Raw genomic sequence first — 144,179 nt, forward strand, 5'->3', positions numbered from 1 at the left:
AGTGCAGCTTCAACAATACTCAAGAGCTTGACACCCATCCAGGACAAAGCAGCCTCATTTGAATGGCAACACATCCACAAACATTCAGTCCCTCTTAGTAGCAGGAGTATGTAACATCTACGAGATGCGGACCTTCATCAAAGCTCTTTAGGCAGGACCTATCAAACCCATGATGAATGACCATCCAGATGGGCAAGGGCAGCAGGTACATGGGAACACCACCACCTGCAAGTTCCCATCCAAACTGCTGACTTGGAAGTATAATGCTGTTTCTTCACTGTTGCTGGGTCAAAACTCCTGGAACTGCAACCTGAAGGGAATTGTGTATGTAACTACACCAAATGGACTGCAGCAATTCAAAATGGCAGCTCACCATTACCTTCTCAAGGGCAACTAGGGATGGACAACAAATGCTGGCCCAGTCAACAACTCCTACTTTAATGAATGAATGAAATAAAACAACTCTGTCAACCTATAAATTTCTCATTACAACAAGTGGTCACACAATAACCTGACATTTTCTATTAAGTGTAATTCTCTGACTGATAGGTTTGGCCACTGATGAATCAATACTCCAACTTGTTTAACACAACTTGAAGGAAGCAATGAGTGGCAAGAACACAGAAGGTACTTCAGATACTTCAATGTTCATCACCAAGAATGATTTGGTAGCACCATGACTAACCAAGCTAGCCAAGTCATAAAGGACATAATGATGGTGGAGGTAGCACATAGGTGCAAGAGACAAGGCTACAGTATTTACATCCATATTCAGCCAGAGCTGTTGAGTGAATGATCCATCTCAGCCTCCTGCTCAGCTTCCCAAGATCATGAATACCAGTTTTCAATCAATTCAATTTATCCCGTGTACAGTAATATCAAAAAACAGATAACTATGTTGGATACTGGAGAGGCTTTGGGCCCCGACTATTTTCCAGCAACAATACTAAAGGCTTCTGCTCCATGACTAGTCACAACCCAGCGTAAACTGTTCCAGAACAGTAACAACACTGGCATCTACCTAATAATGTGGAAAATTCTGCAGGTATGTCCTGCACATAAAATGTAAGTGAAAAGTAACTTTCACAACACAAGTGAATCATAGAATACCTACAGTGTGGAAGCAGGCCATTTGGCCAACTGAGTCAACACCAACGCTCCGAATAGCACTTCACCCAGACCAATTGCCCTACTCCATCCCCATAACCCCACATTTCCCATGGCTAATCCACCTAGTCTGCATATCACTGGACACTGTGTAATTTAGCATGGTCAATCCATTAACACATCTTTGGACTGTGGGAGTAAACTGGAGCACATGGAGGAAACCCATGCAGGCACGGGGAGAATGTACAAATTTCACATCATTTCCAGCCTTGGGCAATTAACTGGTGCTGTGAGGCAGCAGTGCTAACCACTGAGCAACAGGAAATAATTATCTCTTGACATTCAATGGCATTATCAGCACTGAATCCCTCATTATCAACATCCTGGGTTATGTCTGACCATAAACCGAACTGGTTAGAGACAAAAAAACTGCAGCTGCTGGAATCTAAAATAGACAGACAAGAGACTGGAAGAACACAGCAAGCCAGGCAGTATCAGGAGATAGAGAAGTCGACGTTTTGGATGTAAGGGGAGAATTTAATCTAGTAACAATGAAAGAATATTTCCCGATCCTTGAATGTACATTTAAGTCAGATGGGGAACTTGCAGGTGGTGGTGCTTGCATGCATCTGCTGCCCTTGTCCTTCTAATTAGTAGAGTTTGTAGGTTTGGAAAAACATTGGTGAATTTCTGCAGAGCATCTTGTAGTTGGTACATATTGTTTTCACTGTGCGTCTGTGATGAAGGGAATGAACATTAAAGGTGGTGGATGGACTGCCAATTAAGTAGCTGCATTGTCTTGAATGTTGAGTTTCTTGAATGTTCTTAGAGCTACTCATTCAGACAAGTAGAAATATTCCATCACGAGACTTATGACTTGTAGATAGTTGCCAGGCTTTAGGGAGTCAGGAGGTGAGGTAACCATCACAAACCTTCTAGCCTTTGACCTCTTCTTGGTCAAAAGTATTAATATGGTTGGTCCAGTTCAGTTTATGATAGAGAGGCAGGAGTCTGGAAGAACACAGCAGGCCAGGCAGCATCAGGAGGTGGAGAAGTTGACATTTCAGGTATAACCCTTCTTCAGGACTGGGGGTGGCAGAGGCAGGCAGGGTGATGAAGTGGGGATAGGTGAAGACAGGTAGAATTCCTGATAAAGGGCTCCGGCCCGAAACATCGATCCTCCTGCTCCTCGGATGTTGCCTGACCTGCTGTGCATTTCCAGCAACACACTCTTGAGGTAGAGGGTATAACCTGGTTAGAGTAGCTCTAAGAACATTCAAGACAATGCAGCAGCTTAATTGGCACCCCATCCACCACCTTTAATGTTCATTCCCTTCATCACAGATGCACAGTGAAAACAATATGTACCAACTACAAGATGCACTGCAGAAATTTGCCAACGTTTTTCCAAACCTACAAACTCTACTAATTAGAAGGACAAGGGGCAGCAGATACATGCAAACACCACCACCTGCAAGTTCCCCATCTGACTTAGAAGTATATCCAAGGATTGGGAAATACTTTCATTGTTGCTAGATTAAATTCTTGTGACTCTCTTCCTAGCAGCACGGTCCACACCCATACACCCCAAGCACAGCAGCAATTCAGGAAGGCAGATCACCACCACCTTCTCCAGTGCAATGAAGGATGGCAAGCAATGCCCACGCATCATGAATGAATAATAGAAAACAAAATTAACAAGTTCAAAATTACTTGCAAAGCATTTTCTGGCTTATAAACAGCAGAACTTTTAAAATTGAGAACGACTAGCATGACATCAGCCATTTAAAAGTCCCCAGTTCTGACAAAAGCTCAATCAATCAAAAGTGTTCATTCTCCTCTCTGTCAGACTGGTTGGTATATTTCTGGCATTTTCTGTTTATGATTACAATCAACAGCCTTCTGTTTATATCCCTGTTTCCTATCTTTGTAAACCTCAATCTCTATTCCCTACTGTGGCTTCACAAGCAACACCATTCTATTTGCTCTATTACTGCCTGGCTTTGCTCTTTTGTCTGTGGATTTCCTAAATTCAAACCCTCTGTCTTTCTGCTTCCTACCTTTACTTCAATGCCATCCAATTCTTTGATTCAACTTTTATTTCTTTGCACTTATGTCTCTATGAAGCACTTTAGAAAATGCAAGCTGTCATTGTCATTGTGTCATTGCAATTTTGTCCCTTTTATGCCATCAAGCCCTTCTTTACACTTCTGCCAGTGACACAATTCCATTGCTGTCCCACATTAACAGAGACTGGATTTTTAGTAACTCTATTTTTCCAAGAACTTGCAAGATGATATTCTTACAGAATATTATTCAGAAACAACACCCTTCCCTATGTCTAGTCTTGTATCCCATAACCAAGGGCCAACAATAGCTTCCCTGGCAGTAATTCCCTGTGTGAATTTCTCGTAGTTTTATACAGTGCTTGGCTAATCCTTTCTGAACAGTGGATATTACCATGCAGACCAGGTGTTTACAGACTAAAACAACTAATTACTTTATTTAAACAGCAGTGAACAGCAATATGAGACACAATACTCAGCAATTATGAAAAGTACATATACATTTAATGATACAAATAAATATACATTGAATGAGTCTGTAATTAGTTAATTACCCTTCTGGTTTAACTGTAGTCTGTCAAATGACAGCTCCTTTCACTCATGGTCAATTCAGCTCTTCGTTAACCTGCTCAAATCATCATTTCCTTCAAGTACAGACAATTAATGATGTGTTGACAATTTGTTCATACACAAATTACAAAAGACCTCCTGTCCTTCAAATTCCCTTTGCTTTTAAAACTTCATTTGTCAACCATTTTTGTTTGGGAACTTAATGACCGTTTATCCTTGACAAACTCATACATATTTCTTTTCAAAGACGAGATGGATCCCACAAAGTAAAGGGGTGAATGTACTGGATATCTGTGAATTGGTATCAGCAACTCACGCATTACCGAACACCCAAATTTGCGTGTTGTTTATGGTTTCTGGGTTTTAAAATTTTTATTTATTTTAGAAATAATTATAGTTAAGTCAAGGAACCAATGTAATCTCTAAAACAAGGAAACAAACTAAAAATCAAACATTTTCCTCTACTATAGTAATCTCCTAGGAATCAAGGTAAGGCTTCATCATGTTAACGTGGTAAATTCGAAATTTATTAAATGGTATTTCAACCGTATAATACACGTATTTTCCTGGCTCCACCACAGTGTATGGGCCTTCCCAGTGAAGCTGTGTTTTTTGTCGTTTTACAGGCTGGAGTACCAGCACTCTTTCGCCTACATCGTATGCCCGGGTTCCAGCATTATGGCAGTACCAGAGATTTCGGCCATATATAGACTGTTTCCGATCTTCTGGAATATCTTCTATCAAATCAAGTAAGGCATCCCTTGCATTCAGCACATGTTCCACTATGTACTTATCCGTGCCAAAGCATTTCCCTAACCAAGCCTCTTTGATCAGAAGCAAAGACCCATATACTCGGCGCCCATATAGAAGCTCAAAGGGTGAGAACCCAGTCAAGTCCTGTGGCATCTCCCTACAGGCAAACAGAAGATACTGCAACTTTTCATCCCAGTCACAAGGGTTCTGCTCAGCATAGGTACGCAGTATTTGTTTCAACGTCCCATTGAACTTTTCCACCAGTTCATTTACTTGAGGATAATATGAGTTGCTGCGGAGCTGCTTCTCTTGGCACTGCCGTTTTAGCTGCATAACCAACTGGGACATAAAATTCTCACCCTGATTGGACAGTATCTCATCTGGAAACCCGACTCGTGTAAACATTACAAGCAGGGCCATGGCGACAATGTCTGCTTCCACTGAGACAAGTGCTGTTGCGTCAGGATATCTGGATGCACAATCCACCATCATAAGAATGTACCTCTTCCCAGAGTTAGTTGTGAAAGGCAATGGTCCCACTACATCAATGCTCACTCTTTTAAATGGTACGTTGATAGTGGGAAGGGGTCGTAACCCCAGATTGCCTGCATCTCCTCGTTTATGTGAATAACAACATTTTTCACATGCTTTGCAATGATGTGCCACATCAATGAAAACTGATGGCCAGTAGAAATACTGCAGCATACGGCGTCCCGTGTGCTTAATGCCTTGGTGTTCAGAGCACGGAATATTGTGAGCAACCTTTAATATCTCACCACGATATATCTCAGGGACCACCACTTCCTCAAATACTTCTGAACCCTTGAAAAAGCCTTCCTTTGGACTCCATCGCCGAACTAATATCCCCTCTTTGTACAGGAATGTACCCCCAAGGTCATTATTTGTTTTGCTGGTGGGATGCATGGCCTGATATCGCACAGCTTCCAGTGAAGGGTCAGTCCTCTGAGCCTCTGCTAGCTCCATTCTGTATAAACCTTTCAGGCTCCTCTGGACAGCTGTGCCCCATGTCAGGCCTGTTCCCAGCTTCCCCTGGGAAGATAGATCAGGAAATCCTTCCATCCTCCAGCTAGGATCACCACTCAAACCTCGGCAGTACCTGTTCAAAGTAAAAGGAACTATCAGTATAGATGTGAATAAGGGTAATTGGTAGTGCAAGCACACATCTAACTTAAAACCCCATCATTTATAAATGAGCAGTCTTCATTGCTGATACTAGAATCAGAGAATCCCTACAGTGTGGAAACAGGTCCTTCGGGCCAACAAGTCCACAGCGACCCTCTGAAGAGTATCCCACCTAAACCTATTCCCCTATCCTTTTACTCTACATTTATCCCTGACTAATGCACCTAACCTACACATTCCTGAACACTATGGGCAATTTAGCATGGCCGATTCACCTAACCTGCACATTTCTGGACTGTGGGAGGAACCCAGAGGAAACCCATGCAGGCACGGGGAGAAAGTGCAAACTCCACTCAGACAGTTGCCCAAAGCTGGAATCGAATCCGGGTCCCTAGCATTATGAGGCGGTAGTACTAAGCACTGAGCCACCATGCTGCACGTAAATTAAAATTAAGAGAATTCATTACTTTGATACAGAAATCTTTCTCTCCTGGCATTCAGTGGCAATATGCTATCTGAAATACTGGTAATTTATTTCTTCTTTTCAAACATACATGTATTTATCTGTATTAAATATGCTTACCAATTCATTTTGGATTCTGTTTCAGTCCCGTAAGCTTCAACCTTATAATATGCACATTCAGGCCCACTGGGTCTACTTCAATGAAGGTGGGGCTATGAGAGATAGCTCCATCAACTCTTGTCTCTAAATCACTGAAGTCTGCACCCTGCTCCATGCCTTTTCTGGTTGTTGTTGACCTCTAGGTAGCAGTATTGTAGCAATAGAAATACTACATTCTTAGTCATTATCAACTAAACCTTTTCGATGTCAGTATTTGTGGAGAATAGCTCTTTCTCACTTACGGACAGCTGGGATTAATCAATCAGAGCCAGGCATAATAAAATATATGCAGAGACACAGGCTTGACAACAATGCAGATTGCTTATATAATTTTTAATATAAATATGTAGACATATCTATGGATGAATGCACATATAAAACTAAAACACATATACAGATATATTGCCCTCACGTACAGAATATATGATAGTAACCTTTCCACAATCTTTAAGTTGCAGCAAGTTCTAATTATAAACTTTGTATATGTAGACATTTACCATAAATATTTCACTACCAATATTTTTTTCCAAATTTAAATATTCAAAGTATTTCAGTAAAAAGATTTTCCATAATTTTTCTCTCATTAACTGAAAATTCTAACTTTATAACTGATGTTATAAAATAAAGTTTAAAATGAAACATTTCTACTTATATTGTTTCACAGTAATGTTCCTAACCTTTTTCTTTACTCAACTATCTCCAACCTCTCAACATTGACTTGGGACTCACTACTTCCTGCCTAGAGCAGCAATACTTAGCTGAAGGCAGGTTCTGTAAACCTAGGATAAGTACAGATCCTGACTGAACCTGTAGCATTTACAGATTTATATCTGTTGGATGATAGACATCTTTTCTCTTCAGTACAAAAATGGTTTGTGTATTTTCCAGATTATTTAAAAAAACTCTAAGACAAATTTAAACTTCAATGCTCAGATAAAATTTCCATTTACTATGGTTAACATCAAAAGATAAAGAAATTGAACTTTGGAAGCAACCAATAATCATTTGTTCAGTGTTAGAAAACAAATATTGTAACTTCGGCAAAATAATTAAGAGGGAGACAGAGAGATAATGAAAAGAATAGAAAGACAGAGGAATGAACAAAGAAAGGTGGTCAAAGGGAGGGCAAGGGGGAGAAAGAGAGAGAGAGAAATAGGCAAACACAAGTAGAAAGGCACAGTGAGAGAAGGGAACTGATACTGACATATTTCCAAAATCCAAATCACAAATACCAGATTTAATGTTTACAACATTCTAAATAAAACATATTTAATCTATATAACAAACCAGTGCTGTCATTGTGGAAAAGCCACATCCAATGCCAAGTCCATCCTTTCTACCTACCTCAGGGATCCAGCATGAATTAAACCCCACATTCCACCAATCCAGGACTGCCAAATCCATAATCCTTTCCAAAATAACTTCAAATTAAATTATCAAGATAAAATCATGTCATACTAAATAAGGGTATAATTACTGTAAAATGAGAACTGGATTGTATTTTTAAACCTAATTTATCATTTACTCTCTAAGACTTGGAAGTATAGCACTGAAGGGTCTGTTTCCTTGCTGTAGATCTCTATGACAATTTTAGAAGATGAAAGTTGTGGAATCCAATTCCTGAAGCAACTGTAAAATCCCAGAATATGGTTAAGTAGAGTTGTGAAATAGTATGAGATAGAAGTGAGAGTGGTCTACAGGTCTGCTGACAGTAATCACAATGTAGGGTGATGAATACAAGAAGAAATATTGGGTGCTAATGATGAAGGGATACTAATAATCATGAGCGACTTTAATCTACATATAAACTGGAAAAATCAGACTGGAAATGGTAGCCTGAATGAGGAATTCACAGATTGCTTTTGAGATACTTCCTTTGAGTAGCACATCTGAAACCATCCAGAAAAAAGGGTTTTATTAACCCTTGGTATTGTGCAATCAGACTGCATTAATTAATGATGTCACTTTTGGCAGCACAGTGACCACAATTTAATTGAATTTTACATCTAGTTTGAAAGAAAGAAGAGTGTCTCTAGACTAGTTGGGTGGATTGGACATGTTTAAAAAATTGCCCATCGTCTCCAGGAATGTGCAGGCTAGGTTAGCCATGGGAAATGCAGGGTTACAGCGATGGGATAGAGGGCTGGGTCTTGGTGAGATGGTCTTCAGAAGATCAGTGTGGACTTGAATGGGCTGACTGGCCTGCTTCCACACTGTAGGGATTCTATGATTCTAGTGTTTTAAACATAAATAAGGGTGAGTATGTGGGTGTGAAAGCTGAGTTAGCTGGAGTAAAACTGGGATACTAAACTAGAAGGCAGGTCAATAAAGGAGGAGTGGCAGACATTTAAGGAGATACTGAAGAATACTCAAATAAATATACACCTATTATAAAGAAAAAAGTCAAGGGGAGGATCCACTATCTGTAGTTAATGAAGAAAGGTTTTGGAAAGCATAAAACTTAAAAGTAATATAATTGTGCAAAGTTGAGTGGGCGATCAGATGATTTGTCAAAATCTGAAGAACAGCTGAAAATGACTGAAAAGTATTGAGGAAACAAACTAGGAAAATAAAAAATGGATAGCATGAGGCTCTACAAAGAAATAAAGTGAGTAATGATCCTCTATGGTTTGAGAATGGGGAGTTTATGGTAGATAATCTGTCTTTACTGTAGAGGATATTAAAAATATTCCAGTAATAGCTGAAACTTAGGAGGTGTAACAAAGAGAGGAACTTGGTAAAATTACAATCACTACAGAAATGGTGCTGAGCAAACAATAGAACAAGAGCTTACAAGCTCTTGGGTCCTGATAAATCTCATCCTATGAACTTAAAATAAGGTGATGAATGATGCAGTAGCTGCACTGGTGTTAGTTTTCCAAAAGAGTCAAGATTGTGAGAAGAAAACTATGGATTTGGGAAAACTATGGATGGTTCTCATCTGTTTAAATCCTCCCCCATACCCTCTTCTTTGTGACTTGGAAAGTTAAGCAACACAATGCTTCTCACCCAATATCAGGTCTTTTCAAAGTTTCTTCATAATACATGTTAGAGTGTAGACATTCCCTTTCAAGGAAATTACGCTCCTGCTCTTTCCCTCCCTCCTGCAAAGAAACAGAACATCAGATTACTGCAAGTTGTTGATAACAAAAGATGCACTTCAGAAAAATATATAGCAATCTGAAGCTATCAACCTGGTTGAGTTTAGTGAAGTGACGTTTTCACCTGTCTTTTAAATTATTGCTGTTATGTTTATGTTCTACTGAACAATAATACCGGTTCCTCACCAAGTGTTATTATGTATGTATAAACTGATTTAGAGTCATAGAGACGTACAACACGGAAACAGACCCTTCAATCCGACTTGTCCATGCCGACCAGATATCCTAAACTGATCTAGTCCCATTGCCAGCACTTGGCCCATATCCCTCTAAACCTTTCCTATTCATATACCCATCCAGATGCCTTTTAAATGTTGTAATTGTCCCACCCTTCACCACTTCCTCTAGCAGCGCATTCCGTACACGCACCACCCTCTGCGTGATGAGTCAGAGCACTAATTAATAATTGAGGACCATCAAAACAAAGTCTTGCAGAATGTGAAGACAAGCACAGCTTTGTTTCTAGTAACTCAAGCCCCTCTGTGTATTAAAGAAGCTGAAACTAACTAGAGGCTGTCCTTCACCACCCTAAAGACAATTAACTCAAATAAATGCAGCATAAAGGAATTGAAACTTGTGGATTTACCTTTCAACTGCCAGCTATGCGATCAAAGAAAATCTAGAGTTGTTATTACTGCAAGATATAACTAAACATATTAATCAATTATGTTTTGTTCTCTTATTTTGCTTTTATTTTTAATCAACAAATTTCTCTGTATCATTAAGCTAGTTTTTCTTGATGTCAATCAACCCGATATTGGTGGAAGAGAAAATTCATGATTCCATCACTAGGGACACGTAACAGGGTAAAATCAGAACAGTCAAGACTGGATAAAAGAGAAATCATAACAAACAAAGCTAGTAGCTTTGAGTGTATTTTTAAAACAGAGTAGATAAAGGATTGTGGACCAATGCAATGCATCAGTCTTCAAGGTGCAAGACATGAGTAGTATGTCAAAAATTCAAGAGAGTAAGAAGGCAGAGCTCAGTATGGTAGTCATCGTCAAGGAGAAATGCTAGAAAAACTGAATGGGCTGAAGGTGGATAAGATGGACTACGCCCCAGAGTGAAAAGAGAGATAGCTGAAGAGATAGTGGAGGTGTTAGTTGTGCTTTTTCAGGAACTGCTGGAGTCAGGGAGGGTCCCAGAGGACTGGAAAATCACTAACATGACACCCCTGTTTAAAAAAGGAGTAACGCAAAAGTTGGAGTTTGCAGCTGATACAAAGATAGGTAGAGGGACAGGTAGCATTGAAGAGGTGGTGAGGCTGCAGATGGATTTGGACAGGTTAGGAGAGTGGGCAAGAATTAGCAGATGGAATACAATGTGGGAAAGTGTGAGGTCATACACTTTGGAAGAATAGAGGCATGGATCACTTTCTAAACAGGGAGAAAATTCAGAAGTCTGAAGTGCAAAGAAACTTGGGAGTTCCAGTCCAGGATTCTCTCAAGGTAAACTTGCAGGTTGAGTCAGTAGTTAGGAAGGCTAATGCAATAATGGCATTTATTTGAAGAGCACTTCAATATAGAAGCTGGGATATACTTGCGAGATTCTGTATGGCTCTGGTCAGACCACATTTGGAGTATTTTGTGCAGTTTGGGCCCCATATCTCAGGAATGGTGTACTGGCCCTGGAGTGTGTTCAGAGGAAGTTTACGAGAATGGTCCCAGGAATGAAAAGCCTAACATATGATGAACATTTGAGGACAATGGGGCTGTACTCAATGGAGTTCAGAAGAATGAAGGGGGAATCTAATTGAAGCATACAGAATATTGAATGGCCTGCACAGAGTAAATGTTGGGAAAATGTTTCCATTGATAGGAGAGACTAAGACCAAAGGGGACATCCTTAAGTGTAAAGATTGAAATTGGCAGGCATGACGTGGCCGGCATCATGGAGACCTGGCTGCAAGGGGGATCAGGATTGGGAGCTGAACATCCTATCAACAAGATAGACAGGTGGGCAGAGGGGGTGGGGTTGCCTTTTTAGTAACAGAAAGAAACAAAGTAGCATCAGATGCTGCAGAATCTATGTGGGTAGGAATGAGGAACCGCAAAGGTAAAAAAGAACCCATAGTTGGAGTTATGTACAAGCCTCCAGACTGTAGACAGGAGCAGGGACACAAGATACAACAGGAGATTTAAAAAAAAGCTGTGTAGGAAAGGCAAAGTTACAGTGATCATAGGGGATTTCATTGTGCAGGTGGATTGGGAAAATCAGGTTGGTTATGGATTGCAAGAAAAGGAATTTATACAATGTATACAAGATGGCTTTTTGGAGCAGCTTGTGGTGGAGCCCACTAGAGAACAGGCAATACAAATGATATGTTGTTCAATGATAAAGGAGTTTAAAGTGAAGGAACCCTTAGGGGGCAGTTATCATAATATGATTGAGTTTACTCTGCTGTTTCAGAAGGTGAAGATAGAATCAGAGGTAACAGTATTACAGCTGAATAAAGGCAATTACAGAAGCATGAGGGAGGAGCTGGATAGAATAGACTGGGAGAGGAACCGAGCAGGAAAGACAATGGAACGGCAATGGCGGGAGTTCCTGAGAGAAATTCAGAAGATACAGCAGAGGTCCATTCTGAGGAAAAAGCAGCATGATACAGGGAGGATGAGGAAACCATAGCTGACGAGGGAAGTCAGGGATAGCATAAAAACAAAAGAGAAAGCAATCATGTGGTGAAAGGCAGTGGGCAACCGGAGGATTGGGAAGCTTAGAAAGACCAACAGAGGGCAAAAAACAAAGAAATGAGGGAGAAGGTTAAAGATGAGGGTAAACTAGCTAGTAATATAAAGAAAGACTGGAAGAGTTTCTTTAGAGATATAAAGAGGAAAAGAGAGGCAAAAGTGGACATTGGGCCACTGCAAAATGATGCTGGAGAGATAGTAATGGGGAACAAGGAAATGACTGAGGAACTGAATAATTACTTCGTGTCAGTCTTCATAGTGGAAAACACGGGTAAATCCCAAAAACTGAAGAGAGAGGGGGCAGAGCTGAGTATGTTGGTAATCATCAAGAAACAGGTGCTACAAAACTAAATGGGCTGAAGGTGGATAAATGACCTGGATCAGATGGACTACACCCCAGAATTCTAAGGGAGATAGCTGAAGAGATAGTGAAGGCTTTAGTGGTGATCTTTCATGAATTGCTAGAAACAAAAAGGGTCCCAGAAGACTGGAAACTCACTAACGTGACACCCCTGTTTAAACAGGGAGTATGGCAAAAGACAGAAAATTTCAGACCGATTAGTCTAACCTCAGTCATGAGTGAGATTCTAGAATCCATTATGAAGGATGAGATTTCTAAATACTTGGAAGTATGTGGTAAAATAAGGAAAAGTTAGCATGGTTTCATCAGGGGGAGGTCATGCCTAACAAATTTGCTAGAATTCTTTGAGGAAGTAATGAGCTGGTTAGACCATGGACAGCCAATGGATGTTATCTACCTGGACTTCAAGAAGGCCTTTGACAAGATGCCGCACAAGAGCTACTGAGTAAGATAAAGGTCCAAGTGCTAGCATGGGTAGAGGTTTGGGTGTTTGGCAGGAAGCAGAGAGTAAGTATAAAAGAGTTCTCAGGATGGCAGCTGGTGACAAGTGGTGTTCCGCAAGGCTCAGTTTTGGGACCACAACTTTTCACTTTATACAAGTGAACAATCTCGATAAAGGAACTGAGGGCATTCTGGCTAAGTTTGCACACAATACAAAGATAAGTAGTGGGACAGGTGGCATTGAAGAAGTGGGGAGGCTGCAGATTGATTTGGACAGGTTAGGAGAGAAGGCAAAGAAGTGCCAGATGGGAAACAAGGAAAGTAGCAGGGAACAAGGAAATGGCTGAGGAACTAAATAATTACTTCACGTTAGTCTTCACAGTGGAAGACACGAGTAAGACCTCTAAATATCCCAATAAACGTGGGAAAGTGTGAAGTCATGCACTTTGGTAGGAAGAATAGAGGCATGGATTATTTTCTAAATGAGGGGAAAATTTAGACATCTAAAGTGTAAAGAGACTTGGGAATTCCAATCCAGGATTCTCTCAAGGTAAACTTGCAGGTTGAGTCAATGGTTAGGAGAGCAAATGCAATGATGGAATGTATTTTATTTTGAGACGACTTGAGTGTAAAAGCAGGGATGTACTTCTGAGGGTCTATAAGGCTCTGGTCAGACCACATTTGGAGTATTGTGTGCAGTTTTTGGCCCCATATCTCAGGAAGGATGTATTGGCCCTGGAGTGTGTTCACAGGAGTTTCACGAGAATGATCCCAGGAATGAAAAGCTTAACATATGAGGAAATGTTTGAGAACTCTGGGTCTATATTCAACAGAGTTTAGAAGGATGAGCAGAGGTCGAATAGGAACAAACAAAATACCAAATGGCCTGGACACAGTAGATAATGGGAAGATGTTTCCATTTGGAGGAGAGACTAGGACCCAAGGGCACAGCCTTAGAGGAAAGGGAAGACCCTTTAGAACAGAGATAAGGAGAAACTTCTTCAGCTAGAGAGTGATGAACCTACGGAATTCATTGCCACAGAAGGCTGTGGAGTCCAGGTTATTGAGTGTATTTAAGACTGAGATAAATAGATTCTTGATTGTCAAGAGGATCAAGGATTATGGGGAGAAAGCAGGAGAATGGAGTTGAGAAACTTATCAGTGATGATTGGCAGAGCAGACTCGATGGGCTAAATGGCCTAACGTCGGCTCCTAGGGATGGGCACCAAATATTAGAACAAAGAACAAAGAAAATTACAGCACAGGAACAGGCCCTTTGGTCTGCCAAGCCTGCTCTCATCCAGATCTTCTATCTAAACCTGTCACCTATTTCTAAGGGTCTGTATCCCTCTGCTCCCTGCCCATTCATGTATCTGTCTAGATATACCTTAAATGATGCTATTGTTCCTGCCTCTACCACCTTCACTGACAACACACTCCAGGCATCCACCACCCTCTGCATAAAGAACTTTCCACACTTATCTCCCTTAAACCTTTCCCCCTCAGCTTGAACTCATGACTCCTTATATTCGAGTCCCCCAATCTGGGAAAAAAGCTTCTTGCTAACCATCCTGTCTATATCTCTCATGATTTTGCAGGCCTTAATCGGTTTCCCTCAACCTCTGTCTTTCTAATGAAAATAATCCTAATCTACTCAACCTCTTTTCATAGCTAGTGCCCTCCAACCAGGCAACATGCCACTGAACCTCCTCTGCACCCTCTCAAAAGCATCCACATCCTTTTGGTAATGTGGCAACCAGAATTGTATGCAGTAGTCCAAATGTGACTGAACCAAAGTTTTCTACAACTGTAACATGACCTGCCAACTCTCGTACTCATTACACTGTCTGATGAAGGAAAGCATGCCATATGCCTTCTTCACCACTCTATCAACCTGCATTGCCACCTTCAGGGTACAATGGACCTGAACACCCAGATCTCTCTCTGTACATCAATTTTTTTCCAAGGGCTTTTCCATTTACCATATAGTGCGCTCTTGAACTGGATCTTCCAAAATGCATCACCTCGCATTTGCCCGGATTGAACTCCATCTGTCATTTCTCTACCCAACTCACCAATCCATCTATATTCTGTTGTGTTCTCTGGCAGTCCCCTTCAGTATCTGCTACTCCGCCAATCTTAAAGTCATCTGCAAACTTGCTAATCAGACTACCTAAACCGTCCTCCAGATCACTTATGTATATCTCAAACAAAAGTGGTCCTATCACGGATCCCTGTGGAACACCATTGGTCTCAGTTCTCCATTTTGAGAAATTCCCTTCCACTGCTACTCTGTCTCCTGCTGCCCAGCCAGTTCTCTATTCATCTGCTAGTACACCTCGGACCCCATGCGACTTCACTTTCTCCACTGGCCTATCATGGGAAAACTTATCAAATGGCTTACTGATTAGCTTTGCCAGTGCCCTGCCAGTGACAGGCACACCCAATGAACAATTTCTTTAAAAATTACTTATATAGTCAGAGATCTATAACAAAGAAAAAAGCTCTTCAGCCCATGAATCCAGTGAAAACATCACCTAACTATTCTAATTTTCCAACACTTGATCATTGCTTTGTATGCGTTGTTATCACAAGTGCACATGCAAGTACTTCTTAAGTGTTATCAGGGTTTCTAACCCCAAAACCAGATTCTGAGTGAAAAAGTTTTTTCCTCACACCATCTCAAAACGTTCTGCCATTTACCTTAAATCTATGCCCCAGGGCCAATGATCCCTCGATCAAAGGGAAAAGTCTCTTTTTATCTATCCAATCTTTGCCTCTCATAATTTTATACACCTCAATCATACCCCCTGTCAATCTCCACTACTCGAAAGAAACAACACCGGTCTGTACAATCTCTCTTTATAACTAAAATTCTCCAGCCCATGCAACATCCCAACGAATCTCGTCTATCTTCTCTGCACCCTCTCCAGTGCTATCACATCACTCAATGTAGTTTCCAGAACTGTACACAGTACTTCAATTGTGGTTTAACCAACGTTTTATACAGTTCTCAGCATAGCCTTCCTGCTCTTAAACTCTGTGCCATTTACCATATACCTTCTAACTACTTTACCCAGTTGTCTTGAGACCTTAAGGGGCTGGTGTACATGCTCAAGGTCCTCCACGTACCATCTGTATTTCCTGATGTTATTTGAAATAGTTATCCCTTTGGTAGTAGCTCCAGGTTCCCACATTCCTACAAAGTGAGGTTAGGTCCTTCCTCTAAGCTCAAGCAAGTTGCTTTTCAAGGAAATTACTCCTAGCTCTGTTTAGGTGTAAAGCATACAGTCTCTAATTTGATTACACCACTCCTAAACCGTACATCTAAGTCATCCATACTTCTAGTGAAAGATCAAGACCCTAGACAGATTCAAGGAGAATACCACTTGTCAAACATACCAATCAAGATACATGAACCTCAACACTAAGTCTTCTGCATTTCAATCAATTACCAATGCAGGTCTTCCAACATTGGCACTATTACCTCCTCTAATAATCCCGTGTGTATATTTCATTACAAATACGGTAAAATTTAAAAGGTCTCACCCTCTAGTTTCTTCACCTTCCCTCTTTAAATAATAGATGATATTTGCTCATTTTCAATCCAAAGGTGTAATTCCTGAATTTACAGTGCTTTGGAAAATGATGACAAAGATTTGCAACTTTCTCGTCTTTTGTGTTCAATAAGCTAATATAAGTTTGATTAATTTCTTCATTACATTTTTTAAAAACAATATTTAAATCCATCAAATTCCTTGCTTTAGACTTGCCTCCTTACTTTGATATCTATCTCATCATCTTCCTCTGCTGTGAAAATGGATACTGTATTCATTTAATATTGTGCATTGTACAATGGACCTATATTACCCTTTGTGACCGGTTTCCTTTAGTACTGATAAAAAAGTATTTGCTCATAGAGTCACAGAGATGTACAGCATGGAAACAGACCCTTCGGTCCAACCCGTCCATGCCGACGAGATATCCCAACCCAATCTAGTCCCACCTGCCAGTACCATGCCCATATCCCTCCAAATCCTTCCTATTCATATACCCATCCAAATGCCTCTTAAATGTTGCAATTGTACCAGATTCCACCACTTCCTCTGGCAGCTCATTCCATATACATACCACCCTCTGTGTGAAAAGGTTGCCCCTTAGGTCTCTTTTATATCTTTCCCCTATCACCCTAAACCCATGCCCTCTAGTTCTGGACTCCCCGACCCCAGGGAAAAGACTTTTTCTATTTACCCTGTCCATGCCCCTCAATTTTGTAAACCTCTGTAAGGTCACCCCTCAGCCTCCGACGCTCCAGGGAAAACAGCCCCAGCCTGTTCAGCCTCTCCTTATAGCTCAAATCCTCCAACATCCTTGTAAATCTTTTTTGAACCCTTTCAAGTTTCACAACATCTTTCCGATAGGAAGGAGACCAGAATTGCACACAATATTCCAACAGTGGCCTAACTAATGTCCTGTACAGCCACAACGTGACCTCCCAACTCCTGTACTCAATACTCTGACCAATAAAGGAAAGCATACCAAAAGCCTTCTTCACTATCCTATCTACCTGCGACTCCACTTTCAAGGAGCTATGAACCTGCACACCAAGGTCTCTTTGTTCAGCAACACTCCCTAGGACCTTACCATTAAGTGTATAAGTCTTGCAAAGATTTGCTTTCCCAAAATGCAGCACCTCCCATTTATCCGAATTAAACTCCATCTGCCACTTCTCAGCCCATTGGCCCATCTGGTCCAGATCCTGTTGTAATCTGAGGTATCCCGCTTTGTTGTCCACTACACCTCTAATTTTGGTGTCATCTGCAAACTTACTAACTGTACTACTTATGCTCGCATCCAAATCATTTATGGAAATGACAAAAAGTTGAGGACCCAGCACCGATCCTTGTGGCACTCCACTGGTCACAGGCCTCCAGTCTGAAAAACAACCCTCCACCACCACCCTCGGTCTTCTACCTTTGAGCCAGTTCTGTATCCAAATGGCTAGTTCTCCCTGTATTCCGTGAGATCTAACCTTGCTAATCAATCTCCCATGGGGAACCTTGTCGAACGCCTTACTGAAGTCCATATTGATCATGTCTACTGCTCTGCCCTCATCAATCTTCTTTGTTACTTCTTCAAAAAACTCAATCAAGTTTGTGCTATATGATTTCCCACACACAAAACCATGTTGACTATCCCTAATCAGTCCTTGCCTTTCCAAATACACATACATCCTGTCCATCAGGATTCCCTTCAAGAACTTGCCCACTCCGACGTCAGGCTCACTGGTCTTTAGTTCCCTGACTTGTCCTTACCACCTTTCTTAAACAGTGGCACAACGTTGGCCAACCTCCAGTCTTCCGGCACCTCACCTGTGACTATCGATGATACAAATATCTCAGCAAGAGGCCCAGCAATCACTTCTCTAGCTTCCTTGGGTACACCTGATCTGGTCCTAAGGATTTATCCACCTTTATCGTTTCAAGACATCCAGCACTTCCTCTCCTGTAATCTGGACATTTTGCAAGATGTCACCATCTATTTCCCTGCAGTCCATATCTTCCATATCCTTTTCCACAGTAGATACTGATACAAAATATTCATTTAGTATCTCCCCCATTTTCTGTGTCTCCACACAAAGGCCTCCTTGTTGATCTTTGAGGGGCCCTATTCTCTCCCTAGTTACCCTTTTGTCCTTAATGTATTTGTAAAAACCCTTTGGATTCTCCTTAATTCTATTTGCCAGAACTATCTCATGTCCCCTTTTTGCCCTCCTGATTTCCCTGTTAAGTATACTCCTACTTCCTTTATACTCTTCTAAGGATTCACTCCATTTATCCTGTCTATACCTTACATATGCTTCCTTCTTTTTCTTAACCAAACCCTCAGTTTCTTTAGTCATCCAGCCTTCCCTATACCTACCAGCCTTCCCTTTCACCCTGACAGGAATATACTTTCTCTGGATTCTTGTTATCTCATTTCTGAAGGCTTCCCATTTTCCAGCCGTCCCTTTACCTGCGAACATCTGCCCCCAATCAGCTTTCGAAAGTTCTTGCCTAATACCGTCAAAATTGGCCTTTCTCCAATTTAGAACTTCAACTTTTAGCTCTGGTCTATCCTTTTCCATCACTATTTTAAATCTAATGGAATTATGGTCGCTGGCCCCAAAGTGCTCCCCCACTGACCTCTCAGTCACCTGCCCTGCCTTATTTCCCAAGAGTAGGTCAAGTATTGCACCTTCTCTAGTAGGTACATCCACATACTGGATCAGAAAATTGTCTTGTATATACTTAACAAATTCCTCTCCATCTAAACCCTTAACACTATGGCAGTCACACTCTATGTTTGGAAAGTTAAAATCCCCTACCATAACCACTCTATTTTTCTTACACATAGCTGAGATCCCCTTACAAGTTTGTTTCTCAATTTCCCTCTCACTATTAGGGGGGTCTATAATACAATCTCAATAAGGTGATCATCTCTTTCTTATGTCTCTGTTCCACCCAAATCATTTCCCTGGGTGTATTTTCAGAAATATTCTCCCTCAGCACAGCTGTCCCTCATCAAAAATGCCACTCCCCCTCCTCTCTTGCCTCCCTTTCTACCCTTCCTGTAGCATTTGTATCCTGGAACATTAAGCTGCCAGTCCTGTCCATCCCTGAGCCATGTTTCTGCAATTGCTATGACATCCTAGTCCCATGTTCCTAACCATGCCCTGAGTTCATCTGCCTTCCCTGTTACGCCCCTTTCATTGCAATAAATGCAGTTTAATTTATTCGTCCTACCTTGTCCCTGCATGTCCTGACTGTTTGACTCGCTTCTGTTCTCAACTGTACTAGTCTCAGATCGATCTCTTTCCTCACTATCTCCCTGGGTCCCACCCCCCCACCTTACTAGTTAAATCCTCCTGAGCAGCTCTAGCAAATCTCCCTGCCAGTATATTAGTCTTCTTCCAATTTATGTGCAATCCATCTTTCTTGTACAAGTCACTTCTACCCCAAAAGAGATTCCAATGACCCAAAAAACGTGAATCCTTCTCCCATACACCAGCTCCTCAGCCATGCATTCATCTGCTCTATCCTCCTATTCCTGCCCTCACTAGCTGTAGAACCGGGAGTAATCCAGATATTACTAGTCTCGAGGACCTCCTTTTTAAGTTTCTGCCTAACTCTTTGTAATCTCCCTTCAGAGTCTCAACCTTTTCCCTTCCTATGTCGTTGGTTCCAATGTAGACAATGACCTCTTGCTGGCCCCTCTCCCCCGTGAGAACATTCTGCACCCTCTCTGAGACATCCTTGATCCTGGCACCAGGGAAACAACACACCATTCTGATTTTTTGCTGCTGGCCACAGAAACGTCTGTCTGTACCTCGGACTACAGAATCCCCTAACACAATTGATCTCTTGGAATCCGACGTACCCCTCGTTGCATTAGAGCCAGTTTCAATACCAGAAACTTGGCTGTTCGTGCTACGTACCCCTGAGAATCCATCACCCCCTACATTTTCCAAAACAGCATACCTGTTTGAAATGGGTATATCCACAAAAGACTCCTGCACTAGCTGCCTACCTCTCTTACCTTTCCTGGAGTTAACCCATCTATGTGACTGTATCTGAGACGTCCCCCCCTTCCTACAACTGCCATCCATCACATACTGTTGCTGTTGCAAATTCCTCATTTCTTCTAACTGTCTCTCCAACTGATCCATTCGATCTGATAAGATTCGCAGCCAGCAGCATTTATGGCAGATATAATCTGCAGTAACCCTTAACCTCTCTTTAAACTCCTACATCTGACAAGACATACATATCACTCTACATTTTTATTGTTGGCTTAATGCATACAGAAAACTCCACATGAATGCTCAAAGGAAACAGGGTAACAGGTGAATTCTCTCCTAAAATGACTCTTCAAAAACGCAAAGATGGGAGTAAACATCTTCCTTGAAATTGTTAGCCCTATTGCTAAATTTTATGGATTAAGGCTCATTTGACAACTCTATGAGAGACCAAATTGCACGAGTACAAAAATTGTGATTTAAATGGAAGAACGAACATGCCCTGAAGACAGAATCTGTGAGTAATTGCTGCTGCAACTGCACATCAATATCCAATGCTACTGCTCCAACTTTTCCAATAGACTTCCTCACTGCTGTTTCTGGCTTTTCTCCAAAAACAGACGTTATGACTGGAAGAACAGTAACATAGTAGAGAGGGCATTTGCCATTTAAAGAGCTGGAACAGCAGCAGGAGTGAGTGAGAGAGAAAAAAAATAAGGGGCCAAGATGTTTGTGGATCTAGTACAGGTACAGTGACTCTGTCTGTGTCTGCAAGAAAATCTGAAAGTGAGTTAGAGGGATAATGTAAGCAATGGACTAGGTGTGGAAGGAGAAGGAAGAAATTCTCAAGGTGAGGGAGGAGGTGTGGGCAATATTGCTAACTTCTACATTTTATTTGAATTAATTAATTCCCAATGATTCCCGAAGATAAGTGGGAAAACTGAGGACTGGGAAGCTTTTAAAGAACAACAGAGGATTAGTAAGAAGGAAATACGCAGAGAAAAAATGAGGTACGAAGGTAAACTGGCCAAGAATATAAAAGAGGATAGTAAAAGCTATGTCCAAGGCAAAAAAAATGGTTAGGACAAAAATTGAGCCCCTGAAGACAGAAACAGGGGAATATATTACTGGGAACAAAGAAATGGCAGAGGAATTAAATGGGTACTTCAGATCTGTGTTCACTGGGGAAGACACAAGCAATCTCCCTGAGGTAACAGTGGCTGAAGGACCTGAACTTAAGGGAATTTATATTTGCCAGGATTTGGTGTTGGAGAGACTGTTAGGTCTGAAGGTTGATAAGTCTCTGGGACCTGATGGCCTGCATCCCAGGGTACTGAAGGTGGTGGCTCGGGAAATCGTGGATGCGCTGGTGATTATTTTCCAGAGTTCAATAGAATCGGGGTCGGTTCCTGTGGATTGAAGGGCGGCTAATGTTGTGCCACTTTTTAAGAAGGGTGGGCGGGAGAAAGCAGGAAATTATAGACCAGTTAGTCTGACCTCAGTGGTGGGAAAGATGCTGGAGTCTATTATAAAGGATGAAGTTACGGCACATCTGGATAACAGTAACAGGATAGGACAGAGTCAGCATGGATTTATGAAGGGGAAATCATGCTTGACTAATTTTCTTGAATTTTTTGAGGATGTAACTCGGAAGATGGACGAGGGAGATCCAGTGGATGTAGTGTACCTGGACTTTCAGAAAGCTTTTGATAAAGTCCCAAACAAGAGGTTAGTGAGTAAAATTAGGGCGCACGGTATTGGGGGCAAAGTACTAGATTGGATAGAGAATTGGTTGGCTAATAGGAAACAAAGGGTAGTGATTAACGGCTCCATTTCGGAATGGCAGGCAGTGACCAGTGGGGTACCGCAGGGATCCGTGCTGGGACCGCAGCTTTTTACAATATATGTAAATGATATAGAAGATGGTATCAGCAATAACATTAGCAAATTTGCTGATGATACAAAGCTGGGTGGTAGGGTGAAATGTGATGAGGATGTTAGGAGATTACAGGGTGACCTGGACAAGTTAGGTGAGTGGGCAGATGCATGGCAGATGCAGTTTAATGTGGATAAATGTCTGGTTATCCACTTTGGTGGCAAGAACAGGAAGGCAGATTACTACCTCAATGGTATCAAATTAGGTAAAGGGGCTGTTCAGAGAGATCTGGGTGTTCTTGTCCACCAGTCAATGAAGGCAAGCATGCAGGTACAGCAGGTAGTGAAGAAGGCTAATAGCATGCTGGCCTTCATAACAAGAGGAATTGAGTATAGAAGCAAAGAGGTGCTTCTGCAGCTGTACAGGGCCCTGGTGAGACCACACCTGGAGTACTGTGTACAGTTCTGGTCTCCAAATTTGAGGAAAGACATTCTGGCTATTGAGGGAGTGCAGCGTAGGTTCACGAGGTCAATTCCTGGAATGGCAGGATTGCCTTACACGGAAAGACTGAAGCGACTGGGCTTGTATACCCTTGAGTTTAGAAGACTGAGAGGGGATCTGATTGAAACGTATAGGATTATGAAAGGATTGGACACTCTGGCAGGAGGAAACATATTTCCGCTGATGGGGGAATGCCGAACCAGAGGACACAACTTAAAAATACGGGGTAGACCATTTAGGACAGAGATGAGGAGAAACTACTTCACCCAGAGAGTGGTGGCTGTGTGGAATGCTCTGCCCCAGAGGGCAGTGGAGGCCCAGTCTCTGGATTCATTTAAGAAAGAATTGGATAGAGCTCTTAAAGATAGTGGAGTCAAGGGTTATGGAGATAAGGCAGGAACAGGATACTGATTGGGAATGATCAGCCATGATCATATTGAATGGCGGTGCAGGCTCGAAGGGCTGAATGGCCTACTCCTGCATCTATTGTCTATTGTCTATTGATTTCCCAAATATTTTATAAAAAAAGTCTTTATTTTCCTTCTGAAACACTTCCTGGTTTTTAATTTAGAAACTACAACTGGAATAAAAAGATAAAAAATACATTTCAATGGTTTTCTTCCTCTTTTGTTTTTAAGCGATCTGGTGTAAAGGATGAAAACTTATTATGGGGAAATCAATTTTGTCTGTTCCCCTTATGATTTTTTTCTTTAAATGTATAGAAGTGCCCATCTGTATATATTTTTGGTTGTCAATGTGTGTATTTGTTTTTACAAGTTTGACATTTGGAAAGATTTGGCAGTCCAGTTGAGCCAGAGTAGCCTAATCCCCAGGTCCCAAGTTTGCTTCAATATCAGCAGCTGGAGAAGGATAACAGTGTGGATTGGTAATGAATGAAGAATAACAGATTGTTGTTGAGGACTGGCTGCATGCTCAGTACAAGTCACTATTTTAATGTCCTTTACTAGAGACGTACAGCAAGTTTGCGGGACCTTACTTTGAAAAGTTTGCTTTCTAACTTAAGGAGCCCTGATAATCAAGATGTAGTCCCCCAAAAATCTAACAGCACATGCTCTTGAAAAGGAAAAAAAAAACAAATTTTGATGACAGCACATGTTATATTCCCATTTTGTAAACAGGAAATCTACTGCTGACTTGCAAGCAAACTAAATCCTGCTTACATATAGCTGGTCACAATGAAAGTAAAATAGCCCAAAGATACGACAGAACAATTCCAAACTCAACAATGAGCAATGCTAATCAATAGACATTAAATTCAAGGCATTTAATCTACAAGTAAAATATGATGGCCCAAGATCAATGTATCAACCAATAGACCAATGTCCTGGGGATACTACAGATGTACACTTCTGCATCACTCGTACCATTTCATAGATAAATATCTGATACATCACATTATCATAGCAACCAGACCTATTGCTATGATGACCTAGGTTATTGATTGTGATACATGTAAGGAAGAAAGAAGTGTTTTTAAAGTGTAGTTAAACAGGTAGCTTTGTAACACAGCAGTCAAGTTGCATACAAGATGCCATGAATAGCAATGAGATATCCTGAGATTTTCTTTGATGACAGATTGCAGAATAATAGGTAGAACTCATCTACTCTTTTTCAAATAGTGTCATGGGATATTTTATAACCTCCCGAGAAGATCTTGGTTTAAGGGCTGTACAGATCATTCTAAATGTCTTCTATCCGATACTTACTTTTACAAAAACAGTGACATAATGAAAATGTCGCTGGGCCAGTAATCGAGAGACCCCTGTTAATATTCTGGGGTATGGGATCAAGTCTCACCATGACAGCTGGTGGAATTTAAATGCAATTAATAAATATAGAATATAAATATAGTATAAGTGATCACTACAGTTTTTACAGTGATCATAAAAAACTATAATCAATTGTTGTAAAAACACATCCAGTTTACTAATGTTCTTTAGGGAAAGAAATCTGACATCCTTTCCCCATATCCCATGAAAGTGTTAAGCAAAACAGTTTGGATAAACATTCATGCAGGAGTAAATTCAAAGGACACAAAATCAGGCATTTTACCAATCTTCATGTTTTATAACATGTCATGGTAAACCGCAAACGTGGAAGCAATATTCACATAACTAAGTTAATCAGAATTCATTCATTAACATTTGCAGTGAAGTTTCAAAAATAACATTCAAACAAAAACAGCAGCAGCCACTACTTGGATATTTAACAACTAAAAAGACAAAACCTATCTGCAAGTCCCTTTTACACTTGCACTACATTGTTTGCCTTACCCCATCTAAGAAGAATCGTAACCTTTCCTGTGTCTCGGGTTCCAGTGTTTTTCTGTCAAGACGTAATCTTTTGTACCTTACTTGGTCCAATTCTCTTCTTAATAGTTCTCTACCTTCCCATTCTTGTCTTGTTTCTCGTTCCCATGCTCCATGTGGTCTAATGAAGAAAGAAAATTAATATTTCATACTTCATTTTGGGGTAACTGGACTCAAATTACCAAGTGACAATTCATATAAGAGGTCCAGATGACGTATACTTGGAAAAAGAAGACAGAGTGAAAAATGTAGCATTCAGATTATGTTTCCAATGGAACGGAATGGAAAAACAAAGAAGCCCTGAATTATAAAGCAAGTGGAAAAGATTGTAGGAAATGTTACAAAAGCAGATGCAGTTCTGGGTTTATTATGTAAGAACAATGGCTATAAAACAGGGCAAAGTCAAAAATCACACAGCACCAGGTTATAGTCCAACAGGTTTATTTGAAATCACCCGCTTTCAGAGCATAGCCCCTTTGTCAGGTAAAGTGAGAGGAAAGCACACAGAATACCGAATTTATGGGCAGATATCAAAAGATCATACAAATGGTGACTGGAGTGTGGAATAATAAGGCTTTGCTGGTGACCAAGATTGTTAGACAGTGTGAGTAAAGTGTCAATAGCTGAATAACAACTGAAGGGATGACCTGTCATCCAATTAAATGAGGCGGAGAGATAATTTTAAAATAATATTACGGTGGTGCTGGAGACAAACCAAATGGCTGGAATAACATGGAACAAAAACAGAAGCTGCTGGAAAAGCCCAGCAGCTTGAGCAGCATATGTGAAGAAAAAACAGTGATCCTTCCTCTAAATGATAAGAGGTTGCAGAGCTTAGAGATCTGGATGTCATTGTTGCATGCATTACTGAGGTTAGTATGCAGGTACAGCAAGTAATCGTGAAAGCTAATAACATTATATTTTATTGCGAGAGGACTTGAGTGCAAGAGTAGGGAGGTTATTCTTCAGTCTAACAAGACATTGGTGAGACTGAGGAATACTATGTACATTACTGGTCACCATACTTATGGAAGGATGTTAATGCATTGGAAGCAGTCCAGAGAAGGTTTACTAGAGTAGTACCTGGAATGAGCAGATTGCCTTATGAGGAAAGGCTAGACAGAGTAGGCCTGTATTGTCTGGAGTTTAGAAGAGTCAGAGTTGACTTAATTGAAACATGCGAGATCCTGAAGGGTGCCAATAGAACGTTTTCTCTTGTGTGAGACATTGTTTAAAAAGAGGGGTCACCTACTATGCGAGTAATGAGGACTTTTCTTTCCTCAGAAGGTTGACTGTCTTTGGAATATCCTTCCTCAAAAGGTAGATGCAGAATCTTTATAAAGGTAGATAGATTCTTGATTACTATGGGGAGAATAGATTATCGGGTTGTACCACAATGCAGTGTTGAGGTTAATGTCTGATCAACCATGATTTTAACAAATGGCAAAGCAGGCCAAAGGGTCTAATGGCTCATTCTTGTTCCTTGTTTGTATGATCAGAAGATCGTTGGGCCTATGACAATATCCTGAGGAACTCCTGCAGAGACTAGATAGAGTTATGGAGGATGGAAACAGACCCTTCTGTCTAACTCATCCATGCTGTCCAAATTTCCCAAATTAAACTAGTCTCATTTACCTTACCAACATAGGTGCAAAAACAGAGAAAGACAGAGCATTGTTTAGATGATGACAAACTGGGAAATGTTGATGTACAAAAGGACCTACATGTCCTTGTACACCAATCACTGAAAGCAAGTATGCAGGTGCATCAAGTGATTAGGAAGGTAAATGGTCTGTTGGCCTGTATTTTCATGGAATAGGAGTACAGAAGCAAGGATGCCTTGCTGAGGCTGTATACGGCTTTGATATGTAGGGCCTCTGTACAGGATCGCCTATCCAATCAAGGTGCAACCATTTCAAAATGGCAGCACAAGGTTAGGATCTAAAAATTATCCAGGCATTACATTCCTGACTCTGCCAATTTGTAAACTCCAATAATTAAAATCATCTTCCTTTGTGCTTGGTATGAATCCAATTATTGGAGCTGTCTCCCGATTCCCATATACTAATTTTGCTAGGGCTCCTTCATGCCACACTCAGTCAAAGCAGCCTTGTTTTCAAGGGCAGTCACTCTCACCTCACCTTTGGAATTCAGCTCTTTTGACAATGTTTGAACCAAGACTATAATCTGGTCAAGAGGAACTGAAGGAACCCAAACTGTGTCAGTGAACAGATTAGCAAAACAGGTGCTGTTCAATAACTCTTTCCATTGCTTTACTGATGATTGAGAGTAGACTGATTTACCAGATTGGTTTGTGTTGCTTTCCTTCCCTGTAGGACCCAAGGGAACTAGGTGAGTTTTTACATTATTTCCATTGTCACCATTATTGAAACCAACCTTGTGTTCCATGAGGGCTTTTGGATTACTTGTTCAGTAATCATGATCGCTGTGCTGCCTATCACTCGCCTCCTCTCCCACCTAGTGGCAAAGGTCAATTGAAGCAAAAGAAGCATAGTTTGGAAGACAACTGCTCTGTTTAAGGTCAGCTAGGTACAGATTGAACAGGGAATGCTTCCAGGGCCTCATTGATCATCCTCAGTTAGTAACACTAATTTTTACTGATTGAGCTTTCAAGCGATAGGAATGTTTGTAATTCCCACCAAATTAGACATCTTCTGTCAGCATTATTTGAAAACTGGAAGACAATCAAAATTCACTTTACCCAATATTTAGAAAATGCCATTTTACAGCTTCTTCCAAGCACATTTTCTGTAGCAGCACTTGCCTCTGTCGGTAAGTTCGTTCCTGTATTTGCTTTGCTTCCTGTATAAAAGGAACACATTTTGTAAATATCACCTTTACCTACCTCTGTGCTAGGCTAATAGTTACTCACTGAAATTATAACTCTCAAACATCCAGGGCAAGTTTAAAACAAAAACAAAGTTCTGGAGAAACTCAGCAGGTTTTATAGACAGAAAAACAGAGTTTCATTCATACCCAGTGACTGTTCTGTTCGCAGTTCTGATGAAAGATCACTGGACTTGAAATGCTAGCTATTTTTAGATTAGTTTAGATTAGATTATATTACTTACAGTGTGGAAACAGGCCCTTCGGCCCAACAAGTCCACACCGACCCGCCAAAGCGCAACCCACCCATACCCCGACATCTACCCCTTACCTAATGCTACGGGCAATTTAGCATGGCCAATTCACCTGACCTGCACATCTTTGGACTGTGGGAGGAAACCGGAGCACCCGGAGGAAACCCACGCAGACACGGGGAGAATGTGCAAACTCCACACAGTCAGTCGCCTGAGGTGGGAATTGAACCCAGGTCTCTGGCGCTGTGAGGCAGCAGTGCTAACCACTGTGCCACCGTGCCACCCAGATGCTCCAGACCTGCTAAGTGTCTCCCAAACTTTCAAGTTTATTTTAAATTTTGAGAGTTTAGATTCAATCAAGAAAGCACTAAAATCAAAGATAATCCAAAATTAAATTTAATTATTCAACCCCTCAGCCAGTAGATAAAATATATTAAAAGTGGCATCAGGAGACCACAAATTGTTTGACACCAACATCTGTCAGTGACCAGACTGTGCAGTAATTAAGAGAAGCTGCAGAAAAATAGTCAGAAAGGTCCACAGACAGAGACAAAAATTAACAACAGAGTCACAATAGGGCATTTTCACTTTCCATTTGCAGATAATTCTTCTTACCTCCCTTAACAATAATCTCTGCCTTATTGGAAAAGATTCATCCAGTCTCCCTCTTTCAAGACACATCCTCTCAAGCTGGAGTCGATCAAGGTCCCTTTCCAATAACTCTCTAGCTTCCTCTTCCCATATTTCACGCTCTCTAGTAAGAGACAGAAAAGTGACGTCAGAAATCAAATGCCCAGAAGCAGGCATTCTACAGTTACAAGCCACTTTCAACATTTTTGTGTAAATTAAAAATTAATTGGGAAGTTAACATAACCTGAAACATACTAAAAGATTACTAAAATGGCTTTAATTGTCCTATATTCAAGGCTCATGTTTTACAAATTTCATGAGACAATTAGATGAAATTGCAGGGTTGGTCTCATGAACTAACAGAACATAGAAGGTGACAAACTTTTATTTGGTTACCATATATCAGTTGCTCTTGTGATATAACATGTTATTGAAAATCGTGAGAGGAACAGTGGGAGAAAGTACTTTTTAAACAAAGAACATTATTCAGTGGTCTCTGTTGGACAGGACTATTACATTTTGAAATCTATTCCATGCGGATTTAACAATGTCAGGTAGCCAATTTGAAGAGAGGGTAACCAGACAAGTAACTTCACTGATCACATTCCAATAATCGCTACTACAAATACTACAAGGGCAGAAACAGTGTTACATTAGATACTATACACTCTGTGCCAGAAAACCCTATCCACGCTGACAAAACTCAAAGCATTGTCGCCACTTTGCCAAGGCAATAAATTGGTCCTCAGGATTTAGATGATAAAGATGAACTATCAGTGTTAACAGATGTCAAGAACAGATTGCAATCATATATCTGATCTGGAGGATTTAAGATGGCAGCTGCCTAGGAGGACTGTGTTAGCTGGGCTCTGTGCTTCAACATCAACAGGACAAAGCTAGAACCCATCCCAACCAAGTCATTTTGACTTTAAAAGCAGTAAAAGAGCTATAGAATTTAAATATTTTACTTACCTTCACTTTTTGCTGTGGGAGAATGCTGAAGAAAGGAAGAAGTTTGCCCAAGGCCGGATCCACCAGAGCAGCAGGCCTGCTGATTCACCAGGCCTTGCTTGCTGAATTCACCAAGTCTCGTGAGATGCTGCGAAAACAGCTTGAAGAAAAAAAAATCAAGGAAAAGCTGGCCCCGGTCTCTACTACACTCCAAAAACATGAACAGCAGCTGGAAGACCTCAGGAAAAGGCCAGGTGAGCTCGAACGCTGGGTCACAGGAGTGGAAGTTGAAACAGATTCATCCAAGAATCAGATTGAAGCCCTGGAAACACAGGTCAGTGGTTTGCTTGATCTGGTTGATGATCTTGAAAACCGGGGCAGAAGGAAGAATCTTCGTATTGTCAGTCCGCCAGAGAGGAAGGAAGGTGAACAGCCAGTGGAATTTTTTGAAAAGTGGTGCTGGAATTCCTTAGCTTGGAGGTTGAAAAGGGAAGGATAAAGATTGAGAGAGCTCACTGGGTCGCAGTACGGAGGCCAGGTGTGGACCAACGCCCTCGTCCTGTCCTGGTACAATTCCATCATTACATAGACAAACAGAGTCATGGAAGCTTCCAGAGCCCGGGGGAAGGATCCAGGGGCTTTGGTGTGCGTGGGCTCTAGAGTCATGTTTTTTTAAGACTTTTCGCAGCGGTCATCCGGAAAAGGAAATCCTTCAATGGCATCAAGAAGAGATTGAGAGAGGTCGGGGTCCAGTACTAAGATACCCAGCGGTGCTTCGGATTACCTATAATGGATCTATACACTTATTTGATTCACCAGAGAAAGCGGAGAACCTTGTGGACACGCTCATTTGAACTGGATGATTTGGTAATAAGTTGTGCTAAATTATGTTTGGGATGGACGGAGTATCTACCTTTAATTTCTGAGTTAAGCTGTACCGAGGATGGGGGACGTATTTACTTTAAATTCCCTTCTGCACATCGCTAATCTTTTTTTTCTTCTACTCTATCTTGAACTACTTGTGTTTATGGGGTGGCTCTATCTAGGAGGAGTTAAATGGGTGGTTGGGATGGCTAGGTGCCCCCTTTGAATGGGGGGTAAATTCCCCTAATCAGTGCCTTTGGCACTTTGTATATGATTTTGCTTTTTTGGTTTTTGATGTATGTAGTTTTTACAAGTTTTGTAGGTTTGTTGGTTGTAGCTGTTTTAGTTTATGTAATTTTTTATGTTCTGTGGATTTTCTTTTACTGAAACTTTGTAATTTGAATTCTCCCTCTCTGGAGCCTAAGTGTTACTATAGAAGGTTATGGCTAAGGATGTGTTTAACTGGTGTACCTAGAACATTAAGGGGAGCCATTTGCTGGTCAAGAGGAAAAAGATACTCTCTAATCGTAAAAAGGTGGCTGTCGCCTTATTACAGGAGACACACCCTGATGATGCAGAACATTTGAATCTGCAACAGAATGGGTATGACTGGGTTTATTTTTCATCTTTTAATACCAGGAGTAGGGGAGTGGCCATACTTGTTAGGAAGAATCTCCCATTTAAGTAATTAGAGTATATTAAAGACACACATGATTTATAATTCTTATAAATGGGGAAGAATACGGGATCTTAAATGTTTACTATCCCCCAGCTCACCCTCTTGGGTTCCTGGTAGATGCACTTTCCAAATTGATGAGTCATGCATCTCGGCATATTATCATTGGGGGGGATTTTAATTGTCTAATAGATCCTACAGTAGATAGATTTCCTAAAGGCCCCTGATACTTTCTTCACAATCTAAGCAACTAGGGGATTTGTGTGTTGAATTAACTGGTGGGAGGCTGGAGATGCCTTCAACCTAGAGGCAGGGATTTCACATTTTTCCAATCCGCACAAATATCATACCAAGATTGGTCTCCCATAATGCATTTGGACTCGGTGGTATCATGTGCAATTGGCAACATTACTATCTCTAATCACGACCCAGTGTACCTAACGGTCAAGAGTAAGGACAGTATGGTAGGTTCAGGGCACTGATGACTGGATCCCTTCATTCTTAATGTTAGCAAGCTTATCGAGTACTTTCAATAAATTCAGCATTTTTCTAGACATTAATTCAGGTTTGGCCAACAATCCATCCATTCTTTGGGAAACTGCTAAAGCCTATGCCAGAAGGTTAGTTATTTCCTACTCTGCCAGTAAGAGACGGCAGAAGGGTGAGCAGCAATGCTTGCTCAAAACATAGCTGAAGACATCCGAGAAGGCCCTTGCTAGCTAAATTACAAAGGATCACACCACACCGGTCCACACTGAACTCCATGCTCACACAGACAGCTAAGAAGGAGATTACATTTGCAAAAGAAAGGTTGTTTGAGCATGGAGACAAACAGGGCAAGTAGTGCTCCTCAAGCCATCACCTCGATCAGGGAAGACACTGGAAATCTAAGCAGTGATTTTAAAAGGACTTGAGAGGGACACATTGATGTCTTTTGACCAGTTAGCTTGGAAATATGACTTATCTAGCAGGGATCTCTTCCGTTTTTATCCCAAAATCAGATACTATATTCAAAACAGAAGTACGCTCCTAAATGACCCTTATAGATCCGAAATAGAGAAGAGGGTGCTTAGTGCTAAAAATACATCTTCTGTCAGTACTCTCTATCACCTGCTGGGAGAGGGCTCCTCAGACGAGACTGAGCTGCTTTGTAAGGTATGGGAGAGGGAACTGGGTGGTTGAGATCTCCTCTGGGGCATAGGAGGATATCTGGAAGAATGCAAGAAGGATCTTGATGTGCAATAGGACTCATGCCTTGCAACTGAAGATTCTCTACTTGGCTCCAGATCATCTCTCAAACTTTAAAGTGGGAGTATCTTCACCATGTCCCAAGTGCAAAATGAGTACACGTACTCTCACTCATTGTCTCTGGTCCTGCCACAGGCTCCAGGCATACTGGAGTGCTGTGGCAAACGAAATAGAGAGGGTCTTGGGGACAGAGGTGGAGATGGATCCAGTACCTCTTTTTCTTGGCCTAGCTAATGTACCTCCTTTAGACGTGCACAATAAAGCTTTTCAGTATCCTCACTTTTTGTGCAAGAAAGAACATTCAGTTAGGGTGGGTGTCTGAAAATCCCCCCCGGGGTTGTTGGGCTAATCAAGGAGCACATCCCTTTGGATTTTCTCACAAGCATGGTGCACCATAAAACAAAAAAATTCTATGAAATGTAGTGGCCCTTTTTGGACTACCTGAGCACAGATGTTTCTGCCATATTAATATGGGCCTTTATATAGCCATGACGATTCTTTTCAATGAATGTGGTATCCAAAGAGGAGGAATTACAAACACATGAATATAAGTTTATGCTCTCAATGATCAAGGGCTATTACTTTGATTCCCTGAGCCATTTTATTATCATTACTATTATTATCATGGGTTTTTTTTTAGTTAGTTCGTTATTATTTATTTAATAGTGAGCTTCTTTGTACTGTTGAGAATTGTTGTGTTCTGTGTATGTTGTAATATCCAAAAAAATATTCTTTTTCAATAAAAATATATCTCTTTAAATATCTGATCTGCAAACAATGAACTACTGCATCTTCCATCTTAGTTTAGTCTTTTTATGATGGAGGCAGTACTCTTTCTGAGCCTCAGCTCATATGAAAGTTTCATCAAAAGACAAAGGGAATTGAGAGACTGCTATGAGCTCTGTGTGACAGAGGCATGTTTCACTTCTGCTTCACCTGATTGCGTCTTACAACCCAAGGGTTCCTCAAACCACTGGATGAACTGCATGGTGTCCTCAGGCAAGGAACGGGATGGAAGATTCTGCCTTCTGACCAACACCTCTTGGTGCTCAGAGATGATGGCCCTGGTGAGTTACTGTTCTCCAGAGCTGGAATATTTAACAGTGAAGTGCCGTCCCTATTACCTGCCGCATGAGTTTACCTCTGCTATCCTGACAGCAGTTTACATCCCACCCCGTGCGGAAGTGAACAATGTACTCGATGAAATATACACTGCTACAAATAGCCTTGAGACAGAATACCCTCCATCAAAGATGCTTATTGCTCCATCCTCTGCCCAAACTTTGATAATTCAGACCATAAGGCTGTGTTCCTTCTCTCAGCTTACAAGCAGAAACTGAAGCATGAGGATCCAGTACAGGAAGTCAGACAGTGCTGGTCAGATGAGCTCCTTTGTGACTGCTGGGCTGTGACGGGACTGGTCCGTATTCAAGAATTCAGCAGCAAACCTAAATGAATATGCCCCTACCGGCACTGACTTCATCAGTAAGTGTGTGGAAGACTGCATGTCAAAGAAGTTAACTGAGTGTTACCCAACCAAAAACCAGAAACTATGGATGAACTGAAAGGTGACCCTGACCTATACAGGAAATCTAAGTAGGATTCTAGCAAAGCCATCAAGGACACCAAGAGACAATACCAGACTCAGCTAGAGTCTGGACTAACCACACGAACATACGTCTACTCTGGCAAGGGTGACAAAGCAGAATAGAATGCCTACAATAATGCATTCCTCCTCGATGCGCTCAATGCATTTTATCCTTGTTTTGAACAGAAGGTCAGTGAAATAATGTCATCTGTCTGCCAGCCTCAGGTTAACCTGTACCCACGGTCACTGCTGCAGACATCAGATTAGCCTTCTTGAGGGTAAACCCATGGAAAGCAACTGGCCCGGATGAAGTCCCTGGCTACGCACTCAGGTCCTAGATGGACATCTTTAACTTCTCCTTACTATAATGTGAGGTTACCACCTACTTTAAGAAGGCCACCATCATTCTGGTGCCAAAGAAAAGTCAAGCAATGTGCCTAAATAACTACTACCCTGACATCCATCATAATGAAGTGCTTTGAGAGGTTAGTATTAGCACACATCAACAACAGCCTCCCAGATTGCTTTTACCTGCTACAAACCATCTACCATCCCAATAGGTTCACAACTGACACCATCTCCATACCCATACATTCATCTCTGGAACACCTGGATGACAAGGACACCTATGTCAGACTTCTATTTATTGACTTTAACTCTGTCTTCGCAGTATAATTCCAATAAAACGCAGCTCCAAACTCCGAGACCTAGGGCTCTGCTCCGTCCTCTGCAACTGGATGTTCGACTTCCTGAACCATCAGTAAGAATAGACAACAACACCTCCTCCACAATATTCTTCAACGCGGGTGTCTCACAAGGCTGTGTACTCAGCCCCTTATTATACTCCTTATACACTCACAACTGTGTGATCAAATTCAGCTCTAACTCCATTTACAAATTTGCTGATGACACCACCGTAGTGGGTTGGATTTCAAACAACAATAAGACAGAGTACAGGAAGGAGATAGACAGCTTAGTAGCATGGTGTAAAGACAATCTCTCCCTCAATGTCAAAAAAAAATGAACGAGGTGGTCATCCGCTTCAAAAAGCAGAGGGAAGGATATGCCCCTGTCTGTATCAATGGTGCTGAGGTGGAGGTGGTCAAGACCTTCAAGTTTCTAAGAGTAAATAACACCAATCTATCCTGGGCCACCACATCAATGCTACAGTCAAGAAAGTACACCAAAACCTCTACTTCCTCTGAAGGCTAAGGAAATTCAGCATGTCCACAATGATACTTACCATTTTTATAGATACACCACAGGAACCATCCTATCAGATGCATCACAGTTTGGTGCAACTGTTCTGCCCAAGACTGGAAGGAAATAGAGCATTGTTGGTGCAGCCCAGTCCATCACGCAAACGAGCCTTCCATACATTGACCCCATCTACACTTCCTACTGCCTCAGTGGGAAGAGACCGCTCCCACCCAGTTATACTCTCTTCCTCCCCCTTTTATTGGGCAGAAGACACAGAAGTTTGAAAACACATACCACAGATTTAAAATCAGCTTCTTTCTTGCTGTAATCAGGCTTATGAATGGACCTCTCACATATTAGAGCTGATCTTTCTCTGCACCTTCTCTGTAGCTGTAACACTGTACAGGTATCCCCCGCTTTTCGAATGTTCGCTTTACGCCGTTTTGCTTTTATGAAAGACCTACATTAGCACCTGTTTTCGCTAATCGAAATAGGATTTCCGCTTTTATGAGAAAGTGTGCACAGTGAGAGTAGCAATACCAAGCACGTTCCCCAGAAGTGTTAGTAGATGACCTTCTTCTTCTCTCTCTTACACCCCAGTCTCCTGTACCTGCCACCACCCCAACCTCCGATGACTCAGCCTAACATACCATTATCACCACCTCTCAGCCTTCCAGTGTTCTCACTTGTCTTCCCGATTTTGGTGAGCGAAACTATACTGTACTATTTTATATAGGCTGTGTATTTATCATATCATTCCTGCTATTACTATAGGTTAGTATGATTTTAGGTTTTGTGTGTTATTTGGTATGATTTGTTAGGTTACTTTTTGGGTCTGGGTATGCTCAATATTTTTTTCCATATAAATTAATGGTAATTGCTTCTTTGCTTTAAGCCCTTTCAACTTACGAAAACTTTCATAGGAACGCTCTACTTTTGAATATATTCTGCATTCTGTTCTATTACCCTGATATACTTATTAAGGTATGATTTGTCTGGTTAGCACACACTACAATACTTTTCACTATTACTTGGTACACGTGACAATAATAAATCAAATCAAAGGAATTTGTCAAAAATATAACAGGAATATTCAGTATGCAGAGTAAACTAATTCCTGTTTAAGAAGATTATTTGCAAGTATTTCCCAATGAATCCTGAACAAAAAGGAAAAATATGTTAGGGGATGGCTCATTAAGTCTTTATAGTAGCTAGTAAGTTTAACAAAAACAACGTGATGTAAATGGAAATCTGTCAGTCTGAGTTATTGAGTGTTTCAAATTCCAAAAATTCTAAGTATTTGTTTTTTTATAAACATTATACACCTCGATCTAAGGTGAAAATATTCCACTGTCCTTTTAAGTCTTGACATTAAGCACACTAACCTGCGTCTTTCAACAGCCCACAATGCTTCCTTGGGATCCAACCTCCATTGTTGTTCTTTCAGCTCATGAGTCTTCTCTATAGATGAATCTCTCTTTTTGCTGGGAGAGCTTCTATGACGACTTCTGGATCTTGAAGTCTGCTTTTCCACAGCAACAAAAAAATGGAACATTGACAGTTTCAGAAGTCTGCAGACTGAATAGAGTATACACACATATTGTGTGCACAAACCAATTGCCTATTGAAAATGTAAAGTCACAGGAAGGTGGAAAAGCCATTTAATTTTCATATGATGATGACGAATCTTGCTAATATTCACACCTCCAACTGCTCAGCCAAAACTCTAAACATAAGTATATAATATTGTATCACAGAAAAAAAACTAAGAAAAAGGTAGAAGAAAATTAATCAAGCATGTGCTTTTTACATAACCACATGGAATATTCAGGGAAAAATCCTGAAAGTTTTCAAGCATTACAAAAGTATCTTAAATTAGGAACCTCATTATTAACTCATCTAAAGATACTACCAGAAAGTGTAATATTTCAAGAGCACATTTTAAATCTTCTCAGGTCCTAAAGCGCTCTGAACTGCTGAAGTGCAGTCACTCTGATTTGTGAACTGCAGGTCCCACACACAGCAAGATCAGATAAACCAGTTACAGTGAGGCTGTTGTATGAATTGAGAAGTGGTCTCTTTAAAAAAAAGTCCTAGATTAATACTTATTGCTTCTGTTCATTATCTTCAAGGTGAAAGTGAGACACTTTCTTGAACTGCTACAGAGCATCTGATGTAGGTATATCGTCATCTATGTTTGGGAAGAAATTCAGGATTTTGACCCAACAACAACGAACGATTGGTGATACAGTTAGAAGTCAGGATGTTTAACTTACAGGATAACCTTTCAGTTGGTGTTCCCATACATCTACCATATCTGTTTTAGTTGTAGAAGTCAAAGGTTTGGAAGATATTATCAAAGAAAATTGGCAAGTCAGTGTACTGCATCAGGTAATTTGCTCTCACTGCCTCCACTTTGTGTTGGTGATGGACAGAGTGAATGATCAAGGTAGTAAATGACTGGCCAATCAAGCAAACTGCTTTGCCTTGGACTGTATCAAGCCTCCTGATTGTTCTTGAAGAGCATTCTATCATATGCTTGACTGTGTCTTGTAGATGCTGTGCAGTCTTCAGAAGTCAAGATACAATCACTGTAGCTCGTGTAGCCACAGTATTTATGTGGTTGGTTCAGTTAGATTTCTGGTAAATGTAACCCAGGATGTTAATGATGGGAGATTCAGCAATGTTAATGCTGTTAAATGTCAAGGGGAGATGGCGTGATTCTCTTTTGATGATTATCACTGCTTGATACATGTGTGGTACAAATTAATGTATAGAATATTGTGTGGCTATTTGAGGGAAAAGTGGACATGGTTTTTTTATAGATATTTTTATTGAAAATTTAACATATTTTTACAAGTTTGCAAATAAAAAAAACCCAAGTATAAACATTGATATACAATTAAATCTTAAATAATAACCAAAATTTGTCAAACAGAAAAAAAAGACACCGAGAAAAAAAAACTCAACTACTAATCTAACCTACAACTAACCAGAGTGTATAATTGAATCTCTTACATTATTCAAAGAAGAAAAAAACCGACGGATAACACAGAAATTGGGTAGTGAGATACACGCTCGGAATGTGTTAACATCAAATCGTAACAAAACCCGTATTCGTGTGGGATTCCTCTCCCAAGGGGCCCTGGACCAGCCATGTTCGCCATCTCAATTAAATAAAAGCCCTTGTTAGGATAGCCAAAATATCTGTATTTATGTAATTCAAGAAGGGCTGCCATATTTTATGGAATAATGCGGTCTTTTGGTGCACCATATTTGTAAGGAAGTCAAGGAGGATACATTCCATGATTATTCTGGGCCAATCTGAAAGTTCAGGAGGGCCCTCAGCCACCCAGTTTACCAAAATATGTTTCCTTGCACAGAAAGAGAGAATGGAAAATAATCTCTTCCCGTGCATGTCCAGGGAGGGTAAGTTCGAAAAGCCCAAAAGGAGAGATACAGGATCCACTTTAATTTCCATTCCTAAGATTTCTGTCAGAGCACTTGCTACTTTAGTCCAATATCTACGGATCTTATGACAGGTCCACAGGCAATGTACAAGAGTGTCCAACTCTATTTTACATTTGGGACACATTGGAGATACTCCTGCCTTAAATTTTGCCAATTGATCCGGTGCTATATGGGCCCTATGAAGTATCTTCAGCTGGATAGCCTGAGTTGTGTTGCAGATTCTTCTGGCATCTTTCCAAATGTCATTCCAGATTTCTGTAGAAATTTCCAGTCCCAAATTCTGATCCAATGTTTTAAGCAGATTGTCCATATCTCCCGATACTTCATCACGTAATAAATGATAAATAGTGCTGACGGAAGATACCCCCATTGGCCATAACACTCTACGTTCTCTATCTGATTTATAAAGACTATCTTCTTTTGTATGTAATCTCAAATTTGGAAGTATTAGGTAATCTGAATTTCTGATGCAGCTGTTCAAAGGACATCAGGATCCCTTCTTTAAACCGATCCCCTAAACAGGAGATACCCCTGGATCTCCAGAGTTTGAAAGTGGCATCTGTAAGCCCCGGTTGAAATCCCCATGCTCCCACTATCGGAGCATAGAGGGACGTTTTATGTGAGTTGCACTCATTTTGCCGCATTATATTCCAAGCTTTAATTGTGTTTAGTATTATAGTGTTTTTATAGTGATCCGTAATGATTTTCCTCTTGTCTGAAAATAAAAGGTTAATAAGTGGGCATTTTACTTGAGAAGCCTCGATGTCAAGCCAGATTGATTGCGGGTCAGACAAGACCCAATCGGCTATGTATAACTGATATTTCCTAAAATCTGGGAAATCCAATCCTCCCCTTGTCTGTGGAAGCTGTAGCTTCTTCAGCTTAATGAGGAGCCGTCTATGATTCAAGATAAAGGAACCCAGCCAGCCATATAATTTACATAGTGCCAGCCTCGGCAGCATTATCAGAAGCATTCTCATAGGATATAGGAGACGGGGCAGGACATTCATTTTAATTAGTGCTATTCTACCCAACCAGGAAATTGGAAGGTCTCCCCATCGCTGGAGGTCCTGCCTTATCCTTTCCAGTAAATGCACAAAGTTAGCCTTGTATAACTGACCAAATACTGGGGTAATAAAAATGCCTAAATATAAGAAACCCTCCAGGGACCACAGAAAGGGAAAGTGGGATCCATCCACTAAGTGGGATATACTAAGCAAGGCCGCCCATTGGCATAGCCTCCGATTTTGAGAAATTAATTTTATAGCCCGAAAATACACTAAATGTATTAATAACTTGGATTAAGCGAGGCACGGACATCAAAGGATTGCTGAGGAATAGGAGAACATCATCTGCATAAAGGGTAATTTTATGTTTATCCGTACCAATCCGCGGGGCCGTTATATTAGGATCAGCCCGTATAGCTTCTGCTAGTGGCTCAATTATTAGTGTAAATAGCAATGACGAGAGAGGACATCCCTGACAGCAGCCCCTACCCACACTGAAGCTATCCGAGCCTAATCCATTGGTAATCACAACTGTTTTGGGATCACTATACAGTGTTGAGACCCGTTTGGTAAACGCCTTTCCAACGCCAAACCTTTCCAATGTGTAAAACAAATATGACCATTCAACCCTGTCAAATGCCTTTTCCTTGTCTAATGAGACTATTACTCCTGGTATCTTTCCCTGATGGCAGGCTTGAATCACATTCAAAACCCTTCTAACATTATTGGATGATCTATGGCCCTTAATAAACCCTGTCTGATCCCCCCTTTATGATGTGTCGCAATACCCTTTCTAGCCTCAATGCTAACGTTTTAGAGAGGATTTTAAAATCTACATTTAGCAAGGATATTGGTCTGTATGACGCCCAATCTTCTGGGTCCTTTCGTTTTTTGAGAATAAGGGAGATATTTGCCTCTTTCAGCGAAGGTGGGAGACAGCCCTGACTGTATGTGTAGTTATACATGTCCCTAAGTGGACCGGCCAATATTCCTGTAAATTCTTTATAGAATTCAGCTGGAAAGCCATCTGGGCCAAGGTGCCTTACCACTCTGAAGTTGCCTGATTGCGTCAAGTATTTCTTGGATTGTTAGGGGAACATTCAGGACCGATACCTGTTCTGGAGTTAGGTCCGGAAAGGTCAGGTTTTTAAAAAATGTCTGCATCCTCCTAGTTCTGTCTTCGCAATCCTGCAATTTATACAAATCAGAATAAAATTCTCTAAAGATTGCGTTAATCCTTTTATGATCATGAATGAGAATACCCGTACTTTCCTTGATAGACGTGATAGTTTAAGGGGCCTTATTTTTCTTTGCAAGAAATGCTAAGTATCTACCAGGTTTATCGCCAAATTCATATAACCTTTGTTTTGCAAATAATATTTCCCTCTTAGCTGTTTGAGTAAGCGTAGTGTTTAGAGCTGTCCTAAGGGCCATAATCCTTTGCAATTTAATAATAGAAGGTCTATCAGTGTATCCTGTTTCAGCTGCTTTTAAGTGAGCTTCAAGCAGACGCTGTTGTTCTCCCTTTAATTTTTTCTGGGTCGGCGAGTATGAGATGATCAAACCTTGCGTGTAAGCTTTGATGGTCTCCCACATCATTGATGGGTTGCTAGCCGTATCTGAATTAATTTCTAAAAAAGTTTTAAATTCTTGAGAGAAGTACTTTACAAATTTACTATCTTTCATTAGGAAGGGGTCCATACGCCAATGCCGGGGGGACGTCTCATTGTTCCTCGTCTTGATTTCCATATATACAGCAGCGTGATCGGAAATTGTTATATTGTCTATTTTACAGGATGATATGGAATTTTTAAAAAATCGAGGGGGCAAAAAACATATCAATTCTGGTATGGCATTTATGTGGATTGGAGTAAAAAGAAAAGTCTCTGCCCTGTGGATGAAGACATCTCCATACATCTACTAATCCTAATTCTTTGTTCAGATCCACCAATTGTCTAGATCTGGGAGATACTCCTGCAGTACTCTTGGGAATCCTATCTATTTCCGGATCCATAATACAATTAAAATCTCCCCCAATAATTGTATGATGAGCACCGAGAGCCATCAATTTTGAGAAGGCTTCGTTATAAATTTAAAAGGATGTGCCGGGGGCAATACAAATTTAAGATCCCATATTCCTTTCCATTTATAAGGGCTTTAATCAGAATATATCGTCCAGATTCGTCTTTTATCTAATTTAGGATTTTGAAAGGGAGATTCTTCTGAATAAAAATAACGACTCCCCTGCTTTTTGAGCTGAAGGAAGAAAAGAAGGCCTGATGAAATCCACCCTGTCATAATTTCAAGTGTTCTTTATCCAATAAGTGTATCTCCTGTAGGACAGCTATATCAACCCTTTCTTTCTTGAGGTTTGATAATATTTTCTTCCTTTTGACTGGTGAATTACTCCCCTTGACATTCCAGGTGCACCATTTAACTGACTAATCAACCATAATCGTCCAGGCAAATCAGAGATCCCTCGGGAGGGGACCCCTATATCCAGAACATCCCGAGCATAGAGCATATAAAATTCACAAAAAAAAGGCTCTTTAATACACTCACATCAATATAATAAGAAACTATTTCTAAATAAAAAAATGTATTTAAATGGAGATTTTCCCCCTTGTTCCCAGGGGGCATCACTTCCTTTCCAAATGTCCATCATATCCTCTCCCAACCAGTGCCCCACCCTTGACCCAGGTGCCCCTTGATAGGATGTAGAAAATTCTAATATACTACAGAGCTAGAGTTAACAGTGAGCACCCTACCCCCCCACACCAACACCTGGATATATTTGGTAATGATAGTACCATGTATAAAATTACAGCCTCAACAAGTAATAATTAAATATAGTAATACAAAATAACGGGGAAAAACAATCCCGCTCCTAAAGACAGAAATAAAATAGGATAAGGTAACCACCTCCCCCCACCAACATTAACTGGACCCTCCCCCGGCCTATATATACATAAAAAAAAGTGGAAGAAAATCGCTAAGTAGAGAACAAATAAATAAACCCTCTCCTCACCCCCCGGAGATAATATTAAACAGTAAGGTAAAGAAAGGGATTAATATAAAAAAAGGGGAGTGTAGACCGGAGTGGGGGGAGAGCAAAACAACGTCAATTAACTCTTACATTTCATCTAAGAGTGTCCAAAAATTCCTTGGCCTTTTCCGGCGATCTGAAGTTATACACGGACCCTTCATGGTTAAAACGTAGTGTTGATGGGTAGCGCAAGGAGGACTGAATATTTAAGTCCCTTAAACACTTCTTTGCTTCGTCAAACGCCTTCCTCTTGCGGACCAGAGCTGGGGAAAAGTCCTGGAATAACATAATCTTGGATCCTTTATAAATCATGGCTTGGGGATCTTTCCCAAGATTTCTGGAAGCTTCTAAGAGCATCTGCCTCTCCTTGTAGCTCTGCAGCTGGAACAGGACTGGGCGGGGGCGCTGGTTCGAACCGGGCCCATGTATTGCAACCCGGTCGGCCCATTCCACCCTTACCTGGCCGGATCCAGCCTCCAGATTTAAAAGCTGTGGAAGCCACTGTTTGAGAAATGCTGTAAGCTGGCCGTTCGGGAAGGCCCAGCAAACGAATATTTTTTCGACGAACCTCGAGAATCGAGGTTGTCGATGTGAGTCCCTAAGGTGTGGACTCACTGTTCGAGAGTCCGGACCCGATCCACGGCCAATTCTGCTATAGTCTTGGAGGTGCGGCCTTTAGCTCTGCCCCTCCGACTCGGCGCTCGAGTTCCTTGATGTCTCGGTCGTGCTTTTGTAGCGCGGACGAGAGTGAATCCCATAGGCTCTGGGACTCATCGATGAAGGCGTCAATCTCTGCATCGAGTTTAGAGATTATTTCCTCGAGGTTCACCACCGTAGGTAAGTCCCCCGGGGTGGCTGCAGATGCCTCTGCTGCAGCTGGGGAGGGTGGGGAAGGGGTTCCTGCCTGCTGAGAGCTGCGGGCTCCCTTCCCTTTAGTCATTTTTACAGGAGATTAGATTGTTTAAATTCAGTACTGAGCAACTAATTACATTAAGTATAAACTATTTTAAATGATTTGGTGAGTGTGGTGGAGGCGGGTAGCCCACTTTGCCCAAGTCTTGGGAGGAGCACTATAGACTCAGACTTGCTGGGTCATCGCCATCTTGGATCCCCCGGACATGGTTTTAATGTCTCTAAAAACAGTACATACAACAGTACAGCATCAACTTAGATCTTATGCTATTCTCTGGAGTGGGACTAGACTTAACACCTGAAAATGGTTAAATTGTTGAACAGGCAGCAGAGTTTAGAACAGCAAGATTGAAACACAAGAGCGACAGGTGGATATGAAAAGAATGTTGATTTTTTGTAGGAGAATCCAGAAATCAAGGTTACTGTTTAAAAATAAAGTCTCGTCCAGCTCAGCCAGAGATAAAGAGAATTTCTTTTTAACAGGGGACATGTGAAATTTTGCAACCGTTTTCCTCAAAAGTCAATGGCAGAACAGCCTCAAAAGACAGCGATGAGAAGGTCACATGTCCCCTTGCAAAAAATATCACTATAGATGATGGCTCCTCCATTGTGTGGTGGGTGGGTGGGTGGGTGGAGGATGTTTACAACAGACAATATTTCTCACCTTCCATACCTACAAGTTGTTCTCATTTTTGATAGGGTTTCCTGATATTTTTAAATTCTGAAACCCTCCTCCAGGCCCCTGTCCTTATCAAGTTTACAACCAACTGCTGGAACAACAAAAACCTAATTCAAATGAAAAAGTTAAATCCTTTCCCATGGTTTTCTTACTATTTTGTATTTGCACAATAAACAATTTAGCAAGTGAAGTTTAAAACAGACACACCTAGGACAGATGGTGAAAAAATAAAATGATAGAAATTCAGTTTTTTTGTTTCCCTTAAACTTTAAAAATGTCTTTGATATGAAGATACAAGCATTTTTGGCTGTCATTGTGTACAGGTGTGCTTTTTCACAAAGAAAGTTTTTGATGCATATGAAACATCAGGAGCCCAGTTAATTCTGAAGAGCTTAACCGCCCAGACCTTGGGTTTGCATTAATGAGCTATGGGAGGTGATGCATGAAAGAAAACTGATAATTGGATTCTAGCCCATCTGCCCACCACAGATTCTGTTGTTTCGTTAAAATCCTAATGGAAGTGCTAAAAGTGTTACCAAATTACTGCTTTGAAAACAGTTTGGTCCTTAAACCTAAGAAGCTCCTGGAAATCAAGAAATCAAAAATTATTTTGACCACTGCCTCCAACACAGCGCTGCTACTATTTAGCCAGCTGAATTAGAGATGATTGGCTTTCAACGTGGGCATTTTCAAGGATCAACTTTAGTATTAAGGCTCTTCACTGCTACATTTGCTCTCCTAGCACAGGATCACCAGTGAAGAAATAAGGACATAGCAGGGACAGAGATTGTCATGGTCACCCATCACAGAGGGTGCCCATGATAATGCCATGATGTCATCTTATACAACATGGACAGAGTTGTTTTATAGATGGTGAGTGACAATCAATCAATCAGACTGCTTGAACTAGATTATGTTGAGCATGAGTCATCTTGGAGCTGCACTGTTCAGGTAAGCAAACAGTAACCATCAAATTCCTGATAGTTGGTAGCTGGTAGAGAGACTTTAAAGTCAGGTGATGAATGAAAGAACCCCAGCCTTCAACCTGCTTCATCCTGTACCACAATTTAGTTTCTGGTGCAGATAATTTGGCAATTAAATAGTTGGCCAATCAGTCAACTTTCCAACAAATCAGCACCCTTTCCTTCTGTAGTATAAATTCTTGTCCTGATGAGTGCAATGTGCCTCTCACTTTAACAAGATTCAAGTTAAATTTCTGGTGTATCGAGTTACATTAGCACAGGAGGCAGCCATTTGGCCCTTCGACCCTGTGTCATCTTTCTGTAGAGAAATGCAGACCCCCACATTCACTACAGAACCACGCAAATTAATGATCATCCAATTTAAACTTAAACAGAAGTGCTGGAGAAACTCAGCGGATCTCGCAGCATCTGGGGTAAGGAAAGCATGTTTCAGATCCAATATTACTTCTTAGAGCTTCTGAAATAAAATATTAACTGTATTTCAGCCCCCAATAATGCTGCCAGACCTACTGAGTTTCACTTGCTATTTTTATTTCAGATTTCTAGGGTCCACCAGTATATAAGCATTCTTGACTGTCATTTATTTTTGAAATCACTGATCATCTCTACTTGTCTCCCTTGTGGGAACGAATTCTAGGTCTTTACGATTAGCTGCACAAGATAGCTCTTCCTCACTCTTTAAACTGGCTTCCCCTTGCATCATCAGCTGATGAGATCAACTTTCTTGTGTACCTTTCCAAAACCTGCAAAAATCCTGCCTACCTCTAATAAGTTTCCCCTCAAATTCCTTTGTTTCAAAGAGAACACCCACGCATTCTCCAAAATAACCTCACAGCTCTGATAATCCTCCAGGATGCTAAAGGTTTGGCAAGAATGTTATTAAAAGTCATAGGCAGATGGTTGCACTTTGCTGTCAGAGACAGCGGTCGTTTCATGGCATTTGTGATGTACAAAATCTCTTGCCATTTAGAAGTCCAAGTTTGAAAATTGTCTAGATTTGGTTTTAGTTAGTCAAGCTGTCCATTACAGCTACAACACTGACAGCTACCCGACAGCGCAGGAAATTGTCCAGAAATGCCCTGCACAAAAAGCAAGACAAATCCAACCTCGTAATTTACCACCCTCTCAGTCTTGTCATAATCACCAGTAAACTAATGGAAGGGGTCATCAGCAGTGCTATCAAGAGTCACTTGCTTACAATAACCTGCTCACTGACGCTCAGTCCGAGTTCTGCCAGGGTCACTCAGCTCCTGACCTTATTACAGGCTTGGTTCAAACATGGACAGAAGAGTTGAATTCCAGAGGAGAGGGGAGAGTGACAGCCTTGACATCAAACCCGCATTGGATCAACTGTGACATCAAGGAGCTCTAGCAACTGAACTGAACAGAGCTACAAATCTTCTCAAAACTCGCTTAATGAGCTAAATACAATGTTCGATACAATAAGAGCAGGCTAGAAGCAAGGAATCCTAACTGGAATCTTTGTATTGCCTTTGTTACCTCGAGACTAATCAAAAAATGGACTAGTTAAGAACATTAAGTGGTCAACATTGTTAGATGGATATCAGAAATGCAGAATGACTTGTACTAGAAATGACTTAGCTAGAAAAGTATTAATACTCGGGGGAACATGGATTCAAATCCCACCATGGCAGAGGGTGAAATTTAAATACATTAAAGAAAATCTAGAATGAAAATCTTAATCAACCAAGCCAATCGTTGCAAAAACCTATTTGTTCATAATGTTCTTAAGGCAAGGAAATCTACCATCCTTACCTGGTCTGACCTATATGTGACTCTAAACACACATCAAAGCGGCCAATTCTGAACTGACCTCTATGATGGTCCAGCAAGCCACTCAGTACTACATTGCTACAGAGTCTAAAACAAGGAATGAAATCACACAGACCACTCAGCATCGATCTGTGCACTGGAAACAACATTGGCAGCAAGCTCAACCCTATTGATCCTCGTCCCTAACGTGTGGGGCTATGCCACAATTGGGACAGCCATCTCCCACAGAGGTGTCAAATAATAACCTGACCTAGACAATGCCTCAGACACCAATCTGATACTGAAACAATTTGTCCACATTTAAAGCAAGACATGGTTAACATCGAGATTTAGACTGATAAGTGACAGGCTCGCACCACAAGTGCAAGGTAATGATTATCTCCAGCAAAAGGGAATCCAATCAATCATTGTCCTTGACATTCAATGACATTACCATCATTGAATTCCATACTCTCACCATCCTGGGGTTGCCACTGACCAGAAACTGAACTGGACTAGCCACATAGTAACAACTTTCGGCTCGAGATTGAGACTTCTGTGGTAAGTAACTCACCTCCTGGCTCTTCAAACCCTGTCAACCATGTACAAGGAAATCTACCATCCTTACCTAGTCTGGCCTATATATGACTCCAGGTACACATCAAAGTGGTCAATTTAACTGACCTCTGTGATGGTCTAGAAAACCACTCAGTTGTCAGGAATGTCATGAAATATTCTCTATCTGCCTGGAGAAGTGAAGCTCCAACAACACTCAAAAAGCTTGATACCATGTAGGATACAGGGTCCCATGTAAGTGGCACCCAAGCCATCAACATTGATGGCCAGTGGTAGCAGTCATCTACAAGGTGCAATAACTCACTAAGGCTGTAAGCATCTCTGAAAGCCATAGACTCAACTACCGAGAAGGACAAGGACAATATATGCATGCAACAACTCCACCTCCATCAAGTTCTCCTCCAAGCTGCACATTGTCCTGACATGGAATTATATTACTGTTCCTTCATTGTCACTGGATCAAAATCTTGGAACTCCCTTCCTTACAGAACTGAGGACATCTCTAACCCCAAGGACTGCATAGCTTAAAAAGGAAACTCACTATCTCCCTCTCTACGGGAATTAGAAATGGGCAATAAATGGTGGGCTAGCCAATGACACCAACATCCCATGAATTAATTTTTAAAAAACAGATTTCAATATGAACCTCTCAGATTAGCCTGATGTCAGGGTCCCATATTTCAAATGGCAAAATCTGTAATCACAACTGTATTAAGTGGATACATTTCAGCCTGGAATTTCAACAGAGATTATAATCCTACCATAATCCTTCGGGTTTAGCTGCAATAACTAATCTCACTAACAAAGAACATACCCTCCTTCGTTCTTTACTCTTTTGCCTCTCTGAGCTCCTACTCCTCCTCCTCCTCTCCGAGCTCCGACTTCTCTGGCGTCTTTCTGAGCTCCAGTGATTCCTTCCCCTCTCAGAGCTTCGACTCTTCCTCCTCCTCTCTGCACTCCGACTTCTCCTTCTCCTTTCCGAGCTCCAACAACTTCTTCCCCTCTCAGAGCTCCGACTCCTTCCTCTCCCTATTCTCTTTCTCTCTGAACTTCGAGTTCCTGGAGAGAATGAGAAAGACAGACAGATAGGCAGAAACAATGCTTTTTATACAGTAATGAACTGCTCTTGTAATTTTTTGATACATATGTATACAATGGGATATCACTTATTCAATTTGCTTCAGCTTCAGATCACAGAAACAGAAGGAATGCTGTCAGTTACACTGAGCTCTGCACTTATAAAGACTGGAGAGATTACAGCGGACATGTAAATTAGTCACTGAGGCTCTTGATGTCCTTTATTTACAGGTGTTTTCTAATAAAAAAAAAGTGTGCAGCAAGTCAGTTGAAGCAAATGTTCCAAGGTTACGCTACATATCCTGCAGTATTCCTTCATTTATTCATACTGAACTGGGATCATGTTGAGTTCTGAAGCCCTGCCTGTAGGATGTGATTTCAGTCCAGATTATTTGTTAACTTTCAGAGTTCATTGCAATCCTGATGTCCACTTCCAATAAGTAAGGGACATCGCGACCCCAGAAGCTGTTATTCCAGCAGTCTGCATGGGTGAGGATGTGCTCTCACAATGCCTGTATTGTGTTAGCCAGATTGGTGGGAGTCAATTAATTGTGGATTCCTGTTCTGGACTCCTTCCATCATTGTGCTGCTGATGGTAATGCTGAAGTTCCTGGAGGGATTTTTAGGCTCGTCAGAAACTGATGCACATGGCGTAGGGATGCCAACTCTATTATTGGAGGTTTGATCATAAGACATTCTGAGCAATGTTTACTGGCCTCTTGTGCTTTGTTATAGAGTCTCATTTCTTTCTCCCTTAATAAATCTTTCCTTTTTTTAGTTCACCTCTTAATTTGAGCTAATGTGGATTTCACCATTCTAACATTTCTTTGTTCATACCCAGAGCAGTTTATTTTGCAAGACTTTCTCATTTTCATGAATCTGGTTAAATTCCAGATGCCTTGAAGTTTCCCTTTCACATTTTCCTAAGCAGTCTTAAAATATCATTCACCATCGATGTAGAAGCAGAAGTAGGACATTCAGTCTATTGCTCCACCATTCAATGGGATCACAAATCAACTCCGCTTTCTTGATTCTACCCATAATCTCTTGCTAATTAAAAATCTGTCTCTCTCAGGCTTGAGATTCTAAATGACCTAGCCGCAAAAGTTGTCTGCATTGCCTAGATCGGTGCAGCTTCAACAACACTCAAGAAGCTTGACAGTATCCAGACAAAACAGTCCACTTGATTGGCATTACATCCAGAAACATCCATTCCCTCCACCGCTGATTAGATTAAATTAGATTCCCTACAGTGTGGAAACAGGTCCTTCGGCCCAACAAGTCCATACCGACCCTCCAAAGAGTAACCCACCCCCCTCTGACTAATGCAGCTAACAACTAATCAATTTAGCATGGCCAATTCACCTGACCTGCACATCTTTGGACTGTGGGAGGAAACCGGAGCACCCGGAGGAAACCCACGCAGACATGGAGAGAATGTGCAAACTCCACACAGACAGTCACTCAAGGCTGGAATCGAACCTGGGACCCTGGTGTTGTGAGGCAGCAGTGCTAACCACTGAGCCACCATTCTCAGTCAAAAATCACACTACTGAAAATGTGTTGCTGGAAAAGCGCAGCAGGTCAGGCAGCATCCAAGGAGCAGGAGAATCGACATTTCGGGCATGAGCCCTTCTTCAAAAATCACACTACACTAGGTTATAGTCCAGCAGGGTTTATTTGAAATCACAAACTTTTGGAGCAACTCTCCTTTGTCAGGTGCAGTGAGAGAGGGCACACTGACACAGAATTTATAGGCAGACAGATCAAAGGATCATACAATTGGTGTAAGTGGAGTGAACAAACCTAAAATGGGTGACGGAATCACAGTCAGTCAGTGAGGCATTTTATAAATTCTAGCTTTCAGAACAAGACCAGCCTGATTTAAAACTTGGAGACAGGTTAAGACCATAAGACCATAAGACATAGGAGTGGAAGTAAGGCCATTCGGCCCATCGAGTCCACTCCGCCATTCAATCATGGCTGATGCGCATTTCAGCTCCACTTGCCAGCGTTCTCCCCGTAGCCCTTAATTCCTCTAGACAACAAGAACCTATCAATCTCGGCCTTGAAGACATTTAGCGTCCCGGCTTCCACTGCACTCCGTGGCAATGAATTCCACAGGCCCACCACTCTCTGGCTGAAGAAATGTCTCCGCATTTCCGTTCTGAAATGACCCCCTCTAATTCTAAGGCTGTGTCCACGGGTCCTAGTCTCCTCGCCTAACAGAAACAATTTTCTAGCATCCACCTTTTCAAAGCCATGTATTATTTTGTACGTCTCTATTAGATCTCCCCTTAATCTTCTAAACTCCAACGAATACAACCCCAGTATCCTCAGCCGTTCCTCATATGCTAGACCTGTCATTCCAGGGATCATCCGTGTGAATCTCCGCTGGACACGTTCCAGTGCCAGTATGTCCTTCCTGAGGTGTGGGGACCAAAACTGGACACAGTACTCCAAATGGGGCCTAACCAGAGCTTTATAAAGTCTTAGTAGTACATCTCTGCTTTTATATTCCAACCCTCTTGAGATAAGAGACAACATTGCATTCGCTTTCTTAATCACAGACTCAACCTGCATGTTTACCTTTAGAGAATCCTCGACTAGCACTCCCAGATCCCTTTGTGCTTTGGCTTTATTAAGTTTCTCACCATTTAGAAAGTAGTCCATTCCTATATTCTTTTTGCCAAAGTGCAAGACCTCGCACTTGCTCACGTTAAATTCCATCAGCCATTTCCTGGACCACTCTCCCAACCTGTCTAGATCCTTCTGTAGCCTCCCCACTTCCTCAGTACTACCTGCCTGTCTACCTAACTTTGTATCATCGGCAAACTTCGCTAGAATGCCCCCGGTTCCCTCATCCAAATCATTAATATATAATGCGAACAGCTGTGGCCCCAGCACCGAACCCTGCGGGACACCGCTCGTCACCGGCTGCCATTCTGAAAAAGAACCTTTTATCCCAACTCTCTGCCTTCTGTTAGATAGCCAATCCTCAATCCATCCCAGCAGCTCACCTCGAACACCATGGGCCCTCACCTTGCTCAGCAGTCTCCCGTGTGGCACCTTATCAAAGGCCTTTTGAAAGTCCAGATAGACCACATCCACTGGGTTCCCCTGGTCTAACCTACTTGTTACCTCTTCAAAAAATTCCAACAGGTTTGTCAGGCATGACCTCCCTTTACTAAATCCATGTTGACTTGTTCTAATCAGACTCTGCTCTTCCAAGAATTTAGAAACCTCATCCTTAATGATGGATTCTAGAATTTTACCAACAACCGAGGTTAAGCTGATTGGCCTATAATTTTCCATCTTTTGCCTTGATCCTTTCTGAATGAGGTTTCACACCTACAATTCAATGTCTGACCTGTGGTGTCACCTTTTGTATCTCTGCCTGATTGAAGTCTGGAACGTTATGCAGAAACTGATGAAATCTTTAATTATCTCGAGGCAGAGACTTGAAACAGATTCTGAATTTGCATCTTAATCAATCAAAACTCACCTCTCCTTTCTAACAGTTCTCCATCAGCCATTTTAGGTTTGTTCACTTGACTTACACCAATTGTATGATCCTTTGATCTTTTAGCCTAGAAACTCTGTGTTACTGTGCTCTCTCTCTCTCACTGCACCTGATGAAGGAGTGCCGCTTCAAAAGCTTGAGATTTCAAATAAACCTGTTGGACTATAACCTGGCATAATGTGATTTTTGACTTTGTCCACCCTAGTCCAACACCAGCACCTCCACATCACTGATGGTCAGTAGCAGCATTTACTATCTCCAAGAGGCACTGCTGAAATTCACCAAAGATCCTTAGACAGCACCATCCAAACCCAGGATCAGCACCATTTAGAAGGACGAGGGCAGCAATAAGTGGAAACACCAGACCTGCAAATATCCCTCTAAGGCACTCAACATCCTGACTTGAAATACTGTATATCACCGTTCCTTCAGCATTGTTGGAACAAACTCCTGGGACTCTCTTCCAAAGGGCATTATGATCCAACACAAGGACTGCACTGACTCAAGAAGGCAGTTCACCACCATCTTCTCAAGTGGCAAGTAGAGATGGTGCAATAAATATTGATCCAGCTCGTAATGCTGACATCCCATGAGTGAATTATAAATTCCCCATGAATATTTAGATTAGATTAGTTTACTTACAGTGTGGAAACAGGCCCTTTGGCCCAACAAGTCCACACCGACCCGCCGAAGCGCACCCACTCAGACCCATTCCCCTACATTTACCGCTGCACCTAACACTATGGGCAGTTTAGCGTGGTCAATTCACCTAATCTGCACATTTTTGGACTGTGGGAGGAAACCGGAGCACCCGGAGGAAACACATCCAGACACGGGGAGAATGTGCAAACTCCACACAGTCAGTTGCCTGAGGCGGGAATTGAACCCAGGCCTCTGGCGCTGTGAGGCAGCAGTGCTAACCACTGTGCCACCGTGCCGTCCACCATTTAGTTCCCATGAATATTTTGACCTCCTTGTAAAACATGTCCCTGTAATGGTTGTAACTGCACATCCATTAATCTTGATTTGTGCCATAATTCTGAATACTATAGAGAGACATTAATTTTGCCTTTTTACCATTTTCCCCCTCTTTGAACTTATTTGCTACTCCTTTTTTAAAATAATCATAGATTGTGTCGCTTCCTGTCCCACCCTAGGTAGCACTGCTGCTCTGCAATGCCAGAATTGCAGCTTTTCTGTATTATACTCCAAATTAAGTGCTAATGCATGTTCACTTTGGATAAATACTTCTCGACATCATTATACTCAAGAACTTTACAGCTAGCAGACAGCTTTCCTTTCCAACTCATGGTATGTGTTTCAAAGCAAGGCCATGTGGTAATGTATTAATTGGATACATTGCTGAGCCACCTTTCTCAATTCTCCGCTTCTCTTAAATGCCCTTACTTGATCGTGAAGATCTGCGTTTGTAACCATCCTTCGCTCTGTGTCTGTGCTTTCTATTATCATCATTTTCCTGCTTCCTCGAATCTCGATTGTTAGTTTGGGTATCGCTTTTCCCACGAACAGATGGCCTGAAGTGGAGTCAAAATACAATAAATTTTGCATCCTATTAGAATCTTATAAATACAATCATAATTAATTCAGTTAGGGAAAATAAGAAAAATATAATGGAAGCTTGTTAATGTAGGTCACTTATTTTGTTGAGCACCTATCAACCACTTGTTCAGTGACACTGCACCATGTAACACACAGGAAAAGTACAGGGTTAAATTCCCAAGGTGCTGAGCTGGAAAGGAGCAAAATGGCACCAGTCATTCCAGGAAAAGAGGTGAACAGTTGGGTACAAGTGGTGATACACAGAGACAGGGTAAAGAAAGGTCACCAGGAAGGACATCTGGGTAATCCAAGATGGAGGACAGGAAAAATTTCTGGCTGCAACAGTCATAGAGATGTCCAGCATGGAAACAGACCCTTCGGTCCAATTCTTCCATGCCAACCAGATATCCCAACCCAATCTAGTCTCACCTGCCAGCACCCGGCCCATATCCCTCCAAACTCTTCCTATACCCATCCAAATGCCTCTTAAAATGTTGCATTTGTACCAGCCTCCACCACTTTCTCTGGCAGCTCATCCCATTCACGTACCATCCTCTGTGTGAAAAGGTTGCCCCTTAGGTCTCTTTTATATCTTTCCCCTCTCACCCTAAACCTATGCTCTCTAGTTCTGGACTCCCCGACCCAGGGAAAAGACTTTGTCTATTTATCCTATCCATGCCCCTCATAGTTTTGTAAACCTCTATAAGGTCACCCCTCAGCCTCCGACACTCCAGGGAAATCAGCCCCAGCCTCTCTCTATAGCTTAAATCCTCCAACCCTGGCAATATCCTTTTCTGTAAATCTTTTCTGAACCTTTTCGAGTTTCACAACATCTTTCCAATAGGAAGGAGACCAGAATTGCACGCAATATTCCAACAGTGGCCTAACCAATGCCCTGTACAGCTGCAACATGACCTCCCAACTCCTGTACTCAATACTCTGACCAATAAAGGAAAGCATACCAAACACCTTCTTCACTATCCTATCTACCTGTGACTCCACTTTCAAGGAGCTACGAACCTGCACTCCAAGGTCCCTTTGTTCAGCAACACTCCCTAGGACCTTTCCATTAAATGTATAAGTCCTGCTAAGATTTGCTTTCCCAAAATGCAGCACCTCGCATTTATCTGAATTAAACTCCATCTGTCACTTCTCAGTCCATTGGCCCATCTGGTCCAGATCCTGCTGTAATCTGAGGTAACCCTCTTCGCTGTCCACTACACCTCCAATTTTGGTGTCATCTGCAAACTTACTAACTGTACCACTTATGCTCGCATCCAAATCATTTATGGAAATGACAAAAAGTTGAGGACCCAGTACCGATCCTTGTGGCACTCCACTGGTCACATGCCTCCAGTCTGAAAAACAACCCTCCACCACCACCCTCTGTCTTCTACCTTTGCGCCAGTTCTGTATCCAAATGGCTAGTTCTCCCTGTATTCCATGAGATCTAACCTTGCTAATCAGTGTCCCATGGGGAACCTTGTCGAACGCCTTACTGAAGTCCATATAGATCACATCTACTGCTCTGCCCTCATCAATCAGCTGCTCCTTTTTTGAGGTACTTTAGGTGCTGGAGGTGATTTTCCTCAAATTCCAGGAGCAACAATTACTGTTTCATATGCTGTTGCATTGTTTTGGAATGTTGGGAAAAAGAAAGTCAAAACAACAGCAGTTTTAAAACAGAGAAGAGACAAAGTAAGCACATGGTGAGGACAGTGCAGGAGAGAGAGAGAGAGAGAGAGAGAGAGAGAGAGAGAGAGAGAGAAAGAGAGAGAGAGAGAGAGAAAGAGAGAGAGAGAGAGTAACCTGCACAGTTACTGCTTTTGCTGTCATGTACCGCTGGACATCGGGAGTGCATCTGGGAAAATTAACAAACAGTGAAATTCACAACTAATCTTGGAGGAACTGCTGGGCGAAGTTCACAGCACAGAATCAGATAAGTTAATCGTTGTTTTAAGTGTGTCCAAAAGAAAGGCTGCAGTAGTGATAAGAGTGGGGTTTTTTTCTTGATTATGTGTTTTTGGAGATATGTCTCTTGATTAAACTTGTCATAACTATTAATTTAGCCTGGGGCAGTGTTTTGTAGAGGAGTAAGACGGTGTTATTTTCTAGGTCTGTAAATTGTGAAGGAGCAAAAACGGCCTTTCGTACAGTGATATGTACTTCTTGTCAGATGTGGGAGTTTAAAGAGAGGTTAAGGGTTACTGTGGATTATATCTGCAGTAAAGGGGCGACATGGTGGTACAGTGGTTAGCACTGCTGCCTCACAGCGCCAGAGACCTGGGTTCAATTCCCACCTCGGGCAACTGACTGTGTGGAGTTTGCACATTCTCCCAGTGTCTGCGTGGGTTTCCTCTGGGTGCTCTGGTTTCCTCCCACAGTCCAAAGATGTGCAGGTCAGGTGAATTGGCCTGTAGTGTTAGGTAAGGGGTAAATGTAGGGGTATGGGTGGGTTGCTCTTCGACGGGTCAGTGTGGACTTGTTGGGCCAAAGGTCCTGTTTCCACACTGTAAGTAATCTAATCTAATCTAAATGCTGTTGGATGCGAATCTTATCAGATCAAATGGATTGGTTGGAGAGACAGATAGAAGCAATGAGGAATTTGCAACAGCAACAGTGTGTGATGGATAGCAGTTATAGGAAGGGGGGAAAGTCTCAGATACAGTCACACAGATGGGTTAACTCCAGGAAAGGTAAGAGAGGTAGGCAGCTAGTGCAGGAGTCTTTTGTGGATATACCCATTTCAAACAGGTATGCTGTTTTGGAAAATGAAGGGGGTGATGGATTCTCAAGGGAACATAGCATGAACAGCCAAGTTTCTGGTATTGAGACTGGCTCTAATGCAATGAGGGGTACGTCGGGTTCCAAGAGATCAATTGTGTTAGGAGATTCTCTAATCCAAGGTACAGACAGACGTTTCTGTGGCCAGCAGCAAAAAAGCAGAATGGTGTGTTGCTTCCCTGGTGACAGGGTCAAGGATGTCTCAGAGAGGGTGCAGAATGTTCTCATGGAGGAGAGGGGCCAGCAAGAGGTCACTGTCCACATTGGAACCAACGATATTGGAAGGGAAAAGGATGAGATTCTGAAGGGAGATTACAGAGAGTTAGGCAGAAATTTAAAAAGGAGGTCCTCGAAAGTAATAATATCTGGATTACTCCTGGTGCTACGAATTAGTGAGAGCAGGAATAGGAGGATAGAGCAGATGAATGCATGGCCGAGGATCTGGTGTATGGGAGAATGATTCACATTTTTGGATCATTGGAATCTCTTTTGGGGTAGAAGTGACCTGTACAAGAAGGACAGATTGCACCTAAATTGGAAGGGGACTATATACTGGCAGGGAGATTTGCTAGAGCTGCTTTGGAGGATTTAAATGTTGGAGGGTGGGACCCAGGGAGATAGTGAGGAAAGAGATCAATCTGAGACTGGTACAGCTGACAACAGAAGTGAGTCAAACAGTCAGGGCAAGCAGGGACAAGGTAGGACTAATAAATTAAACTGCATTTATTGCAATGGAAGGGGCCTAACAGGGAAGGCAGATGAACTGAGGGCATGGTTAGGAACATGGGACTGAGGTATCATAACAATTACAGAAACATGGCTCAGGGATGGACAGGACTGGCAGCTTAATGTTCCAGGATACAACTGCTGCAGGAAGGATAGAAAGGGAGGCAAGAGAGGAGGGGGAGTGGCATTTTTGATAAGGGACAACTGTGCTGAGGGAGAATATTTCTGGAAATACATCCAGGGAAGTTATTTTAGTAGAACTGAGAAATGAGAAAGGGATGATCACCTTACTGAGATTGTATTATAGACCCCTAATAGTCAGCATGAAATTGAGAAACAAACTTGTAAGGAAATCTCAGCTATCAGTAAGAATAATAGGGTGGTTATGGTAGGGGATTTTAACTTTCCAAACATAGACTGGGAGTGCCAGAGTGTTAAGGGTTTAGGTGGAGAGGAATTTGTTAAGTGTGTACAAGACAATTTTCTGATTCAGTATGTGGATGTACTTACCAGAGAAGGTGCAAAACTTGACCTACTCTTGGGAAATAAGACCAGGCGGGTTACTGAGGTGTCAGTGGGGAAGCACTTTGGGGCCAGCGACCATAATTCCATTAGATTTAAAATAGTGATGGAAAAGGATAGACCAGAGCTAAAAGTTGAAGTTCTAAATTGGAGAAAGGCTAATTTTGACAGTATTAGACAAGAACTTTCAAAAGATGATTGGGGGCAGATGTTTGCAGGTAAAGGGACAGCTGGAAAATGGGAAGACTTCAGAAATGAGATAACAAGAATCCAATGAAAATATATTCCTGTCAGGGTGAAAAGAAAGGCTGGTAGGTATAGGGAAGGATGGATAACTAAAGAAATTGAGGATTTGGTTAAGAAGAAGAAGGAAGCATATGTAAGGTATAGACAGGATAGGTCGAGTGAATCCTTAGAACAGTATAAAGGAAGTAGGAGTATCCTTAAGAGGGAAATCAGGAGGGCAAAAAGGGGACATGAGATAGTTCTGGCAAATAGAATTAAGGAGAATCCAAAGAGTTTTTACAAATACATTAAGGACAAAAGAGTAACTAGGGAGAGAACAGGGCCCCTCAAAGATCAGCAAAGAGACCTTTGTGTGGAGCTGCAGAAATTGGGGGAGATACTAAATGAGTACTTTGCATCAGTATTGACTGTGGAAAAGGATATAGAATATATAGACTGTAGGGAAATAGATGGTGACATCTTGCAAAATGTACAGATTACAGAGGAGGAAGTGCTGGATGTCTTGAAACGATTAAGGTGGATAAATCCCTAGGACCTGATCAGGTGTACCCGAGAACTCTGTGGGAAGCTAGAGAAGTGATTGCTGGCCTCTTACTAAGGTATTTGTATCATCAATAGTCACAGGTGAGGTGCCGGAAGACTGGAGGATGGCAAACGTGGTGCCACTGTTTAAGAAGGGTGGTAAGGACAAGCCAGGGAACTATAGACCAGTGAGCCTGACCTCAGTGGTGGGCAAGTTGTTGGAGGGAATCCTGATGGACAGGATGTATGTGTATTTGGAAAGGTAAGGACTGATTAGGGATAGTCAACATGGCATTGTGTGTGGGAAATCATGTCTCACAAACTTGATTGAGTTTTTTGAAGACGTAACAAAGAAGATTGATGAGGGCAGAGCAGTAAACGTGATCTATATGGACTTCAGTAAGGCGTTCAACAAGGTTCCCCCTGGAAGACTGATTAGCAAGGTTAGATCTCACGGAATACAGGGAGAACTAGCCATTTGGATATAGAACTGGCTCAAAGGTAGAAGACAGAGGGTGGTAGTGGAAGGTTGTTTTTCAGACTGAAGGCCTGTGACCAGTGGAGTGCCACAAGGATCGGTGCTGGGCCCTCTACTTTTTGTCATTTACATAAATGCCTTGGATGCGAGCATAAGAGACACAGTTAGTAAGTTTGCAGATGACACCAAAATTGGAGGTGTAGTGGACAGCGAAGAGGGTTACCTCAGATTACAACAGGATCTGGATCAGATGGGCCAATGGGCTGAGAAGTGGCAGATGGAGTTTAACTCAGATAAATGAGAGGTGCTGCATTTTGGGAAAGCAAACTTAGCACTTAACGGTAAGGTTCTAGGGAGTGCAGGTTCATAGCTCCTTGAAAGTGGAGTCACACGTAGATAGTATAGTGAAGGCAGCGTTGGTATGCTTTCTTTTATTGGTCAGAGTATTGTTGAAAGATTGGAGCGACTGGGCTTGTATACCCTTGAGTTTAGAAGACTGAGAGGGGATCTGATTGAGACATATAAGATTATTAAAGGATTGGACACTCTGGAGGCAGGAAACATGTTTACACTGATGGGTGAGTGCTGAACTAGAGGACACAGCTTAAAAGTAAGGGGTGGACCATTTAGGACAGAGATGAGAAGAAACTTCTTCACCCAGAGAGTGGTGGCTGTGTGGAATGCTCTGCCCCAGAGGGCAGTGGAGGCCCAGTCTCTGGATTCGTTTAAGAAAGAGTTGGATAGAGCTCTGAAGGATAGTGGAATCAAGGGTTATGGAGATAAGGCTGGAACAGGATACTGATTAAGGATGATCAGCCATGATCATAATGAATGGTGGTGCAGGCTTGAAGGGCAGAATGGCCTTCACCTGAATCTATTGTCTATTATTGAGTACAGGAGTTGGGAGGTCATGTTGCGGCTGTACAGGACATTGGTTGGCCACTGTTGGAATATTGCGTGTAATTCTGGTCTCCTTCCTGTTGGAAAGGCGTTGTGAAACTTGAAAGGGTTCATAAAAGATTTACAAGGATGTTGCCAAGGTTGGAGGATTTGAGCTATAGGGAGAGGCTGAACAGGCTGGGGCTGTTTTCCCTGGAGCGCCGGAGACTGAGGGGTGACTTTATAGAAGTTTATAAAATCATTAGGGGCATGGATAGGGTAAATAGGCACAAAGGTTTTTTCCTGGGGTTGGGGAGTCCAGAACTAGAGGGCACAGGTTTAGAGTGAGAGGGGAAAGATATGAACGAGACCTAAGGGGCAACTGTTTCACACAGAGGGTGGTACGTGTATGGAATGAACTGCCAGAGGAAGTGGTGGAGGCTGGTACAATTGCAACATTTAAGAGGCATTTGGATGGGTATATGAATAGGAAGGGTTTGGAGGGATATGGGCCGGGTGCTGGCAGGTGGGACTAGATTGGGTTGAGATATCTGGTCGGCATGGACAGGTTGGACCGAAGGGTCTGTATCAATGCTGTACATCTCTATGACAGGAGAGGAAGTAATGAGGGTGAGAGTGTTAAGTTCTTTTACTCCTGAGATTCTTACACACTTGTTGCAACGGCAACACACCAACATCAGTGAACAAGCAACCAAATTTATTATACACAGTACACTACAGGTTTTCTGGAGGAACCTTCAACACACACCTCGCAGAGCTTACTGGGACATTGCAAAAAGCTCCCTCTGAACAAAGGAAACAGTTAAAGTTTATTAAAGCTTGTACAAGCAAGACCATCCTCTCTGACCACGCTCCCAACCTCACCTCAACCCTCCTGCCCCCAGAAGGCATGTGAGGTTGAGTCAAGATGAGGCACTCAACAAACAAAGCACATACAGGTCAGATGCCCATGCCTACAGACCACTCCCCACAGTCACATGCCACTCAAGACAACCCCCTGTCACTCACAGTCACATGTTATGATTTGGAGATGCTGGTGTTGGACTGGGGTATACAAAGTTAAAAATCACACAACACCAGGTTATAGTCCAACAGGTTTAATTGGAAGCAGGTGGTTGAAGGAACTGTGCTCCGAAAGCTAGTGCTTCCAATTAAACCTGTTGGACTATAACCTAGTGTTGTGTGATTTTTAACCTAGCCATCGTTACCCCAGGTACAATGGCAGGATGAGATCATCCTTGGAGATAATGCAAATGCTAATGCTCTAATCCTGGGGAATGATTATGCAGATGATTTCCTAACTCAGTGATTTCCCAAAGACAATGAAGGTGTGAGATACCTCTGGCCAGAAAGCATTTCTGAATGATAGAGATTGAATTGATAGTTTAACTTGACAATAGCAGGGAAGTAATGCCTAAATGAAGTGTAAATTACAATGGATAGTCATCCACATTCTTTCATGGCTTTCACCCCACCCAAAGACAGTGCAGCTTAATCCTTTAATATTACATTAATGATTAGATTAGATTCCCTACAGTGTGGAAACAGGCCCTTTGGCCCAACAAGTCCACACCGACCCTCAGAAGAGCAACCCACCCATACCTATTCCCCTACCCCTAACACTATGGGCAATTTAGCATGGCCAATTCACCTGACTTGCACATCTCTGGATTGTGGGAGGAAACCGGAGCACCCGGAGGAAACCCACGCAGACACAGAGAGAATGTACAAACTCCACACAGACAGTTGCCTGAGGTGGGAATTGAACCCGGATCCCTGGCGTTGTGAGGCAGAAGTGCTAACCACTGTGCCGCCGTGAGAGATAGTCCAGAGAGATAGTCCCATTTAATCTTTTAACATTAGAAAAGGACAGAGAAAGTTGGATTGAAACAGAGTCACCATGTTTAAAGTTTGTGAGATTTGTAGCTCAGGTGCTCATTGTTGTGGTTCTGTTCGCCGAGCTGGGAATTTGTGTTGCAGACGTTTTGTCCCCTGTCTAGGTGACATCCTCAGTGCTTGGGAGCCTCCTGTGAAGCACTTCTGTGATCTTTCCTCCAGCATTTGTAGTGGCTTGAATCTGCCGCTTCTGGTTGTCAGTTCCAGCTGTCCGCTGCAGTGGTCGGTATATTGGGTCCAGGTCGATGTGCTTATTGTTTGAATCTGTGGATGAGTGCCATGCCTCTCGGAATTCCCTGTCTGTTCTCTGTTTGGCTTGTCCTATAATAGTAGTGTTGTCCCAGTCGAATTCATGTTGCTTGTCATCTGGGTGTGTGGCTACTAAGGATAGCTGGTCATGTCGTTTCGTGGCTAGTTGGTGTTCATGGATGCGGATCGTTAGCTGCCTTCCTGTTTGTCCTATGTAGTGTTTTGTGCAGTCCTTGCATGGGAGTTTGTACACTACATTGGTTTTGTAATCCCATGCAAGGACTGCACAAAACACTACATAGGACAAACAGGAAGACAGCTAACGATCCGCATCCATGAACACCAACTAGCTACGAAACTACACGACCAGCTATCCTTAGTAGCCACACACACAGATGACAAGCAACATGAATTCGACTGGGACAACACTACCATTATAGGGCAAGCCAAACAGAGAACAGCCAGGGAATTCCTAGAGGCATGGCATTCATCCAGAGATTCAATCAATAAACACATCAACCCGGACCCAATATACCAACCACTGCAGCGGACAGCTGGAACTGACAACCGGAAGCAGCAGATTCAAACCAAATGCCGGAGGAAAGATCACAGAAGTGCTTCACAGGAGGCTCCCAAGCACTGAGGAGGCTCCCAAGCACTGAGGATGTGACCTAGACAGGGGACAAAATGTCTGCAACACAAATTCTCACCATGTTTATTTCATGAGTCGGATGTATATTATCAGCTAATGCTGCCTTCATAGGTGAAAGAGTCAATTATCCATAATGGCAGATACAAGAACAAAACCCACTTTGGCTATCAGTACCAAGCTATTATTCAACCAGAGTTTCAGCATTATCCTGGCAGCAGGAGTGCCAGTAAAAGGGTACTGACTAAAATGCCTTGAATCGCATAACACAGAAGAGGCAAAGTGTCGCCAGGCCCGGACCAGATTTGTCCTCGGCTGCTTTGGGAAATGAGAAATGCAATTGCGTTGCCACTTGCGAAGATCTTTGCATCCTCGCTCTCCACTGGAGTCGTACCTGAGGACTGGAGAGAGGCAAATTTAATTCCTCTCTTCAAGAAAGGAAATAGGGAAATCCCCAGCAATTACAGAAAAGTAAGTCTCACGTCTGTTGTCTGCAAGGTGTTAGAAAGGATTCTGAGGGATAGGATTTATGACCATCTGGAAGAGCATGGCTTGACTAAATGCAGTCAACACGGCTTTGTGAGGGGCAGGTCATGCCTCACAAACCTTATCGAGTTCTTTGAGGATGTGACTAGAAAAGTTGATGAGGGTCGAGCTGTGGGTGTGGTGTATATGGACTTCAGCAAGGTATTTGATAAGGTTCCCCATGGTAGGCTCATTCAGAAGGTCAGGAGGAATGGGATACAGGGGAACTTAGCTGTCTGGATACAGAATTGGCTGGCCAACAGAAGACAGCAAGTGGTAGTAGAAGGAAAATATTCTGCCTGGAAGTCTGTGGTGAGTGGTGTTCCACAGGGCTCTGTCCTTGGGCCTCTACTGTTTGTAATTTTTATTAATGACTTGGATGAGGGGATTGAAGTATGGGTCAGCAAGTTTGCAGACGACACAAAGGTTGGAGGTGTCGTTGACAGTATAGAGGGCTGTTGTAGGCTGCAGCGGGACATTGACAGGATGCAGAGATGGGCTGAGAGGTGGCAGATGGAGTTCAACCTGGATAAATGCGAGGTGATTCATTTTGGAAGGTCGAATTTGAAAGCAGAGTACAGGATTAAGGAGAGGATTCTTGGCAGTGTGGAGGAACAGAGGGATCTTGGTGTGCAGGTACATAGATCCCTTAAAATGGCCACCCAAGTGGACAGAGTTGTTAAGAAAGTATATGGTGTTTTGGCTTTCATTAACAGGGGGATTGAGTTTAAGAGTCGTGAGATCTTGTTGCAGCTCTATAGAACTTTGGTTAGACCGCACTTGGAATACTGCGTCCAGTTCTGGTCGCCCTATTATAGGAAAGATGTGGATGCTTTGAAGAGGGTTCAGAGGAGGTTTACCAGAATGCTGCCTGGACTGGAGGGCTTATCTTATGAAGAGAGGTTGACTGAGCTTGGACTTTTTTCATTGGAGAAAAGGAGGAGGAGAGGGGACCTAATTGAAGTATACAAGATAATGAGAGGCATACATAGAGTCGATAGCCAGAGACTATTTCCCAGGGCAGAAATGACTAACACGAGGGGTCATAGTTTTAAGCTGGTTGGAGGAAAGTATAGAGGGGATATCAGAGGCGGGTTCTTTACACAGAGAGTTGTGAGAGCATGGAATGCGTTGCCAGCAGCAGTTGTGGAAGCAAGGTCATTGGGGACATTTAAGAGACTGCTGGACATGCATATGGTCACAGAAATTTGAGGGTGCATACATGAGGATCAATGGTCAGTACAATATCATGGGCTGAAGGGCCTGTTCTGTGCTGTACTGTTCTATGTTCTATGATGCCAAAAACACCGGAAAGGCAAAGTTGGAGAGGCTTTATGGTGCTTTAAAGTCAGCATGTACTCTGAATACCATGTGCTGGTCCAATCAGGAATATTGTCAGAGAAGGTGAGGACTGCAGATGCTGGAGTGTAGGTTAAAATCTTCTAGGAGCGATTCCTGAAGAAGGGCTCATGCCCGAAATGTCGATTCTCCTGTTCCTTGAATGCTGCCTGACCTGCTACACTTTTCCAGCAATACATTTTCAATCAGGAATATTGGCCAATCAATGTAAAGATTCTGAGGCAGGAGAAGTTTTTTTTGAGTGTGCTTCACCAAAAGAAAACAAGAGTATATAGATTAGGATTAAAACTGTTATAGAACAAGAAAAAAACAAAACAAAGATCAAAATGGAGATTAAGAGATCAAAGGAAATGAATGGGGTAAAAATAAGTTACATCCAAAAAAACCATATCCATGAGTCCTAGAAGCAAGATGTTGGAACTCAGGGCTGTTGCGGCAATTAGCAACTGTGTTGACTGAAGATCTCAAAACAAAACTCCTGTTTAAGGTGAAGTTAAGTTCTCAGCAAGGGCATACTACACAGGGAAAAAAAACATAGATTAGAGGATGGGACTAGCTGTATTGGTTTATTTGTAGGGGATAATGTAAATTCATTTTATCTAAGTTGACCTGGCCTCTGTGACTGATGCATTTTGTAAATTGAGATTGAAGGGTGTGGGTGGCACAGTGGCTCAGTGGTTAGCACTGCTGCCTCACAACGCCAGAGACCCGGGTTCAATTCCCACCTCAGGCGCCACTGACTGTGTGGAGTTTGTACATTCTCCCTGTGTCTGCGTGGCTTTCCTCCGGGTGCTCCGGCTTCCTCCCACAGTCCAAAAATGTGCAAGTTACTAAATTGACTATAGTGTTAGGTGAAGGGGAATGGGTCTGGGTGGATTGTGCTTTGGCGGGTCGGTGTGGATGTGTTGGGCCGAAGGGCCTGTTTCCACACTGTAATCTAATCTAATCAGATGGCAGGGATAAACAAAATACTGGATTAGTGGTGCTGGAAGAGCACAGCAGTTCAGGACCAGCACCACTAATCCAGTATTTGATTTTCAGCATCTGCAGTCATTGTTTTTACCCGGGATAAACAAAATGACCACTGAGCATAGGAAGGTGTTTTCAACAAGGAAAAAAAAGGAAAGATTGCATGTATATAGTGCTCATCTCAATATTCTTAAGCATCACACTACCATACGATCAATGAAACTATAATCATTGTTGGAATGTAGGAAATCTGACAGCTAATTTGCACTCAGCAGAGTTCCACAAAAAAAAATGTGATAATGACCCAAGTAATCAATATTTTTACAATATCAAGGACCAAGACAATGGGGCTAAGCCACCTTCTCATCTTCAAAATGATGCCTTTGGATCTTTTACATCCATGCATACAGACAGATGGGCTTTGGTTAACATCTCATTTGAAAAACAACACCTCAGATAGTTCAATACACCCCCAGCACCATATGACGGTGTCATGTGTTTCCAACTGAGTCGTTGCTGATGCACATTACTAACTATGTAATCGAAAGGGAATTTCATGAGTTTCCACTGGGTCACAAGAAGAGGGGTCAGGTTATATAATGTAGAAATAATCAAGGTCTGCACCCTAAAAAATGCAGCATCACAGAAAACTTCACAGGAAATCTAAGACTCTGGCAGTTCTTAGCTGGTCTAGAATGTTAGCTAACATTAGAATTCTTCCACAGGTGATGCAGAAAATTGTACCCCTTTCAACTTGACTAACTGTAGTCGCTATATGTCTCCTTTCCATTGGGGAGACCAAACAGAGACTGTGTGTTTGCTTTGCAGAACACCTCCACTCAGTTAACAATCATGACCCTGATTTGTGGACCTTGCCATTCCATTATGCCATCTTGCATGCGTGCTTGCATTTCTGTGCTAGACTCACTGTAGTACTCCAGTGAAGATTAAATCAAGCCAAATGAACATCACCTCATCTTTTAGAAAGGCATTTTAAGAACAAAGAAAAGAACAGAGAAAATTACAGCACAGGAACAGGCCATTTGGCCCTCCAAGCCTGTATCTATCCAGATTCTCTACCTAAACCCATTGCCTATTTTCTAAGGGTCTGTATCCCTCTGCTCCCTGCCCATTCATGTATTGATTGATGTGGTGCTATAGATTAGATTAGATTAGATTACTTACAGTGTGGAAACAGGCCCTTCGGCCCAACAAGTCCACACCAACCCACCTAAGCGCAACCCACCCAGACCCATTCCCCTACATTTATCCCTTCACCTAACACTACGGGCAATTTAGCATGGCCAATTCACCTAACCTGCACATTTTTGAACTGTGGGAGGAAACTGGAGCACCCAGAGGAAACCCACGCAGATACGGGGAGAATGTGCAAACTCCACACAGTCAGTCGCCTGAGGTGGGAATTGAACCCAGGTCTCTGGTGCTGTGAGGCAGCAGTGCTAACCACTGTGCCACCGTGCCACCCACGGTGTCTAGATACATCTTAAATGACTGCTGTCGTGCCCACCTCTAGGACCTCCACTGGCAACGCATTCCAGACACCCACCACCCTCTGTGTAAAGAACTTTCCACACTCATCTCCCCTAAACTTTTCCCCTCTCACTTTGAACTCGTCATCCCTAGTAACTGAGTCCTCCACTCTGGGAAAAAGCTTCTTGCTATCCACCCTGTCTATAAGTCTCATGATTTTGTAGACCTCAATCAGGTCCCCCCTCAACCTCCGTCTTTCCAATGAAAATAATCCTAATCTACTCAACCTCTCTTCATAGCTAGCACCCTCCAACCAGCCAACATCCTGGTGAACTTCCTCTGCACCCTCTCCAAAGCATCCACATCCTTTTGGTAATGTGGTGACGAGAACTGTACGCAGTATTCCAAATGTGGCCAAACCAAAGCTTTCTACACCTGTAACATGACCTGCCAACTCTTGTTCTCAATACCCCGTCCAATGAAGGAAAGCCTTCTTGACTGCTCTATTGAATTGTGTTACCACCTTCAGGGAACAATGGACCTGAACACCCAGATCTCTCTGTACATCAATTTTCCCCAGGACTTTTCCATTTACTGTATAGTTCGCCTTTGAATTGGATCTTCCAAAATGCATCACCTTGCATTTGCCCACATTGATCTCCCTCTGCCATTTCTCTGCCCAACTCTCCACTTTATCTATATTCTGCCCAACTCTCTGACCGTCCCCTTCACTATCTGCTACTCCACCAATCTTAGTGTCATCTGCCAACTTGCTAATCAGACCACCTATACCTTCCTCCAAATCATTTATGTATATCACAAATAACAGTGGTCCCAGCACGGATCCCTGTAGAAAACCACTTGTCACAGGTTTCCATTTTGAGAAACTATCTACCACTACAACTCTCAGTTTTCTGTGGTCCAGCCAGTTCTCTATCCAGTTAGCTCGTACACCCTGGACCCCATGCGACTTCACCTTCTCCATCAGCCTACCAGGGAGAATTTTATCTAAAGTTCATGTATATGACTCTACAGCCCTTCCTTCATCAATTAACTTTGTCATTCCTCAAAGAGTCTTCTGGGCTTAACACTGAATTCAACAACTTCACACCATGAATTCTGTCTTCTACTATATAACATCACCGCAAAAAATGTATTTGTATCTTTTTTTCATGCTTGTTTTTGGTTAGAACTGACCTTTATTCTACTCTAGACCAATGCTTCATCTCTTCTCTCCAACAATTGCCATTTTCTTTGACTTTAGTTCACTCACTCTGTAACCTTTCACAGACCTTCCCTTCTGTTCCACTTGCTTCTGCTCTCTGTCTCAAAGCATCCATTGCCAACTCTCTTCTATTCAGAAGAGTCAAATTAGATTTAAAACAGTAACGCTGATACTTTCTCCACAGATGCTGCCAGACCTGCTGAGTTTCTCTAGCACTTTGTTTTACTTTCAGATCTCCAGCATCCATAGATAACATTTTAACACAAGACAAAATACTATGAGATTAGGAACATTATGAGCAGTTACTTCCATTTCAACATGATGATGTCAGCAAGCAAACCGGGAATAGAAATAAAGATACAGAGACCAAAACATATTCTGGGTTAAAGAGTGTGGTGCTAGAAAAGCACAGCTGGTCAGGTAGCATCTAAGGAGCAGGAGAGTCGACGTTTCGGGCATAAGCCCTTCATCAAGATTTAACTAACTGGCTAACTGGCTTTACCTTTCCAGCACCACACTCTTCGACTCTGATCTCCAGCATCTGCAGTCCTCACTTTCTCCGTATTCTGGGTTAATAAAATACTAAGACAATAATACTCACATTTGCAAGTGAAAAGGCTAATTTGAATGCATCAAAGGAAATGCATAAGTAAAGCAAATTGACTTGGAGTATTTTGGAAATGTTTAACTAATAGCATTTAAATGCAATCAACCACACAGGGCAAATACATACGAAGAACTTAGTAAGAACTGATTAAAGAAATATAATCTTCAAATCGATTAAGTAATGTGAAAAGGCATAAATTTAAATCAAAACAACTTGCAGTCTTTAGGAAGAAGAATGAAGGAAACTGATGTGAATAGCAAAGTGAAAAAGGAAAGAAATAACTATGACTGGAATTAAGTTTAAAAATTAGAACAACATGATGATGATAGAAAAGGTAAAAGCAAAAGATGTTGGAAAACTGAAATTTAAACAAACATACCTCGCAGATCAGACAGTATTTGTGGAAGCAGAAACAGAGTTAACATTTTGAGTCTGACAAACTCGTCTTCAGAACTCAAGATGAAAAATCAGAGGCTGTTTTAGAGAGAAACTGAAGTTTTAAAAAAATTGTATTTTCCATATCAAGTAGATACTTATAGAAATACTCATTTGAGAAAGCACACCATCATGTTACCAATTTTAAGAGGTTCAACAACTAAACTTAATTCCCTGTCATGTTATCATGCAATAAATAGCCTGAACACGGTTAAAAAGTAATCGAATACATTCAAGGCATATATTTCTAGATATTAATGAGATCAGTTGATATGGAAAACCGGAGATTGAAGATCAGTCTTATGGGGCTGAGTGGCCTACTTTTGCTATGTTCTGAAAACTAATTCATCACAAGGGAGACTGCTACATACCAAAGGATTTAATGTGGAGGATATGTCCAGCTGGATGAAAATATTAATTACTGCTCATTTCTAAAACACGCTGATTTAATGTACAGATCCTTAGTCCCAATGTGACTGATAGGATTGCTCTGTAGTTCAATAAAAATATCGGAGGTGGATGCTTTTGAAACAAATGCATCCAGATACCGAATTACAAACATAATCATAACTCTGAAAACAGTCATGATGCAGTGATGTTTACACAGAGAAAGATTCTACTAATGTTAACACCCTAAAAATAAGATGATGCGCCAAAGCACATTACAATCAACTTTTGAAGTGTGGTCACTATTTTAACAGAATAGCATTGCTGTTAATATTGGACAAATAAACTGTTTCAGCACGTCATGCTCTTGTAATGATAAATATGAAATAAGATCAAATTACATTCACAAAGGTGCATATCAAATTATCTAGAAGCACAGGTGAAGAATTGGCCTATACCAATACACAATGAGAATAAAAGAGCAACAATTAGAATTTTAGAAAATCTGAAACATTAATATTGCCTGGCAAAATCAATTAAATTTCTAACATGTAGCAGTATTACCTGTCTCTAGGTTGTTCACAGTCACTCTCAGCTTTGGATTCGCAACCTGGATTAGAACCTGTCACATTTCTAACTTTCTCCTCTGCAGACCTTTTGTATTTAGGCTCACTTTCATCCTGCAGATCCAAAAACACATTTTACTCGAACATGCACGGGACTGTAAATGAATGCATCATTCCTCACAGGGGAGACGGTAGATTAGTGGTAATGTTGCTTAACTAGTCTGCTAAACTCATCTATCAATCCAGATGTCTAGGCTAATGTACTCAGATTGTGGGTTCAAATAAAATTACAGCAACTATTGGAAGACAAAGTTAGTTTCAGTAATGACAATTGACAGTGATTGTTGTAAAAAACCAACTGGTTCACTAATGTCCTTTTGAAAAGGAAATCCACTGTCTTTATCTGATCCAGTCTGCGTTGGATTCCAAATCTACAGCAATGTGGTTGATTCTTAAATGTCTTCTGAAATGGCCTAACAAACTAATTAGTTCAAAACAATCAAGGATGGGCAATAAATGCTGCCTTGCCAGTGACATCCCATGAAAGAAATTAAAGAAAACCTCATGATCAAGAACCATCAACAACCAGGTAAACAGAGAAACAGATCCCTCTTTGCTCCACATTGGCGACAGCATGTGGAAGACACCAGGCCAGTTGAGATGACAAGCAGGAGCTGCACACAGGATCTATCAATAACACTCAGCACATGGTTATTTATCCTCATAATAGTAGAAAGCAAATGTCTTGCTATATTTGAACACCAGTCAAGTCCTGCAACACACTAAATTATAGAGAAATTCCAGGTACAGTTCAGGTGGATTTGCTAATGCTTATATTCAGCTATCACCTTCTGGCCTTTAATCAAAAATCCCAACTCAGTCCATCAAATTTATAAATGGTGTTGAAAAACAAAAAATGGGACAAACTGCTGTCATGGAAAATACTGTAAGTAGAAAGCAGAGCTATTTTGAAAGTAGTAATTACATCTCATGTGCAATTTTCCTCTAATTGTGTTAATCACCTATTCCCTAAAGTATTTAGATTACTCTACTTCTCTTCTGTAATATTACCTTGAACCTTTCTTTGCTGAAACACTTATCTCAACTTTATCAATCCTTTTGCTCTGTTACACCAGTCTGACACTATCTCTGTAAATCCTCATTATGTATTTGATACCCTAACATCTAAAGCAAGACTTAATTGAGGAACACAAGAACACAGAAACAGGGCATTCAGTATCTTAAGCCTGTTCTGCCATTCCATTACACTCTGGCTGACTTGTGTCTAGAATCATTACAGAAGGCCATTATTTCGGGTGTTAGTTCTCTGAAACAGCTTTACAGCAGAATCTATTCACAAGTCTTTTGAAACCCGGCAAATTATCTTCCTCCAGGTTTTCAGAGTTCTCCTTTGAATGCCAAGATAGAACCTGCCTCCATTACACACTCAAGTCGTGCACATCCTAATCACTTTTCTCCTGCTTCTTGGATGCTGCCTGAACTGCTGTGCTTTTCCAGTGCCACATTTTTTGACTCTGATGTCCAGCATTTGCAGTCCTCACTTTCTCATACTTGCTGCATAGTAGAAACTTTCCCATACATCACTATTGATAGGAAGCTTATGGCCAGTGATTCCTTCAGATTCCGACAATGCATTCAATTCAGTGCCTGTGACTGATTAACTTAAAGTATATTAAGAGTTTCTAACACTTCCCCTTCATCAATTTAGAGCCCAATCATCTTACCCAACTGAAACAGAAAATGCTTGAGAAACACAGCAGGTATTTCAGCATCTGTAGAGAGAAAATAAAGGTAATGTTTTGAGTCCAGTGACTCTAATTCAGAGCTAGAAGCAGCTAGGAAAGAGTGATATCTAAAGAGGGCATGGGGCTAGGTGGTGTTGGTGGAAAAGAGATCCACATATGAGATGAGGTTACATGGTCCAGGAAAGATAGGAATTTTCCAAGATCTGGCAGTCAGCCTCTGCAAGACAAAGGTCTTACCAACTTCCTCTTTTGCCATGGCTTCAGTACCTTCACCTTTCTTGGTCAGATCAGATAGAAAGTTATCACTCTATTTCGCAGTAATGATTTCTGCCATCTTATATAGATTACAGCGAGTTTTGAGAAGATTTGTAGCTCAGGTTGAGGTTTTGAATGGAGGTTTGCTCGCTGAGCTGAAAGGTTCATTTCCAGACGTTTCGTTACCTTACTAGGTAACATCTTCAGTAGACCTCAGGCGAAGCAATGCTGAAAATTCCAGCTTTCTATTTATATGTTTGGGTTTCTTTGGGTCGGTGATGTCATTTCCTGTGGTGATGTTATTTCCTGTGGTGGAGTCACTTCCTGTTCCTTTTCTCAGGGGGTGGGGGATGGGGGTCTAGCTTGATGTATTTGTTGATAGAGTTCTGGTTGGAATACCATGCTTCTAGGAATTCCCGTGCGTGTCTTTGTTTGGCTTGCCCTAGGATGGATGTATTTTTCCAGTCAACTGGGACAAGCCAAACAAAGCCACGCACGGGAATTCCTAGAAGCATGGCATTCCAACCGGAACTCTATCAACAAACACATTGAGTTAGACCCCATCTAACACCTCCTGAGAAAAGGAACAGGAAGTGACATCACCACAGGAAATGACATCACTGACCCAAAGAAACCCAAACATATAAATAGAAAGCAGAAATTTTCTGCATTGCTTTGTATGAGGTCCACTGAAATGTTACCTAGAAAGGTAACAATAGGTCTGGAAACGAACCTTTCAGCTCAGCAAGCAAACCTACATCCAAAATATAGATTATGCTTTTGGTCCTCAATCAAAATTTTCCTCCTCTCAAAAACAAACAAGTCTAGGGAATGCACGATAACTGGCAGGACCCTGGGAAGTACTGAGATCAGACTGTCCTTGGCGTATATGTACACCAGTCCCTTAAGGTATTGGGACAGGTGGATAAGGTGGTTCAGAAGCCATATGATATGCTTGCCTTTATTAGCCGAAGCAGTGAGTTAGACCATAGCTAGAGTTTTGTGTTCAGTTTTGGAATCCACATTATAAGAGGGATGTGATTGCTCTGGAAAGGGTGCAGAGGAAATTTACCAGGATGTTGCCTGCGTTAGAGAGTTTCAGATATGAAAAAGAGATGCTGGAGATCAGTGTCGAAAAGTATGGCACTGGAAAAGCCCAATAGGTCAAGCAGCATGCAAGGAGCAGGAGACAAGTGATTAGGATATGTATTACTTCAGTGTGTGATGGAGGCAGATTCAATCATTTGATATAGCAGAGAGGGGACATGATTGAGATGTATAAAATTATGAGGGGCATAGATAAGGTAGATAAGAAGAGACTTTTCCCCTTGATGTAGGACCAATGACCAGGAGCACAGACTTAATGGAAAGGGCAGAAGGTTTAGATGAGATGAGAGGAAAAGCTTTTTTACTCAGAGTGTGAAGGGAATTTGGAAATTATTGCCTGTTAGGGTGAGACAGGTAGAAACTCTCGTAACATTTACGAAGTATTTAGATGTGCATTTGCGACACCGGTTGATGGGGTGTATATGGATTTCAGTAAGACTTTTCCCCATGGTAGGCTAATGCACAAAATAATGAGGCATGAAGGTGATTTAGTGGCTTGGATCAGAAATTGGCTAGCTGAAGGAAGACAGAGGGTGGTGGTTGATCGGAAATGTTCATCCTGGGGTTCAGTTATGACTGGTGGACTACAATGATCTGTTTTAGGTCCACTGCTGTTTGTCATTTTCATAAATGACCTGGATGAGGGTGTAGAAAGATAGGTTAGTAAATTTGCAGATGACACTAAGGTGGGTAGAGTTGTGAATAATGCAGAAGGATATTGTAGGTTACAGAAGGACATAGATAAACAGCACAAAACTCTAACTATGGGCTGAGAGGTGGCAAATAGACTAATGTGAAAAAGTGTGAGATGATTCACTTTGGAAGGAGCAACAGGAATGCAGAGTACTGGGCTAATGGTAAGATTCTTGGTTGTGTGGATGAGCAGAGAGATCTTGATGTCCATTTACATTGACCCCTGAAAGTTACCACTCACATTGCTAGGGTTGTTAAGAAGGCATACAGTGTGTTAACTTTTATTAGTAGAGGGATTGAGTTTCAGAACCATGAGGTCATGCTGCAGCTGTACAAAACTCTGGTGCGGCTACACTGCTGGGAATTGCATACAGTTCTGGTCACTGCATTATAGGAAGAATGTGGAAGCTTTGGAAAGGGTTCAGGGGAGATTTACTAGGATGTTGCCTGGTATGGAAGGAATGTCTTATGAGGGGAAAGGCTGAGGGACTTGAGGCTGTTTTCGTTAGAGAGAAGAAGGTTGAGAGGTGACTTAATTGAGATGTATAAGATAATCAGAGGATTAGATAGGGTGGACAGTGAGAGCCCTTTTCCTTGGGTGGTGAACGCTAGCACGAGGGGGCATAGCTTTAAATTGAGGGGTGATAGATATAGGACAGATGTCAGAAGTAGTTTCTTTACTCAAGAGTAGCAGGGGTGTGGAACAGTAGTGAACATGCCAACTTTAAGGGCATTTAAATAGTCATTGGACAGACATTTCGATGAAAATGGAATAGTGTAGGTTAGATGCGCTTCAGATTGATTTCAAAGGTCAGTGCAACATCGAGGACCGAAAAGCCTGTATTGTGCTGTAACGTTCTATGCCCAAAGACATACAAGGCTGTGGATAAAGTCTGGAAAATGGGATTAGAATAGTTAGGTGGTCTTTTTGACTGGCACAGATTTGATGGGCTGAAGAATAGTGATAATGGGTAACTTTTATTAACTAAATCATCACTAGGATAATTATAAAAAGGAATGGTGGTGCTAGCAAACCGGAACAGCCTGGCTGATGAGAGTGAGTAGGATAAAAGCAGAAAAGTGTGCACATGACAGATACTGAATTGATAATTTGGTCCCACTCCTGTTCAGGTACAACTCAACTGGCATTCATCAGTCCCATTTTCCCAGAAACAGTCCTAAATGCTTCAGTATTCTAAAGCACACCCTCCTTTGGCACCATCTCTCCAGTCATGTATTTGTCTGCCTTAATCATCTTTTCTATACTCACTAGCACAATGCACTAAAAGTAATCCAGAAATTACTACCTTTGCCATTCCGCATGCTAGTCTCCTTCTTTAATCAGTAAAATCTGCCTGCAGGAATTCATTCCTATTACTACAAATATTTACAGTACTGATATGAATCACGACGATCTTCCCCCTGCGTGTTGTGCAGCCATTCATTGATATGCTTGAGTATGACACCAAAGAATCAACAACAATTTGGGGTTTATATCATTGGCAACTATAACTATAATGTGACTACAAAATCTTCCACCACAATTGTCTTCGCAATCTTTCTACTATTGTGGTCATTTTAACATGACTTTTCAGATATTTCCTGTGCAGTGTGAGACCCCATGTAATAGCTGCTCTGTCAGTTATTACTTTCCTCCAAACATACACAATTTCTAATAAACAAGAACAAAAGGTGATAATAAATATCACCAAGGCTGTTTCACAAGCTGACATCAAATAAGTAACTTGCACCATATGTCCTCTATTATCAATGCAATGTTGAGGAAATAAAAGTTTTGTTCCAGGGTCTGAAGAAGTGTCACTAGATTTGAATGTTAACTTTGCTTTCTCTCCACAGATGCTGTTAGACGTGTTGAGTTTCTCCAGCAACATGTTTTTGTTTCAGAACTTCAATATCCACAGTTCTTTGATTGTACCAGCATAGAACAAGTTTCCACAATAATCTCTCAACCAAGGTTTATTTTTTAAAAATCACACCACAATGGAGGACATATAGGATAAAGATCATTTAGGTACAAATAAGGCATATTTCTTTGAAAAGGAAAGTTAACATATGCTGGATGACAAAAATTAAAGGCAAAACAAAACAGAAGATTGATGAGAAACAAGATTCAATTAATAGAAATAATCACTTGGCAATAAAGAATGGGAGTATTGCTGATAAGATAGACATGTTGTTGAAGACTTTTATCTTGCACTCATCAGGATAAACACAGGCCAAATTTTAAAAAATCACAGCGATTCATACCACAGGAGAAAAGGGGTGAAGATTGGTTGCCAAATTAAGTCTGCATGGCCAAGAGAATTTGGGAAATCAAAAGGTGTTTGTTTTCTAATGGCAATGCCTTGGTTTGAAAACAGAATTTTTATTGATGTTAAAGGTGATATATGGCAAATAGGAAGTGAAACTGTGATCAGGCTACCAGTCTTAATTCAGAATTTAAGCCTGATAATAGCTCAGACTTGCATTTCAGATTCAGCATGTAACACTTAGTGGTACACTCCATCTCTCTCTCTTTTCCTCAGATGTACTGTGATAACTAAAGGGTTGATAGTTTCTATCTCTCATACAGTTCTCTCCTTGTCATTTTTATCAACGAGGTTTTTTTACACAAGTAACTTGCTTTGTAGAACACAGATTACTCACCAACAGGTTTTTGTCCATGTCATCTGATGTCCCATGGTTGTCGGAGAGCCCTAAATGACACACATGGAATAAGTGATACGTGATATAAAAACAATATTGTTTTAAATTTAAATTCAGATGGAAAATAGAGAAAGAACTCTGGGGACCTGATCAAGTGTACCCTAGAACTCTGTGGGAAGCTAGAGAAGTGATTGCTGGGCCTCTTGCTGAGATATTTGTATCATCGATAGTCACAGGTGAGGTGCCGGAAGACTGGAGGTTGGCGAACGTGGTGCCACTGTTTAAGAAAGGTAGTAAGGACAAGCCAGGGAACTATAGACCAGTGAGCCTGACGTCGGTGGTGGGCAAGTTGTTGGAGGGAATCCTGAGGGACAGGATGTACATGTATTTGGAGAGGCAAAGACTGGTTAGGGATGGTCAACATGGTTTTGTGCGTGGGAAATCATGTCTCACAAACTTGATTGAGCTTTTTGAAGAAGTAATAAAGAGGATTGATGAGTGCAGAGCGGTAGATGTGATCTATATGGACTTCAGTAAGATATTTGACAAGGTTCCCCATGGGAGGTTGGTGAGCAAGGTTAGATCTCATGGAATAGAGGGAGAACTAGCCATTTGGATACAGAACTGGCTCAAAGGTAGAAGACCGAGGGTGGTGGTGGAGGGTTGTTTTTCAGACTGGAGGCCTGTGACCAGTGGAGTGCCACAAGGATCGGTGCTGGGTCCACTACTTTTCATCATTTATATAAATGATTTGGATGGAAGCATAAGAGGTATAGTTAGTAAGTTTGCAGATGACACCAAAATTGGAGGTGTAGTGGACAGCGAAGAGGGTTACCTCAGATTACAACGGGATCTTGACCAGATGGGCCAATGGGCTGAGAAGTGGCAGATGGAGTTTAATTCAGATAAATGTGAGGTGCTGCATTTTGGGAAAGCAAATCTTAGCAGGACTTACACACTTAATAGTAACGTCCTTAATGGTAAGCATTGCACAACAAAGACTTTGTGGTGCAGGTTCATAGCTCCTTGAAAGTGGAGTCACAGGTAGAAAGGATAGTGAAGGCGGCGTTTGGTATGCTTTCTTTTATTGGTCAGAGTATTGAGTACAGGAGTTGGGAGGTCATGTTGCGACTGTACACGACATTGGTTAGGCCACTGTTGGAATGTTGCGTGCAATTTTGGTCTCCTTCCTATCAGAAAGATGTTGTGAAAATTGAAAGGGTTCGGAAAAGATTTACAAGGATGTTGCCAGGGTAGGAGGATTTGAGCTACAGGGAGAGGCTGAATAGGCTGGGGCTGTTTTCCCTGGAGCGTCGGAGGCTGAGGGGTGACCTTTTGAGGTTTATAAAATCATGAGGGGCATGGATAGGATAAATAGACAAAGTCTTTTCCCTGGGGTTGGGGAGTCCAGAACTAGATGGCATAGGTTTAGGGTGAGAGGGGAGAGATATAAAAGAGACCTAAGGGGCAATGTTTTCAGTCAGAGGTGGGTACATGTATGAAATGAGCTACCAGAGGATGTGGTGGAGGCTGGTACAATTGCAACATTTAAAAGGCATCTGGACGGGTATATGAATAGGAAGGGTTTGGAGGAATATGGGCCGGGTGCTGGCAGGTGGGACTAGATTGGGTTGGGATATCTGGTCGGCATGGACGAGTTGGACCGAAGGGTCTGTTTCCGTGCTGTACATCTCTATGACTCTATGACCACAGTCTGAGGGGGATTACAGCAGTAAAACAAAATATTTTGCATTTTTCTGTTTCCCAAGTGATGTCCTAGCAATTTTAAACACTGCAACAGAAATAATTTGTGTTACCCTCATTTACTATCTTGCTTCTCCTGATGACTTCACTTTGGCTTATAACTAACTCTTCAAAATTTAACATATCTCACTTCAATATTAACTGGAAGAGAAACACTGTGAGCAACCTGTGGCAACTCACCATTGGAGGTCACTACCTAACAGGCGATCAAGAGCTTAATAAATAGGAGTACCAGCTATTTTGCCTCTCAAGCCTCTCCCTTGTCAATAAAATAATTGCTGACCAAGAAAAAATGCATGAGAGAAATCAAGTGTGCCCTCAGAGGAATAAACGTACACAATACAAACAGCAGCAGAAATCCCAGCTTAGTTCAGGAAATCTGGAATTGATTCAAAAGGTGCAAGCCATCATCATATACCTTCACAAGAAAAGCACCTGTCTAAACTGCTCAATTAACCTAACTTCTCCATCTGTATCACTCACAGATAAAGACAGATACAAGGGTATGAAGACCAAGTTGGCTAAAGTGGAGTGGGAAAATAGACTAAAAGATGATTGAGTTGCAATGGCAGACAATTAAGGAAATATTTTATAGCTCTCAACAAGGATATATTCCATTGAGTAAGAAAGACTAAGCCGCATGAATGTGTCATCCATGGCTAATTAGGGAAATTAAGGGGGGTACCAAATGGAAAGAAAAGGGAACAGTGCTGAGAGGACTAGTGGTAGGGCAGAAGATTGGGAAAGGTGTCAAAACCCAGCAGTAAATGACTTTAAAAACAAAAGGCAGATATTTCCAAATGAGAGAAACTTAACAACATATAGAAACAGGCAGTAAAAGCCACCACATGTACATAGAAAGCAAAGAGTAGCTTAAATAGGGACTGGTTCCTTAGTAAGTGAGCCTGGAGAATTAGCAATGGAAACAACAACATGGCACAGGCTTTGATCAATATCTTGCACCCATCAATACAAACAAAAGGTATTCCTTAAATAGTTGAAAATCCAAAGGTGAATAGTCATGGTTGCTGGAAAATAAAAGTAAGGAGCATACTAATGGACCTAGAAGCTTACAAGTCCCCTCGGTCTGATAAACTGCATTGTAGGACCTTTGAAGAAGTAGATGCAGAGATAATGGTTACATTAGTTGAAAGCTTCCAAAATTCTCTAGATTCTGGGAAGATTACAGCAGATTGGAGAACCACCATGTAAACTTCTCAAGAAAGAAGAGAGATAGAAAGTGAGAAATTATAGGCCAGTTAGTCTCCAGAGGGAAAATGGCAAAATTGAATATTAAAGCTGTAGTAGCAGGACACTTAAAAAAAAATAATACAGTCAGACAATTACAACATGGTTTTGTGAAAAGGAATTTGTTTTTTAAAAGATCTAACAAGCAAGGTGGATAAAGGGGAACCAGCAAAAATAATATATTTGAATATCCAAAGTTTGGGGTAATAACATAGAAGAAACAGTGCAGCCAAATTTCTTTATGATTCAAAGACAGGCAAGAAAGCACGATGTAAGGAGCATACACAATGTCTACAATGGGATGTAGATAAAGTGAGTGGGCAAAAAATTAACACATGGAAAATCATGTGAGAAATTGTGAGCATGCACACTTTGGGGGTAGGAGGAATGGAAAAACAGTATTATTTAAATGGAGAGAGACTGAAGAATGTCACTGTATATGAATCACACCATTGGCTAATAGGGCACAGCAAATAGTTAATAAGGCAAATGGAACATTGAACTTAATTACAAAGGGGAGAGAATAAAAAAGTTGAGAAGTCTTGTTACAGATCTAGAAAATTCTGTGCAGTTTTGGTCACCCAGAAGCAAAAAACTAGCTTGTAAAGAAAGGTTGAGGAGATTCACCTTGTATATAGTAGATGGCATGGTGGCTCAGTGGTTAGCACTGCTGCCTCACAGCACCAGGGACCTGGGTTCGAGTTCTGCCTCGGGTGACCGTGTGGAGTTTGTACATTCTCCCAGTGTCTGCATGGGTTTCCTCTCACAGTCCAAAGCTGTGCAGGTCAGGTGAATTGATCATGCTAAATTGCCCATAGCGTTAGATGCATCAGTCAAGGGTAAATACAGGATAGGGGAATGGGTCTGGGTGTGTTACTCTTCAGAGGGTCACTGTGGACCTGTTGGGCCAAATGGCCTGTTTCCACACTGTAGGAAATCTAATCTAATGGAGTTTAGGAGAAAGAGAAGTGCATTTTTAAAAAAACATACATGATTCTGAAGGCACTTGACAGGGTAGATGCTGAAAGGACTTTTCCCCTGGGGGGGGGACCTCAGAATTAGGGGGCAGTTTCAAAATAGGCTCTCCCATTTCAGACAGATATTGCAGAATTTCTTCTCTCAGAAGGTCGTTAGTCTTTGGAATTCCCTCCCCAAGATTGGTTATTGAAGCTAAATCCTTCTCTGTATTCATCCCCCCTCCGAATACCTTGTCAAAATGCCACTAGCAGATATAAAAAATTCAGTTAAACTAATAAATACTGATTAATACCCCAGCCTGACCACCAGCCTTAACTTAGTATCAGTAATACTCAGGGACTGCTGACTACTTTGCATATAAGATCAGGTCAGCCAGCAGGAAGCAAGATTTAATGAAACATAGCTGTTCATTTCTTAACTTTTCATCTATTGAAACACATCTATCCAAACAAAAGAGGTCCAATAGGGCCCTTATGTTTAAATCTTATTAACATCAAATACAATGATTAGGGTCCAGTTGCATCTTACAATCACGAAGATTAGGCTCGTTAAAATACTACAGTACACTACCAGAAAAAAACAGTATCTTAAATAGCGCAAAACATACCGGTTTATTTTTCTAAAAAGGGAACAAAACTCAAGATTCTTGCACATTTTAGAAAACACCAGTTAAGGAACTTCAAACGTATTTTAAAAATCTTACTTCTAACATTTAGTTGCTAGCGATGTTCATAAACTAAATAAACGTAAAGTCACTCCCTTCAGTCTTTCTGAAAGTGTCCTGGCTGTAACATCTTCACAATTAAACTGATGCAGTTACACGACAGTAAGATGTCAATTTTTATGTTCCACTGTGCTTTGAATTTTGGTTATATGCACTTTATACAAAGAGAATATACACAAGTAATTGGGTAGATGATGGCCTCATGGTATTATCACTAGACTATTAATCCAGAGACCTAGGTAATGTTTTGGGACCCAGTTCAAATCCCGCCATGAATTCAATGAAAATCTGGAACTAAGAGTTTCACAAATGACCACGGAACAGTTATCAATTGTCAGAAAATCTCATCTGGTTCACATTTCCTTTAGGGAAGGAAATTGCCATCCTTACCTGGTCTGGCCAATGTGGGTCAGCAGACCCAGCAATGTGGTTGACTCTTAACTACACTCTGATTAACTAAGGATGGGCGATTAATGCAGGTCCAGCCAGTGATGCATACATTCAGTGAATGAATAGGAGAATTGCTTTCAAAAGCATCATTCAAGACAAACTGCTGATTACAAACTATGTGAGAATAATCTATGTGAGAATAATCTATGCTTACCTTTCAATGGATTTATTTCATTATTAGCATGCTTGCTATCCTTAATTGAGCTGAAAATACAAAATTGATTACCGGTAATTATAAAGCTTATAAATGGTATCCCAAAATATTATTTTTATCTAGACCTTAAAACAAATTCTTCCAAACCTCCTGTAAAAACGTTGTGTTACTGGCAATGAGCACTTTTCAATATTTCAATGACATCTCATATCCCAGCTATAAAGAGTATAAGAGAACCATCCAGCACAGGAAGAGGACATTTGGTCCACGGTCAACTCTTTTTACAAGGCCTACCCAAGTATTTCCACTCTTTTACTTTAACCACATAGCCTGACACACCTTCCTCTTCAAATGATTCATTCAATTCCTTTTTGCACATCATTACTTATTTTTCTTTCAGTGGCCAGTGAAGAAGGTTACATCAGATTACAACGGGATCTTGACCAGATGGGCCAATGGGCTGAGAAGTGGCAGGTGGAGTTTAATTTAGATAAATGTGAGGTGCTGCATTTTGCGAGGGACTGTTGATGAACAAAGAGACCTTGGAGTGCAGGTTCATAGCTCCTTGAAACTGGAGTCGCAGGTAGACAGGAGAGTGAAGAAGGCGTTTGGTATGGTTTCCTTTATTGGTCAGAGTATTGAGTACAGGAGTTGGGAGGTCATGTTGCGGCTGTACAGGACGTTGGTTAGGCCACTGTTGGAATATTGTGTACAATTCTGGTCTCCTTCTTATCGGAAAGATGTTGTGAAACTTGAAAGGGTTCAGAAAACATTTACAGGGATGTTGTCAGGGTTGGAGGATTTGAGCTATAGGGGGAGGTTGAATAGCCTAGGGCTGTTTTCCCTGGAGCGTTGGAGGCTGAGGGGTGACCGTATAGAGGTTTATAAAATCATGAGCGGCATGAATCGGATAAATGGACAAAGCTTTTTCCTTAGGGCCTAGAGGGCATAGGTATAGGGTGAAAGGAGAAAGTGAGGACTGCAGATGCTGGAGATCAGAGCAGAAAAATGCGTTGCTGGAAAAACGCAGCAGGTCAGACAGCATCCAAGGAGCAGGAGAATCGACGTTTCGGGCATAAGCCCTTCTTCAGGAATTCAGGCTTATGCCCGAAACGTCGATCCTCCTGCTCCTTTGATGCTGCCTGACCTGCTGCGCTTTTCCAGCAACACATTTTTCAGTATAGGGTGAAAGGGTAAAGATATAAAAGGCACCGAAGGGGCAACTTTTTCACACAGAGGGTGGTGCGTGTATGGAATGAGCTGCCAGAGGAAGTGGTGGAGGCTGGTACAATTGCAACATTTAAAAGGCATCTGCATGGGTACATGAATAGGAAGGGTTTGGAGGGATATGGGCCAGGTACTGGGAGGTGGGACTAGATTGGGTTGGAATATCTGGTCGGCATGGACGAGTTGAACTGAAGAGTCTGTTTCCGTGCTGTACATCTCTATGACTCTATGCCTAATTCCAGATCATAACATGTTTAAAAAATCCCTCTAATCTCTTTTCAAAGTCCCTAAAATCTGCATTCTCTGCCTGAATTTCTAGACAGAAGGAGGTTTAATTGTTTGTTCTACCAAAACTTCTCATAACTCTAAGCACATCTACTCAAGCTCCTCTTAATATTTGAAGAACAATTCCAGTTTTCTATTCTCATTACAATGAGAAATCCCTCACCTTGACAAAATTCTAGATTTTCCTGCTCCTCGAATGCGCCTAACCTGCTGTGCTTTTCCAGCACCACTCTGATCTAAACTCATAATTCTAGTAAAGCACATCTGTACCTCTCTACAGCCTTGAAATCCATCTAAAATCTGATGCCCAGAAATGAGCACTAGATCTGAGACCTAACTGCTGACTTATAAAAGGTGTGAAGCACTAGCTTTTGGAGCGCTGTTCCTTCATCAGGTGGTTAATGAGAGGCGCTCCAAAAGCTAGTGTTTCCAATTAAACCTGTTGGACTATAACCTGGTGTTGTGTGATTTTTAACTTTGTCCACCCAGTCCAACACTGGTACCTCCAAGTTATAAAGGTATGGTACAAATTCCTTGCTTTAGTAACATATTTATTTATTTACAAAACCAGGGATTTGTATGCTGTTTTGACACCTTTATCAAAGTGTCCTCAAAAATTGCAAGCTTCCTCATTACTTCACAATTACAATATTTACTTTATTTTGCCTCTCCTCATTCTTTCTTGCAAAATGCTTCACAGCGTATGAATAACCTCTGTTGGTTTAGAGGAGAATAAATAAATAACGATGCTGCCTCTAACAGAATAGGAAATAGATTAAGAATTTTAAAACAGCACAAAAAGATGTGCCATGGAAGCCCATTTCAAAGAAGCAAACCTCTTATTTGGTTCACAGTCCACTACAATCGAAACATCATTCTCGTCTGCTTTGCCAAAACCTTCATCTTTTATGGTTTCACCACTGCTCTGCTCAGTTCTTGGATACTGTCCTTTCTCTGTACTATCAAAACTCAATTCTCGCATCTCACTTGTGTTTCCAGTCATAAACATTTTTTTGATGCCTGCATTTTCATTCATAAGTCGTGCAGAGTCCAGCTTGGGTGCATCCAGCTGCACATCATTGTCCATATCCAGTGTAATCATATCCTCCACTTGCAGCTCAGCTGGGGAATGATCCTCATCCAGGTAGGTGTCTGTGATGATCATGTATTGCGCCAACAGCTGGAGGTCTTCAGAGGGAGTCTCTACAGGAACTGAACATTGAACTTCTCCTGACCCCTCTGCTGTGGTTCCTTTTTCTACAAGACAATAGAATAGCATGTTACATACTGTAGCTATAGAAAATGTACACCTGTATTTCTTTGTATGCTAAAAAATTAATTTTTAAAAATCTCAAATACTTAATTCATTCAGCAAACTAGATGATCAGTTCATTTTTCATTCAAAAACTGAAAACATTCCTATAAATTCTTGAACTCAACAAGTGTATTACACACTGTATTCACAAATTAATGCCATACATGCATATTGTGAAATGTTCAATAAAAAACGATGCTGCCTCTAACAGAACAGGAAATAAATTAAGAACTGTTTCCACACTGTAAGTAATCTAATCTAAGTAATCTAAAAAAAACTTTAAAACAGCACAAAAAGATGTGCCATGGAGGCCCATTTCAAAGAAGCAAACCTCTTATTTGGTTTGTATTAAATTATTTACAATGATGACCCTACACATAGTTATAGCATTCCAGAGCTAAAACCTCAGATCCTCGTAATCTCCTTCAAAACAGATCGCCTGTCAGTATATACATGAGTAATGTAGATTCATTGGATATCATTATTTATTCATCTCAAATTGCCCATACACTTTCACCATACTGTTCACTAACTTATTTTTATTTGTACAATAATTCTTTCTCGAAAAGAATGTTGACCAATCACTTCATTTTTGCACAATTTCTGTGGTTCATTATGTAGCTTTGCGAAATCATGCATAACACCGGAGCTAGATTGTAAATCACAACTCTGGGGCTTTGCAGTATCCCATTTTGGAACAAACAGTTCCACTTCACTTTGGTCTTTCAAGCTTATCTTCAAATCCTAACTCTTTAACCAAGCTTTTGTCCTAACATCTCATTATTATTGCCATGTGTCACTTTTTTGTATATAATGTTCCTGTGAAAAGCCATGGTATACTTTATTATGTTAAAATTGCAACACAAACGTAAGTTAAAACTCTTTCCTTCTGGGACAGGAAATATCACAGGCAAAACATCAAACTCAAGTCTGGTTTAACGCAACAGAAAATATTGATCAGGTTAATTTTTAAATTCCGATTTTCACTGTACTTTTGTCACACACAAACCTTAGAGGATTGACAAATGGAAAATGTTAATTATTTAATATAGGCTACAAAACTGACAGAGTAAAAGGCAAAGGGGAGGGGTGGTGGTGGGGGGTGGGGGGTGGGGAGGGGGGGTGGGAGGTCTCTCTTTCCTGACCAGAAAATATTCCAGTATAACGAGAAGGAAACAATGGTGATTCCAGTTCTGTTATATTAAGCAGGGGAGAAGAGGAGCACACTTCAGTGAGGGAGCATTTGAAACAACAGTGGGTTTAGAGTGGTTATGAAAACGTATGGGAAAAGATAGAAAAATAAATATTTAGCTGGAAGAAAGCTAATTTCAGTGAGTTGAAAAGGGCTCCAGACTAATGTAATGTTAGATTTTAAAAAATGATACCTCAAAACAAGATTGTTAAGGGTTAATCATTTAGGATTAATTGGAAGTAGCAATAAGGATGGAGATTACAGGAAAAATAGGATAAGTGTAAAGGTGACCTGTTTTGGCTGGAAGGTAACTGCAATGACCTTGCCTTGGTTTGGAAGCAGGCTGAAAATTGTGTTGCTGGAAAAGCACAGCAGGTCAGGCAGCATCAAAGGAGCAGGAGAATCGACGTTTCGGGCGTAAGCCCTTCTTCAGGAAGCAGGCTGTCTTGCAGTGATAACTGCACCTGTTTTTCACAAAGGAATGGTGGGGTAAAGTACTCAGAATGGAAAACAGCACATAATATCAGATTCAGACTGGAATTAATACTTGCAACTTTTCCCAGTTAGGGGTGAAGTTTCACCATCAGACTGGGGTTCGTGGACCAATGCTGTGGAAACTGAGAGCGCGTTCCAAGTGCCAGCCATCACCCAGGAGTTCCGAAAGGGCAGAAGGCAGCGAGACTCAATTGTGGAATATGTTTAAAGTCGATTATGTGAACAGATTCACTCATTATTCAATCATTAAATTAGATAAAGCTAATAAATTTGCAGTATTCATTTTGATCAGATCTCAAAGAGGCTTTTAGGCACTTTCAGCCTAACAAATACCATGATTAGGATCTGAACAAAATGTTTAAGAAGGAAAAAGGAGAGGAGGAAGACCAAGGATAGAGTTCCCCAACACCTTGGCCAGAGAACAGGATTCTGCCCCCACCACTTTAACAAGACCGAAACATTCCGTACCAACAGCCTGTCTATCCTCTAGTATCAGTGAATCATCCCTAATTGTCTCAGTTGTATACCGTTTTTATCTAATTAATTAATGTATCACAGCAGTAATGGTTTAATTGGCTTTAAGTTTGAAAAGCTGTGAAAAGCAGCAGTCTTTCATTGGATCTATTGTTTCACGAACATATTTGAAAATGCGAGTGATAAATAGCTTAATAGAAAAGTTTCAACCATTGGGAGTGGGATCCCTACTGGAAATTGTAGAAATATGCAATGATAATTAGTAGCATGTCCTTGATAAGCTTCTGAAAAAGGTTATGAAAGGACCAACTGAGTTGGAAACCATCTGGAATAAGTTAGTCTGCTATGCACTTTTATGTGCTTTACAGTTGGATAAGGAAAATAAGAAGGTGCAGGAATTGGTAAAATAGCTGCAAGGTAAAAATGATTACCAACAAGAAAAAACTGTACTCATTATGAGTAATAGGAGGAAAAGGCTATGGGTAGACATTGCGACTGAACAAACTGGATATTGATATTGAAACTGATGGCGAAATGGACTTCTCCCTGACATAGCAAAAATAAAAACATGCCAGACAGAAATCTGTGAATAGATAGCAGCTGGGACTGTCATCTTGCAAAACAGGGCAGGTAAACTTGAGAATTTAACTCACAGTGCTTCCCTCATGATTCCATCCCTGTGTAGTGAGACAAAGCAAATGTCTCATGCTGTAAGGTTGAGTGAAATAGGAGTTGATGGGAAGGGGGAGGACAGTAACAAATTAAAAATACTATACATCAATGCACGAAGCGTTAGAAATAAGATGGATGAGCTTGAGGCTCTTTTGGAAATTGGCAGATACGATATTGTGGGGATAACTGAGACGTGGCTTCAAGTGGACAGGGCCTGGGAAATGAATATTCAAGGCTACACGCACTATCATAAGGACAGACTGACGGGCAAAGGGGGTGGGGTGGCCATGTTGGTAAGGGATGATATTCAGTCCTTTGCGCGGAAGGACCTAGAATCAGGGGATGTAGAGTCAGTGTGGATAGAGCTAAGAAATTCGAAGGGTAAAAAGACCCTCTTGGGAGTTATCTACAGGCCCCCAAACAGTAGTCTGGATGTCGGATGTAAGTTGAATCAGGAGCTGAAATTGGCCTGTCGCAAACATGTTACTACAGTTATGGGGGATTTCAACATGCAGGTAGACTGGGAGAATCAGGATGGTATTGGACCTCAAAAAGAGACTTTGTGGAGTGCCTCCGAGATGGATTCTTCGAACAGCTGGTGCTGGAGCCTACCAGGGACAAGGCAATTCTGGATCTGATATTGTGCAACGAACCAGAATTGGTCAGGGACCTCGAAGTGAAGGAGCCATTGGGAAGTAGTGACCATAATACAATAAGCTTCAATCTGCAATTTGAGAGGTAGAGGGTACAATCGGAAGTGACAATATTTCAGTTGAATAAAGGGAACTACGGAGCTATGAGGGAGGAGCTGGCCAAAGTTCAATGGTGCAATACCTTAGCAGGGATGACAGTGGAGGAACAATGGCAGATATTTCTGTGTATAATGCAGAAGATGCAGGATCAGTTCATTCCAAAAAGGAAGAAGGATCCTAGGAGGAGGCATGGGTGGCCGTGGCTGACGAGGGAAGTTAAAAAACATATAAAGTTAAAAGAGAAAAAGTATAACATAGCAAAGATAAGTGGGAAAACGGAGGACTGGGAAGCTTTTAAAGAACAACAGAGGATTATTAAGAAGGAAATACGCAGAGAAAAAAATAAGGTATGAAGGTAAACTGGCCAAAAATATAAAGGAGGATAGTAAAAGCTTTTTTAGGTATGTGAAAGGCAAAAAAATGGTTAAGACTAAAATTGGGCCCTTGAAAACAAAAACAGGGGAATATATATCACGGGGAACAAAGAAATGGCAGAAGAATTGAATTGGTACTTAAGATCTGTGATCACTGGGGCAGACACAAGCAATCTCCCTGAGGTAACAGTGGCTGAAGGACCTGAACTTAAGGGAATTTATATTTGCCAGGAATTGGTGTTGGAGAGACTGTTAGGTCTGAAGGTTGATAAGTCCCGGGGGCCTGATGGTCTACATCCCAGGGTACTGAAGGAGGTGGCTCGAGAAATCGTGGATGCGTTGGTGATTATTTTCCAGAGTTCGATAGATTTGGGATCAGTTCCTGCGGATTGGAGGGTGGCTAATGTTGTACCACCTTTTAAGAAAGGTGGGAGAGAGAAAACAGGAAATTATAGACCAGTTAGTCTGACCTCAGTGGTGGGAAAGATGCTGGAGTCTATTATAAAGGATGAAATTACGACACATCTGGATAGTAGTAACAGGATAGGACAGAGTCAGCATGGATTTATGAAGGGGAAATCATGCTTGACTAATCTTCTGGAATTTTTTGAGGATGTAACTCTGAAGATGGATGAGGGAGATCCAGTAGATGTAGTGTACCTGGACTTTCAGGAAGCTTTTGATAAAGTCCCACATAGGAGGTTAGTGAGCAAAATTAGGGCACATGGTATTTGGGGGCAAAGTACTAACTTGGATTGAAAGTTGGTTGGCTGACAGGAAACAAACAGTAGTGATAAATGGCTCCATTTCGGAATGGCAGGCAGTGACCAGTGGGGTACCACAGGGATCAGTGCTGGGACCGTAGCTTTTTACAATATATATTAATGATATAGAAGATGGTTTTAGTAATAACATTAGCAAATTTGCTGATGATACTAAGCTGGGTGGCAGGGTGAAATGTGAGGAGGATGTTAGGAGATTACAGGGTGACCTGGTCAGATGCATGGCAGATGCAGTTTAATGTGGATAAATGTATGGTTATCCACTTTGGTGGCAAGAACAGGAAGGCAGATTACTACCTAAATGGAATCAATTTAGGTAAAGGGGCAGTACACAGAGATCTGGGTGTTCTTGGACACCAGTCAATGAAGGTAAGCATGCAGGTACAGCAGGTAGTGAAGAAGGCTAATAGCATGCTGGCCTTCATAACAAGAGGGATTGAGTAAAGAAGAAAAGGGGTTCTTCTGCAGCTGTACAGGGCCCTGGTGAGACCACACCTGGAGTATTGTGTGCAGTTCTGGTCTCCAAATTTGAGGAAAGACATTCTGGCTATTGAGGGAGTGCAGCGTAGGTTCACGAGGTCAATTCCTGGAATGATGGGACTACCTTATGCAGAAAGACTGGAGCGACTGGGCTTGTATACCCTTGAGTTTAGAAGACTGAGAGGGGATCTGATTGAGACATATAAGATTATTAAAGGATTGGACACTCTGGAGGCAGAAAACATGTTTCCGCTGATGGGTGAGTGCCGAACCAGAGGACACAGCTTAAAAATATGGGGTAGACCATTTAGGACAGAGATGAAGAGAAACGTCTTCACCCAGAGAGTGGTGGCTGTGTGGAATGCTCTGCCCCAGACGGCAGTGGAGGCCCGGTCTCTGGATTCATTTAAGAAAGAGTTGGATAGAGCTCTCAAGGATTGTGGAATCAAGTGTTATGGATATAAAGCAGGAACAGGATACTGATTAAGGATGATCAGCCATGATCCTATTGAATGGTGGTGCAGGCTTGAAGGGCAGAATGGCCTACTCCTGCACCTATTGTCACTCATGATCTGGAATGGTGGACAAAGAAGTAGGATCCTTAGGCACAGTTAGGGAAGAGATCAAGTCCCTTTCCCAGCATGAAGTTAAAGAAATCCTCTGTGACAACTGGACTGTATTCACAGAAAGCATCCCTTACATTCGACTGAAATCAATACCAAACAAGGAATAGTCATTAAGCAGGTCGAAATTGGCAGGTATAATATGGTGGCCATCATGGAGACATGGCTGCAAGGGGATCAGGACTGGGTGTACGGTGGCTCAGTGGTTAGCACTGCTTCCTCACAGCACCAGGGACCCAGGTTCAATTCCAGCCTTGGGTGTCTGTGTGGAGTTTGCACATTCTCCCCATGTCTGCATCGGTTTCCTCCAGGTTGCTCCAGTTTCCTCCCACAGTCCAAAGATGTGCAGTTTAGGTGGATTGGCCATGTTAAATTGCCCATAGTGTTCAGGGATGTGTAGGTTAGGGGCATTAGTCAGGGGTAAATGTAGAGTAATAGGGTAGGGGAATGGTTCTGGGTGGGATACTCTTCGGAGGGTCGGTGTGGACTTGTTGGGCCGAATGGCCTGCTTCCACATGGTTCTGATTCTACGAATAAATATCCAAGGATATTACATCCTATTGAAAAGACAGGCAGGTGGGCAGAGGGGGTGGGATTGCCTTGTTAGCAAAAATGAAATTAATAGCAATAAATGAAGTAGGGTCAGATGATGTAGAATCTGTATGGGTAGAGTTGAGGAACCGCAACGGTTAAAAAATACATAATTGGAGTTATTTCCAGGCCACCAGTAGTCAGGATTTGGGGCGTAAGAAATACCAAGATCCAGTAAAGGTGTCTAAGAAAGGCAATGTTACAGTGATCATGGGAGATTTCAATATGCAGCTGGACTGGGAAAATCAGATTGGTAGTAGATCACAGGAAAAGGAATATGTGGAATGTCTGAGATGGATTATTGGAGCAGGCAATTCTGGATTTAGTGTTGTGCAACGAGGCAAAATTGATAAGGGAGCTTAAGTTAAGGAACATGAGGAGGCAGTGATTAAAATATGATAGAATTTTCTCTGCAATTTGGGAGGGAGAAGGTGGAATCAGATGTAACGGTAGAACAGCTGATAAAGGCAACTACAGAGGCATGAGGGAGGAGCTGAGCAGAACTGACTAGGAGAGGGCCCTAGCAGGAAAGACAGTGGAACGGCAATGGCAGTAGCTTTTGAGAGTAATTCAAGGGAGACAGCAAAAATTCATCCCAAGGAAAAAGATGTATAGTAAAGGGAGGATGAGGCAACCAGGAAAGTCAGGGACAGCATAAAAATAAAAGTGAAGCACATAATGTGGCAAAGGGCAGCAGGAAGCTGGGGGATTGGGAAGCCTACAAAGACCAACAGAGGACAACAAAAGCAAATACAATGTTGTCATTTAACTCTAAAGGACTTGAATATAAAAGCAGGGATCTATCTGTGAGGCTTTATAAGGCTCTGGTCAGACCATATTTAGAGTTTTGTGAGCAATTTTGGGCCACATATGTCAGGAAGGACGTCAAGATTAGAGTGGTGCTGGAAAAGCACAACAGGTCAGGCAGCATCCGAGGAGCAGGAAAATGCCTGAAACATCGATTTTCCTGCTCCTCGGATGCTGCCTGACCTGCTGTGCTTTTCCAGCACCATTCTAATCTAGACTCTGATCTCCAGCATCTGCAGTCCTCACTTTAGCCTAGCCAGGAAGGATGTATTGTCCCTGGACCGGGTTCAGAGGAGCTTTACAAGAATGATCCCAGGAATGAAAGGCTTAACAAATGAGGAATGTTTGAGGACACTGGGACTATACTCGATTGAGTTTACAAGGATGAGGGGGCGATCTGATTGAAACTCACAGAATACTGAATTGCCTGGACAGAGTGGAATTGGGAAGATGCTTCAATTGACAGGAGAGATGAGGACCCAAGGGCACAGCCTTAGAGTAAAGGGAAGACCTTTTAGAACAGAGGTAAGGAGGAACCTCTTCAGACAGACAGTGCTGAATCAGTGGACTCATTGCCACAGAAGGTTGCGAAGGCCACATCATTGAGTATATTTAAAACAGAGATACATATGTTCTTGATTGCCAAGGGGCTCAAAGGTTATGACAAGAAAGTGGCGAATTGGGGTTGAAAAATCTATCAGAGTCGACAGTGTGTTGCTGCGAAAGCACACCAAGAAGGCAGATAACTCAGGGTATGGTTAGGAACATGGGACTGGAATATCATAGCAATTACGGAAATATGGCTCAGGGATGGGCAGGACTGGCAGCTTAATGTTCCAAGATACAACTGCTGCAGGAAGGATAGAAAGGGAGGCAAGAGAGGAGGGGGAGTGGCATTTTTGATAAGGGACAACTGTGCTGAGGGAGGATATTTCTGGAAATACATCCAGGGACGTTATTTGGGTAGAACTGAGAAATAAGAAAGGGACGATCACCTTATTGGGATTATATTATAGACCCCCCAATAGTCAGAGGGAAATTGAGAAACAAACTTGTAAGGAGATCTCATCATTCTGTAAGAATAATAGGGTAGTTATGGTAGGGGATTTTAACTTTCCAAACATAGACTGGGACTGCCATATTGTTAAAGGTTTAGATGGAGAGGAATTTCTTAAGTGTGTCCAAGACAATTTTCTGATTCAGTATGTGGATGTACCTACAAGAGAAGGTGCAAAACTTGACCTACTCTTGGGAAATAAGGCAGGGCAGGTGACTGATGTGTCAGTGGGGGAGCACTTTGGGGCCAGCGACCATAATTCTATTTGTTTTAAAATAGTGATGGAAAAGGATAGACCAGAGCTAAAAGTTGTGAAGTTCTAAATTGGAGAAAGGCCAATTTTGATGGTATTAGGCAAGAACTTTCAAAAGCTGATTGGAGGCAGATGTTTGCAGGTAAAGGGATGCCTGGAAAATGGGAAGCCTTCAGAAATGAGATGACAAGAATCCAAAGAAAGTATATTCCTGTCAGGGTGAAAGGGAAGGCTGGTAGGTATAGGGAATGCTGGATGACTAAAGAAATTGAGGGTTTGGTTAAGAAAAAAAGGAAGCATATGTCAGGTATAGACAGGATAGATCGAATGAATCCTTAGAAGAGTATAAAGGAAGTAGGAGTATACTTAAGAGGGAAATCAGGAGGGCAAAACGGGGACATGAGATAGCTTTGGCAAATAGAATTAAGGAGAATCCAAAGGGTTTTTACAAATATATTGAGGACAAAAGGGAGAGAATAAGGCCCCTCAAAGATCAGCAAGGTGGCCTTTGTGTGGAGACACAGAAAATGGGGGAGATACTAAATGAATATTTTGCATCAGTATTTAGTGTGGAAAGGGATGTGGAAGATATAGACTGTAGGGAAATAGATAGTGACATCTTGCAAAATGTCTGGATTACAGAGGAGGAAGTGCTGGATGTCTTGAAACGGTTAAAGGTGGATAAATACCCAGGACCTGATCAGGTGTGCCCGCGAACTCTGGGAAGCTAGAGAAGTGATTGCTGGGCCTCTTGCTGAGATATTTGTATCATCGATAGTCACAGCTGAGGTGCCAGAAGACTGGAGGTTGGCAAACGTGGTGCCACTGTTTAAGAAGGGCGGTAAAGACAAGCCAGGGAACTATAGACCGGTGAGCCTGACCTCGGTGGTGGGCAAGTTGTTGGAGGGAAACCGGAGGGACAGGATGCACATGTATTTGGAAAGGCAAGGACTGATTCGGGATAGTCAACATGGCTTTGTGCGTGGGAAATCATGTCTCTCAAACTTGATTGAGTTTTTTGAAAAAGTAACAAAGATTGATGAGGGCAGAGCAGTAGATGTGATCTATATGGACTTCAGAAAGGCGTTCGACAAGGTTCCCCATGGGAGGTTGGTGAGCAAGGTTAGATCTCACTGAATAAAGGGAGAACTAGCCATTTGGATACAGAACTGGCTCAAAGGTAGAAGACAGAGGGTGGTGGTGGAGGGTTGTTTTTCAGACTGGAGGCCTGTGACCAGTGGAGTGCCACAAAGATCGGTGATGGGTCCTCTACTTTTCGTCATTCCCACAAATGATTTGGATGCGAGCATAAGAGGTATAGTTAGTAAGTTTGCAGATGACACCAAAATTGGAGGTGGAGTGGACAGTGAAGAGGGTTACCTCAGATTACAACAGGATTTGGACCAGATGGGCCAATGGGCTGAGAAGTGGCGGGTGGTGCTGCATTTTTGGAAAGCAAATCTTAGCAGGACATATACACTTAATGGTAAGGTCCTCGGGAGTGTTGCTGAACAAAGAGACCTTGGAGTGCAGGTTCATAGCTCCTTGAAAGTGGAGTCGCAGGGAGATAGGATAGCAAAGAAGGTGTTTGGTATGCTTTCCTTTATTGGTCAGAGTATTGAGTACAGGAGTTGGGAGGTCATGTTGCGGCTATACAGGACATTGGTTAGGCCACTGTTAGAATATTGCGTGCAATTCTGGTCTCCTTCCTATTGGAAAGATGTTGTGAAACTTGAAAGAGTTCAGAAAAGATTTACAAGGATGTTGCCAGGGCTGGAGGATCTGAGCTACAGGGAGAGGCTGAACAGGCTGGGGCTGTTTTCCCTGGAGCGTCGGAGGCTGAAGGGTGACCTTATAGAGATTTACAAAACTATGAAGGGCATAGATAGGATAACTAGACAAAGTCTTTTCCCTGGGGTCGGGGAGTCCAGAATTAGAGGGCATAGGTTTAGTGTGAGAGGGGAAAGATATAAAAGAGACCTAAGGGACAACTTTATCATGCAGAGGGTGGTATGTGTATGGAATGAGTTGACAGAAGATGTGGTGGAGGCTGATACAATTGCAACATTTAAAAGGCATTTAGATGGGTATATGAATAGGAAGGGTTTGGAGGGATATGGGCCAGGTGCTGGCAGGTGGGACTAGATTGGGTTGGGATATCTGGTCAGCATGGACGGGTTGGACCGAAGGGTCTGTTTCCAGGCTGTACATCTCTATGACTCTAAGTCAGGCAGCATCCAAGGAGCAGGGGAATCGACGTTTCAGGCATAAGCCCTTCATCAGGAATCATGTACCAGCCATGAACGAATGGTGAAGCAGACTCGATGGGCTAAATGTATACAATTTCTGCTCCAGTGTCTCACGGTCCATAAACATCCATAAGTAGTGGCAGTACGGTGGTTCAATGGTGCCTCACTGTGCCATGGGCCTAGGTTCAATTCTACCTTCAGGTGAATGTCTGTGTGGAATACTTAGAATGACATGTAATATCAGATTGAGAATAGTAATAATATGGGGAACATTTCCCTGCTTGAGAGGACCTTTCACCACTGGATTGAGTTTACAAGACTGGGGTCGGGGATCTATCACTTTCAGTATGGGGTTTGAGGACTGGTGCCGTGTAAACTGAGATAGAGCTCCAACTGCCAGCCATCGCCCAGGAGTCCCAAGTGGGCAGAAGGCAGTGGGATTCACTTGCTGAGTATGTCTAAAGTAGTTTAAGTTAATAGATGCACTCATTAGTTTGCATATATTTAAATTTGGTTAAGCTAATAATTTTGCTTTATATCAAAGCATATGTCTTCTTATAATCATTTTGATCAAATCTTAAAGAACCCATTAGGCATTTTCAACCTAATAATACACTGAAGTGGGCTGAAATCAAAGACTGGCAGGTAAACCTGAAAGCCTTGAAATGTTAAATCTTCAAAGAACAACTAGTTCAAGGCAGACTAGAAACTGTCCCACAGAACTAGGGACCTCTGGGTGATTATAGATGCAAAGATTAAAATGAAACACAAAACCTAACACAATTATACTAAATGACAAGTTTATAACTTAGTATAGGATCAAATGGAATACAAAAATACAGGCAGAACGGAATAAGGGAATAAAAATGGAAGAGTAGAGTAGCAGGTAACTTTAAAGGAATTTCAAAAGTCTTTCATAAGGAGTAAAAGGATTGTCAAAGGACAGCTGAGACCAGTTAGACTTAGATAAGATATGCAAAGAAAAACTGTTTCTATTAGCTGTTGTTGCAAGCACTCGGAGACACAGATTCAAGATCTTGGACAAGAGATGCAGGAGAAATAGGAGAAAACATGTTTTACAGAGTGGTAGCAATCCAGAACTGGCTGCTCAGGAGAGTGGTGGAAGAGGAAACAATTAAGGATTTGAAAAGAAATCGAATGGGAACTTGAATAAAACAAACTTGCAATATTATAAGGATCAAGTGGGGATTGAGATCGATGGGATCGATGCAGTAGACTTGATGGGCTGAGTGGTTGCTTCCTTTGCTGTCAGTGATTCCATGACTCGTTACAGGACAATTAGGGACCAAAGAAGAGCTTCTTGTGGCCATAGCCAAGGTACTGAATGAGTACTTTGCATTGAAGTTCACAAAAGAGGAATATGCTGCCAATCTCTCAGCAGAGGAACAGAAGTAAGAACATTGGATATTGTGAATATCGATAAAGATCAACTTAAAAGGTTACAGGTGCTCAAAGTAGATAAGTCACACAGAATATTTGAGGAAGCTATAGGTAACAGTAATAATTGTAAACATTCTTCCCACAATCTTCAAATAACTCAAGGTATAGGAGTGATGCCAGAGGATTGAATTTTCCACATGTCATATTCTTATTCAAAAACAAAGGAATAAACCTGGCTACTACAGGCCTTGGCCAAATAGCACTAGTGGAAAAACTTTTGATTATTAATTGTGGTAAATAAATTGGTAACAGTAAAAATATCAGTTAATAAATGATAGCCAACACAAATCTATTAAAAGGAAAATGGTGTTTCACTAACTTGAGTGAGTTCTTTGACAAAATAATGGATAGGGTTGATGAGGGGACTGCACATTTTGAGTCCAAGGAGTCTCAGAGTATCTCATAACAGGTCAGTTTGCAAAATTGAAGGCAATGGGATAAACGTCAGTGGCTGATGAATTACAAAATCAGTTAAAGAGCAGAATGGGTAGTGGTGAGTAGTTGTTTTTCAGATCAGAGAGAGAGATATGTGTGATGCACTCAGGGTGTATTAGGACTACTTCCCTTTATTATATAACTTAATAACCTAGACTCGAGTTCCCTATCACCATCAAGTTTTCTCTCTTCAGATCAGTGCATAAAAAAAATCTTGTGTCAATTAACTTAAATTCCTCTGATTCTCAAGCCATGGGAACAATTCCTCCCCATCTACTCTGTTCAGACCCCTCATGATTCTGATCTAACATCCTATTTTCCTATATCCTATCCTAAATGTATAAATTATTCCCAGTGGTAGAAGGATGATCAATAACCAGGCAATTGATTAATAAAAGAGTCAGCTAATTATGATGATCTGGAATGCAGTACCTGAAAGGATGCCAGGAGCAAATTCAATACTAATTTTCAAAGTGGAATGAGGTATTTTCTTGAAGGGGTAAAAATTTCAGGAACGTAAGAAAGAAATCAGTAAAACTAATGGGATAACTATTTCAAAGAGCCAGCACATGCACACTGAGCTAAATGGAAACCTTCTGCATTATATCAATATGTGATTCTTGTCTCTGTTCTCGGTAGTGGTTACAGCAAACTAATTATCTTATATTTCTCCCTTACTAAAGTCATCAACAACTACGTTACAGAGCACCAACTGGTTGAGGAGATCATAGGTGAACTATGTTCAAAGGGCTACAACCTGGATACAAAATAATACTAACACACAATGGCTTACCTCCAACAACACTTACTGGTCCTGATAGGATATTAGTTTCCTAAAGGTAAGAGGAACACAATACTTTAGAGATACAGAAATACAAAAGTATTTGACAAAGATATGTTATTTACATTGTTGCATAAAGCAGGGCATCCTAAGCTCTCGGTTGTGACCCCCAATAGAGTGACCAGTCAAAGATTTCCGGTCACAGGCTCTGATGCAGCAACAGTTGCTGTGGAGCTCTGACTGTGAGGCCTCTTTAAACCTCTCAGTTTTTAAAATAGTGGGTATGACCCAGCAAGGTCCAAATCCTGCTCTAAATCCTCACCGTAGTCATCTTTTATGTGCAGAAAATCTACCTGGCAGTGGTATGTCACAGCCAATTGACCGATACAGTTGCCCTTCATTTGAAAGAATAGTATATTCAGTCAACCTTCTACTGAAGCAATGGTTGCTGATTGCCTGGCAGGAGAGGAGAAAATCCTTGGTACTGTCAGTGCTCCCAATAAGGATAAACCAGAACAACTTCAGAGTTGGTTGAGATTAGGGGAAGCTCATGGACTTGCATTGTGATGTCGTAGTAGTGACCATACCCCAGGCCAAGAAAGCCTGGGTTCAGGTCTTACCTGTTGCAGAAGTGCGGCAATACATCTGTGAACAGGTTAATTAAAAATAAAGAGCTGGGTTCTTCCTCATTGAGGGAGTTGACATCTGGATAGTAAAATTACTCTAGTGTTAGTACTAAACAATAAATTCAAAATAAGACCCTTGTAAAGCTTTTGCTTCTTAATTCATTAGCTGGATACCAGTGTGAGAAACAATCAGGGCCACCTCTCTGATGTCCTGAATGCCAGTTCTTTCTAAGACAATAACTGGCCGACTTACAAATTAATTGAAGTCTTTCATTTTTCTCACAGACATATTTTAAACAAATTACTTGAGAAAACTAGTTGAGGACATTATTTCGAAGCATTACTTTAATTTGCTCTCAATTCCCCACTGAAGTTTTTGAAATCCAAAACAGCCTGCGCACAATAAGTAAGGCAGTTTAACACTTGCCAAAAGTTTTAACTGTAGAAATTTGGACTCTAGATAATCTGACATATATCAGTTATTTTGCTACATTATGTTTTCTCAATAAATTTTTGTCCTCATTAAAGGTGCATAGGTTTTTTTTAAATCTGGATTTCGCAACACTTACATGCTGCTCTTCAAAATTCTGTTCTCTACAATCTTCTGCCTCCTCACCCACCACCATGTGCCCTAAAGAATAAAGCAAATGAAGCACATAGGCCAGTTAATTTATCTTGCTGCAAGTTAGAAACCATAGTTTGCTCAGGGAATCACACAATCCAAAGGGTTGTTTACAAGCCAACTGTGCCTGTGCTTTCAAAGAGTTACCCAATCATTTCCACTTCCCTGCTCTTTGTCTTGTTATGCGCCCAAACCGACCAACACATTTAAAAAGAGATCAATGTTCCAGTAAGCAACAGAAAGAACCAAAGGTCAAGATTTCACTATTAAAGATTTTTGCTAAACTAAAATCAACAGATCAAACAACATACTGAGATACCACCAGTTCCATGCATTGTAAGACTGGCCTGACCAACAGCCTTGTAAATAGAGCTCAAGCCATTTGCTTGATGCTTAAGTAGAGTATATCCAAGAGTGGCATGGTGGCTTAGTGGTTAGCACTGCTGCCTCACAGCGCTAGGAACCCAGGTTCGATTCCAGCCTCGGGCGACTGTCTGTGTGGAGTTTGCATGTTCTCCCAGTGTCTGCGTGGGTTTCCTCCGGGTGCTCCAGTTTCCTCCATAGTCCAAAGATGTGCAGGTCAGGTGAATTGGCCATGCTAAGTTGCCCATAGTGTTCATGGGTCTGTAGGTGCATTAGTCAAAGGAAATACAGAGTAATAGGGTAGGGGAATGGGTCTGGGTGAGATACACTTCAGAGGGTCGGTGTGAACTTGTTGGGCCGAATGACCTGTTTCCACACTGTAGGGATTCTATGAAACCATCCTGCAAGGTAATGGCTACTTTTTGTTATATCCTATGCAAATTTAAATGGGCCCAAAGCTGCCAATTTCAGTCCTGAAAATTGCTCACTCTACCTGGAATTAGAGTACAGTATCGCTAAGATTTGAGCAACAAGCAAATTATTTCAATCTGGTGTCAATTCCATTTGAATTTTTGAAATCCAAAACACATTGCACGCAATAAGTAAGGGCAATTCAACAAAGGTCATGGTTTCACCTGTAGAAATTTGGATTCTGGAATAATCTGACATACATCAGTTAATTTCCGACATTATGTTTGGTAAATATTTGTGCTCATTTCTAACACAAAGCACACAGTTTTTAGCCTACATTTCTCAAATCATTCCTGAGAAGTGAAACTGATTGTTTCACACTGTCACTGTGCAGTAGTGACAGTGACAGTGTCATAATGTTTATCACTGACAGGCTGCTGTTGTCAAGCCAAAAAAGATCTTCTTCCTTTCACAGAAATGAGTCATGTGGTATATCATTTTCAGCGCTGGTGTGAAGCTAGCTATTATGCAGCATGCCCCACATCACCTTCCATCACTTCAGTGTTGATTGATGCAGCAGTAATCGGTTAGTTTGGATTTGTCTTGCTTTTTGCATGTATGACGATACTATGGCTCTATGAAGTGTGTACTTTGCCTTGATTTTTGTTTTGTAGAGAGGTTTTGAGCTAGAGGTGCCAAGTTATCTCTTCCAGGTGAATAAAGTATACAGCTGGCAAGGCCCTGTGGATTTTTGAAAAAGGTTAGAACAGTAGAAACAGCACGAATAGATGAAGTCAGGCTCCCACAGAACCAGAGTCTTAATTTAGCTTTCAGTTACTGCGACTTTGAAGTTGGCTGTGGAAACTGCCACACATCTCCCTTGGCCACTGCAGAGACTGGAGAATCATTGCAAGAGAGACAATCTATTGCACTGAATCTGCCTTTGCCAAGGGTGGGTTTATGGGATAATTGAAATAATTGCTATTTAATCACATATAATCTATTAGTCTGTTACTTTTTCCAACAAGTTAAAGTTATACCAATACTCCTTTCTTTTGTTTTATTTTAAATGAGTGTAAGAATAAAGTGTGTTTTGCTTAAAGCTAGGTAGTGTGACCAATCAAATTAAATCTGGAACACAGCATGTTACATTTGCTCATAAATACAAGTTAGGGTCTCCTTGATATATTTGCAGGGATTTGGGTTGGTCCATAACATGCATATGACATGCCTGGACAATTTTCCATATTGTCGATGCCTGTGTTGTAATCATGATTTGGAGTTGTCAGTGTTGAACTGGGTGTACAAAGTTAAAAATCACACAACACCAGGTTATAGTCCAACAGGTTTAATTGGAAGCACACTAGCTTTCGGAGCGACGCTCCTTCATCAGGTGATAGTGGCCACTATCATCTGATGAAGGAGTGTCGCTCCGAAAGCTAGTGTGCTTCCAATTAAACCTGTTGGACTATAACCTGATGTTGTGTGATTTTTAACTGTGTTGTAGTTGTACTGGAATAGCTTGGCTAGGAAAGCAGCAAGTTCTGGAGCACAAGTATTTAGTACACAAATACAAAGCGATTAGCTAAGGAAACGTGGCTCCAGTACTAGTGGGAGCAGGATAATTTAAAGTGGAAAACAGCTAAGTGTTGAAGAAACTAAATGGTTATTTTGCTCATCTTCAGTACAGAAAATCTGTCGGTAACCAAGGGACTTGTTAAACTGAGGAACTAAGTGAAATTAGTATTATTAATGCAGTAGCACTTGAAAAGATGGCTAGATTGAAAGTTTACAAATCCTCTGGACCAGATGTACTTCATTCCAGAGTGCTGAAAGAGGTACCCAGAAAAAATAGTGGATGCATTCGCAGTTACTTCAAAGTCCTGTCATTTCTGTAAAGTGGCAAATGGAATCCGACCATTTCAGGAAGAAAGGAAAATGGAAAGTGGAAAACTGTGGACATTTCGCTTGATATCAGTAGTAGGGAAGATGTTAGAATCCATTTTACAGGATATGATAACAGGATATTTAGAAAATAACATTAAAATTGGGCAGAGTTAATATGTTTTGATGAAAGGGAAATTTGATGTAAATAAACAAGTGGATGTGGTGTATTTGGATTTTCTGAAAATTTTGATAAGGACCAAACAGAAAGTTTTGTTTTAAGAATCCCGACAGTGTGGAAACAAGCCATTCAGCCCAACAAGTCCACACTGACCCTCCGAAGTGCAACCCACCCTGACCCATTCCCCTACCCTATTATTCAACATTAACCCTGACTAATGCACCTACACTACACAATCCTGAACACTATGTGCAATTTAGTATGATCAATTCATCTAACTTTGGATCGAGGGAGGAAACCAGAGCATCAGGAGGAAACCCATGCACACACGGGAAGAATGTGCAAACTCCATACAGACAGTCGCCCGAGGCTGGAATCAAACCCAGGTCCCTGGCGCTGTGAGGCAGCAATGCTAACCACTGAGCTGCTTGTCTAAATCAAGAGGATTTAGACTCTGTGAATGGGCTAGAACATGACAGATGGAATATAATGTGAAAAAATGTCAACAGAACAGAAAGACTGAACATTTCGTAAACAGTCAGCTGTTGGGAAGTACGAGTGTCAAAACAGACGTTTTGTCCTTGTTCATGAGTCAGTTAGTTAGAATGCAAATATACAGCAGCAACTTGGAAGCTAAATATTATGATGGCTTTTATCTCAGGGAATTTGAGTTGAAGAGGAAAGCTGGCCTGCTGTAGTTTTATAGAGTCTTGATGAGACCTCACCTGAGGTATTGTGCAGAGGTTTGGTCCCTTTACCTAAGGAGAGTTATACTTGCCATAGAGAGTGTGTACTAGATTAATCCCTGGGAAGGCAGGATTGCTTTTGAAGTGACTTGGTCCATATTCCCTAAACCTTTGAATAATGAAAATAACTTTCCTTTTATTTTTACAAGGTGTGGCAGAATGGATACAGATGAGATAGGTCTCTTGGCTGGTGATATAGTTAAGGGGTGGTCGATTTTAAACTGAAATGAGGAAGAATTTCACCGAAGGGTGGTGTATCTTTGGAATTCTCTACCACAAAATGCTGTGGAGACTCAATCATTGAGCATGTTCAAGACAGAAATTAAAGGATTTATGGTGACTAATCACTTCAAAGGATGTGTGTGTGCAGGAAAATAGTACTGAGTCGTAATGAAGTAGATGACCAGTCATGATTTCAATGAGCGATAAAATAGGCTTGACTAAAGAATGACTACTCTTGTATCTACATTCCTAACACAATCAGATCTTTGTGCTCAGAGTTCTGCAATCCCCATCCATTTAAATAATATGCTTTTTTATTCTTCCTGCTGAAAAGTGGACAACTTCACACATTCCTACGTTCTACTTCAATTGGGAACTTTCTCTCCACCCACTTAACTTACCTATATCCCACTGCAGGCTCCTTATGTCCCCTTCACAACTTACTTTCCTACCTATCCTTTTGTCATCAATGAATTCAGTAACAAAGGTTTGGTCCCTTCATTCAATTCATTGATATAATTTGTAAATGCTTAGGTTGCAGCAATGCTTCCTGCAGCACTAGCTTGTTATATCTCACCAACACAAAAGCAGCCGAGTTATGCCCGTTCTCGTTCCTGTCAGTTAAATAATCCTCTATCTTGCTGATATGTTACCCTCTACGAATCATTCTATTTTGTATAGCAACCATTGATGCAATGCCTTCTCAAATGCTTTTTGGAAATTAAGTGTTGCATAGTTACAGGTTCCCCTTTAATCATTCTGTTACATCTGTAAAAAACTAATAAATGTTGTTAAACATGATTTCTCTTTCACAACAGCATGCTGACTACATTGAGATTTAAGTTCCCACTACGGTCTCCTTAATAATACATTACAGCATTTTCTCTGTGATAGATTTTATGCTAACAGGTCTGTAGTTTCCTGTTTCTGCCTGTCTCCTTTCTTGAATGGAGGATCACATTAGCTATTCTCCAATCTACTGGACCTTTTCTAGAATCCAGGGAAGCTTGGAAAATGAAAAACAATGCATCAACTTTCTGAGCAGCCACTTATATGAAGAACATCAAGAAGTAAGGACTTGTCAGCTTTTAGATTTAATAATTTTGTCAGTGTTCTTTCCTTTGTAATTGCTTTAATTTGTTCACTTCCTTTCACCTCCTAATTTGAAATTATTTCTGGAATGTTATATGTATCCAATGAAGAGAGATGTCAAAATATTTTTTCAATTGATCCACAATTATGGTATTTGTCCATTATTAACCCCGCGACTTTCGCTCTAAAGGACCAGCATCATTTACTCTTTTCCTATTTAAATTTTTTTTAGATTAGATTCCCTACAGTGTGCAAACAGGCTCTTCGGCCCAACAAGTCCACACCGACCCTCCGAAGAGTCACCCACCCAAACCCATTCCCCTACATTCACCCCTGACTAATGCACCTAACACTATGGGCAATTTAGCATGGCCAATTCACCTGACCTGCACATCTTTGGATTGTGGGAGGAAACCGGAGCACCCAGAGGGAACCCATGCAGACACAGGGAGAATGTGCAAACTCCACACAGTACTAAAGAAACTTTTTAAATTTCTCTCTAGCTTTCTCTTGTACTCAATTATATGCCTCATTATTAATATTTTATTTGTTCTTTGCTGTGTATTTATATTCTGCTCAATCCTGTGATCTGCCAATAATCTTTACGGAATTATACTTTTGTCTTTCAATTTGACACTATCTTTAACTTCCTTAATTAGCAGCAAATGGAGTGTCCTGCTCTCAGAGTATTTCTTTCTCACAGCGTCTGTGTTCTTTGGTTACCGACCCTAACAGAAATTAAGTTTGACCCAAGCTAGTCTCATTAAAAGTTTTCATCAGTTTGTTGAGAAATAGTGACGTTATGGATTAGAACAATGCCCTTATACTTTGGAGATTTAGATTTGAATCACAACTTCAAAAATAAATTGGAAGATCCTCCAATGAAATAATTTTGAATTAGTCACAAGATAGCATAACCACTCTGCAAATCTCATTAGCATTATCAGCCGTTTGGATCAACAGAATCGAGGGAAGTTTGGAAGGTGAAAAGCAATGCATTAACTTTTTCAGCAGAAACTATATTACGGTTTTAGAATGAAGACCATCAAGAAATGAGGGCTTCTTCTGAGATTTAAGCAAAATTGTCAAGTGTTTTGTTTTGCATCTGACATACCCACTGGAAATGAAAATCCAAATTCCAGTTAAATTTCAACACTACAACTTCCAGAATGGAAGTCTTACCTCAACCAACACCCACAAAATGCATCAAAACAGAAAATTAAATAATTTCATGAATGTTGGAAAGTGACTTAATTTTTTTACCTTTCTCCACCCTCTTTGGTATTTTACTATCAAGAATCTCTGGAGTGGCTGTAATTTCATCAGGATTTCCCCTTTCCTTTTCTTCTAACTGTTGATAGGAATGAACATAGTGTGAGTCAAGTTTCTACTGCGACACAGATACAGTCATAGAGATGTACAGCATGGAAACAGACCCTTCGGTCCAATTCTTCCATGCCGACCAGATATCCCAACCAAATCTAGTCCCACCTGCCAGCACCCAGCCCATATCCCTCCAAACCCTTCCTAAACATATACCCATACAAATGCCTCTTAAATGTTGCAATTGTACCAGCCTCCACCACTTTCTCTGGCAGCTCATTCCATACAAGTACCACCCTCTGCATGAAAAAGTTGCCCCTTAGGTCGCTTTTATATCTTTCCCCTCTCACCCTAAACCTATGCCCTCTAGTTCTGGACTCCCCCACCCCAGGGAAGAAACTTCATCTATTTATCCTATCCATGCCCCTCATGATTTTATAAACCTCTATAATGTCACCCCTCAGCTTCCAATGCTCCAGGGAAAACAGCCCTAGCCTATTCAACCTCTGCCTATAGCTCAAATCCACCAACCCTGGCAGATAAATCTTTTCTGAACCCTTTAAAGTTTCACAACATCCTTCTGATAGGAAGGAGACCAGAATTGCACGCAATCTTCCAAAAGTGGCCTAACCAATGCCCTGTACAGACGCAACATGATATCCCAACTCCTGTACTCAGTACTCTGACCAATAAAGGAAAGCATACCAAACGCCTTCTTCACTATCCTATCTACCTGCGACTCCACTTTCAAGGAGCTATGAAGCTGCATTCCAAGGTCTCTTTGTTCAGCAACATTCCCCAGGACCTTACCAGTAAGTGTATAAGTCCTGCTAAGAGATGCTCATTATTTAATATTGAATGCCTTAATTTTTGAAGGATTGTGGAAAATGGATTAATTTCAAGTATTGTGGAAATACGTGAAGTTGTTCCTTTAAAAGAGGTAATTGAAAGATAACAGTGGATACTGGAGATTTATTTCGAACAAGGCTTCCCTGAATCCACATGACCATTGTTAACCGTTTGCTTTGCTGCAGAGCACTGCTGGGGCTGATTTGAATGGTGATTGACTTGGAGAGGTGCTTGTTTGATTAAAGATTCTGGATTAGTGGTGCTGGAAGAGCACAGCAGTTCAGGCAGCATCCAAGGAGCAGCGAAATCGACGTTTCAGGCAAAAGCCCTTCATCAGGAATAAAGGCAGAGAGCCTGAAGCGTGGAGAGATAAGCTAGAGGAGAGTGGGGGTGGGGCGAAAGTAGCATAGAGTACAATGGGTGAGTGGGGGAGGGGATGAAGGTGATGGGTCAGGGAGGAGAGGGTGGAGTGGATAGGTGGAAAAGGAGATAGGCAGGTAGGACAAGTCCGGACAAGTCATGGGGACAGTTACTGAGCTGGAAGTTTAGAACTAGGGTGAGGTGGGGGAAGGGGAAACGAGGAAGCTGTTGAAGTCCACATTGATGCCCTGGGGTTGAAGTGTTCCGAGGCGGAAGATGAGGTGTTCTTCCTCTAGGCATCTGGTGGTGAGGGAGCGGTGGTGAAGGAGACCCAGGACCTCCATGTCCTCGGCAGAGTGGGAGGGGGAGTTGAAATGTTGGGCCATGGGGCGGTTTGGTTGATTGGTGCGGGTGTCTCGGAGATGTTCCCTAAAGCGCTCTGCGAGGAGGCACCCAGTTTCCCCAATGTAGAGAAGGCCGCATCGGGAGCAACGGATACAATAAATGATATTAGTGGATGTGCAGATAAAATTTGATGGATGTGGAAGGCTCCTTTAGGGCCTTGGATGGAGGTGAGGGAGTAGGTGTGGGCGCAAGTTTTACAGTTCCTGCGGTGGCAGGGGAAGGTGCCAGGATGGGAGGGTGGGTTGTTGGGGAGTGTGGACCTGACCAGGTAGTCACAGAGGGAACGGTCTCTGCGGAAGGCGGAAAGGGGTGGGGAGGGAAATATATCCCTGGTGGTGGGGTCTTTTTGGAGGTGGCGGAAATGTCGGGTATCAGTTTATGCGAAGGTTGGTAGGGTAGCCCCGTGGCACAACATTTCAACTCCCCCTCCCACTCTGCTGAGGATATGGAGGTCCTGGGCCTCCTTCACTGCTGCTCCCTCACCACCAGATGCCTGGAGGAAGAATGCCTCATCTTCCGCCTCAGAACACTTCAACCCCAGGGCATCAATGTTTTCCACCTATCCACTCCACCCTCTCCTCCCTGACCTATCACCTTCATCCCCTCCCCCACTCACCCATTGTACTCTATGCTACTTTCTCCCCATCCCCACCCTACACTAGCTTATCTCTCCACGCTTCAGGCTCACTGCCTTTATTCCTGATGAAGGGCTTTTGCCCAAAACGTCGATTTCGAAGCTCCTTGGATGCTGCCTGAACTGCTGTGCTCTTCCAGCACCACTAATCCAGAATCTGGTTTCCAGCATCTGCAGTTATTGCTTTTAGCTTGTTTGATTAAGTTCTCTAAAAACAATCATACTGGATGAAAACCTGTGGAGAACAAGTTGCCTGCTGATATCTCTTCTTTCAGAAAATAAAACCTTACGGTTGAGTTCAGGGTAAAAAACACTCTTTTTAGCTCTTTTGAAAGGGTGACTGAAGAATTATTTCATTTCCTGATTAACCTGTGTCTGTAAGACTTCAGAGACAACCATGTATAATAATAACTTGATTACACCAACTAGACAATTAAATAAAAGGTAAACAGCGGCAAAAACAAAAACACAGGCACAGGCGAATGTTAAAAGTTTGAGAGTCCATTCAGTATTCTAACAACAGTCTAACAATAACCTATGATCAAAGTGGTTTATTTCCAGAAAACCAATTTCTACAGAGAAATCTTTCTTCTTCCCACCCTCTTTATCTGAAGAAAGTGTATGTTTGCACATGCATTTTAGGTATGTTTAGAATATTAAGCATATATACTTATATGTTACTGAATGTGTATGTTAACCAATTATTGAATCTCTAATTAATAAATTTTGTTTTGATAATACGTGAAGAATCATGGACTCCCAAAATGTTGTATCTATCAATAGTCTTCAAATGGTACAAAACATTATGGAAATAGACACTGATTGGGTTGATTCTTGGGGATGGAGTGCTTTATTTTGTGAGGAAAGGTTGAGGAGGTAGTGCCTACGTTTTACCAAACTTTAAATGAATGAGTGATGAACTTATTGAAACATAAGATGCTTAGGGCTGAACAAATTGTTCCCATCTTAGTGGGGACACTTTCAAAATAAATGGTTTCCTATTTAAGACTGAGATGAGGAAAAAAAAATCTTCACTCAGAAGATCATGCAGTATTTCAAATTCTGCACCCAGAAGTGGAGCAATGGAGACTGGGCCATGGAATATATTCAAGGCAGGGTTAAGAAAATTTTTGATCTACAATGCAGTTGAAGGAAAGGCCACAATCAGAATAGTTATGATCCTATTTCTTACGTTCATTTTTAGCAGGACATTAGAAAGGGCAGGAAGCTAGGAAAAAAATGGAGGAATGGCACTGTTAGTTAATGATAATATTACCACAACAGAATGGGACAAGCTAAGTTCAGAAAACCAGGATTTGTACAGAGATGAGAAATTACGAAGATAAGAAGTCACTTGTGGGAGTGATGTACAGGTCCCCTAATTACTAACTATATGATAAGTGAGAGCATTAAGGGAAAAAAAAATCAGAGCTTGTCAGGAAGGCATATAATCATGAAATATTTTAATCTACATATAAACTAGAAGTCCTAGCTCCCAGCCCTGCCGTGTTTTCACCATCCCTCCAGAACGATCTCCGTCCCCGTCCCCACGCCCAACCCCGTCCCCCCACACCCGTCCCTGCCCCCACGCCCAACCTCACCCCCACTCCCAGCTCCAGCCCCACACCAGGTCCTAGCTCCCAGCCCTGCCATGTTTTCACCATCCCTCCAGAACTACCCCGCTCTGAGGATGAAAGATCAATCCTCAGCAGAGGCCTCACCTCCATTCCCCTACGCTCCCAGATTAACGAGTTCAACAAGCGGCGAGACAACGAACAATTCTTTCGTCGCCTTCGCCTCCGTGCCTACTTCTTCAACCAAGATTCTCGCCCACCCTCTGACAACCCCTTCTCCTGCCTCCAACACACCCCATCCACCTGGACACCCCGTGCTGGCCTCTTACCTGCCCTCAATCTCTTCATAGCCAACTGCTGCCGCGACATTAACTGCCTCAACCTGTCCACCCCTCTCACCCTCGCAACGTGCAGCCCTCCACTCCCTCTGTTCCAACCCCAACCTCACTATCAAACCGGCAGACAAGGGAGGCGCGGTGGTAGTTTGGTGCACCGACCTTTATACCGCTGAGGCTAAACGCCAGCTCGCGGTCACCTCCTCCTACTGCCCCCTTGACCATGACCCCACCTCCCACCACCAAACCATCATCTCCCAGACCATCCATAACTTCATCACCTCAGGGGATCTCCCATCCACCGCCTCCAACCTCATAGTACCACAACCCCGCACCGCCCGTTTCTACCTCCTGCCCAAAATCCACAAACCTCACTGCCCCGGCAGACCCATTGTCTCAGCCTGCTCCTGCCCCTCCAAACTAATCTCTGCATACCTCAACACGGTCCTGTCCCCCCTAGTCCAAGAACTCCCCACCTACGTTCGAGACACCAACCATGCTCTCCACCTCCTCTATGATTTTCGCTTCCCCGGCCCCCAACGCCTTATCTTCACCATGGACATCCAGTCCCTGTACACCTCCATCCCCCATCACGAAGGACTTAAAGCCCTCCGCTTCTTCCTTTCCCACCATACCAACCAGTACCCTTCCACTGACACCCTCCTTCGACTGACTGAACTGGTCCTCACCCTGAACAACTTCTCTTTCCAATCCTCCCACTTCCTCCAAACCAAAGGAGTAGCCATGGGCACCCGCATAGGCCCCAGCTATGCCTGCCTCTTCGTTGGATATGTGGGACAGTCCATCTTCTGCAGCTACACTGGCCCCATCCCCCACCTTTTCCTCCGCTACATCGACGACTGTATCGGCACTACCTCGTGCTCCCACGAGGAGGTTGAACAGTTCATCCACTTTAGCAACACCTTCCGCCCTGACCTCAAATTCACCTGGACCATCTCAGACTTCTCCCCCCCCTTCCTAGACCTTTCCATTTTTATCTCGGGCGACCGAATCAACACGGACATTTACTATAAACCGACTGACTCCCACAGCTACCTAGACTACACCTCCTCCCACCCTGCCCCCTGTAAAAACACCATCCCATATTCCCAATTCCTTTGTTTCTGCCGCATCTGCTCCCAGGAGGACCAGTTCCAATACCGTACAACCCAGATGGCCTCCTTCTTCAAAGACCGCAATTTCCCCCCAGACGTGATCGACGACGCTCTCCACCGCATCTCCTCCACTTCCCACTCCTCCGCCCTTGAGCCCTGCCCCTCCAACCGCCACCAGGACAGAACCCCACTGGTCCTCACCTACCACCCCACCAACCTCCATATACAGCGTATCATCCGCCGTCATTTCCGCCACCTCCAAACGGACCCCACCACCAGGGATATATTTCCCTCCCCTCCCCTATCAGCATTCCGAAAAGACCACTCCCTCCGTGACTCCCTCGTCAGGTCAACACCCCCCACCAACCCAACCTGCACTTCCGGCACCTTCCCCTGCAACCACAAGAAATGCAAAACTTGTGCCCATACCCGCCCCCCCCTTCCCTCCAAGGCCCCAAGGGATCCTTCCATATCCGCCACAAATTCACCTGCACCTCCACACACATCATTTATTGCATCCACTGCACCCGATGTGGCCTCCTCTATATTGGGGAGACAGGCTGCCTACTTGCAGAACGTTTCAGAGAACACCTCTGGGACACCCGGACCAACCAACCCAACACTTCAACTCCCCCTCCCACTCCACCAAGGACATGCAGGTCCTTGAACTCCTCCATCGCCAGACCATAGCAACACGACGGTTGGAGGAAGAACGCCTAATCTTCTGCCTAGGAACCCTCCAACCACAAGCGATGAACTCAGATTTCTCCAGTTTCCTCATTTCCCCTCCCCCCACCTTGTCTCAGTCAACTCCCTTTAACTCAGCACCGCCTTCCTAACCTGCAATCTTCTTCCTGACCTCTCTGCCCCCACCCCCACTATCACCCTCACCTTGACCTATCGCATTTCCAACGCCCCTCCCCCAAGTCCCTCCTCCCTATCTTTTATCTCAGCATGCTGGACACACTTTCCTCATTCCTGAAGAAGGGCTCATGCCCAAAACGTTAATTCTCCTGTTCCTTGGATGATGTCTGACCTGCTGCGCTTTTCCAGCAACACATTTTCAGCTATAAACTAGAAAAGTCAGACAGGCAAAAGGAGTCTAGATGATGAGCTCACTGAATGTTTTTGAATTGTTTCTCAGAATGTTCTGGAACTGGCCCCACAGCAGACTATACTAGAAATGATCCTGTGCAAAGAGATACGATTAATGAACAATCTCATTGTGAAGGGAATTCAAGGTAGCAGCGACCACAACAGGATTGAATTTTATATTCAGTTTGATGGAGAAAAGAGATGGTCCAAAATATTTTTTGCAAGTGCAATTAAGGACTATTTTGATGACATGAAGGCAGAGTTGGTTGAAGTGAATTAACAAAATAGTTAAAGGGTAGGTTAACAGATATTCAGTGGCAAACGTTTAAGAGGATATAAAAATATACACACCTCAAAGAGTAAGAAATATTTTAATGATCCATCATCTGAAAGGATTAATATGTAATTAAACATAAAGGAAAAAGCACATGAACATGCAAGGAAGAGTGGCATATCAGACAATCAGACAGAATATAACAACAGCAAAGAATGACTAAAAATTAATGAGAAAAAAAATTATAGAGTACCACAGAAAGCTAGCCAGAAATATAAAAACAGCAAAAATCTACAAAAATGGTGTGCAACAGGGATCGGTGCTGGGACATTCACTGTTCGCAATTTATATAAATGACTTAGCTAAAGGTCAACAGTCATAGAACCATACAGCACGGAGACAGGCCCTTTGGCCCAAACTGGTCCATGCTGGTCAAAATGTCCACCCACGCTAAGTCCATTTCTCTGCGTTTGGCCCATTTCCCTCTAAACCTTTCCAATCCACGTATTTGTCCAAATGCTTTTTAAATGTTATTAATGTAAACTCCTCGGCCACTTCTGCTGGCAGCTCATTCCATATTCTGGATTAGTGGTGGTGGAAGAGCACAGCAGTTCAGGCAGCATCCAAGGAGCTTCGAAATCGACGTTTCGGGCAAAAGCCCTTCATCAGGAATAAAGGCAGTGAGCCTGAAACGTGGAGAGATAAGCTAGAGGAGGGTGGGGTTGGGGAGAAAGTAGCATAGAGTACAATGGGTGAGTGGGGGAGGGGATGAAGGTGATAGGTCAGGGAGGAGAGGGTGGAGTGGATAGCTGGAAAAGGAGATAGGTAGGACAAGTCCAGACAAGTCATGGGGACAGTGCTGAGCTGGAAGTTTAGAACTAGGGTGAGGTGGGGGAAGGGGAAATGAGGAAACCGTTGAAGTCCACATTGATGCCCTGGGGTTGAAGTGTTCCGAGGTGGAAGATGAGGCGTTCTTCCTCCAGGCGTCTGGTGGTGAGGGAGCGGTGGTGAAGGAGGCCCAGGACCTCCATGTCCTCAGCAGAGTGGGAGGGGGAGTTGAAATGTTGGGCCATGGGGCGGTGTGGTTGATTGGTGCGGGTGTCCCGGAGATGTTCCCTAAAGCGCTCTGCTAGGAGGCGTCCAGTCTCCCAATGTAGAGGAGACTGCATTCGGGAGCAACGGATACAATAAATGATATTAGTGGATGTGGAAGTAAAACTTTAATGGATGTGGAAGGCTCCTTTAGGGCCTTGGACAGAGGTGAGGGAGGAGGTGTGGGCACAGGTTTTACAGTTCCTGCGGTGGTGGGGGAAAGTGCCAGGATGGGAGGGTGGGTCGTAGGGGGGTGTGGACCTGACCAGGTAGTCACGGAGGGAACGGTCTTTGCGGAAGGCGGAAAGGGGTGGGGAAGGAAATATATCCCTGGTGATGGGGTCTTTTTGGAGGTGGTGAAAATGTTGGCGGATGATTTGGTTTATGCGAAGGTTGGTAGGGTGGAAGGTGAGCACCAGGGGCGTTCTGTCTTTGTTACGGTTGGAGGTCTGAGGGCGGAGGTGCGGGATGTAGACGAGACGCGTTGGAGGGCATCTTTAACCACGTGGGAAGGGAAATTGCGGTCTCTAAAGAAGGAGGCCATCTGGTGTGTTCCGTGGTGGAACTGGTCCTCCTGGGAGCAGATCCAGCGGAGGCGGAGGAATTGGGAATACGGGATGGCATTTTTGCAAGAGGTAGGGTGGGAAGCCCATATGCATACCACCCTCTGTGTAAAAACGTTGCTCCTCAGGTTTCCTTTTATCGTTTCCCCTCAAACTTTAAACTGATGCCCTCTCGGTCTCAATTCCCCAACCCTGGGAAAAAGACTGAGTGCATTCACCCTATCCATGCTTCCCATGATTTTATACACCTTTATCAAGTCCCTCATGTTCTCAAGAAAAATATCCTAGCTTGTCCAACCTCTCCCTATAACTTAACATTTAGTCCAGGCAACATCCTTGTAAATTTCTTCTGCACTCTTTCCAGTTTAATAACATCCTACCTATAGCAAGGTGACCAAAACTAAATAGCATATTCCAAGTGCGGCTTCACCAATGTCCCATACAACTGCAACATAACTTCCCAACTTCTGTACTCCATGCCCTGACTGATGAAGGCCAGTGTGCCAAGTGACTCCACTTTCACAGAACCGTGCACCTGAACTCCAGGGTCCCTCTGTCCCACTACACTCCTTTATGCCTTACCATCCACATTAAACTCCTACCTTGATTGGATTTTCCAAAATGCAAGACCTCACATTTATCTATACTAAACTCCATTTGCCATTTCTCGACCAACTTCCCTAGCTGATCAAGGTCCTGCTGCAATTTCTGATAATCTTCCTCACCATCCCTGACACCCTCTATTTTAGTATCGTCTGCAAACTTACTAATTATACCTTCTACATTCTCATCCAAATCATTGATCTAGATATCCAACAGTAATGGACCCATCACCGACCCTTGAGGCACTCCACTCATCACAGGCCTCCAGTCCAATAGGCATCCTTCCATCATTACCCTCTGCTTGCTACAGTCAAGTTAATTGTATATCTAATTTGCCAGATTCCATGTGATCTAACCTTCCAGAGCAGCCTACCATGTGGAACCTTATCAAAGGCCTGACTGAAATCCACGTAGACTATGTCTACCACCTTGCCCTCGTCAACATTCCTGGTCACTTCATCAAAGATCTCTAACAAATTTGTGAGGCATGATCTCCCATGCACAAAGCCATGCTGACTACTCCTAATCAAAACCTGTCTTTCGAAATGCATGTATATCTTATCTCTCAGAATCTTCTCAAGCAACTTACCCACCACAGATATTAAGCTTACTGATCTATAGTTCACAGGATTTTCTTTGCAGCCCTTCTTGAATAAGAGCACAACATTTGCTACCCTCCAAACTTCTGGGACCTCATCTGTGGCTAACGATCAGCCAGGTCACCCGCAATTTCTTCTCTAGCCTCTTGCAGTGTTCTTGGATATATGTGGTCAGAACAAGGAAATTTATCCACCTTATTCATTCAAATACACCCAACATCTCCTCTACTGTGATATGGACTGTCCCTAAGATATTACCATTAACTTCCCCAAGGCTTCATGTTTTTCTCCATGGTAAACACAGAGGAGAAATATTCATTGAGAATCTGGTCCATCTCCTGAGTTTCTATGCATACATGTCCACTTTGGCCCTTGAGGGGTCTTTTTCCTTTAATATACTTAAAGAAACTCTTTGGTATTCACCCTAATGTTCTCAGCCAAGGCTATCTCGTGCCCCCTTTCACCCTTCTTATTCCCTCTTCAGTAAACTCCTGTATTCCCTATATACCTCCAGGGATTCTCTTGATCTCAACTACCTGTACCTGAGCCATGCCTCCTCCTTTTTTTCTGATCAAAGCCTCAATATCTCTTGTCCTCCACGGTTCTCTATTCCTGTCATCCTTGCCCTTCACCCTCAAAGGTACATTCAGACTTTGAACTCTAGCTATCTCCCTTTGCCTGCAGACAAACAACTCCAATCAAGCCCTGCAAACTCCTGTCTAATTCCATCAAGATTTACCTTGCCCCAATTTAGAACATCAACCTGTGGACCAGTTTTGACCCTCTCCATAACTACTTTAAAATTAATAGAACTATGGTTACTGGCCCCAAAGGGTCATTGAGTCATAGAGATGTACAGCATGGAAACAGACCCTTCGGTCCAACCCATCCATGCCAATCAGATATCCAACCCAATCTAGTCCCACCTGCCAGCACCCGGCCCATATCCCTCCAAACCTTTCCTATTCAAATACCCGTCCAGATGCCTTTAAAATGTTGCAATTGTACCAGCCTCCACCACTTCCTCTGGTAGCTCATTCCATACACATACCACCCTCTGTGTGAAAAAGTTGCACTGTAGGTCTCTTTTATATCTTTCCTCTCTCACCCTAAACCTATGCCCTCTAGTTCTGGATTCCTCAGGGAAAATACTTTGCCTATTTACCCTATCCATGCCCCTCATAATTTTTTAAACCTCGACCAGTTACCTGTCCTGCCCTATTTCCCAAAAGTATGTCACGTTTTTCCCCTTCCCAATTAGGACTCTCTATTAACTGGTTGAGGAAACTTTCCTGAATGCACTTAACAAGTTCCATCCCATCTAAGCCCTTAACACTATAGTTGCTAAATTTGCTGGTGACACAAAGATAGGTAGGAAAGACAGGGTGCAAAAAGGACTAAGGGGGAGCAACAAGATAAACATAGGTTAAGTGAATGTGCATAGATCTGGCTCAGGGTGTGTAATTGGGAAAATGTGAAAGTATTCATTTTGACATGAAGAATAAAAAATGGTTGGAGATTGCAGATCTACGAAATGCAGAGGATCGGTGTCTTTGTTTACATCAATTATAATTGACAAGTAAGTAGGAAAATTATTTATTGTGAGGGGAACTGAATACAAAAGCAGAGGTTATGCTTCAGTTATAGAGGGCATCGGTGAGCAGTGTTCCCCCTAATTTTCTTACGGTCGGATGCCCAAGAACAGCAGCAACTTCTCGAACCAGAAGTCAATGCCGTAACTGACGTGTATAGAACATCAGAGTGGCTGCTGAGAAGGAACAGTGCTGTCATGAGCAGCAGGGATGGACTCCCAGCCTCTTTGAGGAAACCCAGCACAGACTCCCTTCTTTAAAAAGAATGTAATGCTGATCTTTTAACATTTTCTTTATCTTTCTAATTTATACCTAAGATTTTGTATATAGGTATCTCTGAACTAAAGAATGGCGCCAGAAATGGTGACTTTTTATACTTTTCGCTGTACTAATTTATTCTTGTACTTGAGTACATGTGATAATGAACCTCATTCTATTTCCTCCTTTGTCATGAGAAATACTATTAAGTTTAAAACGTCCCCTGTACCAATACACTAATGATTGACAAAATATTGATTTTTTTCATTATTTATAAACCTAATCTATATAAAGTACAAAAAATTCCTTTACACATTAACCACGATGTCACATTTTTTATAGACAAGAGTATCCCCCAAGGAAAATGGATCACAATCATAGAATATAAAAAAACTGAATAAAGTGTTGAAATATAGACCAATCAGGATCATCTAACCAAACAAAATAACCTAGTCTTGTTCCCATATTTCCTTCAGATTTTCAAGCAGGATAACAACAGGACAAGTTTCGAACTTCAGCACAATTAATGTCTATGCCCCACTGTAAACAGTGACATTGCTTTCCATCTGTGAAATCAGTGTGCCAAACTTATAGTTCAAACAGGCACTCTACAGTTAAGAATGTGGTGCTGGAAAAGCACAACAGGTCAAACAGCATCCGAGGAGCAGGACAATTTACATTTTGAGCATAAGCCCTTCATCAGGAATGAGGGTTGTGGGGAGTTGAGATAAATGGCAGGGTGTGGGACTGGGGAGAAGGTAGCTGGGAATGTGATAGGTAAATGAAGGGGGACGGGGGGAGAGGTGATAGATCGGAGAAGAGGGTGGAGTGGATAGATGGGAAGGAAGATGGACAGGTCAAGATGGAGGTGATCAGTTGGAGGCTCGGAACTGGGATAAGATGGGGGAGGGGAAATGAGCAAACTAATGAAATCCAATTGATCCAGTGTGGTTGCAGGGTCCCAAGGCGGAAGATGAGGTGTTCTTCCTCCAGGCATTGGGTGGTTAGGGTTTGGTGATGGAGGCAGCCCAAGACCTGCATGTTGTTGGTGGAGTGGGAAGGGGAATTAATGTGTTTGGCCACAAGGCAGCAGGATTAGTTGGTGTGGGTGTCCCAGAGATGCTCTCTGAAATGATCCGCAAGTTGCATGCTGTCTCCTGAATATAGAGGGGACCGCATTGTGTGCAATGGAAACACTAGGTGACGTGTGTGGAAGTACAGGAAAATTTCTATCAGATGTGGATGAATTCTTTGGGGCCTTGGATGGAGGTGTGAGTGCAGGTTTTGCACTTCTTCCGCTGGCAGGAGAAGGTGCCTGGAGTGGGGTATGGACTGGATCTGACAAGGGTGTTGTGAACGGAATGGTCTCTCCAAAATGCAGATAGGGATGGAGAGGGAAATAGGTTCCTTGTGGTGTGGTCTGTTTGTAGGCAATAGAAGTGACAGAGGATGATGCAATGTATCCAGAGGGGTGGAAGGTGAGGACTGGGTGAGGGGTTCTGTCCTTGTTGCAATTGTAGGGGTGGGATTCAAGGGCAGAGGTGCAGAAAGTGGAGAAAATTGTTGACCACGTGAGAGGGGATATTGCAGTCTTTTAAGAACTCTTTACAGTTTACCAATATCCATGTTTTATTCAATATTTTAGCTCAACAGAAGTAGCAAACCACTTGAGAACAAGGAAACTAGAGGGCACTGATTTAAATTGAGAGGGGAAAGATTTAAAAGGGGGCTTAGGAGCAACTTATAGGGAATGACTGTCAGAGGTGGTGGTAGATTCGATGCCATCAAGGGCAATTACAAAGGAGCAGGGTTGTGGGGCTACCACGGGTCTATCTGTTAAGGCTCTCAGTGTAAAGTAACAGAGCACCAGCCAGTGGGCTAACTGCCCAGCCCCCAATAACGCGCAAGCTCATTACACCCTCACCCACTCAGCACCTGCCGCGTGCGCGCGCCCATGGCCCCGCCTCTCAGGCTGTGCGCCCACTACCTGCCCCGCCCCTCGGACACTGCGCGCGCCCATGGCCCCGCCTCTCAGGCTGTGCGCCCACTACCTGCCCCGCCCCTCGGACACTGCGCGCGCCCATGGCCCCGCCTCTCAGGCTGTGCGCCCACTACCTGCCCCGCCCCTCGGAGTCAGCGCGCGCCCATGGCCCCGCCTCCCCGGCCACTACCTGCTCCGCCCCTTGAACGCTGCGCGCGCGCGCCCACTGTCCCCGCCCCAGTTCCTGCCCCTCCCCCAAGCCAGGCCCTTCCTCCTTTCACGCTTGCCCCCACCTCCGGACCCCACACCCCATTCCTTCACCTGTTCCAGCTGCCGTGTCGCATCGTTATCTGGGTGGAGGTTTCCCTTTCTCCGCTCCCCTCTGAAATCCACCATGCTGCTGTGAGTGAGGTGGTGCAGCGGAACCTGGCTGTCAGCCGCCATCGCCGCCGCTTGACTTCACACAACCCGGTACTGCTATTGCCAACAAAATGGCACCCGCGTTCTGTCCCCACTGCACATGCGCGGGGGTGGCGGGCCGGCGGTGAATGACGGCAGCGCGCATGCGCCTATTGGAGCGGCGCCGAGGGCTCCCCCACGCGGTTAAGTGGTGTACTTACTGCAACATCACACCCCAGAGTGACTGGGAGAAGTAAGCACCTTGACAGAGCCTTGAGGTTGTGGGAACACTGTGTAAATGCAAGATTTTCATTAAACGTGCTTGGTGTCAACAGTGATTTCCAAGCAGGAGGAATAACACTCTGCCGTTTGTGTCAACAGATGTGTTCTCTTTGTGGATGGACTTCCTTTTTGCTTTTTAATTAAGACAGATCATGTACAGTTTCTAACTGTGGCTGAATATTTGTCGGTGATTCATTCAGGTGTCCCATTCACATCCACCATTGGACTGCCCAACAGGTGGTACAGTGCCTGCCTGCACTAGTTGGGAAACACACAAACCCCTTATAACTGATGGGGTAAAAACAATGACTGCAGATGCTGAAAATCAAATACTGGATTAGTGGTGCTGGAAGAGCACAGCAGTTCAGGCAGCATCCAACAAGCAGCGAAATCAACGTTTCGGGTGATGACCAGACACTAACTAGAAATGGTGAAGTAAAATGGAAATAACCTAATTTCTATAACTCTGATATTTGTCCCAGGCTTTTGTTAACTCATTTGTGGGATGCAAGTTCACTGGCAAGGCCAACGGTTATTGCCAAATTTGATTGGTCTTGAACTGCTTAAGTTAATGTGGTGTGGGGGCACATACAGTGCCTAACATTCCAAAATTTGTAACCATTGACTGTAAAGGAACAAAAAAGTTCCAAGTAATGATGGCGAGTGTTTTGGAGGGGACCTTGTAGATTCTGACATATCTATTGCCCTCACCTCCTTAAGTGGTAGAGTTTATAGGATTGGATGGTGTTGTCATAGAGTCATACAACACAGATACAGCCCCTTCGGTTCAACTAGTCCATGCCAAACATAATTCCAAAGTAAACTAGTCCCATCTGCCCACTCCTGGCCCATATCCTTTCAAACCTTTTATATTTATCTAAGTGTCTTTTGAGCCTGAATTCACCAATTCCTCAGGAAGTTCATTCCACATGCAAACCATCTGGTATGTAAAAGATTTGTCCCACATGACTTTTTAAAATCTCTCTCCTGTTACCTTATAAATATGACCCCCCCAGTCTTGAAATCCCCCATCCTAGGTAAAAGAGACACCCATCATTAACCCTATCTAAACCTCTCATAATTGTATGAACCTCTGTAAGGTCACCTCACAACCTCTTTTGCTCCAGTAAAAAAGTACCAGCCTATCCAGCCTTTCTTTATAAATCAAATGTTCCATAACTGGCAAAATTCAGGTAAATCCCTTCTTATTCTTACAACATAAGGTAATTTGCCACAATGCAACTGTAACATCCTGGAGATTAAATTCAATTTATGGAGACTCCTAGCTAATCCCTGAGATTTAGTGACCTCAAGATTAAGATAATGTGATCCATTTCTTGGTTGGTCTTCCAGTTGGATATCCGAATTCCATCATTATATTTGAAAATCTCCAAATCGCAACGAGTATCCTAAACCCGGGACATCTGGCAGCCTGCAATAGGTCTCACATGTACCCTTTTCACCTGCTACACTCAATCTCCTGCATTCACAGTTTTGGGGATAATGAAATATACTTAGGAATTTCAAACTTTTTTAGAATCTCTATGGTTAGGAAATATTCAAGTCGTGGGATAATGCAAGCTCATTAACAGTCTGACAAGGCTCCGATGGCCCCCTTTAGACCAGCTGGTATCGTGTTTATTCTTGTAAACTGTAAGGCTGGTGTGGGCTTCTAGAACTATAATTTGAGGGGCCCCCACTCATTTATGCTTGACGTTCACCGAGAATTTCCAGTCTCTTCTTTCTGGGATTGTCTAAAGCAAAGCTGGAATTTGTAACACTCCCACCAAGATAAGACTGATGAACTGTAAATTCCAATTTGTTACTTGGATGTTATACAATACTTCACTGGGTCAGCCGCTTCACCTGATGAAGGAGCAGCACTCTGAAAGCTTGTAATTTCAAATAAACCTGTTGAACTATAATCTAGTCATGTGTGACTTCTGACTTAATACTTCACTATGGCTAATGCATGAAAAACTAGTTTTTGAGCTGTACAATTTATAAACCAATACAACGTTTTGATTAGATTAGATTAGATTACTTACAGTGTGGAAACAGGCCCTTCGGCCCAACAAGTCCACACCGCCCCGCCGAAGCGCAACCCACCCATACCCCTACATCTACCCCTTACCCAACACTACGGGCAATTTAGCATGGCCAATTCACCTGACCTGCACATCTTTGGACTGTGGGAGGAAACCGGAGCACCCGGAGGAAACCCACGCAGGCACTGGGAGAACGTGCAAACTCCACACAGCCAGTCACCTAAAGGTCTTTATGATCGTTCAATACCATTGTCTTGTATCATCTATAGTTATCATTCTGTCAACCATTTTTACATTATTTATTGTCACAATTGTAGATCAAAGTCTCATATTATTAGTGGACAATTCTAAAAGGAGGACTGCCACAGAAACAAGTATTATGGACGTAAATTCAGAGGTGTAAAATCATGAAGGGCATGGTAGTGTGAGTAACCAGGGTCTTCTCCCCAGGGTGGTGGAGTCCAAACGTTGAGGACATAGGTTTAAGGTGAGTGGAGGAAGATTTAAAGGGGACCTAAGGGACAACCTTTTCGTGGAGAGTGGTGTGCATATGGAATAAGTTGCCAGAGAAAATGGTGGAGGTTGATACAATAGCAACATTTAAAAAGCATCTGAATGGGAATATGAACAGGAAGGGTTTAGAGGGATATGCAGCCAAATACTGGCAAATGGGACTAGATTAATTAAGGATATCTGGCTGGCATGGATGAGTTAGTCTGAAAGATTTGTTTCCATGCTGTACAGCTCTGTGACAAAACCATGTGTGAGGCTCATGGAATGTTGCATCTGGAAGGGTAAACCTGAATAGGGAGAAACTTAACCAAAAGTGTTAACCAAAAGCTGCCTATTCCCCCCTCACAGCAGAAATCCACCTCCTGCAGATGTTTTTGTTTTATCATCTGGAATATACAAAAAAAAAGGTTTAAGAACTGACTGCAACATCATTCTTTCCATGGTATTGACCAGATATCCTACTCTGTGGATTAGTATGCTTTGAGGGCCACAGCATTGAGAACAGCCATTTTAAACTGCAGGTAAGACAAAGGAAGACTCACTTTCACTGATGAAAGGAATCAGAACAACAGAATTTCTGCTGAATTGAAAGACCAAAAATCTCAAAATTGACTGCTCAACTGCCATCCTCAGTTCTCTCAGGGTCATTTATAATGGCCACAGCATGGTCATATATGCTGTTCATGAACAATTCAGAGACTGAACAGTTTTTTTAAAACTTTTTATCCTTCCGGATTAACCTCAAATCTACTCTGTGTGTATGTGTGGTGTGTTACTACTTCTTTTTGCATTTAGTAACTAATAAACTCGCTCCTTTGTTCATTCAAGAAAGCCTAGTTAAATTGGCTCATTTAAATTCATTTGTGTCTGGGAGACAGGTATCCACAAGGGAAGAGATTCCCTTGATTCTTTATATATGAATCTCATTACAAACAACCGTGAGGCGGGTGAGTAACCAAAAGGAGCCAGTTCATCACTTCTCATTTAGCACAATTTGGGTATCTTGTCTACAACCGTTGGTGAACCTTTGTTATGACACGGAGATGGACAGCTGAACCAAATCAACCTTTCTACCTCTGTATTCACAATACAGTGAAATTAAACCGCCAAAGAGCTCAAAATGGGCCCCAATGGTACCTAACTAGAATTTTGAATAACCAAACCCAGACACTGCGAAATAATCAATTCCAGGTACCAGTTGTACTTGAAACAAAAGACATCAATTTATTAATTATATTAACTTCAGCAACACAATAATCTAATTGGTCTGAAGAAGGATCACTGGATGCGAAACATTAACTTTGCTTTCTCTCCACAAATGCTGCTACACCTGTTGAGTTTCTCCAGCAGTTTATACTTCTGTAATCTAATTAGTCTACGTTTTAAACTCAAAAATCTTTGTTTATATACACACAAAACAACCCCACTGCCCTGTGGCTGAACACTTTAACTCCCCCTCCCACTCCGCCAAGGACATGGGTGTCCTGGGCCTCCTCCAAACCCTTACACCCGACACCTGGAGGTAGAGTACCTCATCTTCCTCCTTGGGACCCTCCAATCACACAGGATCAATGTGGATTTCACCAGTTTCCTAATTTCCCCTGCCCCCATCTTATCCCAGATCCAAACTTCCAACTTGCCTTCTTGACCTCTCCTACATGTCCATCATCCTTCCCACCTATCCGCTCCACCCTCCTCTCCGACCTATCACCAACCATCACCCCCGACTTTGTCTACCTATTGCATTCCCAGTTACCTTCCCCCCCCAGCTGCACTCCCCTCCCATTTATATCTCAACCTCCTTGGGCTATTCCCTCATTCCTGATGAACAGCTTATGCTCGAAACATCGATTCTCCTGCTCCTCGAATGCTGCCTGACCAGCTGTGCTTTTCCAGCACCACACTCTTTGACCATTCATACATAAGACAGACAGACAAAAGGAAGTTAAGGGATATATAAAAGAAAATAACAAAATTGGCCCAGATTACTTAAATGATTTTCATGGTGCATTGTTCCACAGGTAGAGGTGATGGTTTCTTGGTTGATTTCTGAACATGTCAATCTGGGTCATTTTTACGGTTCACTCAGATAAAGGCAGTAACAGAGTCAAAGGGATGCACAGCATGAAAACAGACCATTTGATCCAACTTGTCCATGCCAACCAGATATGCTAACCTAATCTAGTCTTATTTGCTGGCACTTGACCCATATCCCTCTAAGTTGAGAGTGTTTTGCTGGAAAAGCACAGCAGGTCAGATAGCATCCGAGGAGCAGGAGAATCGACCTTTTAGGCCGAAGTCCTGATAAAGGGCACCGGTCCAAACCATCGATTCTCCTGCTCCTCCGATGCTGCCTGACCTGCTGCGCTCTTTCATCAACACACTCTCAACTCTGATCTCCAGCATCTGCAGACCTCACTGTCTTCACACCCCTTTAAACCCTTCCTATTCATGAACCCAATCAGATGCCTTTTAGATGCTGTAATTGTATCTGCCTCCACCACTTCCTCTGGCAGCTCATTCCATATACTCACCACCCTATGCGTGAATAAGTTGCCCCCCTAGGTCCCTTTTAAATCTTTCCCCTCTCACCCTAAACCATACACCCAACTATACTCACTCAACACACCCATTCCTCATTAAACACCTCCATTCTTTCACTCTCACATTCACACCCACCCACTCACACACTCTTACACCCACATTCACACACACACACACTCAACCATACTCACTCAGACACACTCAACTCACTCACAAACACCTACATTCTCTCACACCCAAACTCACTCACACTCACCCACACACACCTACACTCTCTCTCATGCACACAGACCACAGGCCCCACACTCACTCGCTTACACCTGTACTCTCACACTCACAAAATGCCTGCTCTTTCGCGCACACTCATCGGCAGATACACACAATCACTAGCCAATCCTCTTGGCGTTATGGTCGGTAGCAAATGGCATTGTTTGAACATTAAAAAATTCTACCACCACATATTATTGTGTTGCTAAGTCATTGTACTCTACTTAGCCAGGTTGTTTATGACCACAACCTTTAACTGCTGTAAATTGGCACATCACCAATTTAGTTGAAGGAAACTTGCTTTAAAAAATCTTGCTATATATACTGCATGGAGGGAATGTCCATCCACATTTAACAGTGACATTATTGTCTTCCATTTCAAAGAACAGATTGATAGCAGTTGAATTAAACTGTTGCACATAAGTTCTGGAACAAATGACATGCTGTACTGTAAGTAAATCCTTTTTCAATGTACTCTAAATGATAATAGTTGTAATAGTGAAAAGTAATGCTAATACCTTTAAAGCCATGTTGCAGTTAGAACTGCAGAATAAGTAGCCATTTTGCACATCCAGTCTTTACTAATGTTCTGTAATTAAGACAGTCCCACAAAAGTCAGTACATTTCTATACTGTTAGGTAGCTTGACCCAAGCTAAAGCCCGTGGTTAGATTAGTTACAAGTAATATAATTATCCAGAAAGAAGCATCATAAGTTTGACTGTCACGGTAGCTGCCTACTAGTCAAGGTAATATTTCAAACGTACTCTGGAATATAATGAGCTTTTGCATCAACCACTCAATACAGCTTCCTTTGTCCACCACAGTGCATGAACTTTCCCAGTGGAACTGTAACCTTTGTTGCAACACAGATGTATTCTATGCCAAAAACCTTGTTCAGTCTATGCTCAGGTGTAGCTGTGACAATGGGGTCCAAGTAAAGAGCTTCAGTTGAAAGCACATGCTTTCCCTTAAACATTGCACCTCGAAGATATTCAGTTCATTTCCATATGGTCAAAAGAATCTGTGAATGTCTGGCATCTGTGTCAGGCCATCCTTCCATGATAACTTTTCATAGTTGCTTCATTCATGGATCATTTACTTTGTTTTCCTGAAGTAGGTACGTTTGAACTGAGAGAAATTCATCAGATCCACCTTAAACACATCTTGCACTCCATGTCCATACTGTCTATTTATAAGTTCATTGGAACTTATGAATTCTAATGTAGACTTGGTAGTCTGCCCAGTAGGTCTGAGGTAACCATTTTGGTACCAGGTTCTTAGCAGATGTCAAATTTATACCTCTGACACTATACCTCTGAGGTTTTTGATGTCTGACCGATGCACATGTAAAATGTTTTGTGTTAAATCGCAGCCAATAGTTTGTGATTGCTTGAATGAACTGAAATAGTGAACTGTCTACTAAACAGGTACATATAGGATTTTGTGCTACCAACCACAAGCATTTCCTGCTCTATGTTGGAATAATAGGATTACAATTATGAGAGATCTTTGGACCCAGTGAAATTGGTTTACCATCTTATATGATGCATGCTCCTGGCCCTCTCTGAGATGCATCAACTTCCAGGATTGTTTTATTCCTTGTGGTGTAGTACTGCAGGCTGTAATTTTGTACTGGCAATACTTGTTTGAGTGTTTTAGCAAGTAGTTGATGGCCTTCCTGCCATTCAATGGGGTATCTTTCTTGAACAACCCTCTTAACAATGTTTTGTTGGAAAGGTTTGGTATGTAGGAAGTTAAAAATTCTGCAACATCTCTGCAGTCCTTGTTTGTCTTGGGAGATAGGCATTGTATCTTATATCTTTGACTTTGCCTGAATTGGAACAGATCTCATAACCTCAATAATTTAGAGCCAAAAAAGGCTAGCTGACCTACAGTCACCTGGTGGTTGAAGACGAGTCCTTCATAGCTAGCTGCCACTTTCGGTGAGAGCAGATTTCAGTTGAGCTCTTCTTTGGTTTAACCATCACAGTAACCTCAACAGCAATACACAAACCCAGGAACATTTTCTGTGATTCGGTCAATTCTCTGCTGGAACAGATCCTGACTGACAGACAAACTGAAAGCTAACCTCTGGAAGCCATATCCTTCAAATGGTTTTCTGAAAGTAGTGATATCTTGAGATTCTTTTGTCAAATGAACTGACTAATATCCATACTTGAACTGAAATAGTGAACTGTCCACTAAACAGTTTACCATACTTGGCATCCAACTTGAAAGAGAATTTGGTTCCTGTAAATTTGGGATTCAGTTCTTCTAATGTTGGAGTTTTGTGTGAGTTTCTCTTTAGTGTAAGGTTTCAACATCTTAGATTCAGACATCCTCTTTTCCATCTTTCATTAGCACACAGATAATAGAACTGCACCAGCCTATGTGCTGATGCACATGACAAATAATATCATCACATTTCACATTGTACAGCTCACTCTTAAGTCCCCTAGTATGTAAACAGTGCACTTTCTGGGAGGGCCAATGGAAGCACATCTCTGAGGTGCAAAACAGTGCGATATTTTAAGTGTCCTACAGCATTGAATTGTATGTTTTTTAGTGTTTTAAGTTTTAAATGCTGGGCCATGGCAGTGTGACCATTGTTGACCTGTTCAGCTGTTATAGGTATCTTGGTATTTTTGAGAATGGTCACATTAAGACCAAGAAATATGAACAGAATGAGGATTTTCAGGCCCTCGCACCTCTACTGTCATTCAATAGAATCACGGCTGACCTGATATTCCTGTCGCCCTCATTCCTATTCTTTCCCTGTAAGGCTTGATTCCCCGACTGATCAAGACATCCATCTATCTCAGTCTTAAATAATGTAATAACTCAGGAAGCCTGACTGGAAAGGAACATCTTTTATTGTTGAATGTAAAATAGAACCGCTACTCGTGATGTACCGAGGTTAGTCACAGCCCGGGTCAGTGTTCACTGTTTTTTTATTGTTTCTCCAGAAGTGCTCTTAATTTGTTTGTTCTCCATCACCAAACCACCGTGGTTTTTTCCCTCTATTAACCACCACCTGTAAATCACTCTTGTTTCCAAATGAATATTTTACGTGCAAAACTCATATTAAGGGCAATGTATCCATTAAAAGTGAGGCAGAGTTAGGGGGAGTGGAAAGGGACTGGGTCTGCTTTCTCTTTTCTTTCTATATCCAGAAACGCAATTACATAGAACTGAACATATTTTTTTCCCAACACCAAATCACTTAATTTTTATTAATATTAGCCATCACCAGCAAATCACCCATGTAGCCAATTGGATATCAGTGTGCAAAACCCAAATACGGGCAATATAAGTCATCATAAATAAGGCGGAGGTAGGGAAAGGGGGAAGGGGCTAACTCCAGTTGGAGTCGGAGGGGGAAATAAAACACTGTAGCCTCCTCTCTCTAAAGGCTTAGAGAGCATTAGTGGACACCACATGTTCCCTCTCTGATAACATCTGGGCTCGAACGTAACCGTAGAAGAGGTGCAGGCAGTCAGCAGAAATGACCCTCTCCACAGACTGTTGCCTGGGCCTGTTTATAGCCAGCCAGGCCAGCCCTAGGACTGGACCCACAAGGGGGTACTCTGATGTGCCCACCCTCCTCTACGTTTGTGCCTGAAGGTCAGAGATGAAGAGGGTGGGACTGAAGTGCAACTAAAAACACAACACAAGATGTTTTAAATAGCTAAAACAGGAGTGCAACAGCCTACAGTCTATATATATATGTGGTACACAGACAGCACAACATGCAAAATAAACAGTTGACCGGGCAGTCTGTGAGCTGCCACAATCTGCAGTTACAGGACACTGCAGCATGCAGCTTGGGTCTCCTTTGTAGGTATTCTCGAACAATCTGTTCACACACATTTGGAGCACACAGGACTTGAACATGGGACTCTTGGCTCAGAGGTAGAGGCATTACCACTGTGCTATAAAAAAAAACCCAGGGCTGCTTTATCCTATATTTTCTAATCAACCTGTTCAGAGATGTTATTGCATATCTGTGGAGCAGGTGAGATTTGAACCTAGATGTCTTGGTCTGGGTGTAGGGACACTACCATTTGACCACAAAAGGGTCCCTGGATCTCCTCTATTAAGGGCTGAGGTGATGAGTTCCTGCTGGGCTGGCCATTGCCTGTTACCAAGGGAACTCATACTCAATGAGCTCCATAAGGAGATTAATTATTGATTCCCCATGGGCCTTGCAGGTGTTATCACAAATATACACAAGGCTCTCTGTGGCAAGGCGATCCAAAGACTCATAACCATCTAAGAACAGAAACTCCTCCTCATCTCAGTCTTAAATGGGCATCTCTTTATTCTAAGAGTATACCATCAAATCCTAGTCTCTCCCATGAGAGGAAACACCCTCTCAGCATTTACCCTGTTAAGCCCCTAAAGAATTCTATTTGGTTCAATGAGATCACCTCTCATTTTCCTAAATTCCAGTGAATAAAGTCTCAGCCTTTTAACCTTTACTCATAAGACAATCCCTCCATACCAGGGATTATCCTGGTGATTTTTCTCTAAACTGCTTCCAATGAGAATATAGCTTTTCTTAAATCAGGGGACCAAAAGTGTTCACAGTACTCCAGATGTGGTCTCACCAACATGTTGAGTTCCACACACATTGGTAGCCCTGCTATTGCTGTTCAATTATGTTCACCCGGTAAAATATCTATTGTTTCCATGCAGAATTACCATGGCTACGTTTCACCATCAATGTGTGAATGCAAAGGTTGAGGTGACCCAGTACATGCAGTCAGATTTGCTACAGTGGATTGTTTTATTGGCTTCCAATGATCCAGGTACATATCCTTCAGGATTATGACTAGTAGGATGTTTGCAAAAGATCCATCTCAATTTTGGTCTTGAGCATTTGTTTATTAATTTTCTTCAGGTGTATTGGTGTTAATAGTGGCAAAAGCTTCTATCTGTTTGATTTTATCTACATTGTGTCACATTCACAATGTGAAATGCCTGCTCACTTTCAGATGAAAGTTTCTTTCAGTCTTGTACATCCCAGTCAGGTCCCTCCCTCAGCTATCTCTGTTCTGTTAAAATCAGATCCAGCATATCTGGTCTATCTTAAACTGAATCACTGCAGCTGAGGCAATATCCTGGTGAATCTCCTCTGCACCCTTTCAAATGCAAGCATATCCTTCCTTTAGCGTGACAATCAGAACTGCACACAGTATTTCAGCTGAGGCCTAATCTCTTGCTCTTGCATGTAATGCTTTGACTAACAAAGGCAAGTATCTCATATGCCTTCTCAACTACTTGTCCTTCTGCCCTCAAAGATCTATGAAACATGCACATTGAGGTCCCTCTGATCCTCTGTACATTTTGGGTCCTACCATTCAACATATACTTCCTCACCTTGTTAGTCGTCCCAACAGGAGTCATCTCTCGTTTTTCAGAATTAAATTCCATTTGCCATTGTTCTATTTTGTCAACCCATCTATATCTCCTGTAGTCTAAGGCCTTCCTCCTTGTTGTTTACTACACTACCAAATTCCATGTCATGTGTTGATGATCATAATTCCTTACTAATCACACTCCTACATTCATGTCTGCATCAAATGTACATATCAAACAGGAAGAGATTCAACATTGAACCCTGTGGTATGCTACTGGACACAGACTTCCAGTCACAAAAACATCTATTGACCATCATCTTCTGCTTCCTACCACTACAGTTTCCCAAAGTGGGGTGGCATGGTGGCTTAGCGTTTAGCACCACTGACTCCTAGCGCTAGGGGCCTGGGTTCGATTCTAGCCAGGCAACTGTCTGTGTGGAGTTTGCGCATTCTCCCTGTGTCTGTGTGGGGTTTCCCTGGGTGCTCAGGTTTCTTCCCACAATCCAAAGCTATGCAGGTTAGGTGAATTGACCATGCTATATTGCGCATAGTGTTCAGGGATGTGTGGGTTAGGTGCATTAATCAGAAGTAAATGTAGAGTCACAGTGTAGGGGAATGGGTCTAGGAGGATTACTCTTCAGAGGATCGATGTGGACTTGTTGGGCCAAATGGCCTGTTTCCACACTGTAGGGATTCTATGAAAATGCCATGGTTCCTTTGGGCTTTTAGCTTGGTTTGAGTTTGATTTTATTGGTGCATGTACAAAAGTACTGGAGTACAGTAAAAAGTGTATAATGTTGCCAGAAAAGGCGCCATCTTAGGTAAAAGTATCTCAGAGTAGAATCTTAAGAACAAGGTAGAAAGAGAGAATAAAATTAAAAGTTAAACAATGCAGTAATTACGGTATATCACAAAACATACAAAATAACATTAAAAGTTACACATTGCTGATCTTATTAGTTTTAAGCAGAAAATAAAGAAATGAAGCTGAAATTTCAGATATTACAGTTTTTCTTAAATGCTTAGTCATGGTGGGACTGCACTTTGGGGAATCACTGGAAGTGTGTGCTGAGATCAAACCAGGCCAAGAGACCAATACATATCGCCAAAAGACCATCTTGCTGGGCCAAGAGGCTGCTTTGCTGGCCACTGAGAGACTGCCACCCCAGGCCGAGAGTCTGCTCAGCTGAGAATCTGCTGTGCCAGGCCGAGAGAGTGCCAGGCCGGGGCAAGAGTTCACCAAGTTGAGAACCTGTCACACCGGGCCAAACACCATGATGGCAGGCCAAGAGACTGCTATACTGAAAATCCACCATGGCCAGCAGAGAGTCTGCCAGTCTGGGTCTAAAGTCCTACATGCCAAGCTGAAAGTCTTCCTCACTGGACTGGGATGCTACCATGCCAGACCAAGAGGACACACTGCCAAGCCATGAGGCAACTTTGAAGGGTCTGTGCTGAGTCTGAAGCTGGAAGTCGGAGGCCGGGAGTCTGAGGGTAGGAATCCATAGCCAGGAGAAGAAAAAAAGAGAGAAGGAGAAAAACACAGAAGGAAAAAGAGAGAAAGAAAGTAAAGGAAACAGACTGGGCAGATGAACTCCGTCTGAAGTGTCCTCCTCTGTTGCTATTTTGGTATATATTTAAATTCATAGCTTCTTAATCAGTCTAACATGTGAGACCTTGTGAAAAGCCTTTCTGAAGTCCATGTAGCCGACATTCAACGCTCTACTTTCATCTCCATACACAGTCACCTCCATGAAGACTTCAATCACATTTGGTGGACATGCTCTCCTCCTTGCAAAGCTATCGAGTCATAGAGCCATATAGCTCTTCAGGCCAACTCACCTGTGCCAACCAGGTTTCCAAAACTAAACTATTCCCATTTTCCAGCATTTGGTGGATATCCCTCTAAACTCTTTCTACTCATATACCCATGTTGTTACTGTACCAGTCTCCATTGCTTCCTCTTGCAGTTCATTCTATACACACACCAGCTTCTGCATGACAAAGTTGCCCCTTGGGTCCCTTTTAAATCTTTCTCCTCTCACCATAAACCTATGCCCTCTAATTCTAACTTGCAGTTACAGAGCTACTTATGGACACATCCCTATCTGACTGCTTGACCTCCTCATTGTCTCCCGTCACGTCGTGTTATCTTAATCTTTGATTCTTTAAGATATTCAGCTCTTAAGGCAACTGTACAACAGTGAGGCACCCAACAACAGGTGGGAAAGCCAGAGGCAACCACGACTCAGTCAAGAAAACATTTCTGGAACAGGGCAAGTTAATTAGTGTGTTTCAATCATCCAATTCACCTTTAAAATATGTTTCTTTTCATGAGATGTTAGGTGTAGGGAATCTTAAATGTAACTCTACATTAATAAAATGGAAACTAATCCTTATCTTAATGGAGATCTTTCAGAGCCAGATGTTCTTCCTCAGAACCAGGTGTATTTTGCTTTGTATTTCAATATGGGAGATGATGGCCCAGTGAAATTATTACTAGACTATAAATTGAAGAGTTCTGATCAGATTCTGTGGAGTTCAGGCAGCTAATTAGCCTCAGAAAGGGCTTCTGTCTCCTTTAGTGATAAGATTCTACCTTTATGAGCTGCTGCTACTGGATCCAGTTAAAAGACGCTTCATATTCATCTCACTGGAAAAGGTAAGTGGGGTTAGGGTCACTGGTCGAAAGTGAGGACTGCCGATGCTGGAGATTAGAATCAAGATTAGAGTGGTGCTGGAAAAGCACAGCAGGTCAGACAGCATTCCAAGACCAGGAAGATTGACCTTTTGAGCAGGAGCCCTTCATCATTCCTAATGAAGGGCTCCTGACCAAAATGTTGAACTTCCTGCTCCTTGGATGCTGCCTGACCTGCTATGTTTTTCCAGCGCCACTCTAATCTTAGAGTCACTGGGACCAGTCAAACAGGCTCCAGCCCAGTGGGTGAGGGCATGTTGTTGTGGGAACAGATATTGCCACCAAAGGTCTGCTTCATGTACCACAGGCTGCTCTATTGGGATCTCCAGCTCCCTAACAGGGTCTTCAGGGCTAGGTCAGCCCACATGGTCTCCTCACATTGTACAAAACCCAACCAAGGCTTATAGAATGCCACTCTTCACATTCTGTAGTGCTGGCAGAATTCCCATGGCAGTGTTGAAGACAATGTACATCCAACTCCACTGCCTCATAATGGTCAGTCTCGAGTGAAGGGTCAGCTTATCTACCAACTATCTGCCTGTTCCACTTTTGTCCAAACCTTGTGACCCTGCGAGGCTTCTCTTACAGAGCTGTCCTTAGTGCTGAAGTATTGAAAAAGTGACAAAGTAGTACACTTCACCAAGGGTGCCTCAGTGGTTAGCACTGCAGTCTCACAGCACGAGGGACCTGGGTTTGATTCCAGGTTCAGGTGACTGTGTATTCTCCTTGTGTCTACGTCGGTTTCATCTGGATTTTTAGTTTTGTCCCACAGTTGAAAGATGTGCACTTTAGACGGATTGGGCATGGGGATTGCAGGGTTACGGAGATAGAGTAGGGAGGTGGGTTGGGTGGGATGCTCTTTGAAGGGTCAGTGTGGACTTGATGGACTGAATGACCTACTTCCACACTGTAGGGAGGCAGTCATGGTTACATGATGACCATGAGGATTAACCAGTTAATATGTAAAAGCAAATCCCACTCCTGTACAGATAACACCAGGTTTCACATGTATTTCAAGTGATTTTTCCTCAATAACTGCACTCAGACCCTCGAGACAACTGCTCGCAAGAGGAGAATGCATCCATTCCTGGCATTTGGATCAAGGTCCCAGAGGAATATAGATGATAATATAATGCACCGTACCATGTGAATTCTAACCATAACAAGTCAAATTGTGCGATAATGTTTATTGATCTACTTATCCAATTGATTGAATTAATGCATGTTGAGCCTTTTCAGTCTACAAATGTCCAAAAGGTAGCTGTATAAATGACTACCAGATTTCTGAGTCCAAATCAATCATTTAACAAGCAGCAACATTTTGTTCATATTTTGGAGTATTACTTGAGTCAGAAATTAAGAATATACAGTTTATGGCTTGTAACTGACACAATTAAAACCAGAGAATCCCTGTGTCATACTCAAAAAAGCATTTTTGGAAAAATGCAAGTGAATCTGTGCTCCACTGCTCCATTTCACCTTCAAAATATGTTTCTTTTCATGAGATGTTAAGTGTAGGACCCTAACATGAATAAAATGTAAATCAATTCCTATTTTAATGGAGATCATTCAGAGCCAGATGTTCTTGTTCAGAACCAAATGTATTTTTGTTTTGTATTTCAATATGGGAAATGATAACCTAGTGATATTCTCATCAGATTATTAATCCAGAGACCCAGGTAATGTGACAGATGGTGAAATTTGAATTTAATAAATTAAAAAATCTGGGATTAAGAGTCTACTGACGACTATGAAACCCATTGTTGATTGTTGGAAAAACACAACAGTTTAATTAATGTTGTTTAGAGAAGGAAACTGTCATATTTACCTCATCTAACCTTCGTGTGACTCCAGACCCACAGCAATGTGATTGATTTTCAACTGCCCTCTGGGCAATTAGAGATGGACAGTAAATACTGGCCTGATCAGTGACATCCATATCCCATGAAGGAATTGAAAAAAAATTGTCACCGTTGCACAAAACGTGCACAACCTTTCTTCTCTATTTTTCATCCCATCTATTGCTGAATTCAGTTTGATTTTCTGATCACATTAATAAATCATACATGCCCTATAGTTTCCTTTCTAAAAACCACTTTGATTGATACTTAAGATGGATATCTTTTAATTTGATCATGGGATATAGGTCAACCTGTATTGACCGGACCAATCATCCTTAAGGAGGTGATGTCCTCTTGGGCTATGGTAATTTGACCTGACATATGATGAATTGATGCCATTAATTTTTAGAACCATATAATATTGAGTTGTGTTAAAGAGTCAGCAGTGGGTATGTGTGGCTATCACTCAGTTGGTGGTTATTTCTTGTTTGTCAATAATCAAACAGTAAAAGAAGAACACAATTCTGTTGGAGAGGAGTCACATATTGTCAACTTGACTTTTTAAAATCACACTATTATTCAGTTATTGAGTTACTACTGACCTAGAGGCTATATGGCCATTAGCTCAATGAAACAAGGAAAGTAGTCCATGATTTGTTACCAGGATGTGTTGTGACTGAGCCCAGTGCACCATCTGAGATGCATCGGGTAGATTCACTACAACTAGTCTTTCTTATCAGCATTAGTCTAGGTTACTGATAACACTTAGGGAAGGTCGCCCACAGAAGCTCTTAGGCAAAAGAAACACTTGATCCTGACAAATAGGATGTGTTCGTTGCATACTACCAAACAGCGAGTTACATTATAGATGAGCTATGGGATCATCTCTTTGAGACCTCATGGTAGATTTAACAGTATGTTCACACTACTGCTTAGCTACACTGAACTCACAGCTGATGAACAAATTGGAACTGATTAGTTAGTGTCAGTGTTAAAGCTGCAGCTCTCTTTAAGGCTAAACCAAGACAGTTTCAGAGTTGATTGAAAGCAGCTGATGGTAGTGCCCCTCTGAGCCAGGAGACCCAGGTTCAAGTCCTACTTGCTGGGGTGCTGTAACATCTCTGAACAGGTTAATTAAAAAAATAAAAGAAAATAGAGCCAAGTTCTACCTTTCAAGCCTGGGTGTCCTTGGAGAGGAGGTACACAGTGTTACCAACACCATCAAAGCCTTGAGAGAGAGCTCTGCACTGTGAAGTGTTGGAATGCATTATTTCCCCCGGGCCTGGTTGTAGTAGCCATCAACAGGTCAGGCAACTGGCCAAGGAAGGGGGCCACAGTTCCTGATTTCTTGCTTCTTTTCCATGGATGTCTTTGTGCCCAGGCATCCTTAAAGAACAAGCACAGTACCAACCCAATACCTTAGAAACCTTAAGAGAGAGGTGGACACCACAGGGGTTGGAGTGCATTATTTCCCTCTCCAACTTCATTTCAGTTTCATCTACCCTCCTACCCTCCCTTATTTTTGAAACGCTTGCATTACTCTGTGGGCAGTGCTTGTTAATTGTTGTTTGTTTCTTTAATTAATCGGATAATTCACTTTTTTTAAGAAAAGCTAAAAAAAAGCTGAGTTTTTTTGACACTATTTTGATTTATTTCCTTCCCTTGTTTCCTTAGCCTTCCTTCACTATTATTACCGCCCCCCCGGTGGGCACCGCTTTAATTTATCTGCTTAATTAGTCAAATGGGTAATCTGGTGTTGCAGCTGTGAAAGTTGAGTTGGATTCTTTCTCATCTGTGGCAATGTTCATGCCCACATGTCCTTGGACAGGGAATACGGGATGTCCATCAGTACCCTCAAGACTTTCAGAGAGAGATGAGCACTGTGGGAGCCAGGCCTCTTCCTTGTTTCTGCCCCTTGTTGTATTCTGTTATTATAATACTGCCTATGGTCGGTATTGCTTATCACTTAATTTGCTGAGGGGTTTCTAAAATAAAGAGTTGGACGAGTTACTGCCAAGTTACCTTTTTGCCTGAAATGTGTTTGTAGAATCCCTATAGATTCTCCTTTACCCTATTTGCCAAAATTATCTCATGTCCCCTTTTTGCCTTCTTGATTTCCGTTTTGAGAGTACTCTTGCTGCCTTTATGCTCTTCTAACGATTCACTCAATCCCAGCTGTCTATACCTGACATGCACTTCCTTCTTTTTCTTGACCAGAGCCTCAATTTTTCTAGTCATCCAGCATTCCATACACCGACCAGCTTTGCCCTTCGCACTAACAGGAACATACTGTCTCTGAATCTCGTTATCTAATTTTTGAAGGCTTCCCACTTTCTAACCACCCCTTCACCTGTGAACAGCTTTTCCCAATCAACTTTTGAAAGTTCCTGCCTAATATGGTCAAAATTGGCCTTATTTCAATTTAGAACTTTTAGATCAGGTGTCTCCTTTTCCAAAGTTATTTTAAATGTAATAGAATTATGATCACTTGCCCCAAACATGCTCCCCCACTGACACTTCAATCACTTGTCTTGCCTTATTTCCCAAGAAAGGGTCAAAGTTTGCCCTTCTCTGGTAGGTACATTCACATATTAAATAAGAAAATTATTTTGTACATACTTAACAAATTCCTCTCTATCCAAGCCCTTAGCACTATGGCCATCCCAGTCTATGTTTGAAAAGTTACATTCCCCTACCATTACAATCCAATTATTCTTACAGATAACAGAGATCTCCTTACACGTTTGTTCCTCAATTTCCCCCTGACTATTGGGAGGGGGGGGGATCTAGAGTACAATCCCCATCAGGTATTCATCCCTTTCTTGTTTGTCAGTTCCACCCATATAACTTCACTGGATGTTTTTTGAGGAACATCCTCCCTAAGTACAATCATAATGTTATCCTTAACCAAAATCATCACTTTCCCTCCTCTCTTGGCCTCCTTTCCCTATCCTTCTTATAGCATCTAAACTCCAGAATATTAAGCTGCCAGCCCTGCCCTTCCCTGAGCCACATTTCGGTATTAGTTATATCCCCGTCCCATGTTCCCAACCATTCCCTAAGTTCATCTGCCTTCCCTGTCAGCCTCTTGCATTGAAATAAATGCAGTTTAATATACCAGTCTTACCTCATTCTCTGCCTTGCTTTTGCCTGCCTTGACTGTGTAAATTGCTTCCTTTACCTACTGTACCAGTCTCAGACTTATCTCTTGCCTCACTATCTCTTTGGGTCCCAACCTCACCCCCTACTGGTTCTTCAGTCTCTGTCCCTATGTCACTAGGTTCCCCAATAAAAACAATTGGCTCCTTGCTCTTCTGAAGGCCATCCCGACTTCCACAGAGGTCCAGTAGATCCAAGTGTATCGGCATTTAGAGACTCCCAACGAGATCAGAATTGGAGTAAGTGCTTAGATGTATTGTACCTGGATTTCCAAAAGGCACTTGATAAGCCAGCAGATGGTGAGTCAGGATTAATGGGTCTTTTTCAAGATATAAAGGTGTAACTAGCGATGCGCAAAAAGGGCCTCAATTATTTACTATCTATTTTAGTGACTTGGAGGAGAGGCAAAGTATAAAGTACCCAGATTTGTTGATGATGCAAAATAGGTAGAGCGGCATGTTGTGGTGAGGACATAAGAAATCTGCAAGGGATATAGATAGGCAAATAGCTAGCTGGAGAGAGTTTAATGTAGGATGGTGTGGGTCATGCGCCATGGTAGAGAGAAACAAAAAGCAGATCATTACTTGAATGGAGAGGGACTCCAAAAGAGTGCAGCAGAGTGATCTGGGTGTTCTTGTGCATGGAACACCAAAGATTCATGTAATTAAGAAGGCAAATGGAATTTTGGCCCTTATTATTGGAGGTTTGGAGTTTAAAAATAGGATATCCAAGATGGCGGCAATCTGAGTAGATCTGCCTTGCTGAGCTCTGCACCCAGACCAACAGTAGTGATAGCTTTACCCCTCCCCCCACCACCTTACCTTTCTTTGGAAAAAAATAATGTTAAATGGTTGTGAAACCATTTAAATCCATTTGCATTGGTGCGTTGATTGTCTGAGTAAGACAGGTGGGGAGTTTAGGTGACCAAAACAAGCAGTAATCCATGAGGGCCGGTTGTCTGGGTGTCTCTCGATTATCCGGCAACTCACCTCTCGATTATCCGGCAACTCGCATCATAATGCGGTTTAAATGATAACTGAATGCTGGATTGCCTGGTGCCGTTTTTACAGGGCCTTGAGAGCTTATTCGGATGGTCCAGGATTCGGATAGTTGATATTCAGATGGTCGAGTTCCTACTGTAAATTCTTTTTGAGCGAGCAAGGATGACGAAAGGAAAGCACACAGCCGAGCCCCAACACAAAGGACACTTGCTGAAGGCATCGAGTGTGCCCGCGACTGTCACCGCAGGTGCAGCTGCAGCCCCCTCGGCAGCAGAACGTTGCTGAAGAACTTGTGGTGATCACAGGAATGATCAAGGAGTTGATGGAAGACCATCATACTCAGCTGGAGCCAATTTTGGTCATGCTACAAAAGCATGAGAAGGAGTTGGAAGGGCTTGGGGAGCCAGCTGAAGAGGTCGAGTGACGGACCACGATGTTGGAGACCAAGGTCGAGTCCTCAGCGGGGCAGATGTAGGCCCTCGATAAACAGATCCAGACCTTGATTAAACAGGTCGATGATCTGGAAAATCAAGGTAAGAGGAACAATATCCAGGTCATTAGGCTGGCAGAGGAAGTGGAATGTGGACAGCTAGCAAGCTTTTTTGAAGACGGGCTGCCACAGTTTCTTGGCTGGGAGATCGAGGTGGACCGGATGAAGGTTGACAGAGCTCACCAGGTTGCGGTATTGTAGATCCGGTTTGGATCGGCAACCCCGCCCGGTCCTGGTACGATTTCAAAGTGACAGGGACAAGCAGAGAGTCCTGGAATCTTCGAGAAGGATGGGGAAGGATCCACAGGCCCTGACTTATAATGGAACTAAGATAATGTTTTTCCAAGACTTTCCTGCAGCAGTGATCCGTAAAAGGAAATTGTTTGAAGAGGTCAAGAGTAACTTAAGGGACCTTGGTATTCAATATTCGATGAGATACCCAGCGGTGCTTCATATTACTCACGAGACAACGGTGTGGTCATTTGACTCCTCAGAACAAGTCAAATATATATCCTGGATAATAATGTTTGGGTTTTTTCCCCTGTTGCTATGTTTCTGGTAATGTTACCCTTTTCTTAAAGAAGTTGCTTTTTTTGCTCTGATTAGGATTGGTGTTGGTATATAGTTGGGGGTGTGCAGAGCGTTCATTATTTTGTCGGTTTCCTTCTATTGCTTGGGTCTGGGGTACAGCTCGAGCTGGAAAGGGGAATGGAGATTTGCGTGGGAGATGTAAGCACCCTCTACAGGCAGGGGGTAGGGTCCCTCATGAAGTGCCTTTTGTGTTTTGTAGTTAGGTTTGAGTTTTGATATTTCGTAAATAGACTCCAAGAGTTTTCTTTTTGAATATGCCCAGCATGCTGTAAGTCAAGCTCTTCCTCTTGGCAGGTCAGAGATGGTGGTAAAGGATCATGGCGAGCAGTGTTCTTAAATGGTGCACCTGGAATGTTCCAGGGATCCATTTGCCAGTGAAAAGGGAAAAGGTGTTGTTGAGTCTTGAAAAGGAGAAGGTGGTGGTTGCCCTGTTGCAGGAGACTCACCTTAAAGACAAGGAACACTTGAAGTTACAGCAGGGCGGGTTTGATCGGATGTTTTTCTCATCCTTTAACACAAAGAGCAGGGGGCTGGAGAAATCTTCCAGTTAATTTAACAGATTGTGTTAAAGATGAATATGGTTGGTTTGTTATCCTTAGGACCCTAATACATGGCGAAGAATATGGCATTTTGAATGTCTATTGTCCTCTGACCCAATCCCCAAATGTTTGAGTGATGCACTAAGTCGATGGCCTTTGCGTCGCAGCATATTATTATACAAGGGGACTTTAATTGCCTTATGGATCCTGTGCTGGATAAAATGCCCAAAGGCACCCCCAAAGCTTTTTCTACAATCTGAACAGTTGTGTGATCCGTGTGTGGAACTTGGGTTGGTAGACGTTTGGAGACAGCTCGAGTCTAAAGGCAAGGACTATACATTCTTTTCCAATCCTCATCAGTGCCATACAAGGATTGATTTTTTTCCTAACTCCTGTGGAGTGTTGGAATGCATTATTTCCCCTGGGCCTGCTTGTAGTAGCCATCAACAGGTCAGGCAACTGCTATTAAATTATTCAGTTGGGAATATTGCTATCTCTGATCATGCAGCAGTATATTTAGTGGTTGAGGTTAAGGGTAATGCAATAAACTCTCAGTACTGGTGAATGGATCGCTTCATCCTCAAGGACAGCAAGTTCGTTGTGTACTTTTCCGGCCAATTTGAATTATTTTTGGCCACCAACACGAGTCCATTCTTTGGGACACAGCTAAGGTCAATCCTAGAGGGATAATTATCTCATACTCAGCCAATCAGAAGTGACAGAAGGAGAGCAGCAGTGTCTGCTCGAGGCACAACTGAAGGCAGGTGAGACAACATATTACAGTAGACCATCAGTGACTAAACTGTAGCTGATCATAGCTCTTTGATCCACCTTAACCTCTACACTTATGCAAACATCCAGAAAGGAACTTTCCCTTGCAAAGCAAATGTTATTTGAGCATGGTGACAGGCTAGGTAAATATTTGACATATCTGGTCAGGAAGAAGCATGTCTCCCAATCTCTTGCTTCTATTAGGGAAGGGAATGGGACTCCAACTTGTAATGCTAAAAAGATCAACGCAGCGTTTCGGAGGTTGTATTCTGAACTGTATCAGTCTGAATGTTGTGAGAGTAGATGGGATAAAATTGAATCTTTTTTTAGGAACTTGGATCTTCCTGGGGTGTCTGCTGAGTAGGCACCTCTCCTTAGTGCTCCATTAACAGCACAAGAGATACAGGAGGCAGTGAGGTAACTTCAAAGTGGAAAGGCGCCTGGCTCTGATAGTCTTCCCAGTGAGCTTTATAAAGAATTTGCAAACATAATGTCAGGACCAATGCTAGACATGTCTAACTATTCGTCTAGTCGTGATTCTCTCCCGCCATCCTTGAGAGGGGCTAATATCTCTCGTATCCTCAAGAAAGGGAAAGCCCCGGAGGACTGTGCTTCTTATGGACCTATCTCGCTCTTATATTCTGATTATAAAATTTTGTCTAAGACTTTGGCATTGAGATGGGAAGGTGTGGTGCCCGCTGATGTTAAAGAAGATCAGACGGGCTTTATAAAAGGTAGCAAATCCTCTAATAATGTTAGGAGGTTGCTTAACATGATTCAAGTGTGCCAGCAGCGATCGGTTCAAGGGTTGGTGGTCTCTTTGGATACGGAGAAGGCATTCGATTGGGTGGAATGGCCGTATCTCTTTTCTACTCTGGAGCGTTTTGGCTCGGGTGAAGTGTTTATTCGATGGGTCAGGGTCCTTTATGGTGATCCTCTGGTGGCAGTTCCCACCAATGGTATAAGGTCTGACAATTTTAACATTGGTAGGGGCAGTCCTCCGGAGAGGAGGTGGGGGCGGAGAGGTCGGGAAGAAGATTGCAGGTTAAGAAGGCGGTGCTGAGTCCGAGGGTTGGGACTGAGAAAAGGTGGGGGGAGGGGAAATGAGGAAACTGGAGATATTTGCACTCATCCCTTGTGGTTGGAGGGTTCCTAGGCGGAAGATGAGGCGCTCTTCCTCCAGGCGTCGTGTTGCCATGGTCTGGCGATGGAGGAGGCCAAGGACCTACATGTCCTTGGCGGAGTGGGAGGGGGAGTTAAAGTGTTTAGCCACAGGCCGGTTGGGTTTGTTACCTCTGGGACACCCGCACCAACCAACCCAACCGCCCTGTGGCTGAACACTTTAACTCCCCCTCCCACTCCGCCAAGGACATGTAGGTCCTTGGCCTCCTCCATCGCCAGACCATGGCAACACGAAGCCTGGAGGAAGAGCGCCTCATCTTCCGCCTAGGAACCCTCCAACCACACAGGATGAATGCAGATTTCTCCAGCTTCCTCATTTCCCCTCCCCCCACCTTGTCTCAGTCCCAACCCTCGGACTCAGCACCGCCTTCTTGACCTGCAATCTTCTTCCTGACCTCTCCGCCCCCACCCCCTATCCAGCCTATCACCCTCACCTTAACCTCCTTCCACCTATCGCATTCCCAATGCCCCTCCCCCAAGTCCCTCCTCCCCTACCTTTTATCTCAGCCCGCTTGGCACACCCACCTCATTCCTGAAGAAGGGCTTAGGCCCGAACCGTCGATTCTCCTGCTCCTTGGATGCTGCCTGATCTGCTGTGCTTTTCCAGCAGCACATTTTTCAGCTCCATACCCACTTGACCTCCATCACTCCAGTGTGACATGCAACGTGGCCCAGTATAGGCAGGCAGCAATTTTGTCTCAACGCTCGTAGTAGTCATAGGTGGGTCTGCTGTTCAGTAATTTTTTTTATTTTACTATGAAAATGTCATTTAATCCTTTATCCAAAGACTTCTGAAATCCAAAAGACAGCTAGTCCCGAGTGTTTCAGATAAAGGATTGCGTACCTGTAGTTAGTTTATTTTTGCTTTTGATGTTTTGTTGTTATATTTTCATATTTTGTAACTTTCTAATTTTGTAAAGAAAAATTTTTCAACAAAAATATTTAAAACAAAATAGGACAGTTTGTTACAAATGGCTGGGTGTTGGCTTGGCCAGAT

General features: G+C 42.3%; 1 protein-coding gene across 10 annotated transcripts; it reads right to left on the reverse strand.

The window, feature by feature from the left end:
- Positions 1–3,582: 3,582 nt before the first annotated feature.
- Positions 3,583–120,015, reverse strand: LOC140494474 (uncharacterized). 10 transcript variants are annotated; one of them, XM_072593680.1, is made up of 16 exons: positions 119,815–120,015; positions 106,105–106,192; positions 99,890–99,951; positions 98,707–98,746; positions 84,738–85,158; positions 82,390–82,439; positions 77,072–77,121; positions 70,582–70,697; positions 53,895–54,022; positions 48,702–48,946; positions 36,826–36,962; positions 28,899–29,037; positions 27,968–28,005; positions 25,147–25,303; positions 9,271–9,365; positions 3,583–5,613 (listed from the first exon to the last, which is right to left on the reverse strand). In XM_072593680.1, the coding sequence occupies exons 1-16, from the start codon at positions 119,935–119,937 to the stop codon at positions 4,221–4,223; spliced, it is 3,282 nt and encodes a 1,093-aa protein (XP_072449781.1). In that variant the 5' UTR covers positions 119,938–120,015; the 3' UTR covers positions 3,583–4,220. The 10 variants fall into 10 exon arrangements, with proteins under 10 accessions (XP_072449781.1, XP_072449780.1, XP_072449783.1 ...); XM_072593679.1 differs by having other exon boundaries at positions 27,905–28,005; positions 119,815–120,014; XM_072593682.1 differs by lacking the exon at positions 99,890–99,951 and having other exon boundaries at positions 27,905–28,005; positions 119,815–119,972.
- Between the last annotated feature and the right edge of the window lie 24,164 nt (positions 120,016–144,179).

Source organism: Chiloscyllium punctatum, chromosome 24 (assembly GCF_047496795.1).
Source record: "Chiloscyllium punctatum isolate Juve2018m chromosome 24, sChiPun1.3, whole genome shotgun sequence".
Taxonomy (NCBI): Eukaryota; Metazoa; Chordata; class Chondrichthyes; order Orectolobiformes; family Hemiscylliidae; genus Chiloscyllium; species Chiloscyllium punctatum.

Bases quoted from the DNA above. Each gene is read 5' to 3' on its own strand.
- LOC140494474 (XM_072593679.1), bottom strand. From the start codon at position 119,937: ATGGCGGCTGACAGCCAGGTTCCGCTGCACCACCTCACTCACAGCAGC. The intron at 70,698-77,071 runs GTGAGTAATCTG...TTGGATCTGCAG, and splicing joins ACATGGACAAAAACCTGTTG to GATGAAAGTGAGCCTAAATA. The intron at 9,366-25,146 runs GTAAGGCAAACA...GTTTCTTTGCAG, and splicing joins TACGATTCTTCTTAGATGGG to GAGGGAGGGAAAGAGCAGGA.